Source organism: Bactrocera oleae, chromosome 3 (assembly GCF_042242935.1).
Source record: "Bactrocera oleae isolate idBacOlea1 chromosome 3, idBacOlea1, whole genome shotgun sequence".
Lineage (NCBI taxonomy): Eukaryota > Metazoa > Arthropoda > Insecta > Diptera > Tephritidae > Bactrocera > Bactrocera oleae.
Genome location: NC_091537.1, coordinates 3,838,034 through 3,959,929, shown reverse-complemented (window position 1 = coordinate 3,959,929; position 121,896 = coordinate 3,838,034). Strand labels below are relative to the sequence as shown.

At 35.2% G+C, this 121,896-nt stretch overlaps 1 protein-coding gene across 1 annotated transcript; it reads right to left on the bottom strand.

Annotated features, from left to right (window-relative positions):
• Nucleotides 1–1,265: 1,265 nt before the first annotated feature.
• LOC106627553 (defective proboscis extension response 3) lies at nt 1,266–107,308 on the bottom strand. The gene is made up of 7 exons (XM_036369286.2): nt 104,660–107,308; nt 27,177–27,664; nt 24,960–25,037; nt 22,975–23,107; nt 15,210–15,660; nt 14,513–14,610; nt 1,266–6,003 (listed from the first exon to the last, which is right to left on the bottom strand). Exons 1-7 carry the CDS (start codon nt 106,221–106,223, stop codon nt 5,693–5,695), a joined length of 3,123 nt encoding a protein of 1,040 aa, XP_036225179.2. The 5' UTR covers nt 106,224–107,308; the 3' UTR covers nt 1,266–5,692.
• Between the last annotated feature and the right edge of the window lie 14,588 nt (nt 107,309–121,896).

The window sequence follows — 121,896 nt, the reverse complement described above, 5'->3', positions numbered from 1 at the left end:
ACGCATTTTCCTTTTCAGTGACTCCTGAACCAAATTTATTTCTTTGGCCGCTTTCGGATGATTTTTATATATATATATATAGAATGTATGTCTATATATTTATAATAACAACTCAATTATAGTAAGGTGTTAAATAGAACCGTTAGATGGTCCAAATTTTCAAAAATACAAACGACAAAATGAGAAGAGATAAGAAGGTATAAGCTTTTTCCACGCATTATTTAAGAAATAACGGAAAAATTTAATTTACGCTTTACCGTTAAATGCAGTATAAAAGGTATGAATGCAATTTTTCAATTAATTTCGTTAGCTGCTTTGGGGCAAATGCAAAAAAAAACAAAACAAAAAACAAAAACATGTTGGAGGGCAAAGTTGCAGGCAAAAACTGGATGAGCATGCTGATAACGGAAATTAATTTGCAATTTAGCAAAAACACACAAGTGTAGAGCGCATATTTACCCAGCGTTTTATGCTTGCTACACAACCACACACACACAACATACACATACACCTATTTTGCTACAAACTTAATTTTTATACCCAACATAAGCTATATTAAGTCTGCCACGAAGTTTGTAACATTCAGCAGGAATTGTCAGTGAATCTCTAAAGTATATTTGCAAAGGTTCTTTACTCACCAAGAAACTGCTTATTTGTCGAAACCACCAATATCAGACCACTATAGCATGTAGATAGCTGCCATACAAACTGTTCGATTCAAATCAAGTTCTTTTATGAAAATTTTTTTTATTTGACAAGATATCTTTACGAAATTTTGAACGGGTTATTGTCCAAGGCAACGCTACAATCTCCGAAGAAATTGTTCAGATTGGACCATTATAGCATATAGCTGCCATACAAATCGAACGATCACAACCAAGATAAAGATATTTTTATATCCTTTTATGCTAAAAGAAGTGCGCTGTGAAGGGTATTATAGCTTCGGCGCCGCCGAAGTTAACATTTTTTTGTTTGTTGCTACTTTGTGGTAATGTAGTATGTGTTATGTGTATATGTGTGTGTGTATTGGTACTTATGTTTATATTATATTAGTATGTGTGCGTTTGATCTCGCCTGCATTTGACCGCAAACGCACATTCCAATTATATGCAATTGCATTTAACTCGTTCGATTGCATAATGTACCGTTATACCATTACACGATTTTGCGCTAACGCGGTTTAACTCTAGCATTCATTGAATTCTCCACACATTCATTGCATTAATTGATTCGATTTCTTACACGCATTGAGAACAATTTGATAATTCTTTGTATTTTAATTTATTTCCCTTTATTTCAATTAATTTTTTACTTTTTATTACCTTTTAATTGCATTTATTTAATTTATTCTACTTTTATTTCGTTTGGATTGCACGCATTCGTTTGGTTTCAATTCAGTTTTTGCTTCGCACTTAATGCCAGTGTTGCATTTGTTGCTTGCTTGCTGCGGCTTCAGCGCCTAAAAGTATGTAATTTTACTTATGTTTGTATATATGTACATAACTGTATTCCTTATTTGCTTTTTTGGTATGCGTTATATAAGCACATTATTAACTATCAACCAATCCACTTTGTACATATATCGTAGCATATATGTGTTTATTTACTTATATATACTATGTATTCATGCTTATATACTATGCTATGCAGTTTAATGTATTAAGCATATAGTTGTTTGCCTATTGTTACTTATACAAATATGCTTTTGTTGTGGTTTTAGGTTTTTGTTTTTAAGATTACATTTTTCACTCGGCAGCTTGGCAGCGGGTGCTTTTCTAGTTTTTATTTTTATTATTTTTATCTTTGAATGCATGTTGATATATAAAGTCTATGCTTTAACATTGCGGAATTTCTTACGTAAAGTTTCACCGCTTATTTTACGTTACTTTACTTTGTTTTTTTTTTTTTTGATTTCAATGAAATAGCCAAATATAAAGCTTTTTATAAAAAAATATTTTAAAGAAACTTTATATCTTTAAAAAAAATTAATAACACATACAAAAATTTAATTTACGGTAAAAAAATTTAATAAAAAGTGTGAAAAAAAAAATTTAATAAAAAAATTAAAAATAACGAATGATGCGATAATCTTGTTTTTACTTACATAGTATATAAAAAATGTATACACAGAGTGAGATACATACATACATATGCATATATAAATATGTATGTATGTGCATATGCATTTGAATTTCGTTTGTATATTCTTAACATATAGTGGTTGTTGTAGCCTTTTTAGATTTTATTATATACAACTTTCAACTACTTTTTTTTAAATCTAATTAACTATACCTATATACTATTATACTAATAGTAATCTTAACGCCCTACGGCAATCTAAATAAAAATGAGAAGTAAATATAAATGTAAAAAAAAAAAATCAAAAAAAAAAATTTAAAAAAAAAGTTATTTAGTTGAAAAAAAATTTAATTTTAAACATTTTATAAAAGTTATTATGTGTCTAATGTCTAGTTTCAATTTAGATGTGTGAAGCAGGGTTAATGGCTGCAGAACTTATGAAATATGAAAAATATTAGATACAACCACATTACGGTCATTTCAGTAAAACTCTATGTTTGTTTCTTAAATGCTAGTATCTGCTAGCAAACATGCTTAAATTATGGAAGAAACAAATTTTTAACCTGCTGAATAAATCTGAATAACTATTATGTATGTAATTATAAAATTACATATTTTATATATAACATTGGTATTTTTATGAAGCCCCTCTAGTCGAGATTTGACGAAGAAGCGTAACGAGAATTGGAAAATTTTTGAAGCTTACAGAATTACAGTCCTATATATTGATGTGATGCAAGTTAGGAGTCCGTAAATCTTTACTTTTAATGTTATATGAAAAAGTGATTAACGTAGAGAAAGTGTGGCACCTTTGCCTTCAAAAGCAGCTCGAGTTGGGACTTGTGATAAATGAGTGGACAATTGTTCTAATAAAAGCTGTACTAGGGTCTTTGATAAACTAAATATTATATTTTGAGCTATAAATAAATGGATACTATTTTAAGGATAAAAATATTCTGCCCGAAAAATATATATTATTAAACAAATTATTGTAGATACCTTCCATAACAATCAGAATAATTGCGATGTCATGTGCTCTCATTGTGGCTTTTCCTACTGATTGCTCCTTTTTCTTTTTCCATTTGATTACGTACAAATTGTGTCTTCATTTTCTTTTGCTTCCGCTTTTGTTAGCCATTGATTACATATTTACCGGTCGACTACCTTATTTATCAACAGCTGAAAGCATTGCATTTCGACTCGGCATTTATCAATCAAATTTATGCTTATTGTGATTGACTGCATACATACAATATTTTTGAAGGTCACATTTCTCAAGTATGTAAATACGCGTGGACCAACCTGTGCTACCGTCTTACCCTCTCTGAGTCGCCAGTGTTGTCTTTCAACATTATAATCTGAATTTTTACGTCGTGTATTTTATTTAATATATTTTATAGTGACGTAAGGAAATGTTCAAGAAGATTCTTCTTTTTAGACAAATTAAAAGACATATGGGGTGTACAAGGTGAGAAGAAAGAAAGATGAAGATTCACAGCGTTTTCTTTTCGCACAAAAATGTTGCATTTTTATAATGACGTCACATGTGTCAACATTTTCATCGAGAAAAGAAAACGCTATCAGAAATGTTATGCTTTGTTCAAGGACATAAGAGAAAGTCAGAAATGTGGGGATTCTGATTTATATACCCTTATTGTATTGAGCAGAAAAGGTTTTTTTTTAAGTTGTAACCAAAACGTTCTTCATATACGAAACACACACATCCCCCGAAATTTTAGGAAATTGAAAATATGTCATCATCAAATCCTCGAAGATGATAAAGGGTTTTTACCGTCAAAAAAAAAACAAAAAAAAAAAAAACAGTCCCTAAAGTTGGAATAGTTTTTATTACTATGGTGGAGCTCCATTTTTGTGACGAAATTTGAGTGCGCTACATATTTCGTTACAACCGAGCAATTTTTAATTTTGTCGAGAAAACTCTCACTTTATGGGTTCAAACAAGAATGAAGGTTCTAAAATAAAAATATGAATAAGCTTAGTATGTCTTCCGAGACCTAATACAGACTCTTAAAAGTAGCTTTCAAGATTACGATAGATTTTAAATAGAACCGTAGAAAAACTTTTAAAATATAATATATAGATTAGCTGAAGCTAGAGAAGAGTGACAGAAAGGGACAGCTATATTTTGATGGATGGTACTAATCTAACTAAGATGGGTCAAACTACTATGCAGAAAGGTTGATATAGACTTGGATCTTGGCTATGAGTAGAACTCAAAGAAATGGAACACCCATTGGCCGAATCTAAGCTTAAAATAGTGGGCCCGATTTTTACAATGATTGGCAACACTATGCCTCAAATACAATATTATATGAAATCTTCATATCTTCTTCTTTTCACTTGCTTCAATGGCCTTTCAGCAAAATGAAATGCTAATATTTAAGCGGTTTGCCATTTTGGCTGCCTACACTTGCACCCCTTTCCAACATAAGTTAGGCCTACAGCACGTGTATCTCGTCTATATTTATTTACTATATTTGATCCTATTTATTTTGCTGTTTTTGCTTTGTTTCTTCTTCCTTTCGTATTTAGATTTACTTATGCACCGCCACCACACCGCAAACACTTACCTCAGCTCCGAGGCGATGGGCAATCAGCATTCCGAGCAACCAGTGTTCAGAGGAGCCATGGTAGAATCAAGGATTCTTCTGTATGATGTTTTGGGTATATATGTATATGTATGTATGTGTATAAGTGAGTCTGTGGGTAGGTAGTCTTTAGTCGTCTTCAATGATATTTTCACAGACGTCAGCTTGTTACGCGTCTTCTGCATGCGCCGACGCTGCTTTACCGTTGAAATGCCGCAGAGATAAGGCAAGTAGTGTCCCTGTGACGGACTGCGAAGTTGCTGCTGTGGCAAAGTTCATGTGCTGGCATTACCATTAAGCTATTGGACCGACCGATGGATGGCAATACCTCAGCGGAGTAGGTGAAGAAGAGGGACAAGTGGAAGTCTAAGAGCAAGCGGTGGATGAGCCTGCAATCGGCAATCCAGACTATGCCAAGCTGCTTCTGCTGCTTGTTGTTGCTGCCACAATGCTGGTGGTGCTGTTGGTTCTGCTTTTGATGAGATTGTTGCCAGCTGCTACCGACAAGCGCATATTAGCCGAAAGCATCAAGAAGTTCCTGCCACCTGACAGTCGCAATAATAATATTATTGTAGTTGTTATTGTTGCAGCACTGGACTGACAGTGTCGCCAGCAGCTCACGAAAAAACAATAACAACATAACCTTCAGCAGTTGTGCAGTTGGTACAAAATGTTGGTGTATGTGTGTGTTTGAATGCTTCGCTGTATGTGTATGTGTGTGTGAAAAGACGGTGCGTGTGTTTGTGTACGCGTGTCAGCTCCCATATACTTTTAGTTAGATGAGTGCGCCATTAGAATAATGCAATAAGAAACTTAAACGCCAAAGCAAACAAAAGTCGAACAACAAAAACAAAACCAACAACAATAACAACTATCACAAACGGGCACTGCTCAAGACATTAGGAAGGATAGCCAAAGAATTTGCAGAGTATTTGTTGCTGGTATTGCTATGCCTGCTGCCACTGCTGCTAACACAATCGCTATAGCTTTTGTTGCTGGTTTTGCTATTGTTGGCGTAGCCAATTTAATTTCTGCGTTTCCTGCCTCGTGAACTGTTGTTGTTGCTGCGGCATATAGACTCCAGTTAAGTAGGTTATCAGCAACGTTGTTGTTGTTATTGTTGATATTATTGCCATTGTTGCTTTTGTTGTTCGCGTTATTACATTCGCCCTTGTCATTAGTGTTTCTATTATTATTGTTGTTATTGCTGCTAGTAAAAGCAACGGCAGCCGCGCTGTCAAGCTTGTTCTTGTTGTTGTTGTTGTTATACGCATCGAACTGGCGCTGCTTTTTTGCATGGCCGCCGGATTTTCATCTGTAATTGAAGAGGGAACAACGAATGTAAGTAAATATTGTAAATGTATTGTATATGTACATATATACAGTTATATATGTACCTATATAAATATATTACTGGTAGATAATGAAATGAATAGTCAGCAGGCGAATAAATAACATAATAGATTGTAAATGTTGCGCGGCATAATGGACACGCAGACAGACGGACGGACGAATAATCAGACTAAAGAAGCTGAAGACGTTGCCACAAATAAGCAAACAATTTAAAAAATTGAAGAGCGTCATTGTCGCACTTTGTGTGTGTGTGTGAGCGGCATAAAGAGACAGCTGGTGGTTCAGCAATTGTGGACTTGGAATTCTCTAAATGGCAGCAATAATTTGTGAACGATGAAAATTTCCATGTTTTTCAATAACCGAAGTGAAACTGAACATTATATTATATGTACATATTTAAATATTTGAGGTTAGGGAAAAATGGAAATAGGAAATGAAAAATTTTAAAAATTAATTTGTATATGGATATTTAGTTCGGCAAATGTTTGGCATATTTTTTTTGGTATAGCATTAGGTTAGGTTAATATGTTGATTTTCGTGAGACTATAAATAATCCCACTTGGGCTGCTAGAGACGTTTGTCGTTGTGTTGTTCAAAACTCTTAAGTACGGTTCAAAAAGACCGTCGTATATTTAGAAAGCGCCAGCCACAAATTTATGGATCCGGCTAATATCTACTCCAGTCAATTCGCCGGGTTCGTAGGAAGTATGGCAACGAAGCTGCTGCAAACTTTAGTCTGGCGAAAAGTGGACAGTGTACGAGAAAGTTTCTAGATGTTTCCACCGCATCTTTCTCCCTGCAACTTTAACAAGTTGCGTCCTACAAAATCTTTAGTCTCATCGTTCAGTGAGGACACCTATCATTGCGGCCATGTGAACCTTGCTAAGAGCTAGTAGAACCTATTTTGAATAAACAATAACTTTCAAAGACAAATATCTAAAAAGTTCGGTTATTTCAGGAGACAGCGTTTATATATTACTGTAAATGCTTATAACTTTTTTAAGAATATTTTTAAAAAAGTTTATTAACGTTGGATAATTTTTTTAGGACAAAACCTTGAATTTCTGTAGATTCTCAGAGACCAACAGTCGACCAAATAATTATGCAGAGAAGCGATACAAAAAAAAAATTAATAAAAACAATCGGATGATTTACCTTCCAGTTACAAATGCAGCAAAATGTAGTTTTGAAACAAAAAAAAAACGCGTTAAAAGATAGCAAAGGGTATTTTCTAATAACTGGGCGGCCACACTTTAGAAGGTTGTAATTTAAAAAATATTTGAAATAACTCATTCAAAATGTTAATTCGGGTATTCAAAAGGTATCACATTGTGTCATATCGTCTTATTGTCTTATTTTTTTATGACTGTCATATCAACACTGTTGTTGTTTCCGATGCAAAATTGAAATACGACGAATACAACACGGCGAGGTATGTTTTTTGAGTGTGCTCTTCTATCAGCTGAATCTGTTTACTTATGTATAAATATATTTGTAGCTTTAAAAATTTTTTTTTGCATTTTTAGTTTATTTGACTTTCATTTACTACTAACACTTCCAATTTGCTTTGAATTTATGATAATTTTACGTTGATATTCAATATAAAGTCACGTCGTTCGCTTTAATAATTGACATCTCGAGGATATTTGGCGCACAAAACAACAACAAATTGAATACTGATTTATATGCGCTCATATTCACTTATTATCACTTACATGAATCTAATGCTAATGACAGTCATATAGCTAGTGAATATGAAGGAGCAAGGGCGTCGACATAAATACATATGTATGTACATATTTACATATAATCATTAGGGTGGGTTAAACAACAAATCGTTTTTTTTACACTGAAAAATTGATTGGTAGACACCTCAAAAATTCTCTCCAAGTGTGAGCTCTTAATATTACTATGTTTTCATTTTCCTATTTGTTTCTTATTATTGGAAAGATAAATTCATACCTCAGTGTCTACTATTTGAAAAATATATCTCGTCTCTCATAATTGCCAAATTTGAATTCTCACAAAAATTAAAAATTTATAAAATAATAATCGTTTAAATGTGTAAGTTTGGCGACCAGTGCTCTAGAGTATTGAAGATGATATCTGCTCTGAGCGAGCTCTGGTTTAAAATCGTACGAGTAGAACGCAAAGTGCACAAACTCCAAAAAAATAAAGTTCTAAAAATTTTAGTGTTTTTTTAATCTCGATTTTTGTTTTTAAATTTAATTATGCCTCTTTTTTCAATCAGGTATATGGATGAAAAATTAACAAAATCTTTAATTAATAATTTCGGTATTAAAAAAAAATAATTCAAATGTTAACTCAATTTTATTTTTTTTTAAATTTAAATGCTCGCTAACAAAAAATTATTATGACTTTTCAGCCACCCTAATGTTTACATATATGTACATATGTATATAGAGAAGACAAATAAGCAAATATAATGCTTTGGTTAATAAAGCTTAGAAATAGATTGTATATCCGTATGTACACATGTATATATATGTATGTATGTGAGCACACTTAGCCATGTTCACAAGGTATCCTGCTTTTGTGGGTTGATAAAAACGCAGACAAAGCAAGAAATTGGAACAATACAAGCGGCAGTCACACCAATATATTTATACTCGTATGTATATATGTTATATATGTATGTATGTGTGTATGTATAATATATAAATCCAAAAAAAAAAAACTAGTTCTGCATGCTTTTGTACTCCAAAACTAAGCGTGATTTATGCATAGTCATTTGTAGTATCCAGTAAAACAGGCGTCGTCCAAGGAGTCACCAACACAAACGCACACAAAGAGTCACACACATACAGGGAAAGCTACTCATTCCGTCAGTCACGCTATCGTTGTGTCAATGAAAGCGGAAAGCGAAGATAAAGCATTAACAGAATTTGTTGCTAAGACAGGACAATACCGCTAAAAAGGCGCCTACAGTAACTCACACATCCACATACATACATGAGTATTGAGTATTTTATTATATCTACTCCCTTTTGTGTTTTTAAAAGGCTTTGACTTGCTCACATGTGCGCCTAAGACAAATGATGAAACAGCAAACGACATATATACATATGTAAAAATACACAAAAGACAAAAGTATGTGTGTGTATGTGCGCGCGCATGTGTGACCTCTCTTTGTAGGCCTACATTGAAATGACAAATTAATTTAATTTGCTACACTCCAAAGTGGCAATAAGAGCAATGAAAAAGCATATGTGTATATATGTATGGGCATCTACAAGTATGTGTGTGTGAGCATTCTTTGCGTGTTTTTGTTTATGGTAAAACAAAGAAGTAATATGATATTGTGCTTTGTGGACCACAGCGACAGTATTGCCGGCAATAAGTAGAAATGTGTGTGTGTATTGGCATAAAGTGTGTAAACAAAAGAGTGAGGCTATTTATTTCATTCATCAGTGACTTTAACTAGATTTGCTTATGTACATACACATATACATACATACATACTTACATGTGTGTATATGAAATTGGGTTGGGTAAATATTATTATAGGTTGTTATAATACAGTAGAGATCTGGAGGGGTGACACAGAGAGGTGCAGAGCTATCAACACTGGGCTTAAAAGGCATTTCGTTTTACTCAATAAGTTAATAATAATAATTTAGATGGGAACACCAAAACTACTTTAGATAACTAGTAAAAAAGGGGTACGGTAGGAAGGTGAAAAAGGTCAAGAAACAATCAAACTGCAAAAACTTCATGGACGAATTTCCATCTGCAAATCGTTGCTTAATGAACACAAAATCGATCCAATTCTTAAAAGGGACGTTATTGGTGATAAAAAGTGTGTCACTTACTGCAACGGTCGTGGTCGAATCGGACCTGTACTATTGAAAATTAAACTGTCTAAAGAAAGAAACCCAGAAGCGACCAGCTTTGGTCAATAGGAGAGGAATTATGTTCTATGAGGACAACGCATGACCACTCACATCGATAGTGACCCGCCAAAAGCTGCGGGTCCTTGGTTGGGAGGTTTTTCTGCATCCACCTTACAGTCTGGGTGTTTATTAGCTGTTATTGGGGTTTCAAGAGAAGCTAGTGAAAATCGACCGTCCCAATTTATTGTTAGTAGAAGGGTTTCTATCAGAGAGGCATTAAAATTAAATTCAAAATGAAGTGAAACAAGTTATCGAACAAAGCTGTGTATATTTAACCTAAATCGAAGTATTATACCTCTACTAAATACAAAACAATCAATTTCATGCAAAAAATAATCGAACTAGCACACTACAATATGTCGATCTCCTTGTCACTATTTGAGATTTGATTAATTTCACAATATATTACGATTACGATGATTTCCTTTGACATACATATAAAATATTCAATCAATTTCCAAATAAGCTAGTTTATTCGAGTACGAAACAGAGCAAAAATAAACTTTTTATAAAATATAATACTATAATAAGTATAATAAATGACCGTAGTTTCTGGTATAGATGCATCTTTCAAAATATGTTCGACTCTTAAGTAGAGTAATATTAAATACTTCTAAATTAGCAAAATTTACAAATTACAAAAGAAAATGAGTTTATAACTTCTAATTTCGTGGTAGTCAAAAAAGGGCATTTCTAATCATTAATTTTACTGACAACTGCCATATGTGAAATGTGCTTACAAATAGATAAACACATATGTACTTACTTGTATATAGAAATAGCTGCACATACCGACAAGCACAAGAGCATGTGTGTAAGTCCATAAGTCTATGCTCATGGATAGCACACAAGGAAAGCTAGCTAACCATTCAACCAGGAAGTCATTCATAATCGACAAAAAAGCCACACTAAGCTGAACCGAGTTATAAATGGGCAACGGCACCACAGCCATTAGTGAAAGCAATGTATTTAACCGAAAAAGCGGTGTGCAGACAAAAGCTTACCATTCGGCTTAGAATGGAAGTATAAATATGTAGAAGAGTATAATAATTATGGTAACGTAGACGAATTTTGCGCGATGTTTCAGCGAACTAATCGGTTTAATTGGTATGTGAGAGAAGAACTGGTCGGCACTTAAGGTAATATTGGGATCGGAAACTGGCTGAAATACGAGGAAATGTTGGATCTTACAAAAGGACTCACTGATTAAGAAAACCATAAGTCTCATAAAAAAGTGATGGGTTTTGAGGTAAATGAGGAGTTGTGCAAAATTGGGGTATTCGGCTAAGAACTGACCCAAGTATGAGGAAAATTCGTTGCCTTCAAAAAGGAAAAAAAAGAAGGAAAAAATATGGGAAAATTCAAGGCCTGAGAAAAAGGCTGGCCAAAAGAAAATGAATATTAGAAGTCTTAGAAAAGAACTGCTCGGATATGAAGAAATTTTCGGCCTTAGGGCTAACCGGTAAAGAACAAAACTGAAGCTCACACTCGAACTTTGAGGAAAATTTCGTGATTCAGAAAATAGCTAACTGGTATATCTATGAGAAAAAGATTGCCCAATGGCTACTTATAATGCGGATAAAATTTCGAACGAACCGGAATTTTAGGAAAATTTTGAATTTTACAAAAATACTTTCGAAATATAAGTACATATATAATATAAAATTACCCCAGTTTCCGATGCAAAAATGTTAACTTTTCGCTGGATATATTTAGTAAATTAATTTTCATACTTGGAATGTGAATGGGTCAGCGCGGCCCACTTCGCGCGGTAGGTCAAATGTTTTTATTCGGTTTGAAGTTTGTAGAACCCTTTTTTCGTGGGCATACCTTGTATCTCTGTAACTCTGAATAATTAAATTATTGGGAACCATTGTAAATAGGGAAAACTGAACTCTCGGCATAAACATGCTCTTATCAAGCTTTCTGAAACTCGCTGCAAGTTATTACTTTTCATTTTTCATTAAAGCATCTCCATTTATTTAAATTTTGCACTCCAAAATAATTGGACAACATTCAGCGAACATATGTGACTCCTTACAATTTAAGGAAATTTTGAAGTTACTTCCACTTTACAGTTTGAAAGGGCACACCAATATTTTCCTTTATATAAAGTCAAGACCTTTCGAAAAAAGTCGAAAACTTTAAATAGAATTGTCTTATCTTTTGAATGCAATGGTAGACTGCGACTTACGACTGGGTTATTTAACACACATATTGTACTTATAAATCAATTAGGGCATTCGTAATTGAATACCAGAATAAAATGTTTAAGCAAAACCTCACCCAAATATTAGGACACCCATTATCATAATTATTGATATAAATATATATATGTATACATATGCGAAGACATAAAATACATATTTTGATAAGATCTCTGACTTTGATACAGGCAAAGACGGATCAAGAAAACATTAAATTCACTCATTTATATATTCACATATACATATGTGTATCAGTATATCATAAGCCACTATTTTACATATGTACAGTTATGTTTTGCCCTAACCTTAAATTAGAATATAACTAATGACAGAAGTGAAGGAATATGGAATCTAACGCATTCATTGCTGTCATATTAATATATTTGTAACTAACTTGACATGTCTACAAGTAAATATACATACATGCACATGTACACATATAGTCTACAAAACACACATAAGCTCCTGTAGGTTTGCTAATGTGACAAGCAGCCAGCGACAAATGATGACAAAATCATTTCATTTGCGGAATTACTAGCTGCTCGATGTTGGCATAAACTCCTAGAACCGGAAGCTGCTGCAGCACGCCTCCAATTACACATCTATGTAGTATGTATTTGTATGTAGACAAGCTTGTAAGCACATAGCTAATGCCTCTACGCGCTGTTCAAGTACAATTAATAACAATGACAGGGCGTGTCGGCAGCTCTCCTGCGTGCTGTGCGTTTAGTGTACTCTGCTGGGTCGGCGCTACTTCGCAGATCTTCTCCTGCGAGCTATAAATTTGACTAAGTCGTTGACTGACGCAATGAAACGATTGCCGCACAGTGGGGAAAACAATGTGTGATATGGTATGTCGTTAATATAATTTTCTTGCTTACACCAGTTCTTATATAAAAACGTTAATGAATAATGTTGCCTACAATTAGGCGCACAAAACTCATATTTTAACAAAGACAGATACTTGAATATTCCTTGAAATGCTTAAGCTAATCTAACTTATGGACAAAATGGATAATTGCAGAAAAATTTTCTTAATTTGTATGAAACTAAAGGTAGCGTTTCTGCTGTCGAAATATTAGAAGTATTAGAATGAAAATTTTGTTATAGGAAATTAAATTTAGTTTTGTTTCGATCGATTCGTTGATTTCCGTGGTACATACATATATGGGTATAAACACATGTTCTTTTTCAATATTTACCCAATAGTTCTATCGCAAATTTCACGTGTTTTACATTTTATAAATGGAAAACTACACAGCACAACCGAGTTATAGCATGACACATTACTTTTTCTTTTCATCATTATTATTTTAGTCAGATTAACATAATCAAAAGGACTTAATATTTTTACCGCTGAACAAGTATCACCACAGTAACAATTCTCAAAACTATTTGTGAAATATTTTACAGAGCAATACTGTATTTTTTAGTTCATATTTCTTAATGGAGATTAAATCGGTACAAAGTTTATAGATATATTACCACTGAGTTTCATGGAAATATTGCGATATGGGTTATGACATAGATGAAGAACATTATAAAAACAAAAATTTAAAGGTGAAATCTTAAAAATTTTAATACTTAAAGATCTAAAATAATAAATGCCAGGAGGGGTCTGCCTAGGTCTTTGAAATGGAAGTATATTCGAAAGGAGATAACTGCTTACGTACTGATCGATCAAAATCATGTTCTTCTATGACAAACTTTTTTATTTGTGAAGGTATCCTCACGAAATTTGTAACAGATAGATGTCCAAGGCAACGCTACAAGCTCTGAACAAATTATTCAGATCGGATAACTATACCATATTGCTGCCATACAAACTGACTGATCAAAGTCTTATAGTTGCTATAGAAATACACCTGTGAAGGTATTATAGCTTCGGTGCAGTCGAAGTTACCGTTTTTTCTTGTATTGGCTCATGTAACCAACAAAATAATTACGTAATGCAATTTTTTTTGCCGCTTTAACGCAATAAGGTCTGGTACTCGCATCAATGTCCGTCTTCAGATAATTTACAACACCTAATATGGCACGATGCGCGTTGCAAGAATGTATATATATGTATGTACTTATGTATGTATGCATATGTCTGCTTCACTGTGGCACCATCGCGTCAACCTTTAACACCAAATAACCAATTGGATGCCTTGCTACCAAGGATATTTATGAAAGCGAAAAAGGCAGGAGCCTTGCATTATCCTTTACTTCTGTCACGAGAGACAAATGCGCACATAACCGCACAAACATACATACATACGTATGAACATAGCTAGCTAGATACGAATATGCGCGTACTGGAAATAAGTAAAAAGTAGAAGCAGTGGCAACAAATGAAACTACTCACCATTAATCACGTGCACCATGACGCTAGCGCTGCTCGCCGTTGTCGGCTGACAAGTGTAATTCCCTGTATCCGTTGTCTGTGCATTCGAGATGCGCAACCTGATGATGAGCGCAATGAAAAAGAAGTAGAAGAGCAAGAAGCAGAAGCGTGAGCATATTAATGGAGACATATACAAGTTGTCACTTATGAGTGTGTGCGTGTGTGTGTAATGGATGAGTGTGAAAATGCAAGACGCAACGCAAGTGCGCTATGAAACGCACAACAGTCAGACGCTGACGCGATAAATATGTATATGTAGATGTGTGTGTGCGCCGATTGACATCGCTCGGCAAAGGAGGCGCCTTGAGATATTGAAGGCAATGAATTGAAATATAAAGGCTCAAATATTTATTTATGCTGTGCCGCACAGTGTAATCAAAGCCAATGTGACAAGTGCAGGCAAACACACACACACACACACCCGCACACACATTAACACATGCAACAGTAGCTGCATGCCGGATAAAGATAAGCGACAGTACTTTGCCACATGCATTTGCATGTTGACATGCTCAAAGCGCCGACAAGTCTGACAGCGCTTTCCATTTCGCCTTTGCACGCTTAAGCGCTGACTATCGCGTCACCCCCTGCATCACCACACTACACCTGATTGTGGCTTTTGGACAATCGGAATGAGTCTGCCGCTGCGCTGACTTACCTTGATTTCATTGTGTCGCCCAACTGTGATTCCATGGCGATACGCGCCGTGAAGTCCGGCGTTATGTCATTGCTTAAGCCATCGTGCGGCACTGTGGCCGCCATTGCGCTCGGGCCACCGGCAGCAGCAGTCAATGCCTTGGCATTTGTTATCGGCGCTGTCACATCAGCAGCCAGCTCATTGCCCGTCAGCGCTGGTGTAGCCATGCCACCGCCAGCGTTGCTATGACTATGTTTGTTTTTGTTGCTGTTGATGACGATGTCGCTGTCGCTCTCTTCATCTTCGTCCAGCTCGAATGGCGTAATTATATGCTCACCGCGATACCAATAAATCGGTCCAATATCACGAACGCTCGGCTGTTGCACATGACAGCTGAGTATTATTGCGCTGCCGACTTTGAAATGCAGATCGGCCGGGCCGCTGATGATGGCGCGCGAATCGGCGGGTATCTCTGTGGTGACACAAGCAAAGCAAAGTAAAGAAAATACATGAGTAAATATAAATAGTGGTTGAAAAAACAACAATAAAAATAAAGAAAAATAATGTGATAATAAAATTCCGAGGCATGTGTGTGTGTATGGGGTAGTGTATATGTGAAATATATATACCATATACACAATGTAAATATACATATGTGTTTCTACAAAAGTAAAAATAAAATTATTTAAATATGGAAAAGTAAATTCACAATTATTAATTCAACATAATTTCATAATGAACAATAACTACAATAAAAATCAGCTGCAAACAATATATAAATGCAATATCTACATGACATACTTAATTTAGTAAATATTTATTTGCGAAAAATCAGCACAGATTTCGTTTATAAAAAAATATTATAAAAGAAGTAAGGAAGGTCTAAGTTTAGGCAAAACCGAAAACGAAATTATTCCACAAATTGAGGGCTTCGTGAACTTTATTTCTTATTATGCGAAAATTTTGCAAAATCGCGTTTTTTTCTCATTATAGACCACATTTAGCTTGAGACACTTGACACAGCGATTCTCATGCTTCGTTAACCCGGCTGAAAAATGCGGTTACTAGAGGTATTTCAGGTAGCCTATATGACAGCGATAGACATACTCATTCGACTTAAATTTCTGTCCGATGAGTAACTTTTTCAAATGTGGACAAATCTTGATAATACGGTAGATGGAACAATAGTTCGTAGTTAAATTCAATCCACACGCGGTCAAAACATAAGTACGAGTCCGTTTCAAATGGAATTTTACAGCAATTGTTTACAAGTGATAACTACACGACAGCAAATTTCTCTTGCTATAACGTTGCTATCGGGCAGTGAGGCTACGCATTTATTGTAGCGCTCTCGAATTTATTATTGATCACCTCAGAAACGCGCCTCGCCGAAGCATTGACGTTTTAAATCGTGCTTCGCATCCGTTTTCCTTTTAATATATACAAATACGCTGCAGTGAGTACACTTGAGCCCTTTGATAGCATATCCTTACGCAGAGCAACCGCTGAAAGTCGGCTGTGTCTCTGTGAGCTCATAAGTAATTTAAAAATTTATTATTTTTGTGTATTAAAAATATTTTTTCATGCCACAAAGTAAGCTTTCCAATTTGTTATTCTGACATACACACATACATACATACATACGCAGGCGACTATGCGGATTCTATGTACAGCAGCTGGCATGGAAGTACTGTTCTGGCTGCCGGCAAGACCGCCGATGCCGAAGCTAATTAGCGAGGTTGCAATTGCATTCAGGCGCCACAGATGAGCAGTGGTGGCTTTGCTGGGCCACAATAAGCCTCTGCATTCGCCAATTTGCGGTATTTTTGCGTGCAGCAGATTTTTACATAAGCGAATGCATAGTTTAATTAGGCGCCGAAAAAAATAAACCGCCCTGCAAGCGGGAGACCGGCAAGTTGTCTTAATTAAAACTCTGCAGCTCAGCCGCAACTTTAATATTGTGCCACTTCCGGTTGGTTGCAAGGCAAATTAGCGCATATTCAAGGCCATTCAGAAGTCATGGCGCATAAAGTCCGAAGAAACGCCGCATAAGAATTTAATTTGCATGCACCAAAGTGGTGAAAAGCAGTAAGGTGTTGCGGAGAGAGAGTCGAGAATATACAACACAAACGCCTCAGAGCTTTTAAATTGCTGGCTGCTGCAATGCAAATGAGACTGCGCTTTAAAATAACACATCGTTACTCGTCGTTCCCATTTTCTCTATTCCATGTTGCTTTTTACTGGAGCAGCTGGCGCTTGGCTTGGTCTGCAGTGCAACAAAGTTGCAAAAAAAAAATCAAAACTAATTTGCTTGAACACACTCATAATCAACATTGGCGAGCATAGTTTAATTAACTCTTAATTGTGGACGCATATTGTGATCAGCTGTGGAGTTAATCGTTGTTGTATAGTATCAAAAAAAGCGGAGACCCAGACTATTGCAATTCAGAGCGCATCAGAAAGCATAAAATTATAAGGATTCATCCTAAATGTAGGCAACATTTTATGTTTGACATATGAGTTTAATGTTATCTACATTTAGGAACATTTTTCAACACTAATAATCGCATAACAGCACATTCGCATACCTGACACATTGACAAAGCAAAAGTCAAGTAAGTCTTGATTTTGTGTTAGATTAAACCTGTAACCGTAAAATGATTTAAAGTTTAATTTAAGGGACTATAGTCACTTGTAAGTCAGAAAAAAACGCGTGTTTTGTGAATTTGGGTTTTGAAGAGACATTTTATTAAACAAACTAATAAAAAACGACGTTATTACATGAACTGAAATGTAACACCAACTTTAAATTGCATATCGACATGCGTGGGTTCGGAACACAATCTTTAGTACTTAGTTTAAATTAAATTAAATTAAATTACAGTTAATTCGTTAGTTTTTTCTGCGGAAAACCATCCATAAGATATTAAGTATGATCCGATCACTTTTTATATGATTTTTCGACCTACTGCTAGAAGTCTACTTTCGTACATTCACATTTCTCTTCTTTTTTCGGTTAATCTTTCAACCTCCAATAAAACTTGCTCTCTCTCAATTTGTCGCGTTGATTCCAATCGCAGTGTGGCCATGAAGTATTGCATGACAAATAGAAATATGACGAACACACTGTTATTACCAATTCCTCACACTGACCGTGCTAATTAACATGAAATGCTTTGCGGCGGCAGAAAACACATTTAAATGGCAGTTATAATATTCACTCTTTATCCAATCCAAGCATATCGGATATACATGCATACCTATACACAAGACCTCGAAATAACGGCATTTCAGTGCGAAAAATTGCGAATGTTTAACAACATTAATCAGTTGTCGAGGCGAGAGCGGCATTTGGCTTTATAAATTTGCATATAAATTGAACGTATGCGTACACCAGTGTGTCTTTGTGGCCTTTTAATTTTATCGATTCTTTTAATTACCCAGAAAAGATTTTTACATTTGGCATTTTCCGCTATCGCCTCTGTGATTCCATTAATTTGTGTACGCAAATTTACAAAGTTGCATTTAAGAGTTTTTAATTATCGCATTAACAAATTTTGCGCGAATAATTTTTTAGTAAATTTAATATGACTATTTGTTAAGGTTTTGTGACAGCCAGCTGTAGATCAAAAGGTTGCAAGCAAAAGCGTAAAACATTTTTAAATAATCTGAATTGATGTTGAAGTGGTTTGTGGCTTTACTAATCTAATTTCGGAGAGATGTAAGATTGTGAAGAGCTAAACACAGCACAGGAGAGATGTAATATTGTGGAGAGCAAAGTACAACTATTAAATGCAAGTAAAGTCTTCTTAGAATAGCATAGCTGAAATTATGGTAATCGGTCGCTTGATAAAGTATTAGCTTAGACACGCACCTTCAAGGCACGCCATCGCCGTACAAAATTTCATTACAGTCAAATGTAGATGAAAGTATTCAGGTAATGACCTCGATCTGCAAAATTCCAATTAGGTACAGTACTCATTATAAGATGACTTTGTTCCACATGAACTTCACCAGCCATTGATCTCTCCAAAAAAAAATACTGTACTGGAGTTTTATTTAGGTTTAGTGATTTTTAATTTTGCGATAACGAAGTTCTTTTTTAAATACCGTCGTCTCTTAAATTAAATTTTCCTCCTATGCAGGGTTATTGTATAAATCAATGCTCAGCCGGCTGAAGCAGTTTTTCAAACTCTTTAAAACTAGCCTGCATTAGTTGATTATTGATTCGAAAATTTTCAATCAGCTATAATTATGGCTATACCATTGCTAGTGCCATCATTTGGGGTGTTGCTCTCGAACTTTACTTGCTTTGCTACACCACGTGCTCTTCTGCTCTTGTTTTTGTCCAAATAAGTATAATTTTTTTAACTCACTCAGTGGAGAAGTGTCGATGGAGCGGGTGATTGATGGCTCTTATAACACAGCGCTTATGCAAGAAATTCACTGGATGTAACTTTCTGCAAGTGCTTCGGAATTTTGCCGTTTGTTACGTAATGCGATTTTATACTTATTTTGGATTAACATACACATATCAGCATGATGATGAGATTTGAATTAAGCACAAAGCGCAAAATTAAGTCACTTAATGCTTCAACGACCCCTAAAAACGTTTGAATTTCGTGAGAGTTCTAGGACTAAGTGTTCTTCAAACGTTCATAAAAGAATTAGTTTTGGTTCTTAAAATTATTTTTGTTGTTCAATATCATCTTGGTAAGCATGGTCGAACTCTGGTATAAGACGTAGAGATCAGTCAGCAAATTTTCGAGAATTAAAATGTTGAGATTGAATTTTTACCATAATCAAAAACCTTTGTAGTAATATGTATCGAAAATAGTATGCCCAAAAAGCTCATGTCAATATAGTAAGTCGAACATTTAGCGCAATTGTGATTTTATGCAAAAGAAAAAATAATAAATAAATAAATGCTGCACAAAGTTTTCATTGATGATAACAGCAAAACGTGTTCAAAGCATATTTTATCCCGAAATTGTAAGCTACATCGCATTTAATGATGTCTCAACACCATTATTGAAAGAAGTCCCTCAGTGCGTTTGGTGCTACATGACGTATGAGTGATGCGCGAATTATTACTGATGTTTATACTGCGTAAGCTAAATTTCAATCAAATGGTAAGATTTAAACTGTCTGCTATTACGGTATTGATCGACAGAAAAATGATTTAAGATATGGTATGGGAGTTGTTTTAATTGCTGTACCAATTCTACTAAAATTTTATGCGTCGCGTTGCATATTTAAACGGGTCATTATCGACCACCTGTCTCTAAAACTACAACAATTTATTCATAATTTTCATCGCTCATTTTTCTGCCTATCAGCATATTGCTGCTCATACGCACCGCTGAGCAGGTAAATTGGACGACAGTTCCACTTAAATGTGTAACTACATACAAGTCATATCATTATGGAAGTATTATGGAAATAATGGTATGATTTTGTAAAATTAAAAATAATAACAGTCGCATTAAATATTAATTTATTTTTTCAGTGTTTTTACATGCACTGCGCGACAAAAATAGATTCATTAACAAGGTAGTAACAGTTTTGTAGTTTTGTTAAGCGGAACGGGCCTTAAAAGGTGGGGTCTTTTCTCTGACCACTGCAACAGAAAGACAAAGGATTACTAATAGGCTACACGAATGTTTGGTAAGCCAAAAATGACTTGGGTAATATTAAAATCTTTCTAAATTTTTAATTTTTTGGCGGACTAATTTTCGGCTTTTTCCCTGGATGAAATCTTAAAAGAAAATTCTGCCTAGAAAAACCTATGTTCGAAAAAAAGACAATTTTTGTTTCTTCAGCACAAGGCTTGCTATTATTATTGGGTGCGTAAGCCAAATTTGTGCTTTATAACTCAACTCTAAGTGCATTTGGTATCCTTGAGAAGCCTTTGAGACCTACTATTAATATATCCTCTGCAAATACCATGTCATTAGGATCACATAACCTCAAATCGCCTATAATTATACCGACGATATATTGTCTCTTTTATCTGTACAACACTCGGCTGGTAAAATGAATAATAATGTTTGAAATAAGCTCATTCACGAACTTCGAAGGCAAATATTTCGATTTTGAAGGCTAACTGCGCAACAGGGAGAAATACACAATACCCAATCCCTGTACCAGTTTTTGCTCTGCAGTATTATTATCAGTATGTTGAAGGTTAAGACGATCTGCCAATACAGCTAATTCTTGTTATGTGTAACCTTTAGATACAAAAAGATTTAACTTGAAGTGCTTCTTAATATGGCTATCAAAAGGGAAATCTAAAGTGTTATATTTTCATTTCAAGAGATGAGGCCCAAATTGATTTGCAATATTCAGAAAACTGAAGCTACTTCATGCGAAGAACGTTAGTGAGTAGAAAAACATGGCTCAAGTGACCCGTCGCGCAATTCTGTTAATAAAATAAATCGGAAAAGCGAAGCAAATTGATTCCCAACAGCTTTTTGTTAGCAGGAATTCTCAAGAATTCTTAAGGATCGACTCAAACCATATTAATCAATATTTTCTTTATGGGACGTGGCAAGACTCATACCAAAATAATTATTTATTCGTCAGAATTGACTAAATTTCTAACGTTCCAGAGGATCAAATAAGCTTTTCGAAAGACAATCTATAAGTCAAGCAAACAACTGAAGAGCTTTGCGACTGAACTGTGAACACATTTTAATTTTTTTACATTAATATTTGCTTGCTTGTAATATTTGATCCATAAAAATTCCATACACTTTCTTATGCCGCACAGCGTTCCTAAAGGTAAAAATTATAATTTTAAATATGTTGGACTACACACTGGCAATTATTGCTTACTTCCATCTAGCCCAAATAAATAACTATTGAAGCAGAAAAATACAAAATTGCAAATTTCAATATAATAAATATTACAAATACGAGTTTAACAAAAACAACTTTACAAGTATGCATTTGAGAGTCAAGAGTTTTCACAAAATGTAGCTACAACGCGCGCAATTTGCTAAACAAGCGTAATTATGACTTTATTTGTTTGCGCCTATGACGTAATTATATACTTATGCCATTAGGCATATGTATCAAAACATATCGTGATATGCTTATATGCATGTAAATGCGCTCAATAGCGGCTTTTTTTTTTAAATATATGCAAATTTCTCGCTATCGAATTAAATGCAAATAAATGTGACCGATTTATTTTAATACAAATATTTTGCCACAATTTACTTGCACTTATTGACTTTAAGTTTTTGTGTGTGTAGAGGACAGTTTACATATTAATAAATGCCGATGCATGTTCAAATATGAGAGAGCAAGAGGAAGTGCATATACAAGTATATGTAAATATGCAAAATATTTAAACTGAAACATTTTGAACGTTTTGGCAATTTTTTTTGTTTACTGAAATATTTAATTTTATAGATAGATTTTCGGAATACTAACTAACCGCCTATTTCGTTGTAATTTAAATCCACTTGAAGAGTAAATCATTTTAGCTAATCATTTTCAGAAAAATGCAATTATATACAGACAAACGCACATGGCTAAATCGACTCAAACCGTGATAATTTATACCCGTATACGATATATTTTATAAGATTTTCGACGCTTCTTTCTGGATGTTACAAATTACACCTTACAATCAGAAAGAGAAGTATGGCGACTGCTCTTTAAATAACCTTTATGCAGGCTTTGTTATGTACGAATATAAATGCAAATTTCATGAACATCTCTATATTTGGATATCTACCGGCATATATATATAGAAATAGTATATTTTCGCACTTACCAATGATGTTCAATTGAAATGCCATTGACATTTTTGGTTCGGTATTCACCTGACATTCATAGATACCGGTGTCACGAGCCTGCGGCGATTTCACATGCAACGTCCATTCGCGTCCATCTTTCGACGAAGTCACCTGGAATGGAAACATTTTTAATATGTACGCATACATTCAGATATATGTATATGTACGTATGTATACATTTGCATATGCAATAAAAGTCGACATAAAGTGCAATTGCAGTTCAGAGCAACAAAGTCAATAAAAATATGAAATTTACGATAGCAGCTTGATGCACAAAAGACATCGAATGCCTGACGTAGCTGGTGACTAGTTGACTGCAGTTGCATGTTCTCTTTAATGGTTATAACTGCCTGTTGTAAATGGCTTGTTCGATCCGAATCTGTAACATGTACGTCACTTATTTTGAGAGGCTATGTTGGGAGAGTGCGGCAGCAGAGAGAGCATCTCTCTGTTTTACAAAATATTAGCGAATTTCGTATAATCTTTGTCCGATTTTCAGATTTCAATCATCGATATTGTGTGAAAATTATGTGGATTGTAGAATCACCCTTACACTGCCTCCTTGAAGGTTTCGCTGGCCTTGCGAGAACATATTTTGTTAATCACTGAGTCTGATGTGGACATTATTAATGGGTCTTCAGAGACGGAACCAATTGTTGACTATATTTCATTATTCACATTTTTGTTTTCAAAAAGAAGACTCTTCTCAAGTTCGTATATTTTATAGGAACTTATCGGGCCACCCTTCAAATTGCAAACTTCATAGAAAATTCTGCCAAATGGAATTTCCTACATCGTGAATAAAAGATGCATATAGCTATGTACATAAATGAATATGTACATATACGAAGTAATGGAACTCGGCTTTATGTAGGACAATCAGTGATGAACAATACAGACACTTATATATATGTATATGCACACATATAACAACATATATCAATATGTATTTACACACACTCGATTATGTACTCAGTCCATGAGTGGTAGGACATTAGCAGATTGTGCCATTGGTAGGAATTAAGATCGATGAAGTTGATTGAAATGTGTCATTTACCTACATTTGAGTGAGTGTAAATATATATATCATACTCAGCTTTACTTGTTAAACATATGGGTGGGGGCCTAACGAAGGAGACGCACATAGACGTGCGTTGCAGCGTAGTATAGTAGATTCCGAAAATTCAAAGAAGTGTGAATGAGATAGATCTTTTCGAAACTATTCAGTTCTTAGAATTTCTATGCAATCTAACTTCGAACGGAATTCCATATTATTAAATTATGTCTGCTTAATGATTTTGGACGATTTTTTTGTTTTTATACCCGAAAAAAAGTATCAAACAGATTGTCGAAATCTATTCGGCGGCAACTGAGTATCTGTTTAGACATGTTTCTATCGCAAACAGAAAGCTTGAACCAAATTTTCAACGGAATCTCCAGTTTTCAAAAGGAGAGTAAAGACTTATGTCAGCTTGAACCCAGAGAACCCCGTTTAGTGGATTCGATTACTACGAATGTGGAAATATTGCTTGATGCTCAGTTATGTCGGACCGGAAGAAGTGCGCTAACTGCTATTATCTATTCACGATGTCCATTTCGGTGGACAAGATAAAAGGTTTGGCCAACGGAGAATGGCGGAAATAATCGAATAGTATCAGCCGGAAACCCTCAACACCTTGGCCAGACCGATATAGCATGCTCTCGATATATCGCTTTTGAAGCAGATTAAATGGGAAAACGGGAAAAGTTGACTTAATATGTACTGTTGTCCTCATTACTTTCACTTTTAATTTATTTAACCAAAGTATTATAAAAACCGATCCATTTGTCTGTATGTAGATATTGACCTGCATACAAACACACCTCCCTCTATGCGAGGGTAAATACAGAGTTCAAACGAATTATTAATTTGTTAGACAAGTGTTAAGTAGCTCTCGAGCTGGTGTGAATCGTGTGCGCTCACCTGAAAGCGTTTATCCGATGTGTACGTCGCCGTGGCTACGGTTAGTATATGCAAATCACGTTTACGTATCCACGAGACCTGTTGATGACCGCCCATCCATTCATTCAACCAGCAAACCAACCATTCATCGCAGCCAGACCGCCAGTGCGAGCGTAGCGTTCCAAGGTAGTCAAATAAGCAGCAGCGAACGATGTATGTACCGAAAGCGAAGCACCAAGAAAGAAAATTGAGAAAAAGGGAGGTTAGTGAATGAAAATGGAAAGTTTGTCATATAAAGGCAAGGAGAGTGAAATAAAAAAAAATACAAAATAAAAAGTGCCTGTTCACAGCTGTAAAGCAGAAAAAGGAATGTATTATTTGCTTTTAAGCAAAGAGTGGAAAAAAAAGACGAACACAAATCGGCACAACCGCAACCGTAACGGAAGTGGCAAACGGAAATTGATTAATGAGCCTCGATCGAAATGAGAAATGAGTGCGAGGGTTAAGAGGAAATTAAATAAAACTACCATTGATGTGGCATTAAAATGCGAAGCGACGCAGCAGCGAGTCAATCAGTCGTAAACAGAATTCGGTGCCAAAAAGTGTGTGTGTGCGGGCTCTCAAGGGTTATGGTGTTGAGTAGCGCTTGAAGTATCTCCCTTTTTGAGTTTTTTCGTTCGTTTGTTTTTCTGTGTCGAAAGTGCAACTTAAATGGCAAAACCACAAAAGAGCATATAAGTGGGCGACAGAAGTGGGTTGCGACTTTTTTCGACCATCTGCACACTGTGGCGTGAGCATAATAATTTTGGCACTGTTTACGTTTGTAAGAATGTGAAAATTTTTGTGGTAGTAACAGCAATGGTGCGTCTGCAGGGTATTTGAGTTAACATTAAAGCACCTTTATTAAAATCTTAGGAATATTATTTATCTTAGTTTCGAATGTATATATGTAAATACGTTTTAAAACCAGAAAGACCTTTCCCTTGACTGCAAGGCGTCGACTTCTTGAAAAAAAAAAAACCGGAAAAAACGTTAACTATATACCGTTCACGGTATATTTTTTACAACATAAAATAGTATAAAAAATCTTTATCACGATTTGTATCGGTAATATGTTGTAAAGTAAACAAGTTTTCCGTACAATAACTTGGTTTTGATCGGTCAGTTTGTTTAGGAGTTATTTGCTATAGTGGTTCAATATCGGCGATTCTGACAAATAAACAGCTTCTTTGGGAAAAAATATGTGTGCAAAATTTCAGATCGATATCTCAAAATATGAGGGACTAGTTCGCGTATATAAAATGAGGGATGCCAATGACCTTGTGTATGAGAGGACTGGGGTCAAATGAACATCTAGTTATAGAATGTGGTTATGACCAAATATAAAAACTTTTATAGAATCTTGAATGAGGTCGAAGAATCAATCCGATATTGAAGTAACGAAGATTATTTGGCACTTGAACTCAAAGTTCTCACGAAAGCTTCACAGTGTGTATGTACGCTCAAGATTGAAGAAAGTTTTAACGATAGTGACTATTAAAGACCGGAGAGTTTGGACAGATACAGTTTAAATTTCACCTAATAAAAGGATACAAAGAAAGGACTGACAAGAAATTATAGGAGGCTCCCGGGGGCATATCTTCAATGAATATTTTTAAAATTATTTTCAATAATCGATCCGGTCGAATCTATCAATTCTAGGTAACGCCGAATTAAAAGCATGAAAATCAGTAGGCAACAAGACTGATAATTAAAGCTGAAGAAACATTTTTAAATCATATATAATGCCTGATTTCACTGATTTTGGATAGAAAGAGGTGATATTTAACTACTGTTTTAACCGAAACATTATCGTATTTAATACGATAACATTATTAAGAAGGCCAGCGGATTTTGAAAACTTTCACAAATTTAAATTCAAGAAGCAGAACAACGGTGTACACCTCTTCTGGTATTTAGCTGAGGAGCCATAGCTACAAGCTATTTGGTTTTGCCACATCCTACGCATTTATTACTCCTTCGGGTTTTGCACACTTCACACCTAAATTGCCTTTGGTTTCCTCTTCACAATTATATACCCTACCCTGTTTGACCACTTCTGCCTTAACGCTCAAACACTTCCACCTTCTCGACTCTGGTTTTCTGTGCTACCTTTTCCAATACAAACTATATATTATATACACATATCTACATGGATACATACATATGGTGTAGGTATACACCTCACCATCCACTTACCGACTTATCGTCCAAGCGCTCGACTCGACATTTAATTGCAGCTTCCGCTTGACCGGTACGTGCCGTTATATTACGCGGCAAGCCAAAGTCAAAGATTGGCAGCTGATTTACGTCACCCTGCCCCGCCTCCGCATCCTCGATGGTCGAAGAGAGACTCTTCAAGGTGTCGGAGTAACTGCTGCCGTTCAACACCTCAATATCCATCATACGGTTCCGTATTGGTGGTGGTGCCAATGCTGGCGGTTGCGTTACGGGGGACGCGAGCGTGGCGGGCAGCATTGTGTGTCGGTGATTGTAATTATGCGCTGAAGTCGACGGAAAGGTGCTATTACTGCTGCTACCACTACTTGTGTTGTTGTTGTTGTTGTGCGAGTGTTGCTCCAGCTTTTGTTGTGACAGCAAGAGCAATGAGTTTTGCGCCACAAACGGCGTGGCCGTCACCGTAGCAGTTGCCGCCGTCAATGCGGTGAAGAGGAGACAGCGCAGAACTGAAAGTAGTGAAAAGAATTGCGAAAAGAGATAAGTGAAAAATATCCAAACTGTATTTGTGTGTGTGGGTGTGTGTGCGGAGTGTAAATGCGCTTAAGTTAACATTAATTTATGAGGAAAATTGCATAAATATTTATGCAGGCGCGCGTTGTGCGCTAATTTAATTTCTTCCAGCTCGCTGCTTTCTACTGCCGAGGAATGCAATTTAATTATATTCGTTCCATTATATTTATTCACTACGCCTTTATAATTTTTTATGTTCCTAGGAGTTATAAGAAAATTGAGATAACTAGGAAATCTAGGTTATTGGAATTTATAGAAGGCAAGGGCATGGCTTTACTTGGCGCCGTCCACTTTACGAAGTAGATGTACTGTTATAAAAGTTTATATCGTTGAGGAATGTGAACTGCGAGGAAAGATTTCTTTGAACCTGAGCGAAAGACGGTTGCTGCGTTAGTTAATTTATGATAACACATGGCAGTAGAGATGACTCTAAGACATACTCGTTCATGGGACGACATGACATCATTCGATTTGAAATTATTGAATTGTTATAAAGATCTAGATTGCTTTGAGGTGCTCGCAATGTAGGCAGTAGTTAATGAAATTCCTCATAATAGCCTCACAAAATTAGATTAAAGAGCGATCGTTATGGGGCATTTATCTGTATTTTTTTTCCTCTTGTTATCTCACTCTCTCTTTGTTTATCTTTCCTCTTTTTATTCCTCTTCTGCGGATCATTTTCTGTCTTTCTCTCTATCTTTTTCTCTCTTCCTTTATATTTGTATCTCTTTTTCTTTATTTTCTTCTCTCTCCCTTTCTCTTCTCTTTATCTAAGGAGTCATCTCATATATGTCCATATAATTTCCCATAGCCCAGTTCACGGTTTACATTATGTCAAAATCAATGACATGAAACTGACTTTTTCGATTTTGAAAATATTTCAAATGACATTTAGTACCAACTTTTCATGAACTAGTCTCGAAAAGTGCGGTCATAATTTGCTTTCAAATTTACTTAGCAACTTTCAATACATAGGCTACAACTGTCATAAAATTTGACATAATCAAACCTCCACATTATAAAGAAATGCACCGATGGGAAAACATCTTTAATGATTGATGGATAATAATGTTAAAATGTTGCTATTTGCTATTGCTCTAAGTCCGTGAAGGATGCTGATCAAATTATGTTCGCACGGTTAATTTTTAAAGTAGTTGAAAGTTTGACTACAATAATGACAGAGTTATGATATGACTGCGACGAATATCTAAAAATCACCTAAATTTTTATACCCTGATAAATACATCCGTTTAGGGTATTAGGGCTTCGGTGCAACCGTAGTTAATGTTTTTGCTTGTTTTATGAAACAGATCAGCATTATACTATACTTAAATTTATTTTTTGGTAGATTTAAGATTTCACACTTCGAGTTTAACTTAAGTTCCTGTCACATTAAATATAATAATAAATATAAATGAATTCTAATTTTCGTTTTGGTGAAGCAAAGCGCACTAGGAAGAATTCCGGTGATATAAGATATTAGTTATCTGCTTGCAGAGTTATTCTCTGCTGTGAAATTAAAAGCCCCAAGAATTTAATATTCTGCTTTTATGCCTCGCTGTTTGAGTGTGACATATTGTTAAGTCTATTAAAACTTTCTATGTCCAAGTATTACTGAACAGACAAATAAATTTAACTTACCGTTAGGTATAAAGTATTGCACACAGAGCTTTATAAGACTACATATAAACATCTATATTTAATGACACTCTCGTTGACGCTATAAAAAACGATTTTCAATTAACTTTTAATGACAAAGACACAATACCATCAATACAATTGTGTAGTAGTTGTCCCTATGTTTGTATGTTTGGTACATGTCCTATTGTTGGTTTACAGCCATATTGTGCCACAGTGATTGTCAACTAGTCAGTTTGAACAATAAAACTGCTGTTCACTAGAATTTCTAACTAACTGACTTGCTGCCACACTCACATTTGCTTTTATTTAGATTTGTGTGGTAAAAGTCGTAAGCAACAACAATCGTAATATATACGCTAACATCTGAAAGTACACAAGTCTATAAATAAAATACATTGAAAGTCAAACTTCCAGAGAGTGGAACAGTGTGTACTGCTGCTCACAATGTAGTGTACCTACATAGTTGTGCTTTTGTCGGTGAATTGAATGCTCGTTCTAAAAAAATTATTGGTTATTGGTATGGTAGTAAAAGGCAATGCATGAGTCGGCGGAGGTCTGATAAAGTTATTGTAACGGTTTATATATAGATGAGCAACAGCAGGGAGAAAATGCGCCATATTTTTCTGTTTTTATTCCATAAACAGTGTTATGGTTCTGAGCCTGGAGTGACGAGTCCGACGGTCATGTAAGCACTGCTTTGATTGCCCAGGAGCTAAAAAAATCTGTTTGGAACCATTTACATAAGGGTGGATACAAAACGCATCTCGATGTATGGGTGCCATACGAGTTAACGCAAAAATACCTCATGGACCGATTTGCCATCTGCGAATTTTTGCTGATCCATCGATCCATTTCTGAAGCGAATGGTTAGTATTTATAAAAAGTGGACCGAATCGCGGTGAAAGTTCAGGTCCGGATGCTTTTGTTATGTGTTTGGAGAGTTTGGCAGGGAATCATCTACTATGAGCTGCTCGCTAATGGCCAAACTTTTAATTTAGACCTTTAATGTCCATCATTGAACCGGCTGAAGGAAGCAATTGCTCAAGAGCAACTAGCCTTGACCAATAGGAGAGGAATTGGGTTCCATGTACAAGTACCACGTATTTGTATGTAGAAGTACCACGAGCTTGGTTGGGAGCTTAATATGCATCCCTCTTTATGGCCCGCACCTAGCACAAAGTGTTTACTACCTGTACCTGACTATGGCGATGATTTTGCTGATGAAGAATCGACACTCTGAGCTTTTTGACAAAAGGGACGAGTGCTTCTTAGGTAGTGGCATTATGAAATTAAGTTAATGATGACAGGTTATTCAACAAAACTGTCCGTATTTGACCTAAATTGGATCATTCTAACCATACTAAATGAAACCTTCACTTTAAAGCAGAAACATTCGATTTTTTTTACTAGATTTAATGAAATAAAGAAAAGTTGTACACTGAGCCATCTTCTCGCAGCCCACAAATATCGGATTATAAGGGTCTCCTTTCTAACATTTAAGTTTATATTGTATACATCGGCCATTGAAGATATTTTAATAAAATGAGCATGTTATGCTTATTATAAGGGGACTTCCAAGGGTAATATACCCATGGCCTTCCATCTGGTAGACTTTAAAGAACATATCGGCTAAGTAGTTTGACCTGTCATGCACCTTTCGTGTCAGGCTTTACGAAAATATTTATGTTCGATTTCGACCGAACTAAGCTCGTCCTAACATTTTTTTTTTGTCTTCCAATTTGGCATATAAGTCAAAGATTTGTTTTTATTCAAAACACAAACTCACATTTTTTATTTTTCGAAGTCAAACTTGGATAAAACTTCAAGCACAAAGAAAGATGAGGTTATGTTCATGGAAGCAAAAAAACAAAAAATATCCTTTTAAGTGAAAGTTAAAGCTGTGTTTAACTTTCGATTTCATTTCACAGCTTTCCTTCTTCCCTTTTAGACATTTCAAATGCATGGCTGAGCACATTTCATTTCCTTTTGATTCTTCATTTATTTATTTCCCTTTTTTAGTTTCAATTTACTTTCTGTTTTGATTTTTCGATTTGCAATGCAACAGTTGTGGCAATGACAATACAAATTTCACTGTCGAACAAACGGGACACACACACACATACACACTCAAAACAAGCATACACACATTCATTTATATATGTATGTACAGCAAGTGTAATAACGGTACAAAAAAACTGCATGTGCTTGTATGGGAAAACAATTAAATGCACATATATGGCTTTGCAAGTGTTGTAGTCTTGGGTCTGTGTGTCTGTTGGTGGGTGTTGCTCATTTCCGTTACTTTGTATGCCTTAAGCTTTATTGCGTTTTTCCCCTTCGCCCTTATGCCAACACTTCAATGCCTATAAATGTTTTGTATGCTTTATTGCTCACATGATTTTATATATGTCTGTAGATATGTATGTATGCATGTTTGTAAGCATGTGTGCATATACCAGTAAATGTATGTTTGGATCTGTGTACGGAAGCTTGTTTATTTGCTTGTGTGGCAGTATAGATTTTCCTGTCATTTGTTTTATAAGCGTTCACACACAAATACATACTAAACTTTTTTGTTAAAATTCACCCTAACCTTTTCATTATATATAACTTTTCATATATGTACAAGTATATAACATTATATTATTATGTTAATGTAAATTGCACTTGCAAAGCCTTTGATTGCTGCTGGGCAGATGTAAAAAAAATACGCTACTTAACATCGAGGGGGGAGAGACTGTCTAGTGTTTCGCGAATGTTATAACGGTATGTGGTTTAAAAGTAGAATTTTAATGCGGCTAAGGTGTAGTGAAGACAGCGAAGTAGGCGGGTGTTAAGTCGCTTCAAATATGTGGACTGCGCTGAGATGGCAATCGCTCGGCGATGAGCTGGAAATTAATTGCTCTGGGCATGGAAAATATATATTGTATTCTAACAGTTTATCAAGAGAAGCGGTTCTTTTAACTTAAATAGTTTTGGTGAATCAAATAACCTGTAGCATAATTAAAAAATTAAAAATATTTCGACGCTAGCGAATTGAAAAACGAACTGCTTAAAGACTGACTTAATTGGATGACGCGCACAAGTTTTGAGATATCGATCTATAATTTTACGTCGTTTTCGCTGCAAGTTGCTGCTTATTTGTCAGAACCACGGATATCGGACTACTCTATATCTTGCTGCTATAAAAACTAAACGATCAAAAACGTGTCCTTGTGTGGCATACATTTTTTTTTGATGAGATATTTACACGAAATTTAGCATAGTTTGACAGCACTACAATCTCCGAACATAAACATAGTTCGGATCGGACTACAGTAGCATATAGCATGTCAAACTGACCAACCAAAAGCAAGATTAAGATCTTAATACACGATTTCTTTTCTCATTGGGTAACCTCAATTCGACCTGAAGGTTGTTTTTATCAAATGTAAATCTCGATAAGGGATAAGTGGAATCGCAAGTCTTACATTTAAATCCTTCTCGACTAGTCAATACTTCACTTTCTCACTGGGTCTCTTAAAATATTTACTAGAGATATACACATGAATTTGAGTATCTGCCCTGCGTGCGAATGAGTGCAACCGACAGGCGACAAAAATCTGGCACGCAAATGGCGCACGCACGAGAGAAATTTCGAGTTTTTATTTTCATTTTTTACGAGACGCTTTTCGGATGTTTTCGCACGATATTTTGTTGTAGTTTGCTGTTTTCTCAAGCGACTGCTGCGCTCTGGGTTATAAAGTCCTTGCATTTCATTTTGACGCACTTTTTGATTTCGCCTTTCATTCTGTTTTTTTTAAAGCTTTTTGTTTACCATGCTTTTTTTTCATTTCTTCAATTTTGCTGCTTATTCTACGTTAACAAGAAAGCTACTGTAACAGTGGGAGAGTACATATGTATATGTTATATATGTATATCCAATTATTTACGCATGAAAATCATAGAAAATTAAATGCTTTTAAATTTGATTTTAATTGCTGCGAAGAATATGGGCACACATGTTCATAAAAACATAAAAACTTTCTCAATAAAAAGTCTGAACGTCTTACGTTCACTTCGTAATCACATTCGCATAATTGAAATTAAATAAAATTCTTAAATTTAAATGTGTAGCTATCTGAGATTTAAGACATACAAAATTTACACTCAAAAAAGCACCGCTAGATGGTGCTATAACCGAATTACTACATAAAATTTTATTTGTGATCTGATTTTGTTTATATATCACTCCTGCTCAAATATTTAGATATATTAGTAGATAATATTACTCAAACGAAAAACCGAGTTCGCCGCTAGTCGTTTACGTAAAAATATGATCAAAGGTCTCAATTCCACTCGATCACATTTTCAGAGACGATCAGCAGTCGATTGCGCCATAAATAGTTCGATCGATGCGAGGTTCTGAAATTGCGGATTTAATAAGCCGGAAACTGAAAATTCACAGTACTACAGATATTTCGACCAACTGAATCACTAGAATTATTACTTTCTAGCTATGGTCCATCGAAGCATTACTTGCAAAAAATTCTAATATATGTTCAATAGTCAAATATAGCTTAAGAAAAAGAGCTTTGTTCCACATTTAAGGTTATACTGAGAAATCGACCACGAAACAACTTAATATTAATGTGGAGAGCAATTAACGGAAAAAAATTTGAAAAGCCACTGTGAAATGAATATAAGATGAATGAGCTTCAAACCAATTCAGAACTAATAAACTCTAAATTTATCGAGTTCAATGCCTGCTCGCGTAGATTCGTCGTTTTACTATCTTTATCGGCTATAAAATGCTTCAATATATCTTGGAACGACGGATAGAATGCCTTATTCGATTTTTTTATATGCCTCGCGTCATTAATATAATTGAAAGCTTGGAACTTCTCTGGCATTATGCATTTTCAGCCGGCAAATATAACGAGTTGCGCCAAGATTATCAACTATATTCGGTCGAATTCGTTTTTGTTTCACAGAGGTGCATTTAATTGGTTAACAAGCTCTTTTGGTTCGACAAAGTTAGCATTTTTAGTGTAAGCTCGATGCGGTGAATCGTTTGACTATGTGCCCTAAGAAGCTACAGCGAACATTTAAGGCAAAAAAAATATTATTATTAAAGCTCCCTTAATATTTCGTATACAGCTGATACGTGCTCATTGAAAACCTCTTTATATTCACTTTAAAGCCCGTCTGCAAGCAATATTTGAGTAATCTTTTATTGCTTTCGAGTTTTCACCGCCTTGCCGTGCGCACTGCTTTTCACGTACTCCCTGTGGCTTACTCGAATTCCCCACGCAGTCAATCAACATAAGAAACTTTGCTCTAATTGTGTTGATTACGTTAGATGACGTTGCCTGTTTACTTGATTCTGCTCGATTTTTCACTTCGAAAGTCTATTTCACTTCATTTCGTTTTTATTTTATTTCCTTTTATGCCTTTTGTTTACTCTCTAGACGGTATTAAAATGATTTCGAAGCTTGCATATTTACATTTCTATGCAAATCGAGTAGCACAAACTGCTCGGCTGCGTCTCGACTATTTGTCTGCCTGTCTTAGCGTCTCAGATGGCGACGTGGTGCGGCTCGAAGCGCTGTAGACAAGAGTCAAGGTATCGGCGAGCGCTGACATGAGAAGTCATTGGCACTATGTGTGAAGAGCGGCAAAAAAAATTCGCGAAAAAAAATATTTTGCTTTTATTGCCGAAGTGCTTTAAACATTTTACTACTGCATTGGGATTGAAAAAGTGTTTGCTTTAAATTTAATTGTCTTTGAATCAGAAAAAGTGAGACAGGTTGAACAGATGATCTTTTATACAGATGTATAAAATATGCATCTCTTATTTTAGGTCCGCTATAATTTTTTAATCACCTGATGAAAAACACTGTGTTGTAACCAAAAACATTATGAAGCCAGCCAAAAGATCGGCAGAGGAATGAGTACTTTTCTGGTTATATTAAGTATGTAGGACCAGCAGCTCTATTCGTGTTCTTTTATGAAGGGAGTCTTCACGCTAGTGCGCCTTTTGTTCCTTGACTATTGGCTTTGTTGCAGTAGCGTCCAATTTACACGTTAGCATGCTAAAAAGGTATCTGACCGTTCCATGATTTGACCTCGGTTTACTAATAGGCGTGATCTTGCTTCTGTGCCCTGTACAACCCTCTATTAATCTTGCAGAAGTAGCTAGGGCGAGCGATTCCGCTGGGGTCGTAGCGGAACTTTTACTATAATTAGTTGCTGTCGGTTTCGTCATCCGATACATAGTACTTCCAACTGGGAAAGGTGTGAGTGTCGATTCTGACCTCCCTTCATTTCCCATGATCTTCCTCCTGTCGTCGTTTTTGTTTTCATATTTACTGGGTCTTAAAAAGGTAACATAGTTGCCGTTAATGGCCCCAAGGATGTCTTAGTCATGAGGCCAAGATAAGGTCTGCGCATGCCCTTTCAGAGCCGAACAGCGTAAAGAAGGATCTCAGCATACACCTACCACGTCAACTTAATGACAATGTGGAGGAAACGTACTCTGAGGCTTGCTAGGATTTTTTGCAGGGACAAGGTCAGTTGTCACATTAGCCCATCAGCCATTTCAGATCGGTGTGACATCATCATCATCACCATTTCAACAAAATATTAAAAGTGGCTAAACTTACTCATTGTTCAATTCGAAAGCATAGATCGATTCCAGAAGTTGAAGGCTGTGACTATATACCTATATTCGTTCAATATTTTAAGTTTTTTAGTAAAAAAAAGACTAAATGGATACATTTTCCTACGAGTTGATTAGTTTTAAGCCAAAATTAGATAGAGTCGGTCCAGTACTTGCTCTGGCTTTTTCGGGTTGTTTATCTTTATGTTATATGCTTTTAAACTCTTTTGCTTTAATTAAACATTTTTGGTAAATTTTTCGATATCAAACGCTTGATTTAGCATTCATTAATAATAAATTGGATGAAAATGCTTAGCAAATATTTGTATTTCATACAACAAATGGTAAGCAGAAAATTAACAATAACAAAATAAAGCTGATTCAATGATTTTATGATTTGTGCTAATGCTGCATAAAATACAAAAACAAGTTAAACAAATACAATTATAAATCCAACGGAAACAAAAAAGTTTAACATCTCACAAAGGAATTCAATAAAAAAAAAACAAATCTTTTTCTTGCAAAAATATTAACACCAGCTGCGCTTCCAGCTTAGTGTGTGTGTGTGTGTGTTGAATTATCAAATTTATGTAGTTTTTAGTGTAGCTGGAAAAGTCGCTTTTTGCTTGTGTCACTTTAAATTCCACATTTATTTTGTTGTAACTTGTATTTTTGCAAAATATGCTTGACAGCTGTTACAAATGTGAAAATCTTGAAAAATATTTCACAAAATTTTCCGCTTTAAAGCCGCGCCACTTCTGCGGAGACTAAGTGTGCTTATAATGTGAGGTCAGTGGGACGGCTGCTGAGCTACCGCTTCGGCTTGGCGCTACGTTGGCTGCGTAAAAGTTATGCAAATTTAATGAATATCATAAATTTTTAATGCCACTAAATGATGGATGCCGAACAAATGAATTTCTTTGCTTGTTAAAGTAGTGAAAAAAAACAACAACGAGAATAATAGCAAAGTTAACCAACACACACAGTCAATGGGGATGTAAATAAATAATAATCAAATAATAGATTGCGGGATAAAAGGAAAACTACTTCAACTTGAGTTATCCAAACATTCTCAAAAAGTACGAAAGAGATTTTGTAGACGGAAATTTCATTATTAAATTATGTGAGCAAGTATATTTATGCGCTGAACTGGAAATGTGGCTTAAGTCGAATATGAAAGTTTTTAGATGCAGCAAATTTCGGCGGAAATGTTTTAGCTAAGAGGTAAGCAACTAAGTATTTCATTTTAAAATGAAGCTGCTTTTGAAAAATTGATACCTAAATAGAAAATATGTATAATCATCAATTTTTATAATGAAAACGGTGACTTAAAATGCCCATTTTCCTCTGTTTGGCGGGTAAGGGAAATTGCGGTATTCGATAAATAAAAAATTCATTCGATATCTATGAAAGGCCTTTGCATGTCCAACAAATTGTGGTTTGGTCCAGTGTTTGAACCAAAATAATAGAAACACTAATTGAAAATCGAACTCAATTGTATCAACTCACATCAACAATTATCTAATGGTTATTGATTTCACTAGCTCGTCGCACCATTTTACACACCAAATTAATTATTCTTCAATAGGTAGAATAAGTATATAATTTTTTTTGCAGTTGACTAAACCACGTAACAGTCTTCGACAGTTCGACGTTGAATGGATCTGAGGCTAGTAACCAAACACAATCCCCTATATATTGATCTAAGCGAAATAAAATGAACTTTTGCAACGGACTGTCCAACAGCATTAGCCTAATGAGCAGCCGTTTTCCGTTTCTACTATCTATGTAAGTTGTCAAAAAAGCTTTGAATATTGGATTTTCGAACAAAATTTTTGAAGTAAAGATATCACGAGAGTATAAAAGCAAAATTTTGAATAATCTTTTTTTGCATCAATGAAATTCCAAAAGCCAATTAAAATTTTTATTTTAAAAAACTAATGAAACAAATTTCAGAAAAATAAGTTTTAAGACCATTAGCAAAATTACCGATTTCACAGAATAGATATTAGAGAATCCATACAAATTAAAAATTGCAAACATATTTGCTTTATTTTGAGCTATTTTGCAATCACAGTTTGACCTAAATTTTTAATTCCTTTCCATAGAACTATGCCATAAATGTAAGGTTCTTTACATATTTACAACGAAAAATTTATATAGAAAAATAAGAAAATTAGAAATGTCCGTTTCTAATAAATTTGTTAATTCAGCACAAATATTCCAAAACGATGGCGAATGAAGTCTGTTCTTAATAAAACAACACTCGGAATAAAAAGCAAGCTCAAAATGGCTTTAAAGAGATACACACATCTAATATAATATTTGTCTGAAGCAAATGTAGTAACAAGAGGATGATATAAAAGAAATTCTGCAAACGTCAGCGTTCTGGAAATTTTTCGTTTCAAATACACATACACATATATACTCTAGGCACTATGGAAATTTTCAGACAATTAGGCAAAATTCCATGTTCTAACTAAATAATTTTGTGTACTTACATACATACATATTAATGAATGTGTAAAAATTTAGAGGTAAATTTACTAAGATTGAAGAGAGAAATGCAGCATAATTTGGCAAAAATTCAAATTTCACTGTTATGTTATTCACATATGTATGTGTGTAGTTCGGCTAAATTTTAACGAGCAAATAATTTATACACAATACAAAAACAAAAAACAATGAATTGCTAACAAGAAGTAATTTAGTGCTTGTTTTGACAATCAAGCCCTTTGAAAAGCTAGAAAACGTGCCACATCATTGAATAGTCTTATAGATAATATAGTTTACAGACTCTCATAAGTAAAGTGATGAAGCTTAAAATTAGTATTAAGTGCCACCATATTCGAAATCAGGACTTGTCACACTAAATACAAAAACATAATCTATTCCCAGAAAACTGGCGAAGCATTGACGAGTACGAGAGGAGGCTTTGAATATATAACACGAGAAGAATTGAAAATTAGGGATATTTATCGAGCAATATTGCACCCAAACCAGGGGAAATTTCAAAATTCCAATGCTAATTCTCTCAATGCAACAAAACAAAATATCCTAATTAACCACCTTTAGAATAAAAAGAGAAAACTAAGGTCAGTACGGAGATATGCATTTTGCACTATTTTCCAGTTTTTCGGGTAATCCTTGTGGCCGAAAACAAAACAGCAGTTCTCAATTATATCCATATAGATATGAAGATACTGAAAACCGTATATTACCATCAGGAAGTTATAGTTGGGTTTAGTCAGGTCTAATGACAATCTTTCGGTATGACAGATGTAATGCTTTTTATAAAAATTTAGAAAGTGTCAACACCAAATTTGAATTGTACCGAAGTGGAGTCGCCTCCTCATGCTCCGTATTATTTATTTTCACCACCAAGAGTTTCCAAAAGAATTGCCTAACTTGACAACGTAGTGTCGTAAGCTTTTCCATTGACGATTATCGTGTTCAAATCAAGTCGATTGGAGGAAAGTTTACAAAGTTACGAGTATTTTTATACAAGTCTTATGAACGTTTTGCAGCAGACTTTTTAGTGTTCCAAACTTTGAAGCGTTTTCCTGCAACTCAACACATAACTTCAAAATCACAGCACTGATCCTTTAAAAATTTTGAAAATTGTATACAATATTCTTCGAATGTCGTATTTTCAAGTACCATTAGTTTTAACAAAGAAAATTTAACTGTGTCACTTAGTCCCTCTTAAAGTAGACATTTCGGATATTACTCAAGACATACAAAAAAAATTAACTTCATACCAAAAGTACGGGAAATCACTTCATAAATTCACCTGGTAACTATATGCGATTTTATATACAAAATTCATAAAAATTGTGATAGGATTTAGTCAAACTTAGCCCTTACTTTACTTCACCAATATACATACCTATTGGTTGCAAACTAAGAAAATGGGTCTTTACATACTTTTTCACGAAGTTTTTTAATTACATTCCATCAACTTGATGACGGAAAGTTTTCTGAAAAGCGATTTAGTTTTCATTTATACTTTTTCGAACAAATCAAATCACATTTATTGTATAAATACTACGAGCACGCTCGAGCAATAAGGACATTATTTGAAGAACGAAAACGTCAGTGCAATAATAAAAATGTCTCAGCATTCAATAACGCTACATAAATGTCATTGTAACTACAAAAACAAGCACGAATGTAATTGCAACTGCAACAACAACAGCAAACGAGCAATTCAACTCATTTCGAACACGAAACAGAAGTTTCAATCAACTCGGCTCAACTCTGGCTGAGTCATTTAATTAATTACGTAAGCGCCAGTGAAACGGTTGTGCGGCATGCCAGTGCAAAGCTTACTTGCTGTTGCAACACAACAACTACAACTATATATGAAATACATGTAGGTGTGGTGGTGTGCGCAGCACCTACTTTCGCCTTCGCCGTAATAAGCGTTTGTCGTTGTTTGTGTATTTGTATTTGTATTTGTTTCGTTGCGCTTTTTTTCGCCTGTTGCACAATTTGCATCGACAACTTGCAACAAATAGTGGCAAATAAACTTTTTGCATTAATTAAAAGCACACTTTTTCACTTATTACATGTCGGTGAAAGAGCAACAGTCGGCTGCAATGAAAGCAGCTCTGTGACGGAGGGATGAAGGGATTGATGTCAATAAAAAGATGCAATGTTGAAAAGAAAAGGTAGAGGAAGGAGCCAGAAAACTTTCACTTTAAGTACATATTAACTTTGATGGCACGCGCTTGCTGGCGGAGTTTTAATTGTTGTTGTTACGGTTGTTTTTGTTATTGTTAACGGGTTGGCAATTAAACTCAATCATATAGAAGTTTTTAATAGGAGTTATAGTTCAAAATTTTTTGACTTGTGATTTCAGTTGTGCGATGTACAACAACATAGTAGCTGCCTTCGCTCCGTTAAAAAATGCGAAAGTGACGAATCGAACGAACAACTGGTAAGAATCGAATATACTGGCATAATCAGGCACATATAAAGAGAAACGAGGTTATGCCACATTAATGAGCCATCAACATACTCTCTTATAAGTCGAATTTAGACTTCGTAACTTTGTTGCTAATTTCATATCATATCATATCATAAGAGAGCAGAGCTCAAAAGATAGCGATTAGAAAACAGACATAAGAAGTGGATACGCCGACAAAACGGAAACACCAATTGAATACAAGAAAACTAAAGGGGCGGCTAAAGAGTCAACAAAGCTAATTCAACCAATCAAATTCTTCACATTTTGGAATATACCTATGAGACCTACGTATTGTTATGAATATGAAGCCCGTGCTCAGCTGATTAAGTTTCTAGAGAAATCATTGTTTAAGGGAACTTACAAAGACATTGCCGCGGCAATCGGGTCAGTGTACCTGGAATGAAATCGGATATATATAGATTAGGTCAAAGGTTGTCTAGATCCAGCAGAAATTGGTTTAGGACTGTTCTTAGACTAGTCGTAACCTAAACATAAGTTACCATCGAACACCTAAATTACTTCGATAACATCCTACACAACTAAGGCAGGAGGGATATAAGTAAGAGACAACGAATATCTCACTCGAAAATTATATTCTAACTAAAATGGTAGTAAATATAATTATATATTTATAGATCGGCGATTTCACCTATGCTTGACCCAGTTTTGTCTTCGATTGGTGGGATATATAGTGATATTAGTTTAAGAATAGTGAGTTCTCAAATTGAGAATTTCCTGTCAAGCGAACATCGTTCGGTTGGGTTTCAACCGCGCGGTGCACAAGATAGTTGCAACACCATCAATTTGATTGTTTGCGACGTCAGAATACCTAATAAAATGATTTATATAGTAAAATAGTATTTTGAAATTGCTTTACTGAGCATAAAAATATTTATGTGAAAATAATCATACAAAAATAGGTTATATATGTATGGTTATGTGCCATAAGCATTAATAGTGCGTGTTTAAGTAAATTATCACTAGAAAAGTTGTGTAATTGAATTTGATTTAGAACTTTATAAAAATAACTTTCCATTAAAGCCAGCAAACTGCCAGCCAGCATGTGTGTTGATATGAGAATGTTTGCAACAATTTCGTAACGAGCAGCCACACAACGATAGCCAAGCAATCACCACTCAATTTCATACAACTCTGCCCACATAAGTGAGCTTCTGCCACAAGCTGACGTTATAAACAAATAAGGACGTGCATATTTTAAATAATTTATAAGTATATGTTGGCACAGCCGGACCAACACACAAACACTCATGCAACACACGGCCATATAACTCTCCATGTGTGTGTGTAACTGTCAATAGACACGATTGTCAGTCGACCACATTGCAACGCCTACTGTTAGGAGGCAGTTACCGTTACGGCTGCTAGCTGCAATGTTTGCATTCACCTGTACAAATAGTACTAGTGGCAATCACAACAGCAAAGGCAAAACAACGAGATAGAGAGACAGAGTGTGAGTGTGCGTATTGTTGCCATGGCAAAAATATACAACAATTTGCTGTTTACCTATCCGCAAATAAGCAACTAAACTGACAACTATTTTCGCAAGCACACGACTTGAAACTAACATTGCAACAACAACTACAAAACTCCAGTAGCATCATGTTGTTGTTTGCGAGCAAACATCATGCCGGTCTCACTCTATGGGTATTTAGTGTTACTCAAACGCCGTGTGCGCCAGTAAAAGCACATGACGAGGTGATAGCAGCATACGAACACACACACACAAGTAATTGTGGGTGTGTGAGTGTGTGCTGCAGTGTTACTTTTCAGCTACTTTTACGCTCAAGTAAACAGTTGCGCACACATACAAAAACAACAACACCATATAAAGCAACCATATACATAGGTGCATAGGAGTCTGTGCAGTTCGATAAGTTTTCTAAAAACACACAAAACCCGTTGTGTTGCCTGTCAGATTGCTGTAGTGTTTAGTTAAATATGCATATAAACAAGCATCAACTGAAAAACTGCCGTACTTGCAATTTATATGCATATACATACATATGTATTAGAGCGGGTAGATTATTTTTCTAAAAAAATCGCTTATGCGGGAAATGTTGTCGGATTTTCTTTACTTTCACTGTCATTGTTAAGCATGTATTAGAGAGCAGTTCTGCAAAATTGCATGCTCTCAACTTTTTAATTTAAGGCAGGCAACCGGAAAATAAAATAACTGAATAATCGGTTGTATGGAAGATATGTGATATAGTTGTTCGATCTGACCGATTTCATCAAATGATCAATAGAATGTCAAAATGCACCTAAGTATTAAATTCGGATATTTCAAAAACTGACGAAGAAATTTTTATAATCCCATATATTCTATGTGGCTCATACGACATGGTGTACTATATGAATATAGTAAATTTGATGCCTTATTTTAACGGCGTATAACCTTTAGAGGAATGTTGTTATGAAAAATAAATAAGCTCTCTTTTGTAGGAGCAAAAAATTTTGTACTAAAGTATATTTTTTTAAAGTCGTACGTCTATTTGTTTTGGAAATAAAATATGGATTTCAAAAGATCAAAAAATCCTATGTAAAATGCATGAGAAACGTAAAATGATTTAGGCAGGGTTGAAATCGAAAATAAAGAGTTCGTTTATGTTGGATCCTTTGTTTAGGGGAAAAACTGCGACCTCAGGGTTAGTTTGCAAAAAAAAAAAAAAAAAAATCCACTTGGAGAATAACGCACACCCTAATATATACACTTACAAACCCACGCTCTGACATACACATAGTGGATGCAACTTACAGCATTTCAGCAGTAAAAACAACAACTGCAAAGTTGCAACATTTTTGGTTGCCGACACTCTAGAAGCGCTCTTTTAAGAAAATATTTTATTTTTATTTTTTCTTTTTTGGTAAAATACTTACTGTAGCAGAAGGAAAATGAAAGTAATTGGTTGAATGGTATTACGAGCTAGTTTTGTGGTAAAATGCTGTAAAATAATCCTTAAGTAAGGTTGTTGTGTTTATTTAAAGAATTCTGTGAAATGTTACATGAATAAATACGACGCTTACGAATAATTTGGAAAGTGAAAAAAATAATTCTAGACAAAATAAATAAATTTGAATTTGAATTGACTAAATAAAAGTTAAACAAAAATCTATATATATTTGTACATAGTTCTAAGTATATTGCAACTACAATATAATTATTTTGTGCGGTTATTATTTATTATTTTTTCAAAATTTTCACGTTTGTTATGTAAAAAAAACATATGAAATATTGTTCAATCTATATTCCAAGTATTGCACAATCAACGTTATATCATTTCAATATCAATATCTTATCTTTCTGTTAATTTGTGTATGCCATCCCAACGAAACTGCGCCGGCTTGGCGGACAACAAGGAATAAAGCCAATTTTTGATACCTGGTTCTGGGCAAGGTCTGGGCTATAAAGCGGGTGAAGCAAAACTTCCCAGCCACTGTTTGATGCAAAATAACTTCTCTCATGTCTTATATGCAAAATCGTCTTTCAACGTCTCTTGGCTTCAACTAATAAGCAATCCAATTTTTTTTTCATCCTATCCGTCTGCTTTAAAAGGTTTTGAAATTTCTGCTTAAGTGACTCCCAAAGTTTCTTTGAGTTCTTCTTGGGTTTGGCAACAATATTCATTAAGTAATGTTTTCAGTTCCTTAACTTCAAATTTTTTTGGCCGTGCAAAATTTCTTTGTTTTCCAAACCAAAATCACCACTTTCAAACTGTGCAAACCACTTGTGTGCAGCTAGCGCTAGTTCACCATAAACTTCCACCAAAATATGATGCCGTTCGTCTAAGGTTTTCTTCATATTTAAGTGCAAAAATAATTATTATTGTTTACGCTTCAAATGAATGAAATAAACTGAAAAAGATATTTGAATAATGGAATAATAATCAAGTTACGGAAATTTTCTTAGCAAACCGTACGAATATAGTTATAGACACAATTGGAATGGAACCGGATTTGTTTCCACAAAATTATTTGGGAATAATTTAAAATGTAACCCAATAATACTGCAACCAAATGCTAAACCAAGTACGAGACTTTTTGAAGAAAGCTATGGGATGACTGCGCATATTTTAAGCATCAAGCTATCTCGTACTAAGGCTAAAACTCTTAAGTGCACTTTAGGAGAAATATAAAATAAAAAAAACTTTACGACCGCAATGTTGAGAATAGAGGGTTTCAGGAGACGATATGGATCGAATTCGTCTATTTTCGAAAATTAGTTAGCACCTATAAAATATCCCAGTTGCATTTGTTGTTATAAAATTTTTCTCGCTAGTTGTTGTTCGGTATATACTTGTTCTCAGTTAGCAACAACTAGTCAAGGTAAGTGTAGCCAATTTTTGCTTAAATCAGAAAAACTAATTTTTTTTACCTTTACTTTCTCTAATCTATTGTACCATAGACTACAATACTATTATTCATTATAATTTATAAAAAAAAAGAAATAATAAATAAACTAAATAGCTGCTTGACTATCTCTGTTCATTCGTGGTGCAATTCTAAAAGTATTTGTAATATATATTTAAAAACTTTATTTCATTCGAATAAACGTTTTCGGTGCTCAGTTACTAGAGCCAGAGTCGCTTTACAATTAATTCCTCACCAAAAACAACAATACTTGTAAATCGCAATTTACTCTTAACTGTTAATATGTAAAATATTTCAAGTTTGTAAATTTATGAATAAATAATTTTTGTGTTTGCAAATTTACACGCAAATGAGCTGCCATATGTATAAATATATAATAAATACCCACATAATGGCTGACAAATGCTCAGAATCCCGTTGGATTTGTGGCTTGCTTTAAGCATTTTGTTATCACCAGAACAATAAAATATATTTCAAATATTTCAAAATGCACATATGGCTTAACTTCTCTCAAGTGAGAAATTCTTCAAAAGTATAGAAAGACAAAGAATATCAAACCAAAATGCCGCAGCACAAAAATCTTCACTTTCAAACTTTAAACTTCAATATTTTTTTGTTGTTTTCCTAGCAAAGTATTCGATGCAGAATAGTATTTATTTTAACTTCTCCCCAAATGCAGTGGCCTGCAACAACAACTGCAATAAAAATAAATAGTTGATGGCGGCCAGTGAGGCACAATGGCGTTCGTGGTGCCACAGAATGCATATAAAATGCATGCATAAATAGACACAAGTGCACGCTTCACATATACATAAGACAAACAAGCACTTTTTGCATGAATATGTGGGCTAAATGTATGTGCAATTGCATTCAAGCACCCTGCAGGGAAATACACGAGTGAAAAATTTACTATTCCCACGACAACCGAATCAAAGTGAACGGAATGAAGGCGAATTTTTGTCCCGTCAAGGACGGTGAGCTCGGCATTGTTTCAAAGAGTTGTACTACAACAACCACAGCAGCTATAATCATAACAAAATATTAGTTCTAGTTCAGACGAACAGCTGACGAATTCCTCTGCATACCTTTTTCATTATTCCCAACTTGTATAAAAGTTCATTGTCGACGAATAATTACGAAAATGAAGTGACAAACGAGTCTAATCGTGAAGTAATTCGACGCCAGAGGTAAGAAATCGAGACTTACCCGTACGATCAGTGAGCTCAAGTCCACTTTCAGATTTTCAAAAAGAAAACAGGTATCTTACAAAATTACGACGTTCGTATTACGACATCCTTTTATGCTGGATATTTTGTTCAAGTACGAACAGCTGCTTCAAATTTGTCAAACTTGTTCTCTACAGGACAGCTGCTTTTATATATATTTTTTACGAGCATGCATATGTGGCAACAAAGCTCTAAATAAATATTGGTTGAAAGCAAAAGTTTATAGAAATTTGTACAAGAAAAGTCGAAAGTACGCTTGAAGATGCCAACTTTGGTTATACTTATGTGAGCTCGGATATTTTGCGGGTCTCACCACAATGTGTTCAAAATAAAATGCGGGTTTGCTATTATCTAAAATGTATGTATATATAAATACAACTTCGATATGTGCATAAGTGACTTTGTAAGTATTGGAACGACCAATAAAGAAAGAAACTTTGCTCTAAACAGGTTTTTTTTATTTGCCTTGTTTCGTCTAATAAGAAATGGTTATGGTGAGTCGTGGACCCTGAAACTTTTTAACTGATTTGAAATTAGATAAATTAAGGATAAAAGTTTAATGTTGTGAATATTCTCTAATACTAGATATATTCGCATGTTTCGCTTTTCAAAAATAATGCATTAAACCTCGAGGAGAATTTCAGTTTTTTCGATTGCCATAAAAACAAAATTAAAATTTCCACATCCTTAATCACTGACCTTTAAAATTGATCGATTAATACGCCAATACGAAAAATACAAAATATTTACATGAAAATTATTTTGTGAAAACATATTATTATACAACATAAGTAAGTTGTTTACAAATATATTTACAATTCCAATCAATATTGTGTCACTAAAAAAGTGCTCTGAAATTCTAATGTAAAGAGTTAGTAAAAAAATACAAGTAAAACAGCATGTTAATACAGTTATTTTTTTTAGCTGGTTTTGGGAAACTTAAACCAGCATTTATTTGTGAATTTTTGCATACAATCGCAACATATTGCAGAAGGGTAGAATAGTTTTTTTCATCTAACACTTGTTTACATGAAAATCATAGGTCTTCATTTGCTGTCTTTAAGTACGAAATGCAAAGGGGCTGACAGAGGAGCGAGAGCATATATTTTTCTAAATCTATTGTATATATATATTGTATATGCTATAGTACAAAAATTCAACATTACTGCTAGAAATCTTTTTACTGTCTGATGGTTACTAACAAGAACCAAGTGGTTTCTTAGGTCAGCAAAAAAACAACAGAAGTATTCATATATGTACCTTAATATATATTCTTCAATAATTTAACTTTTACCTCTTGCAAGTGAAAATTATTATTCCACACTAAACACTAAATTATGTAAGAACTGTTGAAAATGGCGAAATATTTATGTTCTCCTGCCGTCGTCTTCTAAAAGTCAGCAAATTTAACTACAATAATGACAGATTTATATCAAATAGCACAAATTATATATTTATATCTAATATTGCTGATCTTATATTTCTATTTTTGACTACATGACTGCTTCAGTACTTTGACGCTATAAAGTATCGTAGGATAATAAATGACAGCCAATTTCTTTATTGTAATTTTTGTCGTTATTTAAGTATCTCTTTGAGTGTTGTTAAGCACACCGCGAAACAAGTTTTCTTTATGTTTTTATTACAAATGTCTCGATATAAATTACACTACTTTAATGCCAACGATTTCCTATTAAATTTAGTATTCGGTTCCATTCGATTTTAGCGCTGACTTATGAGCATATTATGCGCAACATTCATATGCCACTTTTTTAGCGGCTTAATTCGATATTTTAAATACACTTTAAAGCTTTTAGAAGTCACAAAAATATAAGTATATTGATAAATAAATAAGTAAACAAAGCGCAGCGTTGCATGCAAATTCCAGCACCAGCATATTTAAGCTTCAAGTAAATATATATTTATGTATTTTTGGAAAAAATTGCTGCTTTAATTTATTATTTATAAACAAATTTTTCTAAAATTGTTGCACTTTATGATACACAAGAGAATTGTAAAAGATTGATAGCCTAATTTCGGCACTTTTTATGTGATTATTTTCGTTTGTGTGTGCATGCTACTGTCAAAATTAACTGCAATAAATGACAGCTGTACAAGCAGTTAAAATATGGTTACAATAATAAAAACATAATTATTTTATTTTAGTTTTGTTGAAATATTTAAGCAGATGTATTTAAAGCGAAAGTACATATATATTTTATTATGCAAATAAGATTTGGTAAAATAATTTGACAGCTGCGTTAATAGCCACTAAATCAATAAGTGGAATTTAGGCAATTGAAATTGAAATATCTATGGTATCTATTATTGATACATATTAAGGAACTAAAAAGATAAATGGAAATGGATATCGCAATCTGTCAGAATTTAATAGCTCAGTCTGACGTTTTTAGTATGACAGCTGACAGGTGACAGCTGGCAGCTATTATACTTGCATTTAAAACGCAAGAAAAACATTAAAAATTATTTTATTTGTTAACAGATTAGATCTACATGTGTTAATGAAATGATTGTAACTTGAGAGGTGACAGGTTATAAATGATTGATGACAATGATAAATGACAACTTGAAAGCGGTATTGAGGCACACTAGAACACCTTACGTGAATTTAAACATTGCCAAAACACATAAGCGTATTGAGGTACTATAAGAACTTGAGAAAAGAGTTTGAATGCTGTACTCCGAGGGCGTGAAGATAAATAAAAGTTAAGTTGCCGTAGGATACTAGTGTTTGGCAATATTAAATAAGTTTTTCCACATTTCGAATGCGACAGAAGACACGCAATCGATCTTTTAAGGGAGCAAATAGTTTTGTAGGCTGAGTATAAAGTGAGAAAAAGTAAATGCTTATAGCTTACTATGTTGAGCCGTGTAGCATTTTAACAAATTTATTCGATATGAAAACATCGACAACTTGCTGAAATGGCCTAAACTTGCCATTTTTTAAATTAGTAGATCAGTTAAGTTATTGCTTCTCCGTAGAATATATAAAGCATACTATTTTGGATATAAAAAAATCACAAAGTTCTCCGGAATGCTCAGAGTAACCGAAAATGAAATATATAATTGTATCCTTTCTCGAGGGTGAATTCGACCAACTTGTATTACAACTTCCACCGAATCTATTTGACTTCGTAGAAACTGTCTTTCTTTCGGATGAAACGAAAAGGAAATTCAGAAAATAGAGCGATTTTCGATTATCAAGGATTTAGAAAAGCGTACAGGCAAGTGAGAAGACCAAGATAAATTTCTACTGATAATGTGGAAAATATCTATTCAAGTGTTACAATAACCTTAAGGGAAATATAACGATATCTTCAACAGAAATACCTTTTCTTCGTTACTTTGAGGGCACTGGGTGCATGCGACTGGATGATGCAATCAACTGCTTAAGCCAAATGTGACTCGTACAAATGTAAGTATGTGGCAAAAGTGAGCTAACAAAGGCGGTGAATGATATTAGGGCAAGAAAGATACATTAGCAATTAGAAATTTGGCCAAACTACACAGCCAATTTCGCACAAAGGGCAACAACATGAAACAACACAGACACAGACTACTAATTAGTATGCACCGCAATTAGAGAGGACAGGACGACGCCTTCGCAAATCAACCGCACGCACACACGCCCATGCAACACTTAAGAACATACGTAGATAAGGATAAACGACCACACACACAATCACAGATAACCGCTAACAGCTGTACAAGCAAATGCACACGCACACACATACACAGTTAAACTCATTATCACACAATGGACGGCAGAAAATTATCATTTATATGATTGTATGTACATATGTATGTGTGCGTGCGAGTGTGTGAGGTGCACAACACGCTCCACTCAGCTTTGCCACAAATGTACCGCAATCCGCTTACAGTTGCTTTGTTTACTGATATGCTGGAGATAAAATGTCTACAATGTGTCTATAATGAGTGACCATTCCGAAGGACACTTATCAAATTGTGCAAACATTCCCGCAAATTCACTAGCGCCCGCGCTTTCTCCTCTCTCGCTCTTCCATCCACGAGTTTACATAATGTGCAATTCGCCACACCATTCGGCGACTATTCTAATTTACACTTAATTATTATTTGCTTCGCTGAGCACACATTGACTCCATTTAGGGCGGCTGCCTATAGAGACAGCGCCGCAGCGCGCAGAGCGTACGTTGTTGCTGCCGTTAAGTCGCAAGATTCAATTAAATCTCTGTCAATTGGCTGCGAAACCCAAATCTATTTCGATCAAATTAAATCTCTGCAGTGGTATAAATACCACGTAATCGTGTGTGAGTTCAAATGAGTTGAATTGTAGTTGGACGAATCTGATTCGTGCATTGAAGCACAACCGGCAGATGTCGACGGTGGAATTTTGCAAATAAATTTCTTGCTGTATCTTCAGGAAAAGGTTTTAACTGCTTCCAGTGGGGTCTAATGACTTTTATGTAATGTGTTTTTGTAACCATATGTAAATATACCAGACTTGATAGATAAATCTTTAGATCACGCTACCAGGGGTTTGACGAGCCGTGGTCAGGCATTGGGAAACCATCGACAGATGTGGCACATAAAAATTTTGCAAACATATAATATTAACACCAATCATAATCTTGATGCTGGAGTTATGACTAACTTTAAAACGATAAGTATTTCTCAAGAGCAAGTCTAGAAGTATTTGTATCAACTACGACATAGCGATTACTACAAGAGAGAAAGTAAGTTTTATGTTAGCTATCCGCCGGCGGCCATAAATAAAAGTTCAGGAATGTAGACCTTCCTGTCTGAAATATTTATAAATAAATTCTCTTTTTTACATAGAAGCATAAACTTAAAGCATTATCACATAAAATTTCATAATTCCAAATACGTCACGACTACGGTCGGTATCATCTATCAGAAGCCCTCTCGAATTGAATATTTACTGGAGCATACTCGAGGCAAAACTCAATATACCTCGAAACAGTTGAAGATGTTTTTCTTATGAGACTTCAATAAGAAGAAATTGTACGTGCACTACTAGGTTGGTAAGTAAAGCCTGGTCCTACACTAATTTCTCTCTCTCTCTCTCTTTATGTACCTCGCTCAATATATTTCTGTCCCTTATATCTCTGTTTTTGCCTCCCCCTCTTTATTTCTGCCCCCTTCGCACCCTCTTGTCGTTCCTTTAATAAATTTGGAGTGCTTGAGCAAAAAGTTATTAACGCTTACCATATTGACAATTTACTGTACTGCAATAAAAGACTTGAGCATGTTTTTACTGTGAGCAAATATCAAATATTGTGTCATTAGGAATTCTTTTAAAAGAATATTGAATTACAGTTAACTTATTAAGCTAACAGTTCAGTTTTGTCTAGTATATAGGAGACCAAGAATTCGGCGGAAAGAAGAGCAGAAGAGATGTTCAAAAATTACCATCAAACTTATTAGTCTTAAATTCATCACTTTAGATCTCAGTTCCACAAGCTCCACCGCGGGTCTCAACAAATATACACACGCACTAACCGGTTTACAAATTCAACTATTAGAATTTCACACGGCACTCAGAGCAATGCGTTGCTTTTGCTGTTGTCTCCTTCGTGAATTCGCGGATATTAATTTAAACAGATAATTCAAATATTGACAAACGAAGCGCGTGTCAAGGTGGGAGCATTGCCGCAGCGCAGACAAAATGAGGGCGTAGCTGCTGTACCAACCACAAATCAGTGCTGATACCGCTACATGCGGCTAAGAGTCCCCCTCTCTTCTAAGTCGGTGCTAGGCGGCCACCGCCCAGCTACTTAAAGCAAATTACACTTCTTCGCGGATAATTAGAGCACGCGGGCAGATCGGCGCGCGTATGAAATTAATGTTTTGTGTCAAGGACATTTCGGCTGAAAACCGAGTGCGACTGACGATGCACAGGAAGCACAACAACAATAACAATACAAATAATAATGGCAAGCAAGACGCAGTGGTAAATTGAATTTGCTGGCAAATTCAATTCCAAGACATTCATTGGCTGTCATGACATTTGCCGCTGACGGCCTCGACGGCTTCGACTGCCTTGACTGTGTAGCATAATATTTGAAGGATTTGCAAACACATATTATTGTTTTTGTATTTGTAGACTGCGGTTAAGTGAGTGAGTGTGTGTGTGTGTATGTGCGGTCATGTCTGCGCCGATGTTAATTTACTAATATTAACTTGCGAGTGTGCGCTTGTATGTGCTCATATAATTTCATAAACAGACATATACACACAAATATTTATATATTTTGATCTACATATACTATATATAACATTTGTGTCCATTCTTGATTAAATATTTGATTTATAGTCCTCAAATGAAATCGTGCGGACGCGCTTTTGTGCAAAATTATCGAAATACTCACTCAATTTATCAGGACATATTTCATGCAGCAAAGTTATTCGTGCACATGCAAACACACTCACACCGAGGCAAATTACATGAACGTCATTTAAGCAATGACGGATTAGCTAAACTCTATTTATGTTCATTTTATTTTATGTTTAAACACTGAGTCGCTGCAAATTTAAGTAGATTTAACGGTATTCAAAAATTCGCACTTGAAAGGATTTCCAAGAAGCCAATAATAATGAGTTGCTGGATTATATTTTGCAAATTGAATTACTAATTATGAAAATTTGGGGTTCATGAGAAACTATTTGATGCCAGTGTCGCATTTAGAGAAGTATTAATAGCAGTGGTGAATTTGTTTTTCTTGAAATAGAAATTTTTAGTGATTTTTGTTATAGTATAGAGGTCCGATTTGAACAATTTGTTTGGAAATTGTAGTATTGTCTCAGTCGATAATCCATGCTAAATTTCATGAAGATATCTTGTCAAATAAAATAGTTTTTCAGACAAGACCTTTATTGTGATCGCTCAGTTTGTATGACAGCTATATGCTATAGTGGTCCGATATCGGGGTTCCGACAAATGAGCAGTATTTCGGGGACAAAAGGATGTGTGCAGAATTTCAGGTCAATATCAACTTCGAAATTTTCCAGTACCAGGAAAGCTGTTACGAAAGTCTGAAACCCTAGAACTTTCCCATAGAAAGTGGAAATATAACACTGGAGTTTCTGAAGGAATCTTAATTAGAAGTAATAAGCAGCTGGACTTCATAAGGTTTGCTACTTGAGATCTAGGTGTGTATTTGATCAGCTCTAGTTGTCAGTAGAGCAATTTTTTGCGGCAATCGACGTTATTAATTCAGTTTGGTGCACTTTTGTTACTCTCCTTATACCTCACACACTTCGTAGCCAATCTAAATCACCTCATAACATTCACTTTGAACTACTGAAAATATATTATACAGAACCTTAACAACACCAACATTTATTTCTCATTTTAATGCAAAAACTTTGCATATAAATCTTGAGATCATTACTTATTAGTACTGGCATGCGTGCATACAAAGTAAGTCTCTTAAATCAACTGAGTTATTACGACACTTAACATGTCACGACATTGTTGCAGTTGAAAGATGCTGAAAGGTAAATGCGGAAACAATGAAATTAAGTATTTTATTGCCGCAGACATTTGGCAGCGCTCACAAACAATGTGGACTCGGGCGGGCAACGAACGTCAAGCGCCAGGGTGGCAGGAGCAACTTAACTTACAAAGTGTTGTAAATAAATACAATACAAATGCCAAATAGGAAACTACAAAGTAATTGAAAAAATCGTAAAGAAGACTTTTCAAATTTTATATACAGGGAGATGCGAAAGGTATACTTTCATAATTTGATTTGTCTGTACAAAACTTTGAAGATGCTTAAATGAATTCTGTGGGAGAGCAAGTTTAAAGTGTAATAAGACTTCAGCAAATTATGTATGAATAGCGCTTGACTAGTTAGGAATATTGTGTGGTTAGTTCTAATAAGTATTACAGTCCTAGCCGATGTAGTCGAACTAAAGGCTTCAAATTATAGATGTGTCTTGATAAGCACCGAAATATATGTGAGTCTCCACTGAACGAAGTCGCCACCAAGGGGAAAATTCCGTAACATATACACCTTCTATGGCTGTATGCCAGTAGTTTTATGGAAGAATGACTATATCTTACTTTTATAAGGGAATGTATTAAACAGGTTACACATGAGAATTTCATCGATATATTCACGAAGCTGTGACATAAGACTTCAGTAAGTATTCCGCACTTTAGAAGAATTAAAAAATATTTTAGTATGTTATAGGGTTGCCACCGATAAAATGAATGTAGACTGTTCAAAATATTGTATCAGAACTAGTAAAGTTTAATTGAAACACTGAAAATTACACAGATTGGTTTCAACTGAAAAATATTTTGGAAAAGGGTTACCATCTAACCGTGAATTAAATATTTTAACAAAATATTGCAAAATAAGTGTCAAAGCCGGTCAACTAAAGCAAATCGTAGGCAAAGTATTTGGGAAGCCTTTAATTTAAACATATTTTTGAACAGAGTTGCCACCTATAGCAAAAACATTGCATATAAATCTTTATTGCAAACTTGGTCCAAGTATATGTGTATGTATGTATATTAGAAATCATTTTATTGTTTCCTGGTGATATCTCAAATAAATTCACTCGTATCAGTGACCTTTGGGAATTTAATAGATTTTTATTTTTGTATTTAAAAACCAAAAAATTGCTGAACATTTTCGATTAAAATGCTACTATCACTCTTATCAGCGAATATTTATATATATTGCAGACACCCTGTATCTAATTTTTATCTACTTTTTACTACAGTGTGCGTATGTATTCTCTACAATAACAACGCCAAACATAGCCTTTAAAAACGAAAGTCGTGAATACTTAAACATATTTACATTATTTATATGCATATGCATGTATGTGTGTACGAAACTGTGAGTTTGTGTGTAAAGCGCGATGAATAGTCTGAACGATTGCTGCATTGACCGAAACACCATTTATTTTAAAATCGCAAATTTACACAAAAACACCTGCCACACAAACGCACACATGCACTTGCATACAAAAGTTTGAAAACTACGACAAAATATTTACAATCCAATACAATAACAATATAAATAAACAACAAATAAAATAAAATAAAATTTATTTTATAAATGACTATTATCTTTCGCTCTCGACTGAATTTACACCGACACACACACACACACTCACACAAATGTAACACATTTTTTAACTGAGTGGCGGCGCAAAAAATGGCACTCAACTAACCAACTCAACTGGCTCGACAAATACTACCAACACAAACAAACAAACAGCGGCTTAGTAACCAATGAGCCAATGAAGTCAACAGCTTTCCAACACACCACCGAATATACAAATCTACATACATATATATGTATATATATATATGTGTGTGTATGTAGGAAAATTTATATTTATGTACTTATTTATTTAGCTAGTGTGCGCTGTTGCTGAGGGTCAGCCACTCAACCACTCGAACGCTTAGTCAGCGGAGCGGCAACGTTGACTACCAGCTTTCAGCTCACAGCTTGGCCGTCCATTCGCGCCAGTCGACAACAAACTAACTAACTGTAACTGAGTTAATAGAGTAAATGGTGTAGCCAGTCAAAATAAATTACTTGCAACATTGATGGCAGCAACAGCAGTAAATATACTGCAAAGAACCCCGACACGTAAACAAAAATTTAGGTAAACAAGCATTTTGTAAATCAACGGTTTTTATTCAAGATTTTTGTAAATAAAAAAAAGTAAACAACGGTGCTTTTGAATTGACAGCTAAAAGTTTTTCTTACACCATTTGTTGCACGAACGGCAAAAGTTTTAATTTAAATTTGATTAGATAGAGATTGGGATGTGTGTTGCCGTACGGTTTGGGCGACTGACTATCTCATAGTGAGTTTGTGGATTCAAAACGTAATACTTCGATGTTATGCAAAACAAAAAAGATTGTAAGTTTCCGTTGAACCGAAGTTATAATACATTTAGAAATAAAAAAAAAATCTCCTACCAGAACTTGAGTGTAATCGGTCAGTTTGTATGACAGCTCTCTGCTACAGTGGTACGATCTGAAAAATTTATCCGGAGATTGAAGGTAACAACCTTGCACATTTATCTATGTCAAACTTCGTGAATCTTGTCAAATAAAAATATTTTTCATACAAGAACTTGACTTTGATCGGTCAGTTTGTATAGCAGCTATATTTTATAGTGTTCCGATATCGGCGCTTTCGATAAATGAGCTGCTTCTTGGTGAGAAAAAAATCTGTGCATAATTTCAGATCGATATCTCAAAACCAAAGGGACTAGTTCGCGTAAATACAGACAGAAGGACTAACAGATGGGCATAGCTAAATCGACTCAGCTCGATTCGCTGAATATTTATATACATGTATACGATTATTTTATAGGGTCTACTAACCTAAGAGAGAGTTGTTATCTCTACAGTTTGAAAAAAAATCTGTTTATTACTTGTTTTTTTTTGTCTAACACTCCTACATCTCTTTTTGGTAAAAGAAGGTACTTATATGATCTACCTAGGTGTAGTTCTTACTCCATTCAAGAGTATGAAATCAACACGGAGCGCGATATATCTGGCCAAATAATGTCAACTCGGCATCATTTCTCCAAATTTGTGTTATTTCTGCATCGCTATCACTAAGTTCGACGTGCTTTATCGAAATAAATCTTGAGTGAAACGTTTCTCAGTGTCTAAAGATACTTTCTAGTGAACTTCAGATGTCCGGTTTCTTTGCAAATGTGTAATGTCGACTGTATCCTAGGTTGGGTATATGTCTTAGATGTGTTGGAAAAGACGACGAAAAACATGGTAGGAAAAATTTCGCCGAAACGCCTAAACCGATCCGAACCGATTTTCACACAACTTTCTTAGATATATTTGTCAGATAATGAATGTAGGAATACGATTTTGATAATGATTTCGAATATTTAAGCCAGTCAGAAGTGTAAATTTTCTCACAAAATTTTTACCACCAGACACCTTTTTTTTTGGGATCCTCGGCTACAGAAAGGGAATTTAAAATTTTTTTTAAATAATTGCCATTTATTAAAGTACATTAAATTCTGTAAATTTGAATTTTTTTTGTATTTGTTAAATTATTTATTTTTATTTGTTAAAAAAAGTCGAAAATATCAATTTTCTCAAAAAAAAAAAAGTTCACAAACAAAACGTATTTTTACTGACTTCCAATTGGCTATAACCCCTTAACGAACAACACTCGCCAAACTTAAATAAAGTAGATATTTGTATACAAAGTAACGCCATAAAAGACTTTCGAAAATTTCTACAACCAAATTTATATGAACCACTTCATTCATCCTCTCAAAGCGGTTGCAAGTATAAAAGTGCGCTAAAGAACCGTATAATAAACTATAAAGCACAATAACGCCATATATATTTACAGCTTTGTATGTGTGTGCACAGGTATAGCAGCTTGCAACAATAACTGACATGTGCAGCGAAAATCGAATAGAGCAACTATTAACTGACGCATGTTGCATGCGGCAATCTACTTAAGGACACAACATCAAAATAACGGCAAAGAATATAGAGCGCAGTAAATTTGCTTTAGTGCGGAGTAATGCAATTTTTAGCTTTTAGTAACAACACGTTGTTGCAACAAGCTGTGGCATAATCAATGCTGATGTGTTTTCTGTTCCGAGTGAAGTGCTGCATGCATGCATGCAACAGGGCATAACAAAACAGGCAATGTTGCTCTTTGTTGTAAAATGTCACTGTTGTTTTTGTTGTTGTACAACAACACATATGCATAACGGCTGTCGCTGCCACTGCCACATTTAATTGAATTGCAATTTAGTTGCCACAACGCATGTGCCAGCAACTAACCGACCGAACAACCAGCTAACGAGAAAGCCAGTGAAAATATGCGAGAAAAAACATAAACAACTAGAAAATTTCATAAAAATTTTGGTGCAAAAAAACATAAAAAATTCAACAAAATGTGAAAAGAGCAAAGTTTATGCCGCACAATGTTCGACAGGCGCAACACACATATGCACAAGGTGCAGCTGCCACAAGCTGCCATGTTGAAGGGCCTCATCGTCGGCATCATCAGCAGCACGCGGCAGCAACATCATCAACGCAACCGTTAAATGTGCGGCAATGTTGCACTAAGTGATCGGCTGCCCCACCCTGCCACGTGCTGCCGTTGTCGCCGCTGCTGCTCCTGCTGCTGCAAGTTTTTGCGTTAAAATATTTGTATGTGTGTAGTTGCAGGCAAAACTGGGTCAACTTGAATTTAATGCTGGCGGATGGGTGCAACATAGCGTGGCGCTACCAAAAATTCTGCTATCACTGCAGAAATCCACACACATGAGCACATGCATGCGCATGTGGTGCCTGGCACCTTCTAACTTTCAAGTTGCGTTTTTCTTATATTCATTTTATTTTTCGTTTTGTCGCTTTGTTTTGCTTCAGCCGCTCTTTGTTATCGTTTGTGGCATGCTTCGATTTAACCCTTTCAACTTAAGCGCATACGCACACACACACATCTCCTTCTTATTTTTAGTGCATAGCGGCATAAGTATGTGTGCGGCAGCACGTGTTTGTATGCTGCATGCCGCTTAGTAGCTTTAATGTAGTGCAGCACATTGTGTCCTTTGTGAACTCGATTGTACGTTAGAAAAGCAAAATAAAATAAAAAAAACGAAATCAAAAATAAAATTGTGCAAAAACAACACATGAAAGTTGGGAGAAAAAGGGTCATACGAAAACTTCACCCGAAATTTGTGGCAAAAAAGTGTGGCAAAGTCAGTCGTGCAAAGGAAGTGTGTTGTCGTGCTAACGCGTATACAACTGCTGCAGTCAGGCATTTCAGTTTGGATTGCCATCATATAATACAGGGTGTTTGTCAGGCAATAAAGTGAAGGATTAAGTGGACTGGAGCTATAATACTCCTCACAATTTTTAGCGTATAAAAGGGTATAAAAGATCTTTATATTGCACGTAATCGATCAATTTGTGTGACAGCTGTATGTTATAGTGGTCCGATCTGAGAAATTTGTTGTGTTTCCTTGAACAATAAATGTTAACAAATTTCAGAAGATATCTTGTCAAATAGGAAAGTTTTCCATACAAGGAATGGATTTTGATCGATCAGTTTGTATGACAGCTATGTATATGCTATAGTGGTCCGATATCGGCGGTACCGATAAATGAAATACGTATAGCCAACTTTAGAAGAAGTTTTGGTTCGATATTAATACTACCACATATCAGTTTAAATTAACTCAATTATCAAACCTGGTTTTCAGGGGCTCCCATTGGTTCTCATTTCCCTCACTGGTTCTCCTTGATTCACACGGTTCTAACTGGTTCTTATTGGCTCTCTTTGATTCTCATTTTCTCACTGGTTCTCCTTGTATTTCAAAGATTCGCATTGGTTCTCATCTGCTCTCACTGTTTCCCTTTGTTATTTCTCGGTTTCCACTGGTTACCCCTGATACTCCCGGTTCCTACTGGTACTCAATGCTTTCCTTGATTCTCACTGCTAATCGGGTTTTCTTAGATTCTTACTAGTTGCATTGGCCCTCTCCTCAGGGGATCCCATTGGTTCTCATATGATCTCACCTTTACAATATTTCTTTAAGCTAAACATTTGGTAACCACCGTATTAGCTGAAAGGTTTGCATCATATTGGGTGCACCCTGTTTAACTAATATTACTTGGCATGTCCTGATGCTTTTATGGAAGATGTTAAAGCACGAAAGTGGTGCATAGCTTTTGTCGCAATGTTGCCAATAGATTGATGAGCGTCCATTAAATGTGACAAACACGAGGCGATGCCCACATATGAGCACGCAAAATATATACTTCTGCTAAAATGTTGGTTAACGGCGGCAGGGAAATATTACACGAATGGGTTACATTACATAAATATGTATATATGAATGTGTGCGGATTTGTATTTGTAGTAGCAACCAACTTTTTGTTGCCAACCAACACATAACAAGTACTCACATTAACAGTCAAAGGGCACATAGTTTGACTGAAGAAACTCAAGGAGTACAACAACATGTAAAATTAAAATTCACAAACAAAAAAAAAATCAAAATTGCCAAAATCGACAACAACAAAAAACAGAAATATTCACACAAGGAGAGCAGCGAACACAAAGTGAAATGCCAACATTTACGTGTGAATGTGGGGGTGTGTATAAGTGTGGTTAAAAGTGAAAGTAGCACACTACCACACACACACAGAAACATATGCAACACACTCAACCACATACATATATCTGTGTATAATGAGTAAGTGCTTGAAAAATGGCGCCAAAGTCCTTAATGTCGAAACCGAAATGCACTCCAGAAAATTGCTGGTTTCATAGAAACTAACAACAACACTAAAATAGCGTGCGCAAAATGAAAACAAAGCAAATAAATTAAAATGAGCTAAAACTAAAAAGGAGGGAGCTAGGGAGAGACGATTTTTAGTCTTCCAACTCAGTCCCGCTATTTTAAGTTTCAGTATTAGGCTCTCCCTGCTTCTCGTTGGCTTTCATGGTTTCTTATGGGTTCTCAAGGACTCCCTAATTCTCACAGTTTCTCTCCGGTATTTCCTGGTTCTCATTGGCTGTCACGGTTTTTTTTTTACCCATTCTCAGCGGCTCTTCCCAGTTCTCAGTGGCTCTGCCTCGGTTCTTCTTGGCTCTTACTTGTCTTAGGAGTTTTCCACCCTTATCCCTGGTTCTAATTGGCTCATGGCCTCAAACTGAGACTCATTGACTCTTCCCGATTCTCACTGGCTCTCCGCGGTTCTCATTGGCTCTGCCTAGTTCTCACTGGCTCTCCCTGGTTATCACCGGTTCTCATTGGCTCTCCACGTATTCTAATTGACTTTAAAATGGTTTTATTTCTAATGTTCGCAGTTCTTACCGTGAGCATTTTACTTAAATCATCAGTTACATGTTTTCTAACATGCATTTACATAGGGGAATTTGTGAAAAACAAATGAAACATCAAACCTACAACTTTTTCGCAACAGGTAACAGCGATGAGTACCAGAGTTCCCGAATTCCTTGTCCATAGCCCGTAAATAAATTGAAGCTCATTAAATAAGTTTGTTTTTGGAACCCTCCTCGAGTTGACCACGACGGTATTATTAAGTAGTTTACATTTTCAGGCACAATTTAGACAATCTCTATTAAAAAAAACTTGATCCGCTTTTAAGACAGGTCCAAGCAACCTGTACGTACCCGGATTTATATACAGGCAAAATCTATCACCACAGCGACTTCTAACAATAATAATAATAACAACAACTAAAACATTACAGTCCTTCCTAGAATTTTTTTTTAAATTTAATTTTGTTTCAGGATTTTTACTTTTGAGATGATAAATATATGAAATTGTGTATATGATTAGTATCGCACCCTGTTTTAAATTTTACGCAAACTAAAAATTCACTTGTTATGCAAATTTTCTGTTTTCTTCCAAAAAAATAGTTCACATTAAGAAAAACTATCTTATTTCCAGCGCTCCTGCGGCGCTTAAACCTACTCTCCCGCAAAGGATGCAGAAGTTTTTCAAATTATTTTCGCATTAAAAATAAATTACAACGCAACGGACTGCGTTCGCCAACGTTGTCAACTGCTGTCAAAGTGAAATGGCAGTCGAAGTGGAAAAACCATTAAAAAAGTGTTAAAATAACAGGAAAAAGCTACAACAAAATATCGCCAGTTATAAAAATAAGTATATACAAAAATTACAACAAAAGCGGCAAATAAAATATGGAATTTCAAAAGGAATTCAATACAACTTAATTGCGCAAAAAAAATTTAGCACATACATTCATGTGCATGTATTTAAGCACACTTGTGTGTGTGTGTGTAGTTGCTACTACAACAATGTCCGTTCACGTAATGGGTCATTCGTTTGCGCTCCGTGCGTCATAAAATGTATAAAAGTAATGTCAAAGCAAAATTGAAATAAATATCAAATAAAGCATCTAGAACAATATTGACAAAAAACAACAACAACAACAATGGTAGCAAAAACAATTGCATTTCGTAAAATAAAACTATTTCCACAATCGCACACACATACAAAAGAATAGCTCGCCAACGAATTGTTTGCAAACAATGCAATACGAAAAAACTACAAAGCGAAAGCGACAAATGGAAATAAAAGACTAGAAAAACAGAAAATCATAATAATAATAACATAAAAGTGCAAAAAAACAACTAATTTAAAATATGAAATGCAGTGGAATATTTATTTGGATATTTTACGAGTGAACATGCGGTCATAACGCGCCGTTAGTGCTCTTATAACACTCCTCGTTGCGGTTAAGTGTTGTCCTAATAGAGGGCGACCATTGACCAGCGCCGCTTCGTTCCATTGATAGTTTAGCGGCTTAGAGTTTATGAGTTGATTCGGTCGGTCAACGGGCAGTATTAGGACAGTGCAGAACGACACAGTGGAGCATGAAGAATGTAATGCTATTGGAGCATATAAAATAGAATGCAACTATAAATTATGATTATTAAAGGGGAAAAAATAAAACAAAAGATAAAATACACTCAAACAATTGGCAATTGAAAATAAATCTTACAATAACGAAATCGTCTTACAAGCTCTCTCTGATAAAAGAGATAGAGCGGACAAATTTATTATCGTATTGCATTGTTTGATAATATGTGCTCTTTAGTCCAAGACTAATGCATAGTTCGGTAAGAATTAAATGGATGACCGTTTTGTTGATACACAGAAAGTAAGAAATTTTAAAAGAGCAAATTCTTCAATATTGTTTCGTGAGAATGAAGAGATATGCCCATGAATTGTGTAGAAACGCAAAGATCCTAATACAAAGTGTTTTTTTCTCAACGCATTACCTGAGTATCGGCAGAATTAGATTTGCTAGAGTCATCTATTAAGTTTAGCACACAAATGTCTATGATTAAACCGTCTAAATGGATCTAAATGGGATCTACCCTCAGGAAGAATGCACACAACTCTGGAATCAGCCTCCATAACGAACTAATATGTTTTTGCTCTCATAGCGGCAGAAAACGTTCCCCAAATAATTCTGAGCTACCAAGTTGACATTTCTTGGCCAGTTAAAAACTCGGGACTGTTTCGGTAATATACAAGTATATTCGATATTCTATAACACAGAATTATATTTACGAGAAAATACTCAGATTTAATTAAAATTTCTCTACTAAGTCGATTTCTCAGGATTGATTTTACAACTCATCGTATACCTATAATACCAACTGTCACAATAACATAACCAACCATGTCATACTTGTCCGACCAAAGTTTCCGATTTGAACAGTTCAGCTATTCAGGTAAATTATAGATTCATATTAGCTTTTAGTCAATATAAGTCGTATCTCCACATCTTTTTAAACTCCCAACTAATTTGGGTTAGCCATAGAAGCCGAACGAATGGATCTAGTATTTTCTTACTCGATTCTCACTGGTTTTGATTGATTCTCATCTGACCTCATTGGTTCTCCTTGGTTCTCACTAGCTCTCCCCGTTTCTCTTTGGCTCTGCCTACTTCTCAATGGGTATTACTGGTTCTCACTGACGACATAAAAACGTCAAAGTGAGAGACGTTATTCTGTTTGGGATTCAGGTTATGAACGATAATAAACTGTTATCGAAGATACTGGCATAGTTAACCAAAATCCTTGAGTAAAAGGTAGTTGTAGTCAAAGCCAACCCTCAAAACAAGAAATTGACAACTAGGAAAGCTTAAGCCAAAAAAAGCACACTAATGTCGGATAGATACATCGTATGTTAGGAAATTAACTGAGTTTGATGTATCTCTGCGTATTTTCTGAACTACCTCAAGGGTTTTTCAAATGCTGAATGGATTATTAAGGAAATGCGAATGACAAATAGTTATAGATTTTGAGATTTTTTTTTTCACAATCCAGCGTCCTAAAGGATTACCGATAGGATTGGTAGCAAAAGAGGACAACTGAGAAGCATGTAAGAGAAGAACGAAAAAAAAAATCTGCTGTTATAGCTTATTTTTAATTTTTTTTTTTAGCTTCTTTCCTTGATATTAAGATTCCCCGGTAGACATTAGCTATTATGAAATGGATCACTATAGCTTAATTTTGCCAACAACTTTATATTTCAAGACCTTATGATTACAGTTACTTAGTCTTTCGAAGCGCACAAATCAATATTTTAAATTCACACTTAATTAAAGAGGACGCTGTGTCGACCACCTACACTCTCTACGTTCCCAAGTTGGTAGCATCACAAGCACGCTCATCAGCTTCACAGTCAGCGGCCTATATAGCATTGCATATCGATTGTTGTCAGCTCTTAATGAGATGATTTATTTTCAATAGCTCAATTCAACTTATAATTTATATCTGAATGACCATAAAGCACCATACTGTGCGCCGCGCCACTGAAAACAATCGTGCTGCGGTTGTTAGCAAGTGGAATGCTTTGTTCGGGGCTTAGAATTTGCGGTATGCCGCGCTAAAATATTTACACAATGGAGCCGCTTTTATATTTTAATACAGTGAATACTCAATGGGTGGGTGTAGAGTTTGAACGACCACAACTTGTAGTTGTAACGCCAATCATTTTATTTTATAGAATGAATATGAAATATGAATGGATTTTCACCGCTAACACAAAAAAGGTATTAAGCTTTATAATTTTGGACTATGTTGTAGATAATAGAATTTCTAAACAGGGTACATTAAGTTTGCCACGAAGTCTGTAACACCTAGAAAGTTCATCCTGATATTTGTTTAGGTATTGAGATTATTGATAACCAGTATACACTGGTAATGCTATTGCTATTGCTATTAGTAATTATATTGGTAGTGATAATGATAAATTTTTTTTCTACCAAATAATGCCTTACTATCTTATCACAAACATTAAGCTTTTGTTTCAATATTCAGGAGTATAATTATTTAGAAATATAGGCGGGTATTCAAACGGGGACAAGAAACGCATAAGTCACATACATATGTACAAAAAATCTCAACTTAACATTAACAATAACCTCAACGTAAATTCACTTCTAAATAGTTAAATGTCTGTATGTATGTGATAGTACAACTTCACAAGCGGAAATTTGGCCACAAGTTCATATGAGCTTTAGCTGCACAAAAACAAACGAGATGCTCTACATTCATACACACATACATACATACGTACAGAAGTAAATAGTCATACAGCTATAAATACGGCAGTAAGCTGCAACATGTCCGCAGATTTGAACATTATATCCTTCACACATACATGTCTACAAAGTGCTGAGCTCTCCGCCCAAACAATTGGGTCACATAGTTGGTCGTAAAGGTCAGAGCGCCAAGCAAAAACCCACCGAAAAATGAAATAAAAACCAAAACAAAACCGACGAGCATCATAATAAAAGTGTATAAAATAAAGTGTTGTCCACGCTGATCTCGTACGCTTTCCCCCTCTATCTTCTCATATGTCTCTCACTAGTTGTTGACCAGCTGGGCGATTTTACGGCGCAAAATAAGAGAGGAGGTAAGGCGCCGCTTTGTATGTCCTTCATGACATTCAACGACTTTCCTGTCGCATTTGGCCGAGTGCCAACAACAGAAATGACAACAACAATAACTTTAATTGCATGTAGCCGCTGCGACCAGAAAGAAACAAACAAACAAGTTGAAATGCAGTGGAATTTTGTAATTTTTGCTTTTGTTCTTGCTTTTATTTTGAAACTTATTTTATTCTATTTTGTTGTTATAGAGTTGTTTTTCTTTTATAAATAATAACAGTTTGTACTCATTGATGCTCATATGGCAGTAATTGTATTGTTGGCATTGCCACTGTCACTGCTATTATACTTTTACATAGGTATGGTCGCACATTCACCGCGAGGGGTTAAATAGTCTGATTACAAATTTGTTTTGAGTCACGTTTCCAGCTAAAAAGTTTAGTTTACGTTGAGCTAGAATAGCGGACAGATGTGGCTTTGAATAGAACGAGCCTGAAACATTACTAGATCTCACTTTCTACTAGATCTTCACGTTACTTTAACCTCTTTTACTAGCGGGGTTCATTAACGTCCTAATGTAAGCTCAGATTTCTAAATCAGGTATCAACTTTTACACCTACTAAAATTCAGGAGGCTTTTCTGTCTGGAATGAACTTGTTCGGATCCGGCGACTGGTAATTATAGGGCATGAGATATCCAGTCTTCGTTTTCTTATCATATCAAAAGACTCGTGTTCAAATACATCTGTGCAGCAGGACTGACCGATATGAGAGATTCAAATGTATTCCGTCGAGCTTTGCTTAACTTTGAGAGGTCACTTCGTCAGTTCCTAAGTAAGTAAGAGTCCTTAAAGCTTTGAAAAACATACTGAATTTCTCCAAGGTGGAAAAATACAATGCAGTTCTGAGACATTGTCAATAACTATGGTGGAATATACAACCAGCTTGAGAAGCTGACAGCTTCACTACCTCTAAGGCTACATATTTTATATATAATATATAGCAATTCTAGACAACGCCAAAACCGACCAAAACACAACGCCGGCAAGCAAAGGCGAATACATATTACAACAATAGCAAAAACTCGTTAGCTCCAGCTAATACTGCAGCCGCAGCTGTATTGGCCACTCTCTGGTCACTTCGTAAGCCACAATTTCCACTTCAAAATTTGTTTTCCACTCTTCGTTGCACTTTTGCTCCGCTCTTAGCCACTCTTATCATGCCTGCTTGTGGTATTTACTTGCTGTAGCTGGCTGCGATTTATTCCATTTGAAAAATTTTTATAGTTTACATTTTTTGCTGTCCCTTTTTTATATCAGATAATCCAATTCTTTTCTTTATTATGCAGTAATTCTACTGTTGTTCGCTTGTTTTTATGACGTTCGAATCTTCATGCAGGGAATATTCAACCGCCAGCCATCCATTGTCCTTCATAGCTCATTTAACATATCGCATTTCCCTCTTTCGTAGCCCTACTCTAACTTTTCCATGGAGGTTTTCAAAAGTGCCTTCTCGCCCATGTCAGCTTTTCCCGGCACTGTTCAAAACAAATGTGAGCCATCTCGTACATAGGTATGTACTAACAACGAGTGCAGTTTGATTATTCGAGCTCGAGTTTTCTTTCGAATGTTCACAAGGCATGCAAACCTGTGTGTGTCTCTTAAATGTACGCTACAAAGCTTTTAACAGATTACGTTAACGTACTTAGAAGAATATTGTAAAGAGAATGCTTTTAAGACCTCAACTTAAGACAACATTTTGAATTAAATACTTCTTCATGTGTTTAGCGGTTACTCTGACTCGATATTAAAAGAGGAAATGTGTACTCTTTCTGAGTGAACTCTAATATTTCCATGAGAGATCCAAAAGAGTTTTTATAAAGTTATGTATAGTTTTTTTCTGTGTCTTACGAGTTCATATCAAGACTCTGAGGGCTGGACTGAGTCAATCTATTCAAATTCCACGAAGAGTACAAGTTTTCAGAGATTGACTTCTCCCAATTTGGTTCAAAATAATAAATGATAGAGAAAACATTTCTTTAGAACTTGGCGAAGTCCTCGAAAGAACAGATTATCGACGAAAATAGTACATTGATATCAAGTTTGCGAAAATTACTTCTTGAGAATCTTAGGAAACTCTAGAAATATATCACCTCTGGAAAAATACATTTTTTTTTAAACGTAGTAAAACTCTCGAAACATTTTATAATCCTTGAAAAACGTTTTTTTAACCTTGAGATACCCTCGAAATAATATCTTTTTAATTTCTTGAGAACGTGACGAAACTAACGGAATTTTTTGTAGATCATAATTCAATTTTTTTTTGGGAACTTAACTGTTTTTTTGGAACCTAACTGTTTCTTGGGAACTTTGCGAAATATGTTATATTTTATAATCTTCGAAAACGGCACACTTGAGTCTAAAAGTAAAATTTAATTTCCGAAATTTTCTAATATATGCGATATAAAAATCCGCTAAAACTGGATTAACTTATCAAACCATCCTCGTACAAGAAGATACGCTTTATCAAACGACTGACTTTTCGGATTTGCTGCATGCCACTGCAGCTCCCATTCAGTCAGCCACAACTATTCCTCCAATATTTTTAAATTTTATTATCATTTTGTATGCACGTATGTACGTACATATCCGCCAACAGTGCCACCAGTTTTTCTCTCAATTTGTGACTGTGCTCTTGTTGCCATTGCGAATTTAGTCGGCGGCAAGTTCCATTGCAGCGTTCATGGGTTGTGTTGTGGATACTTGTGGTCTAAAGCGATTTGTTGTTTGCATTGCCATTGTTAGCGCTTTATTTTTGTTGTTATTTTCGTTTGCTATTATTTGTTGTTCTCAGAGTTTATTCGCCTCTTCTTTTCTTTTTCATATTCTTTTATTTTATTTTCGTTTGTCTTTTTGTTGCAAAAACTTGTGTTTGTTGCATTTGCATTGGAGAATGCTTAAGTTTTTGTTCTCGCAGAGAAGTCCGTATTATCCGCTTATATACATATAGTTTCATTTGTTATCATTGGCATGTTTTGCTGCATCGGAATCACTGCAGTGGGTTAGTTTTGCGATAAAATCACTTAAGTGCTATGCTAATATTTTTAACGCAATTATGAAATTCTGTCATGCCAACCAAGTGGTTATGAATAAAGATTACCAACTCAATGAGCTAACGACTGCATAATAGTTGAGTACTACTAATGCTATAAGCATTTAAGAGAAATAGAAGGCACATTCTAGTCTTAACCCTGGACCCACGTGGCTCATATAATTATATCAACCTATTGGAAGGACGGTGAAGCGGCTTAGTGGAACAGATTGACAGCGTGGTAGAAATTATAGTTCGTATATCGATTACGTTGAAATTAATCTATGGTAGGTCCTGTTTGTTTTGCACCAAGGAATAGCTTTAAGAAACATATATCAAAACACGTGTAAGACCATTTTCTAGATATTAAATATCTTCATATACCTACCTATGTATGATAGAATTAAGGTAAATATTCTTTAAACGAATAATATTTGGAATATTTCCCTCTAAAGGCCGTACTCATCCCACTAAGCTCTCATATTTGCTATCTCGTCGTTGCGTCGCAACATTTGGGTATAGCAATATTTCCGAACTCGTCGGTTGCCCAACACACTGTTAGTAGTAAGCACTTATACATATGCAAATATAAATACATAATTTTCCTTTATCGTTATCGTTATTGCTCACTGTGGCAAGGAATATGATTGTTGTTCTAACTGTTTTCGGTTTACTACAATACATGCAGTTTTCACTCTCTTTCTGTTTCTCTCTATCTCATTCTTATTCAAACCGTATACAAATTTAATTTCCACAATTATGCCTTTATGTTTTTGTAAATATTGTTGTTGTTGAAGCTGTGATTTTCGGTGAAATAAGATGGCTTAAATAGATTAAGTACCAGTAGACGGACCTTCGAAGAAAGGAGTGAGAGCGGGACTGCATTATACGAGTATGTATATCAGTTAAGTTTCAACTTCGTAAATAGTTTAAGCAATTGTTGCTGTTGGCATTTTATATTTCAATGCTGTTTGTGAAAGAAAATGGAAGTTGAGCAAATAGTAAGGCTGCAGAAATTCTCTGAAATTCAGTACTAATTGAAAAAGCAGCTTGCAATTCTCGAAAACTTGGTTTATATTGTTGAAAAACGTTGCAAATAACGGGAACAAACTCGAATTTATGTATATTAAGCCAAAAATTGTGCCACTTCATAATTAATGAAATAATGAATATTTTTTGCCGTTATAACGAGGAGCAACTTTAAGAGGATATAAGGTAATAGAACTCATTCCCAAACTAATTTACTCTAAGCTTGATTGCACCCTGATTACTCGGCGCTTACTAGTGAGTAAGAACTAAGATCATTTGCGCATTACCATATGTAAATGTACAAAGTAAATATAAAACGAAGCAGATTTAAATGGAAAATTTTCAGTATTGCCACCTATTTGAAACTCACGCAGATTTTGTATACCCTGAACAACGAAATTAGGTCGTAACACCTAGCAATAAATGTCGGAGAATATAAATATATACATATGTATATCAATGATCAGCATGATGAGCTGAGTCGATTTAGCCATGTCTGTCTGTCTGTCTGTATATACACAAACAAGTTTCGCAGTTTTGAGATATCGATCTGAAATTTTGCACTCATCCTTTTTCCCCTTAAGAAGCTGCTCATTGTCGACACCCGGCCGATATCGTATTACAATAGCGTATAGCTGCTATACAAGCTGAACGATCGGTGGGAATCAAGTGCTTGTATGGAAAACTTTTTCATTTGAGAAAATGTTGGTAAACAAAAGTTGTTATCTTGGCTAAGTGTAACCAAGGTTGTTGAATTGACTATAGATAAACGAAACGGTGATTGACCTCATACAATGTAAACAGAGGAGTCATTGATCTCGTAAAATGTAAACAAAGTTGTACACATTCTTTTTTCCCAAAAACCGCTCATTACTCGGAATCGCCGATATCAGACCACTATAAAATATTGCTGCTATACAAATTGATCGGTCAAAATCAAGTCTTTGCATGGAAAACTTTTTTATTTGACAATATATCTTCACGAAATTTGACATGGACTATTGTGTGAGGCAACGCTACAATCTGCGAATACATTGTTCAGATCGGAGCACTATGACACTTAGCTGCCGTAAAAACTGATCGATCCGTATCAAGATAAAGCTCTTTTAATTCACTATTTTGCTATAAGAAATGAGTGTATTAGAGCTTCTGTGTAGCTGAAGTTAACATATTTTTTTTTGCATTTTTTAGCTAGATTATAATGCATATATTTATAACACGAAAACTTTCCGGCACTGCCATTTATAAGTTTACCAGTCATTTGCTTCAATTAGAAGAATAACGAGCCACTCGTGACCACAAAACTATTGAAAATAAGTTCAAATACGGAAGCAGCAGATTCTACAAAGGTGATGTGAAGAATATATGTCTTATGAATAAAAGCGAATACAAATTTTGCATATTCAGAGAGTCACTTGCATATGCCACATGCGTATGTATATATGTATGGCTATAGCGATTTGTGCATGCAAACCGAGGATTAACTGCTCATGCCACATAGACATACATACACAAATATATGCGTACATATTCATAAAGTGTGCGAGGCAAGTCACTTATGCTATATGTTTTATTCATTTTTCACATTAAATAACCGAAAATATAAAATGAAATATGTCGCTCGTTCCACAAAAAAAAGCGTAATGCACACACACGCAAACACGTATATGTGTGTATATGTGGCGTTGGGGGGATTTTTTAGAGTTTTTATTTCAATTTTTCATTTCTGATTTTTCGCCAGCTAAAATTAAGATTTTCTGCACGCCCTTGCCCTCTCTCACTTTCCTCCTACTTCTTCTTTTTCCCTCTCTCTCTCTCTCTTGCGCACTCTTTCGCCCTTTACCCGTTTTGACAATTCCATTTGCTGTTCAGGCATTCGCTATGATTTATGTGCCATTCTGTTGAGGTCAAAAATTTCATGCAACACAGCATAAGGCGGCCTTGTATGCAACAATAAAAACAAAAACACAAAAAGTAAACAGCAAATATATATGCACAATTCGTGCATACATGCGTATTTTGTTGCATGTCAAAATTAAATAAGAAACATTTGAGTGAAGTGACTGTCCAACACACACACATACTCTAATGCGTACATACAGTTATAAATGCTAAATTTACTTTGTTTATATGTGTTCAACCCATTACACACAAACTTACATTTGTATATGCCCAAAGGTCATAATAGATCATTAATCTTTGACATGCCTAGCCATAAGTTATAAGCCAAAAAACAACAAGTATTTTATGACCGACACCCCTTTGTGGGTCCTTACTACGGACACTTTATACTTTAATCAAAGTGTTTTTTACATTTTTTTTTCGCTCTTCAAACATTTTTCTTAAAATTGCTGCTTACTTTAACTGAGAACTTACACATTATATTACTTAGGCCAAATGTGGCATGTCGCACATATGTATGGTTGTCCTCAAGGTTATTAGTAAGTCGTCTGCTTTTTATTTTTGTTTCCACTTCGCTTAACATATGTCGTTATCGGCCGCTTAAACTTATATTGAGAGTTATACAAGTAAATGAAACTGAGCTTTTGCTTCAGAGATAATTGTGTTGTGAAAGCTTGTAGACAGAATCCATACTTGTATATTTATTATCAAGTAAGTGATTGGACGAAATTCTAGTTTAGGCGAAACGGAGCTCAAATAGGTCATCAATATTCTTGCCAACTAATTTAGTTATGTTGAATTTATGTATATTTTACAGAGAAAGGACGTATGATCCAAACAAAATGACAGCTTGAGCTGTCAAAGTCTACAAAATTGAATCCAAAACACATACACAATTATGAAAATCATAGTTCACCAAGCTCAGCCATGCAGTAATTATCGTTTTAGTTTTTTCCGTCGGCAGACAATGACAAAACTTGCAATAACATTACTACTGTCAGAAACCCTTTCATAAAATTTAACAGACATTCGAAGATGAGCATTCGTCGAATATGAGTGGGAACTCAGTTAAGTAAGACCTGACAGTTCTTGTTTATCTCCTTTCGGCAGTCACAGATTTTTAGAATGTGGTCTTGCGGAATCTCCAAATGTTTTTAAATTTTGAAACTAGAAATGTTGATCAGAAAGAAACTGCATTAGTTAGAACAGGTTATCCAACAGCAGATTCTGAGTCAACGAAGTCTTTGACCCAGCATACCCATACCCAAATAACGCTGACACGCCTATTGTTCATGCAACGGTAATCTTTAAAATGCAGCCGATACGCTATAAAACTAGTGCTGCTGTCACATTCCATTCAGCTCAGTAAAGTAGGGGAGTGTTTGAATAAAAAACACGGTCATAATTCTTATTATAGTTCTGCTGCAAAATATATTAGGTTAGGTTAGACTAAGTTTGGGAATGATACTTTAATGGCATAAATATATATTTTAGAGACGAGAGGGCATTAAACGAAAGGAATATATTATATATGTTGATAAAACAGTGAGATCTTTTCAGATGTCTGGTGTGGTTTAAAAAGTCTGGCAAAAGCAGAAAGATTATTGTCGCTATCTATCTACCTCATAGTTTCGATATTGTGGCTGAGACAAGATGGCAAACCAAGCAAATTTTTAAAGTGTATATGGAACTATTAAGCAGAGTAAGTGGTTTGACTCAAAGACTCTTAGAGTACCTATATGAGCATGGCGGAATGTAAGCCTCGGCCACTTTATTATCAACATTGCTCCCTTTATGTGGATTTTACATACTTTATACTCAACCAATAAAGCACTGTTATATTTACATAAACAAACATAACGGTACATATAAATGTACAAATAAATTGCTTCCAGCAAAATATGCCTCTATCCTTGCCACAAAAGCCAAGGAAAATCCAAAACGCCTCGCAACAAACGCACACATCCATCTAACTAGGCCTTTAAGTGAATGTCAAGAAGATGTCGAAAACTTGCCACAAAACGAGAAATTGCATCGCAGCAATGTGTTGTGTATTTCTAAGGAAAACAATTTTCAAATTGCAAAGTCATTTGCACGTATTTACACGAAGCAATTAAAGTTGTGCAACATTGCAACGTGCATGAAGCGCGTGAATTCGCAAATACAATTGTTGCTTCAATTTTCATAGATGTATGTGCATACCGTGCACGCGAGGGGGTGTGAACATGTGACAGTTGCAACTTAGAAAAAATATTGTTTTTGTTTCGTTTGGCAACGTGTCAGGCACAAAGAATGCAAATTACATACACGCTTACGTACTAGGCACTTGCGTGTAGTGGTGTTGCGCCCTGAAGTATGCAACAGAGTGCAAGAAAACGAGCCACATAAGGGGGAAAAAATTGCTTGCGTTCAAATATGGCATGCGCCACAAATACATACACAAGGAGTTGCAATTGCATTTGGCACCTCGTGGCACTTGTGTAAATACAGGGTGTTGCAATAGAAGATACATAATTTAACTGCTGTTTGACGGTACTTGCAGTTCAATCTTGAAAGTATAACAGCTTACGTTGACTTTATTGAGCCAATAGAGTACTCAGAGAATGTCAGTAAGCAGAGCGTTCTCAAAATATTTAATTTAAAAAATAGCCAAGTAAAAATTACCATACAATGTCCGTTCTACACAAAATGAAGGTCAATGAACAGAACTTGAGTTTCGACTATTTTTGTTGTTGGTGATGTTGTTGCTGGAGCGTCTGAAAATTTTTCCCAAATAATTTTAAGGAATGCTGCTAAATTGGCAGTCCTTGAAGGGATAAAAATCCGGGTCCGATCCGATTACGTAGACCCTGTTTAGAGACTGTCAAGCAAACGGCCGCTATGCAGTTCGTCTTCGTTGATCTATTCTTCGGTGAACTATTATAACAGTAACACTTTTAATATTTTTTCCCCACCCTGTATATCTACACATGAAAGTAGACGAATTCCCATGCTGAGGCCTTCAGAGTACCACAATTCGCTATTTAGTGCTTGAAAATCAATACAAAGTGATGCCGAAACTGCGCCGAAAATCCGCGAAAATTGTTAACGGTTTTCAATTTAAGAACTCCCTCGTATTTACACTGCCTCCATCGCGTTTACTATCGCTTTTCCCTTCATTCACTCTTTCGCTAACGCGCTAACTGACTTAAATGATCTCTAGTGCCGCCGAAGCACCACTTGCTCACAGCTATCTGATAGGCAATGCAATTGAAGAACGATAGAAGGGTGTCATGGAAATGGAAAATAGAGCGATTGTATGCGAAAAGTGTGGTACATATTTAGGTGAATGCAGGTGGAAGTTTCAGGTACCTTCAAGGTGACAAAATTCCTCAGTTTTAGCCGTCGGTCGTTTTAAAAGTCCAGGTTAAAACCCGTTAGAGACTTTTCGTAATTTGAGAACGAACAACCGGTTAATTTTACTCCATGGCCTCTGCAGTAAAGGAATGGGCTACTGTTTTCACAAAAAGCACCTAATAGATCAATCAAGATTACCTTGGAAAATTTTATTTTGTTTGTGAGATTTAGCCACTAGCTATGCGTACTTCGACTGGTCTACACAGCCCAGACTTCAGAACACTAATATATTACTTGATTTGAGGCTTTAAGTTTTTCGGATTTACCGAAAGGCCATAGGGATATTCACTGAAAAAAATGTTTAATTTGGTAAGTACCAACCTAATCCATTCATGTGTAAGATTCTTTCTAGTATGACCTTTATTTGAGGCGGTCCGATGTCTGAAGTTATATACATAAATATCTTTAATATGTACGAACGAAGCGAATGGCCTTGAATAATCAATGCCCTATGCCAACTACTCCATTCCCTAGATCACCTCTCACCGACAAACACTTCGAAATATTTACTATCTCAAACCTCGATTTTAATGTCTACTTTTCAATTTATTGTTCATCTGGCTCAAATTGGGCGGGTTTTCCAACAAAAAAAAAAAATAGCATACAAGTGGAAAAGGGTTGACGCGTCTCAGCTTCTTCGAATAGTTACGCCTTAAGCGTCGTCTTTCGTGTAGTGTTTTGCTGCTTGGCTTACTTTGTCTTCAATTCTACCCAAACTGGCAATATGGTTGCTTAGTATGTACCAACCACGTACAACTCGCACTACCCCTACTTGCCTCTGCCTACTTAACTTTTTGACTGTTTACTCGCGCCTGCATAGCACAGCTTGGCAAGCACACTTTGGTGCGCAGCTTTTTTGGCGAGACGCGGGCTCTCCAGCGCCAGCTTCTTTTTTACAGCGTCTGTACGTTTCTTGTTGCACTTGCCTAATTGTTTTCGTTTCTTTGCGCGCTCAATATCACTTCGGCATAGCGTAAGAGCACAACCGAAGAAAAAAGCTTTCAACTGCACTTTAGGTCTCGGGAATAGTTTGTGTGTACTGGTATTTGCTCGTGGCACGCTTGGCTTGCCATTAAAAATGTCTTTTGCTGGCTGAGTTTTTTGTGCGAGTTTTAATTCACTTTTTTCTTGACATTTTTGCTGCTGCTTACGCGCCACGTAGTGTCGCACGCGTGTCGCAGCTTAACTTTTTGGCAGCGCTTATTTCGGCCCTTGTTGTAACCTCGTCTATGGCGCCTTGAGTGTCTTAAGTCTTTTTGTCTACGATGCTTTTTTCTTCAGCACAAGCTATTTGCGTCCGTCCTTTGCTCGATGCCTTCCACTTTACTCCGCAGGCTATAAAAGTGTGTTGTGTTGTTGTTTTGCTGTGTTTTTTGTCGTAGTACTTTTTCTTGGTTCTTTTTTCGGCCACGGGTGCCCGCTTAGCTGCTGTTATTGCTGTTGCTGTTGGTGTAGATTGTGGGCTTCTTCTATTTCGGCTTGAATTTCAGTAATGGCTTCTGTTTTGCTGCAGCTGCAGAAGAATTCTCCACATTATTTTCGCGACTTTTCTTCTTTTTTGTGTAATTTTTGTACTTAAATTCGCTTTTAAGCCAAGCACTAGTAGTAGTCGGTTGTTAATATTTTTCTAATTTTTTTTTCGCAACACCAGCATTAAGTCATACAGCATTGAGGGTCTCTTAGCAACGAGCTCGTTCAGCGTGTTAATGGCCAAAGTGTTAATTTGTTTTAAAGTAAAGTTTTTCTCAATTTTAGTTTGATTATGGAACTTATGAGTTTATCATTGAAGTCAGTATTTAATTTGTACGGAACCTAGAGCAGATCATGGCATTGTTTCGTTTGTACTGATAAACTTGAAGATCCAAGTAAAGCATGTATATACATGTAGTATCCTATCCTTCTCTTTCACCTTTCAACTCCATCTCAGACAAAGTGGATTAACATATTGCCCGTAAGGTTTGCTCAGTGTACCTCATAAAGAGAAAGAGAGTGAGCGAAGATAAAGAACCCCTTCACACAAAGAAAGCTCTAAGCATTAATGAGTCAATCCTAGACTAGTATCTAAATAAACGAGGGTGGATTTTTACGATTACTTTGAGAGAGCAACGTAACGCTTAGTTACAGCTATGGTAGGGAGAAGTTGTCCTGCTTTTAAAATACTAGTGAAGAAGCATTTACCGAATTCCTAAAAAGCAAGCAGAAAAAATGGTCGATGTGGACTAAGCGTAATTTGTTTAGATGTATATAGCCCAAGAGAAGAACACGGAAGACCAAATATTTACCAGCTCTTTAGGTAGAGACAGTGAAAGTTTCATTATGGAAAACCAAATATTGTTTACTTGTTTATAGATATGCATGTATAAGAATTTAAAAACAAAAGTTTCTATAGATTACATTAACGCTTTGAACAAAATTTTAACGGAGGTTCAGAGCATCCATATTTTAATTTCTTACTATACGGGATGCTTCTAACAAAGGCCAAGCAAACTGAAAATAGATACCACGCAGAAAACTGTTAGGAATGCCGAAAACATGTTCCGCTTCTCGTAGAAATTAGCAGATCTGGAAGTCAATGGATCTTAGTGCTCACTCTTAGGTCACATTATGTGTTAAAAGAGATAACAAAAATTCGAGGTTGCAGTGGAGAACCAGACTAAATATCACATCTCTTTTAACGATACCAGATTGAGTCTTGTAGAAAGGATAGCACAAACGCACTAACCTGAAAGCAGATTAGACGCAAAGAATCTAGGTGTTTTAATAGCCGCAGGTAGCTGGAATAGTAAGAAACGATTGTCGAGCTTAGCGAAAAGTGCAGTTATAGCGCTGATCGGCAACGATTTAACTGACATGTTAAAATACACAACATTTAATAGTTAGCTAACAGCAATTAAAGCCGATTTTCATGACACTCCGTATACGACTATCCTTTGGTATTTTTAGAAGAATTAAGTTCCATTCATTCTATTGCTTGTCAGTGCGTTCTTAATTCCTTAAGACTTTGGCAGTCGATAATTTTCGTCGCCTTTTTCAGCATTATGCACGTTCTGCTATTCGCTTATTGCGAAATGAATGCAGAAAAAATTCCTTGACATTCTTTTACTCTTTATAATAGTTTTTTGCTTTCTTTTGCTTTAGATAAGCCTTTATTCAGTCATCAATACCTCATTCTGTGCGACACAAATTTTTTCCGAGCGAAATTGTGTACTTAACAACGAAATTTCTTCTGCTTTAAGCGCATAGTCGTATTACTTTTCTCCTTTTAATTTATTACACTTCAGTGCCTTTGTTTGGTTTACTTTTTTTCTGCTTCACCCTGAAAGCGTTGCGCCTTTCGGTATTTACGTAACACTTTGGCACTTTTTTCATTTGTTGGACAATTATGTACATATATATATTGCATATTAAGATATCTGAAAATAAATTTCTTGGTACCAAATTTTCGGGACTGACTTTCGGGATTATAAAAAAAAAAAATTTACGGTTAATTGTAATAATATATTAAGAGCACGGTATTCAGTTACACTGGCAAAATATTTTACTGCTAGATGACGCCGAAATTTTAGAATAAATATATTTAATTATGAAAAAGACACAGCTTTGGTCAATTAACAGTCTCTCTCAATGGACAACCCTTTAATTGAAGCACTAATTTGAAATGTTGCTAATTAGTTATGGTGATTACCGACTTTTTTAAAGTTATATACTTTATGGTTTCAGAATGCCGAGATTTTTACTTCAAAATATTGAAAAAATGTATATGTATATATATAACAGTACACCTTTTCCCATTCATTACTCATAACTTGATACCGACTTTAATTCAATTCCTTGCCCACAACAGCCGAGTCTACATAACCGACCAGATTATCACCTGGTTAGCCCTGTCAACTCGGCAGCATTCTTAAAATTATTTAAGGATTGTTTTCAGCTACTACAAAACAACCGACTGCAATTAAGTCATTCTGAAACTTTTTAGTAAATTTTGAAAAAAAATATTCCTCCACCTTTTAAAAACGAAAACTAAGTAGCATAATATTACGAAATCTTCGCTTTAAATTGAAATCTATTTTGCGGAAGAAAACATAATTTCGTTCAGATATAGAAAATATGACAAATAAATATAGAAAATATGATATAATAAATCGAATAATAAAAAAAGATAAATATGAAGATCAGAAAAATTTACAGAGCCCGTAGTTTTAATTTCATAATCCCGAAACGGTAGTAACAGTAATTCAACCTTTCACGATAGCAAACATAATCCTAAAAGAGATAGTTTTCAATCCCGAAATTTCAGGTTATAAAAAAAAAGAAAAGCATTTTTACAATACCGAAATCCCGAAATCCCGAAACTGCGGTATACACAAACTTTTATCAAAACATATACTATAACGTATGTACCGTGATTTATTTGTTTGCACTACAGACCTAGTTTTGCAAAAAAAAAAACTTTAATACATAAATGTACACACTTGCGTGCAGCAGCACACGCACAGAGCTACACACGACATAACGAGACAGCCCCACACCCAAACATGCGAACATACTTAACTGTAATATGTTTATATTTATAGACGCGATTTCGCGCTGCCCATATTTGTCGCACTAATTTAAGTATTTTATTTATTTATGGCGTTGCCACTGCCGTTATGTGCTTGTTGTTATTTATACACAGTTAAATTTTATTTTACTCCACTTCATGCCCTTCTTTTATTATTATTTATTTAAATTTTTTCTGCGGTGAGATTTCCATTTGCTGTAAAAGTGTGTTAGTGTGTGTGTGTATGCGCGTTTGACCATATTTTATGCTTTCCTTTAACACATTTATTTATTTATTATTTAATATGTGTTGTTGTTGTTGTTGTATTTCGCTTATACTTCGCTTGTTCGGTGTGATTTTCATTTTTATTAACGTCGCTATTTATTGCCGCGTCGCGCGAGCGAATGGAAATTAATTGCGAAATTCCATTTGGTCGTCCGGCGTTGGCTAAGAAAAACAAGAAACAAAAAAAAAACTAAAACAAGAAAAAACGTTAACTTCGGTTGCACCGCAGCTATAATACCCTTCACAAATATATAGGTTCCCATACAAGAACTTGCTTTTGATCGATGTCGGCATTTCTTAAAATGAGCTTTTCTTGGAGAGAAAAAGACGTGTTTGAAATTTCAGATCGATATCTCAAAAAGTGAGGCACTAGTTCGCGCATATACAGACAGATAGATGGACAACGTTCGGTGTGTTTAACGTGGGTATCTGCTGACGACAGCTCGATGCTCAAAAGCACAGCGCATCAAATCGATGCGTTGATCAGTACCAAGCATTTTTTAGTACCGATTAGTAGTGAGGAATGGACACACTAACCACCTTGGCAGGGTTCGAGGCCTATCTAAAACCTCTGCCATACTTTGGGTCCGGCAACCGGTTACAATGAAACATATGGACAGACGGATATGGCCAAATCGACACAGCTGATCACACTGTTTATTTATATATATATGTACATTTTAAAGGTTCCGCGATGCTTCCTTCTGGCTGTTACAAACTATCGTGGCAAACTTAATATATTCTGTTAAGGGTATAACAAAAAAAAGGCGACTATCGGTAGCAATAGCTCCTTCTCACACGACACGCCAGCAATTTGCTTGGGTCAAGTTCGCCTTCGCCTTCGTATTTGTTGTGTTGTTTTGTGTGTAACGGCGCTTCTACCGCAACAGTGGTGGCATCGTTGCCGATGGCGACTTGGCGTGTGCTTTGGAACGACAGCAATCGGCCTGCCGCACACGCGAATGACTTAATTTCAATTATAAAAGCGAGCCACGAGCTGCGCGCACATTTAGTACGGTTATTTTATTTTTTTCTCCATTTGCCTTACAATTTCTTTAACTAACGTGCGGTGAGGGGGTTGGTATAAAATGATGCAGTGCGCTAGGCGAACGCAAAGGAAAGTAAATTAGTTAATTTATAGTTTTTTATTGCAAATAAACACATTATGGCGCAGCAAAGCAGTTTTCTTTCTGCAGACTCACTCAATCAGTTTTATAATTTACAGATGTCTAGTTGGTGGAATGTACATTCCAGTAGAGACCTAAATAATGAGGTCATGGTTAATGTAAGCTTTTACCATATATACTGCGGCTTGATGTTCACCTAAGATAGAGAGCTTGAGTGAAGCTATCTACTCAGAAATTTCGGTGTCATGGTTCGACAAAAGCCTCCAACGTCTACCATATACATTATGAAGTGGCACGTTGGTAGAAAACTTCGCTCAAATGAGGAGGTAAAGAAGACTTCGCAGCTTCAAACTATCGAACCGATGTCGAAAAGTGGAGGGCTGTTAGATAAATACATTACTACAAAAATTTAAGCGTTATTGCAAGAACTTCTCAACCCATGCAGTAGTTCTCGGCTCTTCACAGCGGTTCATTTTCGATTGCGCTAATTGATGAGTAGTGATGACAGCAACCAGCCTTATTTGTTACATTAAAATCAAAGCACTGACAGTCTTTGAAATGGTACATGACCATTGGATTAATTGTATACTTTCGGTTATCCTTTTTCTTTGGGACAGTTCTTGGAATATGGCCTGTTACAGTCAAAAAATGTGGTCATGTTAGACACTTATGCGACTAGACTACTTTATATTACCGATATAACGTAACAAAAGTACACAATCTCGTATAAGTAGACCGCCGATTTAAGGTACGCGCGATTGTTCAGCCAGTAGGCATCTAAATATAACCGAGTGGCTGATATTCTAGATGAAATACTGAGAATGAGAAAGCTGTCCACAAGATGGTTACTCCCACTACACACTACAAGCGCAACCGTGAGACCATTACACAGCAGAGTTTTATGCTGTTTAAGCCTAATTCGACAGAATTTCTGTGTCGTTTCCAGACCGATGACGAAACATAAAGTAAGTGGTACACACACGAGGCCACGATAAAATCGAAATGGTGGACTTCACCCGGCGAACCTGCTCCGAAAAAAATTATGGGAGTCAGTAGGTGCGATATACTTCAATTTAAATAAGGGCAATATGGCCACAGGGCTCTTCTATGCCGAATTACTGGATCAGTTCGACGCCGAATTACCGAAAAAACGGTGCCTTTTGGCGAAAAAAACGGAGCTGTTCCACACTGACAACGCAGGGTTACATTTCCGCTATCACCACGGTAAATTCGTTACATTAGGCTGCTGCCACATCCGTCACATTCTACGGATTGGCACAGTGCAACTTCTCTTCGTTTCCTAACCTGAAAAAGTCACTTGACTGTAGCGTCGTAGATTAAAAGTCTATCGAGCTAAAAGGAGAATATGTTTGGAAATAAATTGCCATTTTTCCAAAATATTCCCTTTCCCTTTGCAGGCTAAGCACTTATAGAACTTCCTCGTAATTCCCTGTTATAATCCAGCATTAAAAATATTATATTTCATTGAACTCGCTTGATTACTTCCTTTAAATAAATTTTCGTTCCGCTCGCGTTCATTAATACACAAAAGAGTAAAAATCTCGAGTATGTCAAGTCACAAGTCACTTTTTTTATCCACAAATGTATCCCAAATTGTCACCCAAGAAAATCATATGTTAATATCAATCGATTCATAAAACTCACATAAATTCTTACAACGACCTTTCAAACACACGCTAAAAAATAAAATTTTAAATTTTCAACTTCGTAGACTCGCAAAGATTTAATATTAGCTAGCGCTTAGCGCACTTACTGACACACATACTAACTTATATATTATAAGTGTATAAGCCGTGGAGCACCCATGGCAAGTTAAAAGTTAGCTTGCCAAGTAGACATCCCAAATGTCAATTTCAACTTGACTGACTTTCGTTTTTTACGAACCAACATACACATATGTACATCCACACACACACTCGTTAGCTCGTCTGGAACTAAAGAGCAACGCTCATACGAGCACCACCCGCTTATTTCGCTTACGGCAGCTGAAACAACGCACTTTTGACTTTTCTTTTTTCAACGTCTTTCGCTGATCTTGAACCATTTGTGCGCGAACCTTTTTGCTTTTTCTATTTGCACTTTTTTTTTATTTTTTGTTGTTGTATTTTTTCTCGCTGCTGCCATGTGAAATGTAAACTGTTCCGCTGTTCTGAACTTTTAGCGATTATGAATCTCTCGGGTATGGCGTCAAGGTAAAGTGTACTAATGCTGCCTCTCTGCTGCTGCAGTTGTAGTGAACTAATAGCAACAACTACAACAATGCCAATAGGAAAATTCACTTTCAAACTTTTATCTGTTCGTAAATAGTTAGTTAGAAGAGTCGAACGAGCGGATGTACGACCAAGAGGACGGACGGACGGACGGACGGTGGGTGCATGCACTTTGTTTAATTTTTATTTTTCTTATTTGCATTTGATTTTTGCATATTTGTATGTGTGGGGAAAACAACGAAAGGCCCCATGCATCTGTGCGCAAATGCATTCATTCATTGTTCGCATTTATGTTACGTATACGCCATGCTGAGCGCTGTTGGGTGGTGGTGTAATGAAGAAAATTTAGGTGCAGCAAACGCAGCGCAGAGAATATAAAGCAAAGAATTTGAAAATTGAAGGTGACAAATATATGAAAACCAAATTTAATACAAGAAAGAATTTAATTATTAAAAATTTGAAAAGAAATCTAAAAAGAATAAAATATAATGTTATGTATAATTAATAAATAAAGTATGTTAAAAAATAAAGCAATATATCACTAATAAATATATAAAGGGAATCAAAAACTAAAACAAAAAATTAAAAAGTTAAACCATATATTATAAAAAAAAATAAAATCAATTTATTAAATATTTAAAAAAAAAATACGAAATAAAAAAAAATTTAAAAATTATTATTTATAAAAAAGTAAGACCTAAAAAAACATGTAAAAAGACTTATACATAAATTTAAAACAATTTTTTTTGTTAATTTAAAAAAAAATACATAAAAAAAATAAAAAAACAAAAAAATTAAAAAGCAAAACATTTCAAACAATAGGAAAAATTAAAACTAGAAGAAAAAAAATTTTAAAAATAAAAAACTAGAAAATATGTAAAATTGAACAGAAAAAAATTGAAAAAAAACACTTTTAAAAAAATATTAAAACAAATTTAAAAAAATTAAAACTTATTAAAAAAACATTGTAATTAAAATTAATTTTAAAAATTTCAATATTAATTTAAAATATTTACCAATTTCTTTTTGCTGTTCAAAAAAAAGTAAAATAAAATATGCTACACACTCGCTGTCATTATTCAATTTCTTTTCTCAAATGTCTCTGATAACCAAAAGCTTTTACATTTTTATATTTTTCTATTGTCCTTTTCCGTCTATTTTTAATCCACTCTTAGCGTGTTTAGTTGCTTTAATATTCCAGAACACATCTCTTTGGTATATGTAAATGCTCATATGCGCACTCACAATATGTGTAAACGATATGCACAATCACAACTAACTACACACAACCTAAGTTATCCTTGAGCTGAATGCATAAGCAAGTTTTGCGTTTGCTCTTTTTTGTTTTATTTTTTGTTAATACTTTTTTCTATTGTTGCATTCATGCTGCTTTTATTATTATTATCAGTATCATTTTCCGAATTGCTTTGTCACTGGAGACTTACAAGCATTTCTTGCTTTTGTTTTACATTATATAATAGCGATACAAAATCAATAGCGAGAGAAACGAACTGTTGTAAGGGGGGTGAGGAAATTAATTCACTGCTAGTAAAGTCGAACGGTAAATCAATAGATGCACTTAAAGTGATTCCACATTATAGCAGAGTTAAAGTAGTCAATGTAACTTAAATTTATTTATTTTTTAAGTAAGTAAAAGGCAACTTAATTAGCTCGCATATTGAAGGAATTAGCAAGATATTTGTTGCAAAAAAAGGCATTTTTCTCTTATTTAATAATAGTTCGGGCATTTTTCATCATAAACTCGAGTTTATTGCTAACTTTAGAGTTTAACATTAAACACTACTCACAATCACAGAGTTTAGATTAGAAATAAATTCTCTGTATCACTCGTTAAACAACATTACTAAGGAGTTTATTGAGGCCCTCGCCCCCCTTCTACAAGAAATATTCACTTATTTAATTAGATAACTCCACTTTTTGGATGGGATCGAAAATAAAACATTGGCTTCCAAATAATAATTTTCTGATCCTTTCCGCTTAATCACCAGTAGGTCAATTGCACCGCATATTAAAATATGGTTATATCAAACCGAAAGTATTACAATTGAAAATAGAGGCGATGCTGCGTGCTAAAAATTGTTTATTCAAATACTTTTTTTTGGTGGATTAATATATTGTCAGGAGCTATATATCAACTCAACTCATGCCACCAATGATACCGAGTCACGTTTTGATTAGATTAGAATTGGTGTTAAGCCTCACCGGAATCGTAGATAACTGCAAAAATTTCGACCTGGTTATCAATACTAGAATGGGAACGGATCGGAACTCCGCTCTTCTTGTGCCTGCTACTACGTGATAGCTGGGCTTCGCAGGAGCTCAGGCTACCAGCAGTGCTTGCGCTGTCGGAAGATCTTTTTGAACGAAAATGGATCGCTAGACGCTTAGTGAGTTCTTCGTCGTCAGTAAAACTAACATTTTCATAATTATAGGGCTTCTAAGTAGTCATTGCTGTTTGGAAGAAGACGAGGTAAAAACAGCTAAGCACCTGGGAACCACATTTTAAGACATCCCATTGTGCTATGAAAAAACGCCTAAGCAACTTTGTATTGACTTTAAGACGCTGTGTCGACTTATAAGACATAAGAATTTATTTTCTGCCATCATAAAGGTCTGCATACCAATTCAAGTGCGATAACCATCTAAGTTTTCCAAATACTCGATATTTTACAATACATTCACTGAAATGCGAAATAAATTAGTTATAGAAAGATTTCTGTCGGAAATCTTTTTGAGAAGGGTTGTGCATAATTTAAAAAATTAAAACCAATAATAAAACTAAGAAAAATTATAATTAAGGTATTAAGCTTAGGACTTGAAACGGCATACAAGCAAAAATTATTTTTGACGAGTGTGGCCATCTGTTTCGAAATGTTAGTTTGGCATACAATGGCTAACATCTGAAAAAATTTTATTGGGTAACTTACTCATCTGTTTGAAATTTTAATTTCAACCGATATGCATATAAAACTAAACAGATTGGAGAAATATTTCTAACGAATACATTTTTGAGAACAGTAGCTACCTTATGAAAAGAATCTAACAAATTGATAACAAAATTCAAGATTAAAATATTGAAGAATTCACAGCTACGGCGCGTTATTCAAAGGACGAAAATTTTCATAAAAATTTGTATAACTGAATAAAGTTGTTTATTGAAAAATTAAATATTGTTCAATTGCAGTTGTTCCATGAAAAATACTCAAATATCCCCGAAATTCCAAATAAAATTAAATAAATGCCTAACATTTGAAATATTGTGAGAAATTCTAGAAGGAATTGAAAAAATGGAATGTCTGCAATGTTTGCATGACACATGTCTGGACATTGTATATGTGAGTGTATGTGTGTGTGCATTTACTTACATATAGTTCTATTGGCTATTATCCCTTGGTAAGTACGAACAATGTTGCGGCAATAATGCACTGCCAAAGTACTTTTGCACACAAATGCAGGCAATCGCCACACACACACATATATATATACATACTTACATACACGTGTATATTTACATGCATTCACTGTCTCGCCATAGGAAGTGTGAGCAAATTTGTTTTTTCTATTGAAACGCTTATAAATGCCTTTGTGTTAGTGCATAACAAAGAACAAAAGCAAAGAAACATACTAAGGAGATTGCATTATAAGTAGTGCTAGTGCTCTTGAGGCAGACACCACCCGTTCAGGGCCCAAGCTTCCGCTGCCCTTGGCGGCATAACAGCAGCGCGTCCAGTTTGAAATCCAAGTCAAACAGCAGTTTTAGCTTTTACGATAATCTGCCTGTTGGCATCAAAGTATTATACTAAACAATCACACACATGCATATGGCGTCGAACTGGGCAGACAATACAACTGTGTGAACGAGTGTGTTTTTTCTACAAGTATACTCAAACTCTTACAAACGAATAAGCAAACCGTCAAATCCAAACAGACATTACATGTTGTTGCACTTAAAGCGGCGCTTACGTAGACGAGTAAGTCGTGGAGAACGAAGTGGAAACTAATGGAGAGCAAGTGTTGGTAGAACTAATATAAAATAAAACAAAAACACGTAAACTTCGGCAGCACTGGTTCAATTTTTATACAACAAAAGCGCAGAAAAAGGTCTTTATTCTGAATTCGAGCAGTCAGTTAGAATGGCAGCTGCATATATGCTACCGTCGGCCGATCATAAGCTACCTAGTCAAATAAAAAAGTTTTCCATACAAGAACTTGATAGTAATCGATCAGTTCGTATAGCAGCTATATGCTAACATACAGTGAACTGATATCGGCACAGCGAGCAGCTTCTTGGGGAGAAAAGAACGTATGCAAAATTTTAGATTGGTATCTCAAAAACTGAGAGACTAGTTTACTTTTTCTCTCTCTCTTTGAATCCAGTACCCACACTAGAATTTCTGCAGAACGCCAAAAAAATCTTGTATTTTTCAAAAAAACAACTTGAATATAAGTCATCCTTAACTTAACTATTTCAACCTAAGAATCTCTCTACATGTTTAGCCAATGGATCGAATAATTTTTCGGTTTGGGAAACATGAAATTTAAAATGGAACCCAATACTGACTAATCTATTTTACAAAAGCGGGTTCTATTCTGACAAGAATTACAACTTGTTGTTGTAATAAAGTGAAATGTGTTAAGGTCATGACTAGTCGACCTTGCATGGGCCATCTGGAAGCTCTCAATCAGAGCATCGTAAGACGGCCCTTAGTGCTTTAAAAATGTCTTTCAAATTGCATTGAGAGTATGCTACTTTAAACAGACATGTTTGACAACAGTAACTTATTTATACGAGTAGATGAAAAGCAGCTTCTTTACCCTGCTCTTGTTGTAATGCTTGGAATATTTTGTAGATATTTTCATTCGAAGTTTCCTTCAAAGGTTTAAGATTATAAAAATACTACATATTATATTATAGAGGTCTTAAAGGTCCGAGGAAGTTAAGTTAGGTTGATCACAGTGCTACGTAACTAAGAATCAGAGCATAGTAGAGCTACGAAACCAAAAACTCCACAAAAGGTATATGGTACTCAAGTTTGAAAAGTAGTTTCAACTTTATATATGGAACTTGGCTTTAACTTTACTCTACTTTTATTACTTCTTCGCTGTCTCCATTAAATTTTCACACTCTGCCAGAGTCAGAACAAGATCATCCGCTAATTTCACAAGAGTACTAATTAATTAAAATCTGAATACAGAAGTCAGTGGAAACTACGCTGCTACTATTTATTCCTACAGACTAAAATTTGGAGCCAACTTTTGCAGAAACACTCAAGCACACGGAAAAACTCGACTAGATTCCGTTGAAATCTAGTCAATTTGCCATCTATATACATATGTATTTCAGTGCTCAGCATAACATTGAAGAGCTTAGCAAACTTTTTCCGCTTTCTTGAATCTTGAATTTGTTGTAACGATGTGCTTAGACGTGCATTGTATTATTGCCGAGGCAAGAATGGCTGGCAGGCAGTCAGATGCGAAAAGTTCCGGTGCTTGTTAGTCAAGTTTTTTTGGCACAGCTGCCCAAGCTCTTATGTCTACTTAGCTGCACTTATATGGCTGCTTATTTAAAATTCACATATGCAAGCAGACATTGGATAGTTGGCTGATATGGTGGGCCATCTAGCAGAGTGTGGATAAAATTCGGCTTCTTAATCATAGCTGTTAGTTTGATTAAGAAGTTACTAGGATTACTCACGAAGAGGCTCTCAAAATTATAGTTAATATCCATATAATAAGTCTCCAATGAACTAAATTGCGATACTTTTTTTTTGATATCGAAAAAATAATGATGAGAGAGTAAGACTTTAGCGATACATTGGAAGTTACAAATTTACTTGACCAGCACTGCAGACATTCAGTTTTACATCATATTTGTCCGATCTGAGCCACCGTAAGGGTAATTTTTTCTGTTTTTCACAATTTATTTCAAGAATTTCTCTTTGCTCGGTTTAATTAAAACCTTTATATAAAATTTTTCAATTAAGTGTGATAAAAACACTTATTGTTGTATATTTATTTTCCAAGCAATTAAAAGCCTCCATTCAGCACTCGCTATAAATGGAATACCAATCATTATCCAGCAAATTTATACCTTCTGCTCGTGGCAAGCTTTTCACTACACCCACGGCATTCACTTAGCGGCACTTACGCAACTTTTATCTAGAAATGTTCCACTTTTCAGTAGTAAAGTTATTAATTGAAATAATCTACGATTTATGAGCAAGTATACAACTTGAAGAGGATAAAACTGGAACAAGCACAAACTTGCCTGCTGTAGTCCACACATTGGGAAAGTAGCAATTTGAAATGTATGAAAATCTGCAAAAATCTTCAGATAAACGCCAACTGAGTAACCAACTTAAACTGAGATATAAGTGAGAGCTTTACGAACGAGAAGTGCACTTAAGGCATTTTTATATAAGAAAAATATCAAAATTCGAAATAACTGCATATTTATGCGCTACACACTCTCCGCTCGCTGTTTAGCTGGACAAGCAAGCAAAGAAAATGACAAAAATAATATGCACACAACTTTGCCGCTGAAAACTTTGGCAGCTTTAAACAACAAAAACACAGAAAAAACAAGAGAAGAGCGAAGTAGTTTAGCAGAGTAAACATGTAAGCATGTAAGCATGTATATATATATGTATATATATATATATGTGTGTGTATGTGTATTTTGCAAGTACAGACATAAGTACGCCCTTAAGCTGCTTGGGAGAGCGACTTTATAGCCTTGCAGCTGACTAAGAAATGAAAATGAAGAATGCGAAAGTGAGCTTAACATTTTCAAATTACTTAACGTGAAATGTGGATGTGTGTATATGTCTATGTGTGTGTTTGTTAATTTAGAGTAACAATGCGCTAAACACGTCAACTTAGGTGCACACGCACACTGCGATACCTATGTATATATACCAACACGCACACATAAACACACAAATTAATAATTCACTTATGCGCACATAGTGGCAACAGTAACGCAGCAACACGCTTAAGTGCGAGCTACAAGCTGGTTATTGCATTGGTTTTTGTTGTTCTCGTCATTTTTTTTATACCGTCTGTTATTCGCCTTGGCGCCATTGTTAGTCGTTTGGTTAGTTTGTTCAGCTCGGTTGGTTGAATTGTGGCTTTGCTGCCACAAGCTGCCAGCTGCTGAAGCTGCTACAGCTGGTTTTGGTTTTAATGAGATCGCAGTTGAAATATTAAAATTACCTTAAAGCAATAAATGCTGTCGGAGTTAGTATTGGTGGTGGCGTTGTTTGTGCAGTGGTGCGCGGCGTTGCGCGTTACAGAGAAATGTAGATTTGAGAGTGTTCGGTGTGTCGGTATTGGTGTGGCATGCTGCACCACAAGTTTCGAGTAATCAGCCCGACGGCGAGTCAATCAAATTATATAAGTTGCTGACAAATTCTCTTTACATAAGCATACATAATACAATATGTACCATACTTGTATATACTTACATAGCATGTATGTACGTCACGGCGTTTATGTTTAGGCTTAAGTTATAAATGGGAGTGTATATATCATGGTATTTACTTAAGTAAGCTATTACGAATAAATAATATATGGCGAACAGTTAACAATAATGTAGAATAACATGCTAATGTAAAATTTAACTACTCCATAAGCAAGTAGTTGGTAATTAGTTGTAAATAATTAAGTCATTACGAATAATTTTTACGGAACATATGTTATAAGAATGTAATAGGAAAACACTAACTAGTCCAAAAGTACGTAGTTTGTAACTAATTGTGAATAATAACTAAAACAGTTTTGTCACAGCTGCGAAGCGAAAAGCTTTCCGCCACTCTAATGAGATTTAAGCGAACTTCCAGCTGGGAACACATTTGTACCGGTCGGGCATAAAGTATACTTAACATAAAACCCCAAATTAACTGAACTTAAGAAAATTCCAACACATTTTTTCTTGCGTCACAAGTACACACACATATACTTCCGTAGGCGTGCGATACACCATCGGCGCTGGACTTAAGTTGTAAGCCGGAGGCTCGAACTTGTCGTTCAGTTGATTCAATATACTGAAATGATTGGTAGATAGCTGCTACTTATAAAAACGACCATACAAAATATATATGTATGTGTGTGTGTGTGTGTCTAAGCCACTTTCATGCAAATTAATAAAGTTTTAGTAATTCGAAGAAGCAGCAGAGCAAAAGCACACGGAACTTAAGGCAGTAGAGAAGCAATATACAAAGGATTTGGTATAATTGCAACACACGCATTCAGTAGTAAATTATACCTATATAACGGTAAATCACATTAAGTGCCCCCAAACTGTTGTCATGACAAGATGAAGCAAATGAGGAAGAGAAAAAACAAAAAGCAGAAATTGTAGCAGAGGACCTGTAGGCTCGCACAGCGGTAACAGATGAATTATCGCTTACAAAGGTGGTCATCAACGGAGAAAATACGGGCGTGAGGTTGTGACTGGCAGTAATTTAGCGAGAAAGTAGCGAAGCGTATAAAGTGCGTGGTTGGCGACTCGTGCTTCGTTTTCAATAAATCAATCTCGAACAATTGGCCTACAACCTACCTAAGCAACACTGTGTGTTTGTTGGTATGTTTTAATGTGCGAATAAGTGTGCGTGTGTGTGAATGGCAACAGTCAGTCAATAATTAATTGAGCCAATACTGCACACAAAGATGAAGTCTTATACATGTATGTGTAAGTTACTAACGAAGCTTTGTGCAATCCTTCGGTGCGTTCAATTAGCAAAGTTCAACGTCTTAATTGTGTCTAATTTGATTGCAAAAGCGGCAGCTTAAACGGGGATACTTAAATTCGGAACAATAAATTTAGAGCTTAAATGAAGGTATCTAGAGAGCAATGAATAGAAGAAAATCTCTACTAAGAATATTAAAGAGTACGTTCCCTTGGATATAAGTTCGTCTAAGAAGACTCAATGAAATTATACAAGGTCTCTACTCCATTGGTCGACACTTGGTCGGTCGCGATTTTAATTTCCCATCATATTTTTATAATTTCTGCCTTAAAGCGACTTGCAACAAATAGTCTGTCTACTTCGGAAGCAATTATATAAATATGTATATTTATATCTCTAATCTAAAATTAGTGCTTATTCTCTGCTAATTGCTTAGTAGGACTTCTTTATACTGTGTGACAAATGGAGAGTGTTAAGCCGACCCAATCACGAAAAGCTCGTCGCTCAGACTTTGAAGGTTAGCCATGGTCTATTGAATACCATAACTTAAAGCAATTTATACCTCTCACTACCATACCAAAGTGGTCGGCATGAGGAAACTTCGAATTAGCAGAGCCCGTCACTTCTAAAGAAAAGTAGGAGAAATAAGTTGCAGCCAAATTGATTATTAAGAGAATTCAAGTGAAAACCCTGATTGCACATGATATTGTCGGCCTAGACCTGGAAACGAACTCTTTGAGATTCCAAAAGATGTGTGGTTCCAAAAGATTTGTAGTTCGAACTCTACTTTGTGAGAGTACCTGGCAACGCCCAAAACGGAATAATTATCTGAATAATCCGTAGACAACATTTACATTTGAAAGATTTGTCCTACTTGACTTTGGGAACGCGGTTTCGGTGAGTAATCTTAAACTTAACAGTACTCCGCTAGTAATGGGGTCAAAGGCTCGATTGAATGTGCCTCTTAATTACTCTCTTTGTGGGATTGGTGAGAGAAAAAACTGAAAATTCCCGATACCGTCGCAAGCATGCTAAAATCCGTGAAGCTTTGTGAAGCTATTATCCGTCTGAAGTGTGGTTTTGTTGACCGACTTGTTTCTACTCGTTTTTGAGCGGAATCTGGCGATACCTATATTTGCGATATTCCTTCTAAGATTAACTCTCACAGGTACTTTTGAGAAAGACCTAAGTGAAGTTTATATTTGAGGGTTTCCTTAAAAGCTTGGCGCGTCTAACACGTTTATCTCTAATAGGTTGTATCGTCAAGAGGTTTCTGAAAAAGATGTGTTGAAAGGTAAACATCTTCTGCAGAGTCGCGGTTGTAAGCAGTAATTTACAATTTCTTGTAAATTCCACTACAATGTAAACTTCCGCATTTATTTAAATTTCCCAACTAATTACTTTTCCGATATTTCCATGCCGATGCACAAGCTGTGCCGTGCAAAAGTTGGCCCTAACAACACGTTCCCATACCAGCAAGTCAATTAATTCATTTGTATTTGTGGTTTATTATTAATATTATTATTTTCTTTTGTGGTTGGTCCTTCTTTTTTTGGGTGCTAATTTTTGCATTTTAATGTGTACAATTGTGGTTACAGCCGCGCATTGTCGTCGTCTCGCGACCCGCACGCTCCTTCGTTCATTTTTTGCTAGCGAAAACGAATGTTGACAGCGAGAAAGTCACCGACAATGGCAGACCAGGACAATAAGGTTGTAAACTGTGAATTGCATGAACAAATATATATACTTACCATATATATAGATATATATATATATACAAAAGTCGATATGTGTGTGTAACAGGACATTAAAGTCAACGTAGAAAATGATGCAATAAATGGCCGAAGAAGAAACTGTCAGAGGGGCCAGCTTGCGGTATGACATACATCTCCCTCTCTCTCTCTCACACATGCATACACGCTCACAAACAAAAGTTGTGCGAATATTTAACAAATGTGTGTGTCAGCTGGGTTCGTGCAGCATCCTTTTGATTGCGGAAGAAGTTGTCTGGCTGCATGACTTGTGAACGCTTTGCCGCCATTGTTAAGTTCGCTGATTATTACCGTTGCTACCGCCGCTGCCGCTGCAGCAGTTGCTGTTTGCAGCGCTTAAGCCAACAACTTTATTATGTTGTACGGCAATTGCACATTGCATGCAACATTAATAACACAAAGGCCACGCATCGTGAAAATGACTGCAGTTGAGCTCTTTATGGCTGTCATGGTTATACAGTTACTTGTTTGCTGGTAGGACGCGATGGTGCGACTTACTGATGGCACCACGAAAATAATACGTGCAGACAAGCCAAGTTCGCACTGTAATTTGGTGGATACAAAACAAGCTTTTTTAAATATTCAAATAAGAATGTTGTTGCTGTAGTTATAGCTTCGCTTAATTGTGTGCAGTTATCCGGTAGTTAAAGGTTGTTCTCGAGCTAACGGTTGACCTAATCTCGAAGACGCCTGGAGCTTGTACTAAGCGAAACACAGTCAAGCAAAAATTAATGCACTGAGTACGCAAGATTGAAGACTTAAACAGTAGAGAGTAAGCGTCCACTTTACCCGAAGAATTCATGCCACATATTGGGCCCGTTATCTCTACAGCTGTTGAAGTTGTATTGATTGCTACTCAAACAGTGCATTTGGTAAATTTTTGTCGACGGTTTTCAAAACAACTCACTAGAGTTCACCGGAGATAGGTACAACTTGGCATATAAAATGGAAGAGAGCATGATAGATTTATATTTTGCTGAATCTAGTTCCCAATGCCATGAGCTTGCACGATCTCGAAGAGTCCATAAAAAATGGCATTACCCATAAATAGAGAGTGTCATAGGAAACCTTTTGAAAATACTCCGCTCAAGCTGAGGGCTAGAGCAATGGTTTCAAATTAATGCAGTTCCTATCCAAATTGGAACTTATATTGCATGCACCGATTAAACTGGTCTACAAATAGTACACTCTGCAAAACCTATAACCGAGGGCTGCCACAGAGAAAATTTTAATGATGTTATTTTCCTAGTTCTTTAATTCTTTTAATGGAAGAAAACACTACTTCGAGCAGAGGTCTTTTAAACATTTGTTAAGCCTGACCGACTAAAGAAATGAGAGGCAATTTGCCTCAACTGCTTAGTTTAGTTTTACTAAAGCGGGAGAGTCAAAACGAAAGTGCTGTGCTGACTAGAACAATAGATACCAGGCGAAAGTTACGAGTCTTCCCACATGGGTACCAGACCGGTCCTGTTACTAGAGAAATACATGCATCAATGCGCACAGAAACACTTTAGAACTCTCTACGATATGCAAAGATTTCAAAGAATGAAAGTTCGTGAAACTTCGCCAAATATTAATTAAATTACTATACTAAATTGAAGCCTTAAAAATAAAACGGCAGTCGGAGACCGGCAATTGTAAGACAGCTATTGCGTTGCTTTAATATATTATATATGTAGACATCTAGCCGACAGCAACTACTTGTGTATGTGTTTTCAAGTCTTACTTTCTCGCTTTGCATTTAACTTCCACAGCAACAAAAAACAAAAAAAAAAACAAAATCAACGCAATAATAAACACGTTAAGACGCGTCTTTACAATGTAGCTATGTATTTGTTGCCATTAGATATAGAATAAAAGAAGTTATCTTCCGCATTACTAGACGCACCGCCGCACTATTTATCACTTCAAGTGACCCAATTCCCTAATGCACAATTTGCAACTCGTTGCCTCAGACAATTACACGCTTTCATTTTCTCTTGTAGTGGCGAAATGGAGTGTGCAACGAATTCAACACCATTTGCTGTCAGTCTTTGCCGCATCTTAAGCATCCTATTGCATGCTCTTCACTACTTCACCAAACCATTTGTGTATGCCATCCGTATTCCGCTAGAATTTACTTCCACGTCGTGTCTCTTGGCTTGAGCGTTTTCCGCTTTACTGTTGAATGCATATATATTATATATATACTTATTTTTGCTTTGTCTTGCACATTTTTCCACTCATTCGTCAAACATTTACTTGTTTTCCACTGTTCGCCTGTACAACTTTATTCAACGCTCACTCGATGCTTTGTTACCGCCGTTTTGGACGCCCGCTTGGCCGGCCACTTTCTTTCTTTCGTGGCTTTTATGGGACTCGTGGCTAACAGGACTTTCATGTGGCTGCCGCTGTGACTGTTGCTGGCTTTATGGCTTAGTACAGGTCCGACTACAGTGGCTTCACTCCTCTAACCAACATTCCGCTAGTTCTCCACAAATTTTGTACTCTTTCTTGTGGAATTGTTGGGAGCCCATACTTGAGTCATACTTGGTTCCTCATTCCCCCCAACTATCATCATTTGTTGTGCAACATTTCCGCTTGCATTTCCAGCTATTTCCGTTGCTCGTTGCTTTTAATCGCTTTGCCGTGTGCGCGACGTCGGATGCAGCTGCAGCAAAGGCAAACAACGGAGTCATTGTCGTCCCAACTGGCAACCGCTCACGCGCACACACACACATGCGGGCCACAAAGTGCTGCGCGGCCTCATGCATTGGTACAAAGTTTACGGTCCTTTTGTTCACGCATACCGTCGACCCGTCGTCCGACCTTTAGCGACCGATGCGCGCTAATGGCCTGTAGAGGCCGATGTGGCATGTGTGGCTGCCTGGCTAGCCAGCATTGTTCGACAGCTGCGGGTATTTTATATGGCCCACTATTTAGTCGCGCCCTCTGTCATGCTCATTATAAGCGCACAACTTCTCTTTACCGCCCTCTCTGCTTCTCACACTTTGTCCTTTTCTTGCGACCTCAACTTATACTTTTTATTTTATGAGCCAGCTCCAGCTCATAACGGCTTTTGTTTGCATCATTTGCATTCTGTTATTGCATTGTAATTTTTGTTGTTGCACGCTGCAGAGCATTTTTCGCATAATTTCCGGTTAATAAAAACACAGCGCCATCTGCTGTCAGTGTGTGCAACGCCGCCTGTATAGGTTCAAGGCGGCGGCAACAAGAGTGGCAAACACGCACTCATTCCAATCTTAACGGCAAAAATATTATGCCGTTTTTGTTTTTTGTAATATTTTTTTGTGCCCATAACCAGTTGATGTTTCCGCGATTTCTTTTTAGTTTTTTTTACCTCCTTCCTATTTTTTCTTTTCTTTTTTTTCCATTTGTAATTACAAATTGCTGTGAATATAAAATTTTTTCGTTGCGACACCAATTTGCTCGAATTAAAATCGCATTCGTGTGGGCGTGAAGTCAGGCAAATCACACACAACTATGCACCCAACCAGACAACAATAAAAAATCAATAACTGGTATTATCTCAGTAATTAAATAATTATTTTACGCTCTGCTTGTTTACGTCCATTTTTGCGGGAAGAGTAAAGATATTGTCGAGTTTTTTTTTCAACACTGGCAAAATAAAACTTAATTTGATATTCAGTTATCGAATAAAGTAGGTCAAAGAAAAATATGGTCGCATACATTTCCTAGAAATATAGCTAGTTATGTAGATGCCTAGCCTTAGAAGCAGTATTCAAATGGAAACTCAAGAAGAAAAGTCGGCGTATCCGCGCCTAATGTTCTGCATTTTAATGAGTTGCTCGCTTTACATATCGACCTTAATTTAAAGAAACTCCAGCTCTTTTTTGAAATAGTGCGTATTATGGGGTTACCTACAGTTAGAACTTTCAAAAAATCGATTTTGTTCTTTTATTTAATTTTTTTAATGTACATATATCTAAGAATACACACAGAAAATTTCATATCGTTCCGGTGAATATTTTCGAAGTTACACGCAAATTTGCAAAGGCGTTACAGAGTGCTTGGAAGTACAAGGGCGGAGCGGCAGCGACTACTTGAACGCTGAACATTTTCGATTGCAGAGCGCGTGAGAGCACCCGAGATGGAAGAATGGCTCGCAGATAACATCAGCTCGAGTTATTAGAAGCTGCCGAATCAGCGGAGGGTCTCTTATATGGGCCTGGAATAGACGATTCTATGCAAGTTAATAAAATTTTGGTTTATTCCATGCATTCCAAACTTTAAACGGGTTTTTCTCAAAATGGTCTTTTCAAAGTCAGTGACCAACATGACTCGAAAACGGCCAAACCGAATAGAATCAAATTTTAAGACGAGCTTCTTAAATATATTTTTTAGTAATCAATCGAAGATTTTTTCTCTCCGATAAATATTTTTGTTTTTATAAACTATTTAAAACTGAAATTTCGGTGGAAAATCGATTTTTTTTTTTTTGAAACCGCCATTTTGTCAAAAAATTTTATTTTGCTTGTTCCTTCGATTAATTACTTTAACGAAATCTGTTTGGTTTTTCAATTTCAGATGATCCAGTTCAGAGATATAGTGGTTACCGCAAAACGTCTTTTTTGAGAGGAGCTTTCGGATATCCGCTGTAGCTCTTTCCCAAATAAACATTTTTGCTAGTACTTAAAATGTAGTTAAAAGACACCATAATATAATATTTTGGATAAATTTATGGCTCAATAAATTTAAATGTTTTCTCAGAAAAACTTCTGGAAAATTTTCTTTTTTTCGGTCTTCTAACTGCATATAACCCCTTATGGCTACGCTCGACCTTCAATTTGGTCTGCGTACTCGTTGGATCTACACAGCTACCTAAAGCTTAGATAAAAAAGAGCGAAGTTTAGTTTTTCTTCGATATTTTTTCATTGTTTTCTTTAATTCGTTAAACTTTGCATTCGGTTCTTTCCAATTAATTTGCACCAATTGCTTGAGTTTTTTCCATTTTTCACCTCAACTTGTACACCTTTACAAATTTATTTTCCAAATTCAATAACTTGAAAAAGTCAATGATTTTAATTAATTTTTCTTACAAAGTTCTGAAACCTGCAAAATTGTTAACCAATAAAGTTCAACAATGTGAAAAAATTGCAAATCGAAGTGCACAAAGCCGAAGATGGTGTCAAAATTAAAAATTGCAATCGCTAGCAACAAAGCGCTAACGAAACACACCCGTCCATCCGCCATTTTCAATTTCACACTAAACTCTCTTTCACAAAATATTTTCAGCAATGTATCGAATAGTATGCAGGTTTATAGGTGTATGCCTTATTGGACAAAGTCGAACTTGACTGATTTTTAATTTAGAACATTTTTGGCAATCAACGACCGTAAAAAGTGTAGTCAAACCCACAAAAGTTCGAGCGAAAACAAAAACGCCGAAACCAAATCACAACGTTTGTGGCAGCCAGTGAATCGTGGTCAGTCAGTCAGTCAGTCAGCCGGGTATTCAGTGTTAGCATGATAGGTGAGCATAACAGCGAGGAACAAAAAAAAAGTTTGATGGAAAAGAGTTGGTTTGACACAAAGCCATATCTACAACAACAGTAAAAACACAGCGTGAGGTCCAAAGTTTTTGTTGTTGCTTTTTTCTTGTTTGTTTTCTGCCGTTGTTGTTATTGTTTTTTAGTAGTAGCAATTGTTGCTGTCGATTTTGTGGTTTAGTCCAAAAGCAATTGAGCCGGACAAACGAGAAAGCAATTTCAAACATCAAAATAGGCGCATATGTTTTTCACATATAGGGTCATAAAGTATTGGTGGATGCTAGTAAATTTTCACATGCCAAAACTAAATCGCAACGAACCTGTTCGGGAACGATGTCAGCAGTTTGAGAATAAGAGAAAATTTCTTCGAGCTTGAAAAAAAAGGATGAAAGAATATCAGCGATAATTCGAGGTTCAGAGTGTACACTTCTTTAAACTGCGACGATAACGTCACTGTAGTCCACGGAGCTTTGGCAGGTTTAACACCATTCTTGAACCTTCAGGAGGCCATAAACTTATTCCATTAGAAACATGGAGACAGTAGAAGCTTTCACCTTCGGTATGAGCTGAAGCCACATGGTAAATGTTCTGACTTAGAACTGCACTGAAAACTCTTATTTAAATATTTGGATGGAAGAAATTCGTGCTAATTCTTTAAGGGGGGAAAAGGGTTAGTTCCTGTGAAAAAGGGCACATTTTTATGCCTCGGAAAAAAAGCGGGTTGCGGCGTTTCTCCAGAAATAGTGTTCAAAGCGATCGGTGCAGTAGTTTTGAAGTTATGAGTGGCACCGACTATGAAACCGTGAGCTGTGGGGAAAACGCTTTAAAGTTTTGAAATCTTCAACAATTTTAAACTCACAACATTTCTGAGATTTGAAAAATCTATTTCACTACCGAAGAGAGTATTCAAAGAATGGCTTCTTCTAATACTAATTGTCTGGTTTTAAGCATGATCTTAAGGAGTGGAACTGAGTTTATAGAAAAAGTGGTTATATGAGATAACCTATTTTATTTTCTTAGTATTTTATGATCTTAGTAATCTCTTAAAATTTTTTATAGAACTTAAAGACTCTGTAATCATTCTTAAAACTAATTTTTTAGATTATTTCGAAATTTTTTTCTACAACCATAACTACATTCAATTCTCTCACTAAACTTTCTGTTTTTCCTTCTCATATCTTTCATAATTTCAATTATTCTCTTATTTTTGGAAGTAGACCCTACTTCCTTCTTTCTCTTACCATCCTCTCTTTATTTGATCGGCTATCAAGTCCTTGCAGGCTTACAGCAAAGTTATATCAGTTGTGGATAAAGCTTAAATTAAATATCTGTTCCAACTTTCGAGTTTTCTGCCGGCGAAAAAAAACCTTTGCAACACACACTTAACTTATCATACCCGTTCGTTGGAATGACATTTCTGATGATTGCCTAACATTTTCCTACTGCTAAAGAAGTATTATATGTTATTTTTTTGCACACTGAGTTCAACATTGCTACACGCACTAAAATTCGCACACGTTCTACTTTTATGTAATTTTTCACGCATAAGGTCAGACCACACACTCCTTAAAAATGAATAAACAAAAAAGTAAGGAAGAGTTGAGTACGGACGAAATTAAAAATCAAGCGAATGGCGGTTGAAATATTATGGGAAATCCGCAATACCTTATATGCAGACTATGAGAAGCTGTAGTCCGATTTTTATCACTTTTGATCTGGCACAAATGGTGACCAAAACCAAATTGACGGTCAAGAAGGTTTAGCGATATTTTTGGTGGCATTATCAAGTAATCGTTTACTATGAACTGCTCGCCTACGGCCAAACTCCTAATTTCGACCTGTGCTGACAACCATTGGAGCGTCTGAGGGAAGCAATTGCCCAGAAGCCGCAAGCTTTAGCCAAAAGGAGAGGAATTGTGTTCTACCACAACAACGCCAGGCCATACACATCGATATCGACGCATTAGTAGCTTCGGGAGCTTGGCTGGGAGGTTCTTATGCACTAAAGTAGGTGCAGACCTGACACCAGGTGATTATAGCTATTCCTGTCTTTGGCGAATAATTTTGCTGATGAAAGTCGAGTGAACCAGTTTTTTACCAATAGGTACGAGGGTTTCTATGAGAGTGGTATTATGGAGTTATCGAACAAAACGGTGTATATTTGATCTAAATCGGATCGTTTTATATATGCTCAATAAAGCCTATCATTTAATACAAAAATAATGAATATCTTCTTATTACACCTTATATATAACCTAAATTCCGTTAGTTGAGCAAAAATTGTACTCTGTGCCACATGTTTTATGGGTATAAAAAAGAAAAGTAGAAAAAATTATCCATACAAACTAAAACTTTCTGGGTGGCATGTAAATTTGCGGAAAGAAATCATGCAACGGTTTTTTCCAATCGCCACCCGCAAAATGCGAAAAAAAAGTTGTAAAGAACTATAGAAAACGCAGAATAGCAGGCGAAATATAAGAATTTGCGAATAAAGGAGAGTCGGAATGTGCGCGAAAACTTTGTCCCTACGCCATTGTCGTGTGCATACATAAATCAATTGAAAAGTCTTAATGAATTATTTATGAAACAAAACGCTTGCAAAGCACACACTCAATCACACACACACACACATATATACACAGGAAGCCACATATGCACGCCATGTGTGCGGCGAACCACAAATAAACTGCGGAAGATGCCGCAATCAAGTTGGATAATATTTCTCTTGAAAGGAAGCTGCGCACTGCAGAGAAAGGGAAGTGGGCGTTGGTTGAAAAGTTTTTTCTTCGGTTGTGTGTTGCTAGCAGGTGGTGTGAGATCCTTTGTGGCAATCGGCTTGTAAAACTTTCTTACTACAAATAATAAAAAAGTGCGCTCTGGCGTTGATGTAAGGCTCTAGAGATCCACAAAGTGGCATGGAAGGTGTGACAGTTGGTTAACCAGCGAAAGGAAAGGAGAATTGAGGGGAGTAAATATATTTTAGCATGAGAAATTCGTGAAGTTCAGAGTCAAGTTCAAGTTGACTTTTATTTAAACAAACGAAAACAAAAAATAAATAAAAAGTAAAATAAACAAAGGTGTCAGAGTGGTAAATATTGATAATCCCTTTAAAAGTCTCGATGATTTAAACTTGTTATAGGAGATTAGTCAAAAAATAATAAAATGCTTACGATGTACGAAATATAGTATAAATGCTAGTATAATATTTCAAACATATACGAAATCAATCATGAAGTGAACAAAAAGGAAGAGAAATATATGAGGTCGAAGCTAAAAACCTGGAGAAAGATGTACATAGATAGAGATATGTCTTCGAATATGTAAATGTGGTAGTGTTAGATCCATGATATCTTACCCAAACGTAAGACTCATTATTACAGAATTAATGATGTATAGTTACAAGTGAACAACAGAAATATGAAATACAGATGCTTAGACTTTCACAGAACTACAATATGTTTCACGCTTTAATTGTTTATCACGCTTATTACATCTTGAACGCCATGCTAGCATAAATATTTTTACCCTAAATGTAGGCAACGCAAATTCGAATCGAACATTTTAATCTATATTACGGCGCATCTTTTATAAAATTACCTAAAATTGTAAGCTTCGGCGCAACAATTCTGCGAAATCATTTATCAGATGAATTGCCAACAGTAGAAGTAGATGGTTAACCAGCTAGTTGTACCGAACAGCCTGCCAGCACAAGTACTTCAGTAGCACATTTAGTGTATTTTCAGTCTTTGTAAATTAAATGGTATTGAGCATTGGTTTGCCTCACCCTATGAGCTTTTGCGGCACTAGATTGAAGTCACTACGCAACACGCCGCAACACGCAGCTACGCGCAGGCCGCAAATCCCATGCATGCCATAATAAATTATATTGAGCTCAGGCCTGGCGCCGCTAAATATGTGTTTTGGACGATTGAAGCGGAACTATTCGTGAAAGTATTTATATTAAGCAGGACAAATACATAAGGGTGAGGGGAGACACTTTATTAGCTATTCAGGATGCGTTTTATGTGTAAAAGCTTAAGAAGCTGTTAGGTAAACTGTAATGAATTTAGGTTTCTAAAGCTATGTATATTAAATAGTTTATACATTTTCTTTATCATATCATTGCCTTTTACTTTCAAACTAGTGGCACCCTTATTTCCTTCAAACCAAAGAAACATTGCTCAATTGAGTCAATTAAATAGAGACTATAAATTTCACCGCCAAAAAATTTTTCTCAAAATGACGGCTGCCTGATAAAGAATAATTTTTGTACCATTTCTTTTGACTTTTTCGGCATAGATAGGCAAAGACTCTCTGAAACTTTTAGGTAAATCGGTCAAGTAGAACTTGAGAAATCATGGGTATCGTTTTGAAAAAGACAGTTTCGAGAAAAACGGATTTTAAGAAAATATCAATTTGAATTTTGAAAAATCCTCTTGTAGACAAATTCTTGAATAGTCTTTTTATTTCTAAACTTAAACAGCGTTTTAGTACTACCAATAATGAAAATAAAAAAAGTTGTGAAATTTAAATTTTAAATTTTGATAGTTTTGCTTATCGAAAAAAATCGTTTGCTCTTTAATAACGAAAGTGGAAAAATTAAGTTTTAAAATTTTACGTCAAGCTTTAAGCAATTTAGTTTGGCAAATAATTTTGTTTAACAATGAATTTGTGTATCTAAAATTTAAAAGAAAATAATATAATAATAATGTAATAATAATTAGTTGTAATATTGGTAATGAAAATAAGAAAAAAAAGTGTTTTTGAAATATGGCAGATAAAATTTTACTCAATTTAAAATCGATAATTTTTTTGCATCTTCATTACACGAAATTCATAACTTAGTAGGAAAAATTAAGCTCTGAATTAAACTTCCCACAGTTTAAAATAATTTTTCATTAAAAACTAAAACTATATATTTTATAAAGAATGATTTGTGGTAGATAATTTTATCTATTTACAAATTATGTATACATATATGTATGTAAAGTATGTGTTGCACTCACCAGTAGCATGTAGCGTCAGCAAACCGACAAGTACTGTGAAAATGTTGCCAAATAACATTGCTGTAGTTGTTGTTGTTGCTCTGCTTCTAGCTAATTTTATTTGTGTTGGTTTATCGCGTTTTGTAGATTTTGCCGGTTGAATTGCTTTTTTTGCTATTATTACTGCTGCTGCTGCTGCTGTTTTCACCATCACTGTTAATGCGCTTGTCAACGCGATAGTACTTCGACACTTGGATTTACGCACAATGATACACGGCACAACATGTCGCTGCTGCGCTGATATATTTTTCATTTCAACACACACGAATTTTGTTGTTGTTGATTTCGCATCGTTTTGCTTGGCAGACAGCGTACGAGTAGTTGACATTTTTGTGTCCACAACTGAGACAGCCGAACAATGCGCGTTGCAATTGGGTGCACTTGGCGTTGTTGCTGTTGTTGCTGGCGCTGTTGCAATAACGTTTGTTGCTGCTGCTGTGATCGTATTTATAATGGTAGCTGTTGTTGTTGGACATGTGCTTGCCACACATCCAATTAAATTTCGCCAACTTCGATGTTGCAAGTAGTTTACTTTGGCAGCTGGTTGCTGTAGTGCCGCAGCAGTTGTTAGTTGAAGGCAGTGTTGTTGTTGTTGCTGCAGCTGCTTATTTTGGAACTCACGTGTGATAAGCTGTTGTTCTAACGATACACCAGCGGGTTTGCCGCTGCTACGGGCACGCAACATTCCTGCGCTGTCAACTTGAAACCCAGTTTCGAGTTGTTGCTGTTGATGCAGGCAGGCTAACGGTGTTGGCTGTTGTTCAGATGCCGTTGTTGCTAGTGTGGCATTTTTTATTGGGCGCTCACATTTCTCCAATTTCGACAACGGCCTTGTTCCCGTTATTGTTGTTACTGTTGTTGTTGTTGTTTTTGTTGCTGCTCTTGCACTACGTAAACCCAACAGCTCCTTTGCACGGCTTTCCAATGCCACTCTAGCAGCCGCTGCAGCTGTTGTTGTTGTTGTTCTTGCTCGCAGGCAATTACTGTTTCGCTCTTGCAACATGCCGCTGTCGTTGTAATCCGCAAACAACAAGCGCGTTGCCAACGCTGCGCCACTGCAATTGCTTGTAGCCATGCTACTGATTACGCGCTTTCTTAATTTTCGCTTTTCAATAGCACCGCGTGTAGTTGTTGCATGCATTGTACGTCGTGTTCGTGCCACCCTCGCTTGCTTATTACAGCGTTGTATGCTGTTGTTGTTATTGTTTTTGTTTTTGTGTGCAGTTCTAATTTCTCCGCCACCCTTTTTACGCCGCCTGCGCCGACGACACGCTTGCCAAAGCCGTAAGTGTCGCACTAACGCGGGTTTTGCATCACCACCTGGCATAGCGCCTAAATGTGTACTACATACATTCTTTTTAATGCTGCTGGCCTGCAGTTGGTGGCAAGTGGTGCAAGTATTATGGGGTTTTCGTTTTGAGCCTTCTTCGGTAGGGTGGTGTTGGTTGTTGTTTTCGCTACAACAACACATTTTATCGCTGTTTGGCGTCACTGGGACCATGACTGGCCCCGCCTGCAGCAACATTGCACGGATAGTAATTTGAAATGCTGGCTTCTTCACCTTCCGTGGCGCATATGTGTGTTCGTTATCTTTCTTTTTATTTCTTTTTAGTGTTTTATTTATTTTTTCTTTCTTTCCGGCTCACTGTTTTTCTTGCAGTCGCAACCATCTACATTACACCTTATAGTTACTTCCGCTAATGCTTTGTATGCCACAATAACACTATTGATATTTAATTTGCTGCCCCTTGTGCGCCATTTGCTGCACTCGCCACGTGTTCTCTAGCAAATAGTTGCCACAAGTTTTTTTTTTTGTTTTTTTTTTATTTTTTCTTATGCTTTTTTATTTATTTATTTTACTTTTTCTTTATTTTTATTCTATCACGTCCACACTTTACTTAACTTTTCACCGTCTTTCACATTGCATTAGAACAACAAATGTTTATCAATTACTAATTTTTATCTTCTCCTTCCCGCTCTGGCTTTCACTTTACGCCGCCTTTGCAGCTTTTCGCTGCCGCCGGCTGCTCGTAAACTTTATTATTTGTATTTTATTTACTTTCTAAGTTTAATTTTTTGCAAGTTGTCTTTAATTTATTTTTTGTTGCATTCCATTGTGTTCCTTTTCCATTACCCTTTCCCTTCAATTTCGCTCACTTCACTTCACACTTGCGTACACTTTGCCGCCGTCAATAATTTACTCACACACACTAGTTTTATTGCATTTTTTATTTATTGTTGTTTTTGTTGTTATTGTTAAGTTTTCTTTAGCTGTTTTCCTTCTATTTACTGCTCTTGATTCTTTATATCATTACATGCAGTTGACTTCGCTTCGCTGCACAGTGCTCTTATTCCATTTATTTACACTGTATTGAGGTTACGTATACGCCCCCGCGCTTTATGTATTGTATGCAATGTGTAGGTGTGTGTTTTCTTTCATGTATTTATCAGTTAGTCAGTGAGTAAGCGTTAAACTTTTTGTATGTTTTCTTGCACTTTTTGTCTTAATATGCTTTTAACAGTGTTGCAAATAAGTAAACGGACGTGGAAACTTATAAAAGTGTAAACTTTACAGCAACTTTGCTTTTAGCAATTTTTTTTTTTTTTTTTTGGTTTTACAAAATATTTAGCTAAATTATTTTGTTTTGGAATTTGTAGTATTGTCACTATTTATTTAAATTTTTTTCTATACCCTTTCATAGAAATTGTTATTTACAATTTGGTTTTTTTTTTATATTGAATATTTTTAAATTATTTTATTAAAAATATTTTTTTTATTAATATTTGTATTTCTTTTATTTTTTATTAATTTTTGTTTTATGTTATTCTTTTTTACAACGTTTCTTATATTTTAATTTTCTCATATACTATTTTTTTAATTGTTTTATTTATATTTTTTATATTCATAACAGAATTTTTTTTAAAATAGTTCTCCGCTCACAACTTTAACTTAAATTTTCACACCTCTCGCTTTTTCACTTTGTCCACTTCTCTCTTTAATGTTTACCTTCGCTGTCTGCTTAAGACGCACTTTCAGCAAATTTGTTGCTTTTACCGTTTTTTATATGAAAGCTCTTCGTGTGTGACTTAACGTTAATACGGATTCACCGTTCCTCCACCTGAAAGTAAAAAAGAAAACAAAATTAGTGATTAATTAAAGCTTTTTAAACTGAAGAAGACTTTGAAGATATCTTATAATCTTGACATGAATGGATTGATGCAATGGATTGATTTTATTAGAATAACACTTGAAAAGTAAAAGAAAAGTTATTTTATTGCTTTAATTAGATACTCAACATAACGAGATGTATTGATTTTGCGATATTTGTTTGTCCAGCCGACTGTTGGTAGATATCTCGATATATGTATTTCGCAGTCACAAAATCATGCAATTTGTGATAGATATTGGTCAGTTTCACCCGAGTTTAAACCCTCCTTTCTATTTCAAAGATATTGAATGCCAATCTTATAAAGAAATAAATTTATACCAAATTAAATGGGTTAAAAATAAACTACATGGCAACCCCACACAGTCTAATATGATTTTTTGTTCGATTTTACATTTATCATTAATATTTGGAAATGTCATATATTCAAAAACATATACATACATTTAGAGATATGTGGCAACACTGAAAAAAAGATTTAGCTAAAATAAAAATTATACTTTATGCCAACAATCTACGATGAAATATTACTAAAAATAATTACTACGTAATTTGTTTTTATACATATTTTTTAGCATAAGTGGAAAATGGGGCTACCAGTGTCTGCATTAATTTTGTTCAGTATTATATATTTATAATAAATGTATTTTCTTTAGAAATTTAGCAAAGTCAGGGCAAAGTAAAAATTTCCTTTAAAAAATGTGGCAACCTCATTCTCGCAATTCACTACATTCCATGTAAGGCAAATCAGATAAAACGTATTTTTGTGATTTTTTTTTTGGAAGAGGTATTTTATTTAATAAAATAAAAATATGTAAATGTAAAAATGTGTAGAATTTAAAACAATTTAATAAACGGCGTTTATTTTTGAAAAATTTTGGGTGCCTTAGATTCAAGAAGATTGTGTAAAAGAAGTTCATACATTCAAATTTTCGGAGAACATTCTCAAATATATGTACACTCGATATAGGTATGGCAAGCATTCTTTTATGCGTATAAAATTTTACAAATTATTTCACATTAGTGGTCACTCTAGAGTGTTCTTCTCATATGATTTATAAAATAATATTTATTTACAAAATACATGTAAATTTACTTATTCTCTATAAAACCTAATCTAAACGGTTTCCTAATAATATTTTGGTTTAAAAAACTCTTGAAATTTATGAGATTTTTTTTTCACAATACCTATACCTAACTTCCTGACCCACTTTTAAGCAACTTCGCTTTAATTTAGTGTCTGTCAAATGGCATCAGCTCACTTCGGAACGAGTTTTTCCAGTTCGCTCGTTTATATTCACACACTTTATCGACTTGTAAGACTTCGCGCTAAACTAGTTTAGATTTTACTGCCAACAACGTGCGCGTTCCGTTCGGCGGGCGTACGCTTTGCAAACCTTTTGATATTTAGTGAGTTTGAAAACTTCGAGCCAGCGTTTTCATTTCAATTGCATATCCGCTTTGCCAAAAATTACTTTTCATGGTGAAACTTTTCTCGAAATCACAAAATTGCTTAGTAGCAAGTATAAATGGTGCATAATTCAAATTACTTCCTGCTATTGCCAAGTCAAAATGCACAATCAACATACAGACACTAACGCAGATAATGCTCCGTAGAGCCGTCCTGTCATGAAACCTCGTAGGGAAAGAATGGCTAAAATTTTATCGAAAAACTACTAGATCTTTGGAACTGATGAGACGATAAAGAGAAGAAAAGGAATTTTATCGGGATCGAAATTGGGAAAGTATTTGAAAGCTACTATAAAAAGTAGAACCATTTAATTAAGCCGTTTTCTACATATATGAAACAACTTCAAACGTCCACCTCAGATAAAAGTCAAGACATAAGAGAAGACAATCTTCTTCGTTTCGAACTCACAATTGCGTGGTACGAAAAATAATCGGCAGTGGTCCGAAAAGCAGTAGAATAAATCCAGCTTAAGACTATTCCGTTTAGATACAAGCTAGTTGAGAGCCACTTGTATTAATTTTTGTGTGCATAACAGCATATAACTGTCGTTAACAATTTTGTGCCACAACTATATTTGTTGTTATTGTTGTTGTGTGTATTGTTGGCAGTGCAGCGTTGCATTCATGATTATAACAATTTCTATTTCCGGCAATGTCATGCAAGTAAATAGAGACGGCAACTCAAGCGGCGTAAGCAACAAAAATAGTGAAAGAAAAAAACAAAAACAACAGTGAAAACACGAAAAAGTCCGAAGAGTGCACTGCCAGCATTTCCATTATGTAAGTCTTCCCTTTAATGTCAACGTTAGTGTGTACTTCGTCCAAGTTTCTCTAAATCAAAAGAGTCATTAGTAGTTTTCTAATATTTGACATGGCTGCCTGCATAGCCGACCGTTATCTTCATCATGGCCATTGTCATTATAGTTTCGGCCATTAGGGTTGCATTCTACTAGTCACTGGCGTTGCGAATGGTGCAGCAATTTTCAGTTGCAAATATAATTTATGACATTCTTTCCCTGACATTATCACCATCGCCTTTTTCGGTTTCGTCATCATCATCATTATGATCATCAATTTAATAAGCCATTCAAGCCAAACAATTTACTTTCACTAGAATACTCCTGTCTTTCATTTTGTCTAAGCCGTTCTGCATTCGCCCCCTCTTCCTCTCTTCAACTCTCGCTCTCCCTTTCTCATTTCCTTTTGCTTACTAAACTTTGTCTTAACTAGCGCCATTTCACTCACTTCACCCCAACAGTGTTGGTAAATTTGAAGACTTGCTACCGATATTCGGTATTCAAATACAGTGCTTGCTAAAGCTATTAATATATAATTTGGGAATTTAGTTTATGTATAGTAGATTAATCGAGTTAGTATCTAAGACAATTTAAATACTGAGAAATCAAAGATTTTGGTTCACAGCAACTATTACGTTCACGTCCCTAGAGATCTAAAACTTCGGTTAATTTACGATTTTCACAGAGAGATATCCCCGAATTAAAAAGTACTAGAAACTGCATCGACGAAGAAATCTCGAAACATCTGCTCGATGACTGACAAAGGTTAAATAATGTCTCCTGAAAAACCGAACTCATCTGATAGCTATTTTATTTGCCGTTTTAGACATTAGAAGAATTCTAAAAACTGATCGCTCAATAAGATCTTCAATCGGTCTTAAGATTTTCTTTGAGACTAATGCGATATCTTCATTAAGTACTGCCAATAACAAATGAAGATTTCTTTCGTGATTTCTTAATTAACAATGGAAGTTTTGTATCTTTAGTAAGTGGTGCCATAAATTTAAAAACAACCATAAATAAATACTCTCTGTTCCATGTGCAATCTTGTGAGACATGTATTCGAAGCAAGCGAAAATCAATTTATAGTTGCCCAACACTGTGTCGAACTGTGCGTCACGATACTCTCACAGGCCGGCTAACTTTTCAATTCACAAATTTCTAATTGTAAACTTTGTACGGCAACCTCTTCCGCTCGTATTTCCGTTGCCTCAAGGTCTCGTACAACTACCAACGAACTGCTGCGCATCGGCACTGCCAAGCAGCCAAATTCGGTTACTGGGTTCCTGCCTACTGCCACGACCACGACTACTACGCGTGTATTTCCTTACCTCTATTTCCTCCTGCTTTAGGCGCACAATTCATTTGCAGCATTCACCACAATTTGTGCCCGGAATTGTTTTCGCTGCGCTCGTTTTTGGGTATTTAATATTTGTTGCTACTGCATTTTGGCATTCCTTTTGAGGGCGTCTTGCAAAACTCTTCTGGTCATATTCAATTTCAAACTTTTCCCTTGCATTTATTTGCGTGTCCGCGTGTCGGGACCAAAGTTGATATTAGTGCTAGTTCGTAAATGAGAGGGGAATGAGGTAGTACACCGTCGTATTCGAGTGCTCCTTACGGCTTGCTGCCACTTGCAGTTTCAGGTGGCATATTTTGACATTTGCTTTGTTTGTTTAATAGTCGTCTTCGTGTTCGCAGCGCGCGAGGAATGGAATTGGTAAAGTTGTCAATTTTATTACACTTGATGGCGCACAAGGAGTAAATAGGTGAAAAATAGTGAAATTTTTGTAAAACATTATTTGATGGACCGGTGTTCCCAATATAATTTAGAAATGTTTAAAAATCGGTTACCAAACTGATCCTTTTGTTCAGAAAGCTGTCTCAGGCTTTAACCGACGTTCTTAGTATATTTCAGAAATGTTTCAAAACATGTCTCATTTATTAGAGGAGTTATCTTAGTCTTTAATAAGAGATACTCACCTCTTTCTTTTGACGTGACTAGTTTTTAATTGAAGATTTTGAATGAAAAAAGTTTGAAACCAAAACTAAGCAGTTCACTATTTGTACTAAATCGAACATCACTAGATGAATTATGCTCGAGCATTCAGGGTAAGTTGTAACATGTCTCTGATGTCCTAACTAACTCAGCTTTTACCTAAGCGACAGTGGACGTTTTCCCACCTTTCAGCCTTCGAGGAATTACAATTTTTTTTGCGGTAAAGCATTTAAGCACAAATATAATAGAACGTAGGGATTTGAAATGCCCGTATATTTAAGCTCCACATAAGTCTGCATATACCAAAAACGCAATGTCAAGAAAACAAACTGGCAGCACTCCCAAACGACTGAAGTGGAAAACAGACAGCATAACTGTGCGAATGCCCGGAAATCGTAAGAGAGAAAAGTGGAAACGCGGTAAAAGCAATTGCAGTGAGATGGGAAACCCAATTCCAAGCGCCACTGCGACACCATTTAAGGGAGTCACATTCACTTGGAGTTGACTATCAGTCAACTAAACAGACAGCTACTTTGTCAGTCATATGACACAAGAGGTGTACGCAAACTTTAACTATGAAAAGGTGAGTACGCAAATGGTTTGCCAAGGACAAATGTAAATATTTTTTTGGCAAAGAAATAGTGAGAGCATTTTTAAAATATATGAATTCTATGAATTTATTTACGAGCATAGTTAGATTCGATTCGAATTGAGAGAATTTAAGGAGGAGGAGAGCTCGGGGAGCAATCATTCATGCCTGTGGTGTCTTCACTCTTATTTTCTAAAGTGTAAAGGTAAAGGTCGCAATAACGAACTTGAAACAAATTTGATCAAAAAAATGTCGAAGACGAAGCAACGTTTGAGAATGTCAAAAGACGAAATATTTGCATGGTATTTCAAAGTTATTCTTTCAGAAATTGTAATTCTTCTAAAAACCACCCTTACAGCGGAAAATTCGTGAGATATCTTTATAAAACCGGGCGAGCTCTTAATAGGCCTAATAGGGTCTAATTTGCTCACAAAAATGCGATAAATCGTTTCAAGATCCCTTCGATTTTTTATATTCTCGAATTTATTGATTTCTGCCGTTACTCATCTTATTAGCATAACGTAATGTGGTACAAAACACGAATAAAATCCGTAACAGCCTTCATCTAAATCCCATATAACGAATATACTGATTTTCGTCTGTTCCATCTGAATTTAGCAATTACATTATTAACCATAATAAAGATTTCTTAACAAATTACTACAACCTAACTAAGTTAAAGCAAAGTGATAAAGATTTTATTTGCCCACTCAGTTAAGAGTCATCACAGAGCTGTTATACGCTCAGCACCACAATATGAATGAAGAAGGGTGAACCCACCAACTGAAGCGCATAATAGACCAGCAAACATTCACACATACACATTTTGAGGTAATTTTCTATTTTATTAAGCATTTTTATACCCACAAATTTGCTTGCCTTGGGTGTCTGGTATTATTGCGGTTATTATTAAGTGTACTCTTTTTTCTTTTCCTGGAATTGCGCGTGTTTATTGCCAACGAAAATGCAGCGAGTGCAGACATTAAAAAAGTGAAGAAAAAAATAGCAACGCATTCCAACCCTCCTCATCGCACTCTGCTCTCCTCCCTCAATCGACTCGCTTAAAATGCGCTCTCATATAGAAATATATGTACATGCTAGCTGCACATTAAGTGGGTGAAGAAAAGTTCCTTGCCAAAATGCGTTGAGATTGAAAAGTGAAAGTTGTTGCCAGAAATTTATTTTTCAAGTTTATTATTATTTCAATTTGAAGCTGAAATTGAAGTGAGCAACTCAAAAATGTGGTGAGAAGAGTGTTGCACAGATGAAAATAAAATTGCATATATAATATAAGGGAGATTAAAAGCAGATGTGTACATAACCATACACAGCATATAGTATAAGAAAACTATACATATAATTTCTATGCCCATGAAGGTGGTTTCTTGAGACAGCAGAAATCCTTTTCAACAAGAGCTGTTACCTGTCAATATTTTTTTACATTTATAGGTTTAAGAACGCTAAGTATTGAGTACATTTTAGACAATAGCTGCAACCAAAAACAATACAGTATGAGTATGGAACTGCAGAGATATAATTATATTTATTTTGAATAGGGTTTCGACATGAAAGTTTTTAATAAAGTATATAAGATAAACTGAGTCATATTAATTTATTTATTATATAAATATTAAATATTTATCAAAATTAAGAGATTTAAACGGGTTAAAAGTTGTGCATATTTTTTAACAGGGGATACCACCATTTGTTACCAATTGCCACCAATATTTTTTATATCAATCAGGAATAATATTTTTTTTAATTTTTTTTTATATTTAATTTAGATATAGTATACAAATATAATATCTAAAAAAAGAGAGCACTGTCTGCCAGGCCTACGGCTCAGAGGAATAATAGAATTTGGGTATGCAACCGCAAAAGTTTAAAACCCTTAAAATTGATAATATTTTTGGAACAGGGTTGCCATCTCAGAAATTTTAATCCCAAAAAATTTGCTTAGATTGAGAAAATGTATTAATAACAATGTCAAAGAAAAGCAGTTTGGGAAAGTTAACAGTTAAAACTTTTAGAGCGAGGTTACCACCTTTTAAAAGTCAATAAAAAATATCATGGTATCGAACTGGAGCTGCTCAAGTATTACAATTTTTATAATAATAGTAATAATATTATTATTATTAATTGCCACCTCTTTGTAATTTTCTCTTCAAAGCTATTAATATACATATTAATAATTTGGGACAAAAACTAAATGTGTTTAAAAAATCATTTTCGACCAAATTAATTATGAAAGCGTTACTATGTGTTTAACAACTGTCTGTCATTCTTATAATATTGGTATCAATTGCAAGGTATACGAAACATCTTTAAAGTGCTTTTGTTAGACAAATAATAGTAGTTCATGGGTAAAAACAAAACTAAGAAATGAAGAAAATTTAATCAAAGTAAAACTTCAATTTTTCACTGAATAAAATTATTTAATTTTTTTGCATTTTTAACGCGCCGAAAATTTGTATGCAATTGGCAAATTACCGCATAAACGCCAAACTCAGCAACAGCACAAAAGCGTTACCATAGTGGCAATAACAACAAAAACAATAATAACAATAATCACCAAGTTCATAACATGAATTGCTTTACACTTTCAGAAAAGTGTCGAATGTGACACTGAAGTGCACAAGTTTTTGCAAATTTAATGCTTCGCCCATTGAAACGATGTAGGAGCAAAAGGAATGGCGGAAGATGGCGAAGCTGGAGGTGAAGAAATAAAAATGCCTCAAGCAGAGTATAAATTTCGCAAAACAAGTCATCTGAGTGCAAATATACATACAAATATACAAATACATATAAATTATGCATATATATGTATGTATGTACATATAAACATATATGAGATACCAGTAGTATATACGCATGCCACACCAACACATGCAGCTTAACACACCATTTTCGTTATATTTGTGCGTCTGTGTTTGAGCAACGAAGCCTTGTATGTGTGTGTGTTTGCTGCTAGAAACGTCAGTGTTCACTTTCAATTGAATTTTCATTTCATTTGTATGAGTTTTAACGAAATTGTGGCACAATTTGTCTTTAGCTCCGAGTGTTGACGCAGCACGTCACACACTTTTAACGGTTTCTTCACACACACATTTAAAAAGAAATTTTAACTTTTCTCTTGAGTTGAAGTGCCTGTGTGATTTGGGAGTGTCATTTTTGGAGCGGCTTTCATGTGTGGGTATTTAAATTGAGTGCCATTACGGGTGATTCTTCAAGTTTGCTTTAAGTTTGCACTGATTGCACAAATCATTATTACAGTTATGTCAAGAAATTATGCGCGCATTAGTGAGGCGGTAACTGAAAGAGAGAAAGAAGATGGGAGAACAGTGGTTTTTTAAACGAGTAGTGATTTAGGGGTTATAGGAGATATAGACTAAGAGTTCTGGTAAGGAAATGTGGGAATCAATGTGGCAAACAAAAAAAAAAAAAAAAATCAATTTATTAACTATTTATTTTTGGATGCTTTTTACAAAACAGCATATATATATCCATATCTATATCTATGTCTGTATCTATATCTATATATGTACACAAATATTATGTATGCTGAACGACCTTATATTTATATGAATCCTTATACAAGAAAAAGTTTAAATTAGAAAAGAGCTTCAATGATCAGAAGCGTTTGAAATTTAATATTTTATATATTTGTAGATTAATTTATGTACATATACATATATTTACACACATGATAACACATTTATATATCAGTGTCAGTTCACTTTAACGATTTAATGATTTATTTCCTTGATTGTTGTGATTGTTTAATGCGTGTTATGCGAGTGTGTGGTGGAAACTAATTAGTTATAAATACGTAGTTGTTTAAATAGCATACCCTAAGCCACACAAAGAGGCACACACACACACATAGAATAATCACTCATTATACACACCCATACAGGAATAATTGGAAGGCAGACAAAGCAATTTGCGTTTGATTGCATTTCAGCTTAAATTCAATGCGTCGTTATATAAATACACATGTATATTTGCTTAGACAAACACATGCGCATAGGCGAGTGTGTGTGTGAGAGCACGTGTTTGTGATTGAAAGTGAAAAGTTTAAAGTGAAAGCGACAGCGACAGCTGTGGGAATTCAACGATCAAATATGCTATTGTTGAAATAGAAATCAAGTGAAAAACAACAATAACAATGCATACAAGCATATATTAATTCAACTTATACATGTGTGTGTGCAAACAAATGCATATGGTTTGCCAGCAGAGTAATTATAATATCCCAATAATGAAAGCACACCCATATAAACACTGGAGGAGTATTTTAGCTGAAATAGAATAAAAATAAAGTAAAAATAACAAGTAAGGAAATGCTCAGTTCGGTCGGATCTGAACATTAGATACAAATCATATTCATTTACATAAGAGAGCAAAAGACAAGTTAGCCATTTGAAATTCTTTCAATGGAGTATCTGAATACTTTTAAAAAGTGTTTAAAACGCTCTTAATAATATTTCTATTTCCTTATAGCAGTTTCACGCATTTATACCAGTTTCACTCATTCATACCAATTTCACACATTTATACCAGTTTCTTGTATTTAAAAGAGTTTCACACATTAATAACAGTATTGCACGTTTATACCAATTTCACATATTAAAACCGTCTCCCATATTTATACCAGTTTACGTATTTATACCAGTAACCGATTTTATACCAGATTTGTGGATTTAAAAAATTTAACGATTTATACCAGTGTTATAAATTTATACCAGTGGCGCGTATTTATTTTTACGAATTTATATCAATATAATTCATTTATATTAGGTCACTCTCTAAAGTTTGTCGAATGGATTTGAATCATCAGAATTAAAAAAAAAATTTGTGAATTTCGACAATGAGAGCCAGAAATGGATAAATAAGTTCACGCCTTTGATTCTTACAAATTACGACAGCTATAACGTTCGGCTGCTTGAGTCCTTCCTCACATGTTGAATATAATTTTGATAAGGATCGACACATATTGCATTAAATTATACGGAAGGTATGAGCTCGTTATATATAGCTAAGGGGGTATACAGACCGACTTCAAACGTTCTTGGATAAGAAAACACCAAAAAATTGAATTTATCAAACACTATCTTTATCTCTATCGTTTTAGGCGCTATTAATAACCTTTGGTTGAGCAAAATTATTACACCCTTGTGGCACATGTTGCTGGTGTATAAACGCAATTGAAAGTTTCGTCTTTGTGTTGTGTTGCACACTTGTGTTGCACGCGTGCGGATGCTAAAAATTGAAATTGAAAATACCATTACCACCGTTGTCGCTGTCGTTGCTGTCGCAATCGTTCCATTTCAGCCTCGGCACATGGCACACATTTTCAATTGTTACTTTCATATGCAAATAGCAAACGTCATTCGGAAACAACGCGTTGCGCCCGCTGGCGCGCTCAAGGACTTTAGCGCGAGCGCGAGAACAAAGGCGTGCAATAGTGTAAACAAAGGCAAAAACAATAACAATCGTCAAGGCAATTGGCATAATAATCGTAAATAATGTATATAAGGAAGCAAAATTAACAACACAAAGACAATCAGTTGCAATAATAGCGCTTAATATGCACAACAACAGCAATAACAGCACAACAATAATAATAACAATAGCTTTACTAGGGCTGGTAAAAGAAGGGATTACAAGCGATAAATTTATTAAACTATACAATGACAACTGTTGAATAAAATCTGCCACTTTGTAGTGTAAGCTTTAAGCTTTGACTTTTGACTCATAATTTTTAAAATAAATTGAAAACAAGCTTTTTGTGATATTAAAGTTAATTTTATAATTTAACAATTAAAAAAAAATAATAATTTGATTAAGGTTTATTTTATTAACGCTTTATTAAGCTCAAATTTCTAAGTTATTTTTCCTCAATTAAGTTGCTTTTTATACTTTTTCTTATTTCAGATAATAAGCTTAGAGCATGCTAAATATTATATCTCACACTCGGTTTCGGCTACTAAAATTAAATATAAGCTCGCAGTGGTCACAGCTACTGAGATAAAAATAACAGCTTGGCTGCTTTACAGATCTTCAAAATAAATTTAAAATATATCGAAATTAAAGAGTAAATTCTTTCAATACCAAAGCTTTAATGTAGGAGTATTTACAGATCTCAAAAAATAAGTTTAAAGATATCGAAATTATGAAAGCTTTAATTTTGAGAGATTTAAGCTTATGAAATGTAGGAAGCTTTAAGCTTGAGTATATACAGATCTCAAAAATGAAGTTTAAATATATCGAAATTAAGGAAAATATCAAACTTTCAATACAAAAGTATAAGAAAGCTTTAATTTAGAGAGATTTAAGCTTATGAAAAAATATATAATTAGGAGCTAAAAAACACACATAAGGCATAATTTCAGAAAAACTCAACCCTTCAATACGAAAGCTTTAAGGTAGGAAGCTTTAATCTTGAGTATTTTACAGATTACAAAAAAAGTTCTAAGGAATCGAAATTAAAAGAAAATAAAATTTTCAACACAAAAGCTTACGAAAGCTTTAAGCTTTGAAAAAAAACCACAACCCACTAAAAAAATATAATTTACAGGAAGATTAAAAAAACAAGCATCATTTTTTGTACCACCAAAAGCTTACTGGAAAAGCTCAAACCTTAGCAATCACTGCTAAAGAGCAAGGAAATTTTTTTTTATAGTTTTGAAATGTTTTATTAAAATATCCGATACTCAATTTTCACATAATTTACTCGCATACCATATATGCACTTACCAATGCATTACGAGTGACTGAGCAAATTCCAGCTTCAGCATTTAATTACCAAGCACACTTGGCGGAAGCCAAATGCATTAATTGATTCAATTACAATTTTTCAATTTGCTTTAAGCCACTAAACAGTACTCAAATTACTAATTCAATTTTTATATCCGCAAGCGAAAATAATTCAATAAAAATAAAAATGCAAAGTTCTACAACGAAATATTTGTAATTTCATTAAAGTTGGTAAACAAATTCCAAATAAAAATCGTAATTGAATTTCAAAAACATGCATTTGCCAACGCACTCAAACTCGAAAAAAAAAATTCAGCCTCGCGTAAGTACTTAAGTATGCGCTGTTTGCCTGTGTAAGTGCTTGAATTTAGTACGAGAGTGTATGTGTGGTGAGTATGTTTGTAAGTGAGTATGAATGAGTATGTTTGCAAGCGCGAAAATGTTTTGCATATTTTATGTCGTGCTGACCGCACGGTGCTGCATGCTAATGAGACCAACACACATACTCGCTTACACACCCACACATATATACACACAATTCCATTAAATTCCCGCTAATTGAAATATTTGCCAAAAAATTAAAAAAAAAAAATCCGAAATGCAGTTGGGAAGGACCATCGTCGCATTTATTACTGCAACGTTCAGTGGCCAGCAACTCGCTCGGTTCGTTTTGTTACTGTTGTTGTAAGGAATTTTATTATTTAGTTCGTTTTCAAGGCTTCTAAATTTATTTGTTGCTGTTAGGGCGCCAACTAAAATGATTTTAAGTGAAACCTTCTGTTTTCATTTAAAGAAGTAAGTAACCTTGCTTCACCTGACTATATTATTAAGCAATAATTTTGTTGTTAGTGGAAACTTAAAAAAAACCTGAGATAGATATACGGTTATGTACCTCAAAATGATCATAACTACACGAATTGGCTTCCGAGTCCCTGTTGTATACAAAGCCTGATTTACACTAAAGGAAAGAGTTCTAAGCGGTTTAACATGTAACTTAATGTAAGTAACTCATAAATCATGTGATCTATTCCTTTTAATTTCGATATTAATATTATATTTATGAGGTGGTCATGTCATAACTTGAAAATGAAATTGGTCGAAAAGCACACCCACTTTTCATTAAACGGTATTACTCAAAACAACAAAGAGTGAGAAGAACCTAAGAATAAATAACGTTAGAATCATACAAAAAAAAAAAATAATAATATAAAGAATGATGTGTTAGGTCGTCTTGTATATGGGTCAGTTAGAGTATCGGCTTATCACAACTGGGAAAGAAAAGATTTGCAACACTAAAAACTCCATGTTATTGTCAATAATAGAGGTGGATTGAGAAACGCAGAAGGCATTTAATGGTAAAAATCGCCAGATAATCTTTTCACATAGAAAAAGTTGTCATCACATCATTCATTATCTTTTGCACATTGGATAAATGATTTCTGTCCTCTCTAACGACGTAAATGTACAATATATCTTCAACAATAAGTGAGACAACTTAAAAACCTAAGAGTTATACTGCCCTTGCTATAGGCTTATCTTGTTCAGTAAACTTACTACTTGGTTCACACTTTTTTATAAGAAAATTTACAAAATTTACATATATTTTTGCATATTTTACAATCCCAAAATTTTTCGCGCTTTGCGAGAACATTTAATATTCGGTTCAGCTCGCGCTTTCTCTTACTTTTTTCTTTTTCATTTTTGTACTTTTTTCATTCACTTTTTGTTGCCTATGATTTGATTTGATAAATGTGAAGTCCTATTTTAATTCGACACCTATTCCTATCCTTTTCTATTTTTGTTCTTTTTTCGCAGTCAAAGCTTTTTAGTATTTATTCTGCTTCTTTGGCTACGCAGATTTGGTTCGATTAAGAGTGATGTTACTACAATATATTTTTAGTACTCTTTTCCGGTTATTTATCTTATGTTTCTTCTGCCCATTTATGTTATGTTAACTAATTTCATTCACTGCTTTTGAATTTGCGTGCTTTTCTTTTATTTGACAAAGTGATATTTTATTTTTAATTAGGTGGTTTAAATTAAGTTATTTTGTTTTAGTTGTTTTCTTAAAATTTTTTTATCAAAAATTCAATTTACTAAATTTGTAATTTCATGGAAGCATCTCCGATTTCATGGAAGCAGGCCCATGCAAATATCAAAAGAAAATATTATGAAAATTAATTTTATTATACATTAATGTTTATATAATATAAAAAAACAGATATATATATATTTGTTGTTTGCTACCTCCTCTGTATATCTTCTATATGTTGACAGTTCGTAAACTTGAACCATTATATTTATTTTAAAATATCCAATCATTGAAAGAGATGTATAAAAAGAGACAGAGGTAGTATAGGAGAAGAGGTAGAGGGAGACTAAGGGACAGAGATCACCTCTTCAACATGGGTATAGCC

Bases quoted from the DNA above. Each gene is read 5' to 3' on its own strand.
- LOC106627553 (XM_036369286.2), bottom strand. From the start codon at position 106,223: ATGTTGCTGCAGGCGGGGCCAGTCATGGTCCCAGTGACGCCAAACAGC. The intron at 25,038-27,176 runs GTAAGTGGATGG...GGTCATCAACAG, and splicing joins AGCGCTTGGACGATAAGTCG to GTCTCGTGGATACGTAAACG. The intron at 14,611-15,209 runs GTAAGTCAGCGC...GCTCATCATCAG, and splicing joins GGCGACACAATGAAATCAAG to GTTGCGCATCTCGAATGCAC.